General features: G+C 52.9%; 5 protein-coding genes across 20 annotated transcripts; all 5 read left to right on the top strand.

Moving 5' to 3' along the window:
- Positions 1–6843: 6843 nt before the first annotated feature.
- On the top strand, positions 6844–11811 carry AADAC (arylacetamide deacetylase; the record flags this gene model as incomplete). The annotated part of the gene is made up of 5 exons (XM_079539654.1): positions 6844–6981; positions 8576–8798; positions 9949–10018; positions 10487–10658; positions 11203–11811. The coding sequence occupies 5 exons, from the start codon at positions 6844–6846 to the stop codon at positions 11809–11811; spliced, it is 1212 nt and encodes a 403-aa protein (XP_079395780.1).
- A 583-nt stretch (positions 11812–12394) lies between these two features.
- Positions 12395–18885, top strand: SUCNR1 (succinate receptor 1; the record flags this gene model as incomplete). The annotated part of the gene is made up of 2 exons (XM_079539653.1): positions 12395–12400; positions 17935–18885. The coding sequence occupies 2 exons, from the start codon at positions 12395–12397 to the stop codon at positions 18883–18885; spliced, it is 957 nt and encodes a 318-aa protein (XP_079395779.1).
- Positions 18886–47352: 28467 nt separating this feature from the next.
- On the top strand, positions 47353–74589 carry MBNL1 (muscleblind like splicing regulator 1; the record flags this gene model as incomplete). 16 transcript variants are annotated; one of them, XM_079540046.1, is made up of 9 exons in its annotated part: positions 47353–47526; positions 57967–58137; positions 59761–59961; positions 64776–65033; positions 65900–65953; positions 66863–67016; positions 70816–70851; positions 71545–71639; positions 74533–74589. In XM_079540046.1, the coding sequence occupies 9 exons, from the start codon at positions 47353–47355 to the stop codon at positions 74587–74589; spliced, it is 1200 nt and encodes a 399-aa protein (XP_079396172.1). The 16 variants fall into 16 exon arrangements, with proteins under 16 accessions (XP_079396172.1, XP_079396187.1, XP_079396185.1 ...); XM_079540061.1 differs by lacking the exon at positions 59761–59961; XM_079540059.1 differs by lacking the exon at positions 65900–65953 and having other exon boundaries at positions 66968–67016.
- Positions 74590–89493: 14904 nt separating this feature from the next.
- P2RY1 (purinergic receptor P2Y1) lies at positions 89494–90582 on the top strand (the record flags this gene model as incomplete). The annotated part of the gene is made up of 1 exon (XM_079539873.1): positions 89494–90582. The coding sequence occupies one exon, from the start codon at positions 89494–89496 to the stop codon at positions 90580–90582; it is 1089 nt and encodes a 362-aa protein (XP_079395999.1).
- Positions 90583–119084: 28502 nt separating this feature from the next.
- On the top strand, positions 119085–119636 carry RAP2B (RAP2B, member of RAS oncogene family; the record flags this gene model as incomplete). Its single annotated transcript, XM_079539754.1, has 1 exon — positions 119085–119636. One exon carries the CDS (start codon positions 119085–119087, stop codon positions 119634–119636), a length of 552 nt encoding a protein of 183 aa, XP_079395880.1.
- Between the last annotated feature and the right edge of the window lie 2260 nt (positions 119637–121896).

Here is a 121896-nt window from a genome sequence, read left to right as displayed (position 1 = left end):
TAGGAACTCAGAGTTTCCACTTATGCAGACTGTGATAATTTTATACGTACCTCTTTATGATTTGAAGAGAGACTCTTTCTGAGGCTGACTTCTCTTCTCTTGTTTTATAGAAGCAAACTGTATCTCATTTTACAATTTGAAGAATGCTGTTTTCTTGTAAAATAGGGTTTTACAAGAGTTAGCGAAGCTGTGGACAGGTCTTTTAAATTTAGGTGTATCAGAGTATCTGAACAACTGTGTTTAGTTCCCGCAGTGGCTGCGGTTCTCTTGCAGCTGGTTCACTTTTACATGGGGAAAAAAAAGTAGGGTGCACTCTCTGCAAAGTTCTTACAATGGACTGAGCTGAGAGCAGCCTGAAGCAGTGGGATGTGAGCTGCCTGGTGGCGCTCAGGCTGAGCAGGGAGGCAAATCTCTGCTCTGCTCTTCATTTTCCCATGGCAAAGTGCAGACTCCTGGAACCTACTTAGCTTTTACAGAAGCGGTTGGAGAATTATTTGCTTAGCTTGCACTGTTATTAGTCAGAAGTGCTTTTATAAAAGTCTTAGTGAATTATGGTTATAGAGAATTTCCACTTCCTAATGTTCAGTGAGAAGTATTGGAGCTGGCTCTGCTGCTGCTGAGAAACCGAAGCCACAGAGGTGGATGGGGCTCACAGACTCAGAGCCATTACTGCAATTGCAAACACACTGAGGTCACTCCAGTCTGGGCTGGAGAACCTGGAGGCTCTTACAGAAGACCTCCCAGAAGTTCTGCTGCAGCACTGGCACCAGCTGGATGTGGAGATGCTTAGAGACATAAATTTCTGTTCAATGAACTTTCAAGTAATAAACACAGATATTGTAAATTCATGCCCCTAATTACTACCAGAAATATCTGAGATGTTTCCCATTGAAAACAGGTGTGTTTCTGAGGCCTCTTGGTGCTTCCTGCACTGTTACCACGTTCTGCTCCTCGCACTGCTGGGATGGTTGCAGTGATGGAGCTGCTGTCAGCAGTCTCTGCTTTGTACTTGGCCCTCTCAGGTGCTTTGCTGGTGGGATGCTGAGGCTGTTCTGTGGGTTTCCCTGCCTGCATGTGGGGCACAAAGTGCTGGTGCAGGCTTTGCCTGCTTCCTTCCCAGATGCTGACAGGAAATTTGTTTTTGTCCTTTGATCGTCTGTTGGTAAATACTGTAGGGGTGGAGCTGGAGATATTGTGAGATATGCACTGATGGTGAGATACATTAATGCATCCAAGGTGATCGGAGAAAGCACTCATAACCTTCAGAATTTTTGTGTGTGGTGCCCAGGGTGTTTGTACGTGTCCCTGGAGAACGTTAGAGTGGATTTTGTTTCAGCAGAACGTTGGCTGCGTTGTTAAAGCAGTGCAAGTTCAAACAGCTCCAGTAATCTGTGTGGTGTCACTGATCTGCAGCCAGGACAACGGAAGCACTGCGAGTAGTGAGCACAGGTCAGATAGTCAGGTGTTGGGGAACTGGAGATTGAGAGGAGATAAAAACCCAAAGCCAGTGTGCAGAATAAGCTGCTTAGCTCAGTGTCAAACACTGAGAGTAATTATTCCCTGGGAGGTCAGCACTATCGTGAAGGCTCTGCACTCATTCAGTGTGAGTAATACAGTGAATTTTAGACTGAAAAATCCCATCTGGGAAAGCATCTTTTGGAATCTTTTGGAAGGTATCCTAAAAGCGGATCATTCGTTGTCATTTTCAATGTAAGTTTGTGGGCTTGTGGTGCTTATTCCAAAAGCAGCTGGATACAATCACGGCACAGGCAGAGCTCTGATGGAGCCTACGAAGGCTGAGGTGAGGCTCGAGGCAGAACATGTGCTGCCTGCAAACACTCCTGAAAGGATAAAATGGGGTACCAAAATGAGGTATTACTTTGGGAAAAATGAAGTCCAGGCTGTCTGCCTCTGCCACAATACAGCTTCTGATTTGGGATTTGTAAGTGGGACCAAAGGATGTGGAGTGTCCTACAGCTGTGGTGGAATGCATGAGCTGCCCACAGGAGATGTTCACTCTGGGTTTGTGCATAATAAACAAAATACTGCCCATTATGAAAGTGCTGGGTTGTTACCTTAGAGAAGTTGTACTGCATTTTAAAGTGTCTGTATTTCTGCAGGTGCTTCCTGCAACACAGAGAGACAAGTCTAGGAGCTGAAATCTTTATTCCTTTGGCTCCATGGCTGTATGCTGTCCTTATTTTCACAAGTTCCAGGAAGGTATTAGTACCTCAGTTCAATCTCTGTTGACAGTCCTAGCTCTATTACAGCAAGGCTGTTTGCTTTGGGAAGTACTTGTGTTTGGATGCCCTATTTTTTCCACCCACTCCAAGTGTGGTTCAGCTCCCTCGATTAATCTTAGCTGTCAGATTTGAGCACAGCTGTGCAGAAGGATGTTCTGGCACCAGGTAGTGAGGCTGCATTTACATAGCAGGAAGAATATTGAAACCACAAGGATAATAATTTGCTCAGGTAGTGCTGTGGGGAATTTAGGATGACGAACTGCAGTGGTGTGCACACATGGATACGCTCAGATGACATCAACCTGTCCTCCTTCCCTGCTTTCCTTCTGAGCGCTGTTACCCAAAGCAGAGCTTTCAGGAATTTGGAGCAGTAGAAAAAAGATTTGTTTTCTCTGCTTGAGTATGGATTCCTTCAGAACAGATCAGAAAGAGCAGTGCTGACTTCAGAGAGCACTATGTTAGCAGGAATGTCAGTGCTAGTGTCGGATAGAATTTGGTTTCTCTCCATCCCCCTGGTCTGAAGGAGACACAATGCAGGGCCCCCGCAGTGCTGATGTGCTGTCCTGCAGGTGGATGATATTCTCAGCTCTGCTTGAACTGTAGGATGTTTGTGGAGCTGTGAGTTAAAGCTGTGACTGCTGCTTGTGCAGCCATGGCTCTTCCTCTTTCAATTTGCAGAGTCAAAACTGCAGATTTGCATCTGTGTTTTTTTTGAACATATTTTAGCAGTTAGTTTATCTCAGGCTGTCCATCTCTTGCAGTCTGACAACCTACCTTGCAAGGGCTGACCAGTTCCTGGGAGGGGTGAGCATGCAGAAAATCCACTGGAGAAGCAAGTGGAATGGTTTCTGCTCAGGGTATCCTTGAGGGCCACCGACTGATGGGGCTGTGCAGGTTCAAGCAAGGTGCACCAAGTTTCATGGCATTGCTTGTTGTCTTGTCAGTGTACTTGCTGCTCATCTGCATGTTGGTTCCAAGGAGTACAAGATCTGACACAAACTAGCTGTAGAGCAGCACCAGGTGCTGTGTGGTTCAGCCAGCAGCTGGCTAACGGGGTGCCTCTGCTCTGAGCCTGCCCCCCACGTGCCTTTGGTGACATGGTGAAATGAAGAGCTGCTGGTGAGCTGCACAGAACATCAGATTTCCCCTTCTATTGTGGCTGTAGGAACTCAGCGCTGTTTGCTTAAAAATATCTCCAAGTGTTCAACTGGAAGACAAACAGCACACAAAGCAAGGAAATTCTGGTTTTCATTATGCCTCTGCCTCATCTGCTATTGGAATTACTGTTGGGAATGGCTCTGATTTCAGTGGCTTTAATCCCTCTCATGTTCCACAGCAGCTCAACAAGAACACGTACAGACCTCTGCTCTGAGCCACGGCTCTCCCATCCATCATCCCAGCGTGCCCATAGGCTCTCCGGCACCCGTGGCTTATTTGTGTCAGAAATTGCCCTTCAAAATATTCGTGTGCCCATGCGTGTGTATCCTCACATTTATAAGAAGTAAAAAGTGATGTTTAAGTCCAGTCTTTCATTTTGAAAACATCAGAACGAAATACTGATTTGCCTGAAAATGGCCTGCTTTCAAATTCTGATAATGAGCTCTTTGGGAAATGATCTCAATACTTACCTGTGTTTCTGGAGTTGCTGCTTTGTTGTGCATTCAGAAGTACTGCAGGTGTTAAATGTTGGCTTCACTTTCTGTGAATTTGGGTTTGGTTTTTTTTTTGTTGTTGTTTTTTAGTTTGGAGTGTGAATGCTTGCTCAATACTCGCATTTGTTTCCATTTATACAACTTACAATTCAGTAATAAACAACAGATGGGAGAACAATATCCAAAAGAACAATGTCCAAATTGCCTTGTATTAAACATCACGGGAGTGCCATCTCCTTTTATCAAAACAGGCCCAAATCCTTTGTATAGGCAGCAGTAAAAAGTAGAGTTGATGACAAGTGCTGCTGCCCTTCTCAAGAGGTATGTGGAGGCACACGTGGGCCTTGTTTGGGCAGGAAAAATGCATCAGGAAGGAGTGAGCCAGTTTGTTCTTGCTTCCCTTTATTGATTTTCTTTTTCCTATTTTTTTCTCCTGCAGGGTTGCTTGTCCTGAAGCACCAATTTGCACCCCGTGCTGCTGCCCCTGCTCACCTCTTTGCCACAAACACGTGCTGAGCTCTGGCATGCAGGGGATTTGTTCTCACCTTTGGGCAATGAAATCCTATTTGACTTCTGCTGCTAGCAAGTCTTAATCCCCTGCAGCGGAGGACAACAGCCTCGGCTGCTTTATTTACCGAGGGAAGATCGGAAGGCAATTTGCGCTGTGAGAAGCACCGTGGCAGCGGCAGCCCTGGCGCTCGGCGGGAGGAGCCGCCCCGTGCTTCCAGCTGCCCGGAGGCCCGGCGTGCGGCGGGGCTGTTTGAGGACTAAAATCTCGGCAGCCGGGTGGGATGGCTGCACAAGACACGGACATCTCCTGCGTGAGCTGTTGCCGCCAGCAGCTGCACGTCTGCCCGCGGCGTGGGGTTGTTTGGGCTGCCTTCACCTTTGCATCCTGGAGCAGGTTCGTAAGGAGCTCCCACCTGTCTATGCGTTGGACGAGGGCTCACTCTGTGCAGAGCTGCTGCCTTCGTGTTCACTGCACTCTCACGACGTTCGTTGCTGAGTGGAGCTCAGTCAGATTAGGGAAAGACAGCAGAGGAAAGCTTTGCATTTTTACAACGATTCCTTGATTCGTCCTGCGCAAGGCGGCGCGGGCAATCCGTGCGTTCATTCCCTGTATCTCGGGAGGATGCTCGGGGCTCACACGGGTGTTTCTCGCCACGCTTCGGAGCTCTCGGGCTGCGGCGGGCAGAAATCTTTTTGCAGTGCCACGCTGCCTCCCGGCGGCCTTGAAGTTTCCTACAACGCTGCCTCGGGGCGGAGCGGCGCTTCGGAGCGCTGTGGCCGCACCCTGCAGCGGGCCGCCCTGCCGGCCCCGGGCTGCGCAGCGCCGCCGGGTCTGCGGAAGCGGACGAGGCAATAGAAGGACGCCTTTGTATGTTAATACTTCACCAAACTTACTTCTTTTTTCTTCCTCTCCCACTGATACAGACTGTGCCGACAGCAGCGCGTGCGCGAGAGGATTACGCCGCGGCTTTGATCGTTTGTTTAGCAGTGTACTCTGGACTACATTGCTGCTGAGGCTCAAGTCACGTCTAGTTATTTCTCTCTGATGTTACACTGCCTTGTGAATACAGTTCTGCTTTGGAGAGTTCTGTTTTGTATTGTTTATTCCTCAAACGGGCTGCTTTGGAGCAGAAATCCCACCTGGGTGACTTTCTCACAGGCTTTGGCAGCAGGGATGCTGCACCCCCAGCGTTCACGTGTGTTTCTCCTGCACTGTGTCCCCACGTGGAAGGCCCTGTGCTGCCTCAGCCACTGTCCCATTACAAGGGCTCTGCTGACATGGGTGCGATGTAGGTGATTCAGTGCTGACATTGATGCTTCAAGATTGCCTTAGGTAAACAGTGAGTACAGTGCTGTTCTTTTCAGTGCTGTAAGGTGGGGCTGATAGCTGCTGTGGTTTGCTGGAGAGCTGCTTGTGGGAGATGAGGGCATCTAAAGGCTTGGTGCTGTGAGCGCTGGTGTAAGCCAGAGGTGAACGGGGGTAAGGGCAGCACAAGGTGCCTCTGCCCTGAGCATGCATCCTGCCTGAGCTGTGGGAAGCTGCATGGGAGGCGTGTTCCTGAAACGTGACAGAACACTAAGAGCAGTTCTGTGGTGGCTCTGAGTCTGGCCGTATCTTTTCTCATGTTATTTGCCAATTCTTGGGCAGTGAGCCCCCTCTCCTGAGGGCTCATACTGCTCCTGGTGAGGCATATGATGGGGACGGGGCTTTCTCCCCCTGCTTTCTGCCCCACAGGATGAGTCTCCATCCTCAATTGCCTGAATTATGACCTGTTTTATTTCTTGCTTCATTCTGTGCAGAAGTGGCTGTCTCTGGAGATGGACAGAAGAAGAGCAGCAATTAAATCCAGGCTTTCAAATATTAACCAGAAGCCTAACTGCTTGCTGGCCCAGCTGCTATTGCACAATGGATTTGGTGTGTTAGTACACAACAGTGGGTGTGCTTCTATCGGTGCAGGGAGTGGAGTTTGAAAATGACAGTGCACATATGCAGCTTTTATCTGATGTTTGGTTCTGCTGCAAGTTGGGATCTGTTTGAATGCATACAGATCCTGATAGCTCCTGAATGTTCAGAGCTCCTCTGCTTTTTTGTTTGTCACTTTGCAGCAGGTTCCCAGGCCACATCCCGTTCCTTGTATTTTAACTGCCTCTCTCCCCTTCTCTCTCCCCTTCAGCCCCTCCTGCTGGTTCTCATTGCAAATGCCAAAAAGCGGGCAACTGCAGCGTGCAATGGGGAGATGAAGTGCTGACTGCGTGCTCCAAGTGCCTGAACGACGTGGCAGGGTAACCTCTGTGCAGAGTGATCAGAGAAGAGCTCACCCCCTGGGCGGGATCCAAGCACAACATGGGATTAACTTTGCCCTATCTGTTTTGCTAGCTGCTGAAAGTCGGCGAGAGCACTTATGTGATCAGTCCTGAGCAAAACACTGGTGGCAAGCATGGGAGCAAAACTGCTCTACATCTGCGTCGCCTTCATCCTCGTGGCGTATTACATCTACAGCCCCATCCCTGAGAATGTTGGGCAGCCCTGGAAGCTGATGCTGACATCGGCGGTGTTGAGGACGCTTGGGCACATGGTGAGTTTGGTGCTGTGATGGTGTGAGCCCGGGTGGGTGTAGTGTTGTGGGGAGGGGGAGTAGTGGTGCTCTGTGGTGATAGATATATGGCAATATTTGTGTGTGATGCTTACAGGCAATACATGGCACCTTAGTGAAGGGCAGTAGTATCTGGAATTGAGTGCTGAACTTAGTGCGACCGTAACTATAGAGAAACTGGTAGAAAAGGTTTAATTGTGCTGTCGTGGAAAAACGTGAGATTAATGTGAAGTGTGATGTGTAGTGTGAACGTGGATAAGTGCAAACAGGTTTGTTTTGCTCTTTGATCCTTTGCAGCTGAAGCTCTGCTCCCCGAACTTTTCCTGGCTCACGGAGCCCCTGTACTGAGCAGCATTACATGGCATGCCAGCGAGAGGAAAACTGCACCGCTGAAGTGCTGTTACCTCTGTGGTTTTGTGGAAGTCTGCTGACAGCACAGGCCTAAAACAAACCGTGCTGGCTGTAGGGATGACAATGGTATGGTGTAAAGAACTCAAACCATGTTTTCATACTGAACTACCTGCAATCTTGCCTACCGAAAAGTGCTACCTGGCTGAGAAGCACAGAGCTGTAAACTGCAGTCTGGGGAGGAAGTGGCATTGCAGCCTGTCCATGGTTATACAGCAAGAAGGACTGTGCTGTCAGTGTGTTGTTCCACGCTAGTTTTAACATGCCATGTTCTCAGCTTCTGCCTTGTTTCAGTCATGTAATGCAGCTATTTCATCTGAGTAACTCTTGAACCCATGCAGCACACAGACATAGGTGCTGCAGTTCCCACCTGTAATGCATGTAGCAGTTGGTGCTGGTCTGAACCTGGCTGTGCTCAGCACCCAGCATGGCTGCAGACAGGTGAGCTCGGTTTGAAAACAAGGTCAGAGATGAAAGGCCTGGGGAGGAGGGGAGCTGCGTGTTGAGGGCATCTTTCTGCTTGCCTACAGCTGCCATAGAAACAAATAGGAGGGAGTCTTTGAGGAGCTGTGGGACAGGCTTCCAGTTCTGCTTGGCCAGTGTTTGTGAGCAGCCTGCATGCTACTGGCATGGGGTTGGGCTTGGCAGGGTGGTTGTGAGCCCACAGCTGGGCTGGAGAGTTCTGTCCTGTCCTGCTGCTGCCTCTTCCATCCCATAAGTTTCTGCACTTACCCCGTTTCTTGCTAGTACTGCAGGAATTCTTCATTACTCCCAAGGTGTGGGCTGGATTAAGCGGGTATTTGTACATAGAATGTCTGAAAGCTATTATCTCTTGTGTATGATTTTGTACCCTTTCAATATCATTTCCAAATATGAAGCTATTGGTTGCTGTAAGACTGCTCATGTAGGGACAATCCGCATTTTTTTTCTGACAGAAGCAAAAGAAACAGGGAAAAATCCATGCTCAATGCATTTAACACATCAGTTCTGTTGGTAATGAAACGTGTTGGTGATGGGAACCCCTCTGAGCCAGCAGTGTTCTGCCCCGTGAGTTCAGCAGCAGCTTTGGAGCCTTGTGCGGCATCAGGCAGCTTTGTGGAGGTGTGAGCTCAGGGAGCCACTACAGCTGTGTGTGAAATGTCACTTCTGCTGCTCCTGGGCTCTCTAGGGTAAGGCTGCCGAGATGCTGGGGCTGGCGAACTACATGGATGTCATGAAGCTATTCTCGAGCAGCCAGTACGTGCCGCCGACCTCAGATGAGAACGTGGCTGTGACAGACACGGAGTTCAGCGGTGTTGCCGTCCGCCTCTTCCTGCCCAAAAAGCCGACAGAGGGGCTGCGGAGGGCAATGCTCTTCTTCCATGGCGGAGGATTTTGCCTTGGAGATGCAGGTGAGCTCTCCTGTCGGTGCCAGAGTTTGCATTGGAGGTCTCGATGTCCCATTGGGAGTCACAGCAGAGGATCAGGGGCTGCATTTCAGCAGGACTTCATGAGGAGCAGCATGAAGGGCTGCTCCAATGGCCAGCCCTGTGTCACGGTGTGTTATCTGCAGCTGTGGGCACGGTTAGGGGGTCTTACAGAAGGAAGCAGAACTGAGGAGTGGCTCAGTAAGGGGGGAGAAATTCCACACAGGGACAGAAAGAAACAGAAACCAAATGGGGACGTGGTGAGTGAAGGTTTGTGGAAGCTCCTCACACTTCTTGCTCCAGGGAGAGTATGGGATAGTTGTTAATCCCTGGAGTAGATTTTATGGAGTTTTGCAATATCAGAAGTCATTTATTACTGCATCCTTTATTCTTATGGATGTGTTTCTGGGAAGGTAAGTGTGTTTCTTAGATTTTGGCTACTATTGTGCTGTCAGTGCTCATCTCACGCTTGGTATTCTTCCTTGTTGATTTCAGCATGGCTTTCTAAAACGGTTTAATTGCTGCTATACTTTCGCTATTATTATTCTGTGGGAACTATTCATGGTTTTCCTCTCAAGCCCAGTCACGCTCTCCCCTACAGCAAGTCTTTTGCTTCGCTTTGCTCAGTTTCAGAGCTTTACATCAAAGGTCGCAAACGATTGTTGTTGGCCATCACCCAGCCTGGCATCAAAGTCCTGTAGATGTGGCTGAAGTTCTGCCCAACCAACCCATAGCTCAGCTCACTGGTCGGCTGCTTGTTTCTAAGGAGGGTGAGCCAAGCTCTTTTTCTCAGGCAATTTCTTTCATTTCAGTGTGAATGCATGTGTGATGCTGAGAGCTTGAGCTGACCTTGCTGTGCTTCTTGCTTCCGTTTCTCTCTGCCACGACAGCTGAGCCTCCTGGATGTTGCTTGGAAAGTACTGTAATTTTTTATTGTGCTTAATTCTATTTGATATTTCAAGTGACAGCTGGATCTCTTGCCCAGGTTGTGCTTTGAGATAACCCTATGGGCACACAGCCTGATGGTGCTGCTGCAGTCACCTGAAAGCTTCTGCCATGAGGAACATGCAGCTGTAGATGAATTTGTTCTCAAATGTGTATTGAAATGGATTTTCAGTGACTCCTTTCATTTCAGGCATGAAATCCTATGACTTTCTGGCAAGAAGGACTTCAAACCAATTAAACGCTGTTGTGGTATCAGTCAAGTAAGAGATTTTCCTTCTAGACTAATGAGCATTTGAAATAAATGAGAGGATTTCAGTTCAATTTTACAATGCATTTTATTTGGCTCATATACTTCTTTCTAGTTTGAAGTGTTCATAATCAAAAGCTGCCAAGGTGCAGCGGTGGGTGCTGAGTGGTGGTTCTTTCAGGCTCTGCTTTGTGGTGCTGGGTGAGCAACCCCATGTCTGAGCCTCCCGGATGGACGGTCCTGCCACTGCTGCAGGCACAGAGAATCTGTAGAAGCAGAAAGGCAGATTGCTGATGTTCTTAGCAGATACGGTATTTTAAGGAGTAAACTGTGGGATAAGAACATCTTGGGCATTCTAGATAGAGAAAACGCAACACTGCGTATCTACGCATGTATTTTCATGGAAGAGAGTGAGGATGGGGCGAAAGGCGCTCCTCAGCTCTGCGGCACTGAGTAACATCGCTCTGCTCCTCTCCGACAGTTACAGGCTGGCACCCAAATACCGCTTTCCAGTCCAGTTTGAAGATGTGTTTTCAGCATCCAAGTTCTTCCTGCAGAGCAGGGTGCTCTCCCAGTACGGGGTTGACCCGACGCGGGTCTGCGTGGCAGGAGACAGCGCTGGCGGCAACCTGGCAGCGGCTGTGACACAGAAGGTACGCGGGTGGCTTTGCAACGCAGTGCTGTAGCCTGTGGTTTCATGGAGGCTTAGAAAAGGCTGCAAGGAGAACAAGGCACCTGTTTGTGTGGTTGGTGCGAGCAGGCTGTCGTGCAGGAGGTCCTTCATGTTCTGATTAAGCAAGTTTGCTTCAGCCTTTTAATCAAAAGGCATCGGAACACCCTGAAGCAAATTTTTACTGTTTTAGGGAAGGTGTTAGAAAAGGAAATTTCATCAATTTGACTCCAGTCGTTCTCAGTGACAGCAAAATAAAAGCAACAAGACTAACTTTTAGCACCCTTTGATCAATCTTGAAGTGCCTCTTGTGCTTACTGCAGGTTATTTAATTAAGTCAGTAGGAAGTTCTTATCTCTGGGAAGCTGGTCAGGTTGTGCTCAGCTGGGAAGGACATGGATGCACCACAGACACTGAGGAGTGTGAGGAAGAAGTAGGTAGTTCTTTACTTTTAAGGTTTCTAGTTGGTGTGAGAAAACCAACACTTCTTGACTTTGTACCTTTGTACTTATTTCCTTTATCTGCAGCTGCTGGAGGACTCTGAAGTCACAAACAAGCCAAAGGCCCAGGCTTTGATTTATCCTGTTCTTCAAACTCTTGATATGAATCTGCCATCTTACGAACAAAATGCAAACATGCCCATTCTGTCCAAGTCGCTCATGATCAGGTTCTGGAGCGAATACTTTACTTCCGATCCATCTCTCAGGGAAGCGATGACCTCCAACCGCCACGTGCCGGCCCAATGGGGCCACTTGTTTCAGTTTGTGAACTGGAGCACCTTGCTGCCCGACAGGCTGAAGAAGGACCACGTTTACACCGGCCCGGTGTTTGGGAGCCCCGCGCTGGCAGAGAAGTACCCGGGGTTCCTGGACCCGCGGGCAGCCCCACTGCTGGCAGCAGAGGCACAGCTGCGGGGGCTGCCCTCCACCTACATCCTCACCTGCCAGCACGATGTGCTGCGGGATGACGGATTCATGTATGCCACGCGCCTCAGGGCGGTGGGCGTTCCTGTCACACACGAGCACGCTGAGGACGGCTTCCACGGGGCGCTGACGTTTGTCACCAGCCCGAGTGACATGGCCGTGGGGCACAGGCTGATGAGCAGCTACTTGCGGTGGCTGGAGGAGCATCTGTAGCCAGAGAGGGGTGCTGCAACACATCTGGCTCTTAGCTGGGTGCAGCTGAGCTGGGTGCGGGAGAATGGGGTCTGTTTGCTTTGGGTGTGATTGCTGTATTCTGTGCTGCCTTGAGGTGTCTGCATAGCATTTCTTGTCATCTCCATCAGGAAAACGAGCTTGATCCAACGTGTGCTTTTTTGGTGCTGCCTTCTGAGCTTAGGACCCAGCACTGCCTGGGGACCCCTTTCCTGGCTGACCCCCATCAGGCTGTGCCTGGTCCCCACTGTGCAGCTGCCTGGGCTTGGTGGGCAGTGCTCCCATTGCAGCCTGCCTGGTGAAGCGTAGGGCTCAGCTGGGCAACTTTTAATCCCTTCCCACTGCTGTGTCACAGCAATGGGCTTGTGTCAGCATGTGCCATCACCGTTTCACACAGCTGCTGCTTCTGTCTGCTCACCCCCTACCCCTTGTGTCAGGTGCTCCACAAGCAGCAGAGGAGCAGTGGGCAGACCCAGCGTGAGTGGCAGCAGTGGAATCTGCCCACTGCATCCCTGCTGCCAGCCCTGCAGCACAGCTCCAGGTGAGCACCACAAGACCGAAGGGGATGGCTGTGAGACGATGCAAATACTAAAAATCTGCACCCGTCTTACTCAGTAATTGCCTCCATTAGGCTCTGTAATAGAAGGAAGTAGTGTAACTGAACAGCTCTGGGTGCCCATCAGATAAGGGAAGGGTGCAAAGGTCCTGCCCTTAGAACAACACTGCTCTGCAGTTATGTTCTGCTTACTAAATAAGTGTCATGTTCTTGTTATCCCTATCACTGTTATGCAGTTTTTAAGAATAAAACTAGGCAACGTTATAGGTTTGAAGAAGACAGAGTTCAGCACAGTTCTGAATGAATATTCTATGTCGAAGTGCTCTCTGTATTAAATACGAGTCCCTAAACTTGAATGGTGAGCACACACGTTGGTGGGCTGTTGGCCTGAAGGTGGTTGCAAAACACCACCAACGAACATGCAGCATCCTGTTTCTTTTGCACAAAAGCTTCTGCACAAATGCTGTTTTTTCCATGTGTGTATGCAGGCGTTTAGATGGAATTATGTCAGTGTTGCTGTATTTTTGTCTTATGTTGAATACAAAAAACTTTTCTCATTCTAATGCAATGTTATTCTTTTCCAATAAACGGAATACGTGGGTGACAGAAAGGACAAGTGAACTTCATTACACACAGTAACTGCCACGGAGAATCAGGGCTAAATTCAGGGTCATGAGAAATGTGCTGAGAAGTGATGAGTCTGTGCAGTACTCCTGGCACGTTAAATTGAGATAAATGTTTGAAAGCATTAAGGTTATATTGTGAATATATTAACTGCTTAACAATTTCAAAACGTCATTTTCTTTGAGACGTTTGTGCCTTCCTCCATACTCCCTGAACTGGGGAATGAAGCCAGGCAAAATGAATGGTGGTTCTTGAGGTGCTGGGAGCTGGCAGTGTCCATCCCAGCCCTGCTGAAGGCAGAAGGCAGTGGCTCTTGCCGCACTCCTGCAGCTGAGTGCTGCTCTGTGGAGGAGTGCTCATCTCTCCAGGGAAATAGCTTTTGCACATAGATCCAACCTTCCTGGATGGGCAGGTGGGAAAGAGGGCTTGTGCAGCTTGGGGCACGGAGGATGGCTGTGTCGGAGTTTCTGAAGCGTGCATTGTTAAGATCTATTCCTGCAGGGAACAAAGTCAAATGGAGCGGCTGAAACAATTTCACAACTTCCCTTATTTTTCGCACCCTGGACATAATTGGTGCAATTCCAAATAACAGGTGGCAAAGTACTCGGGGGGCTGTTGTACATGACGGGCATTATCAAAACCTGTTATGCAAACGGCATTCCACAGGCAGTCATAACACTTCAGGCTTGTTCGTGTGCTCCTCTCATAAAAGCAGAATTGCACATAGGGAAACGTGGGAGTGGAGGGATTTGGGTTTTATCTGCGCTTCTGTTCAGCTGAGCCCGGGGATCAGGGCAGAGAAGGAATGAGTCACATTTATCCTGGGACACAGGTAAACCTGGTGCTGAAAAAGGAAAGGTAAAGGTGTGTTGTTCAATCCTTTCTTTGCAGCAAAGGTAGGAGCAGGTGGGGCTGCTGTGCCTTACAGCAACGGGTGCTCTGTGCGTGTGCTGCTGTGTGTGCTGTGCCCAGCTGCTCTCTGCCGTCCCTCTGCTCTCTCTTAAGAGCCCTGTGCCCACTGATCCTTCTCCTGGAATTTGTTACCTGAGGGCCCTGCTCCACGCTCCCACAGTGCATCTGGGGGGGGCCAACCCCCCTGCTTTGGGGGCTCTGCTCGCAGCCAGCCCCAGTGACTGAGCCACATGCAAATGCGTCACAATGAACCCTCCAATATGCATGACTCATTTGATAGGCCTCAATATAATATACACCAATTAAAGGTCCTTAGTGACAACAAATGTGCCTGACTGTCTTCCTCAAAGCCTTCAGGATGCTGGAGAACCCCAGGCATTTAAAAGCACAGCCTTGACTAATGACTGAGCCTGCTCCAGCCAAAGGCACATCAGGCTTTGAAGATTTGCTTTGAATTGATGGGGAGCAGTATGGTGAAACTTTTGGAAGCAACGCTCCAGCATCTTGCCTGCAGGACAGCACACGCCTGCATGCATCTGCACACATCCATCTGCACAGCTGAGCTCGCTGGGGCAGGTTGCTGTTTGAATTGCTGGTGGTGGCACTGGGTTGCTTTTCTATGACACGGTTTGTATTGAGGCTGCTGACTGGGAGACCAGCTGGCCTGAAAAAAACAAGTCTGACCTCTGCCATGTATCAGCCTGCTCAGTTCAATGCATTTTTCCCAAGAGGAAAGGAGAAGCTTACCAGTTGCCCAGTTACCCCATGATTACGAGCCTTGTGGCAGTGCTGTGTCACTGAATTTCCTCACTGCCTATGTTGGAAGCTTTGTCAGAGAAATGTGGGTCTGTTTGAGTGTAATGGAAGCATGTCCTTACACACCTGGCACTCTGCCCCTCTGATGCTGTTTCCAGGTGCTAGAGATGCTGGTGATGTTTTCCTTGGATACTTTCTTGGTTGTTTCATGCAATGTTTTCTTAACAAAATAAGAATATCCCACAACTTACCGCAGAGCACGGAATGAAGAGGCCTGTGGCTGTGTTTCGTAAGGACTAGAATGATGGAAAAGAGCATCAGAGACTTGTGACATCAGTTTCTAAATAAATGAACCATCCAAGACTTAGTCACTGTGGGTGCCCCCTCTCTGGAGGCATTCAAGAGCAGGCTGGGCAGGGCTGTGAGCAACCTGCTCTACTGGAAGGCGTCCCTGAACTGGATGATCTCTGAGATCCCTTTCAGTACAAATCATTCTGTGACCTCACACAGAAGGTGGATGTGTGGATACTTTGAGGAAAAAAGAGCACTTTTGTCCTATCATTTCCCAATGTGTTTAGAGACTGCAGATCTCTTCAGGTGGTGGCCCAGCACAGGGGGAGGCATTCAGCAGTGCCTTTAGAGGCTGCAGTGGCACTGCAGGTGAAGGCATTCTATGCATTCCGAATGTATTCATTTTTTCTGATGCTTTTTTTTTTATTTAACAGAAGTTGTCCTCGATGTTCTGAAGAGCTCTAAACCTCTTGTGGCCAATATATCAGCAGAGTTGGAGACAGATCCAGAAGGTAGTAGGTAAGGTTGCAGCTGGACTTGATCTTTAAGGCCTTTTCCAACCTGAGAAATTCTATGATTCTATGGGAAAAGCTCTGTCAAGTGTGTTGCTCCCCACTTCCCCCTTTCCTCTAAGCTGTCAATATTCTATACATTTTGATACTTTCCATAGGCTGAAAAAGCAATGGCCTTCTCCTGTCATCAAAATCTATGAGATCTGCTCCAGCAAGCAGCTGGGTGGGCACGTCTGCCTGCTGGATTACTACTGCAGGGGTCTCATGTTGGCTGCTCCCTCACGGTCAGCTTCTGTGGCAAACCTCCACTCATCCCACAGCACCTCATCTGCTGCAGGCTGCCTCTATTGGCCACAAGTGATGACTGGTGAGTTGTCACTGATGGGTTGACCCATCATGTGATAGGTTTCTTTGCTGCCCCTTCCATTCTCTTTTGAATTTTTTATGGCCCATATCATGATAGTGATGCAAAGAGGAAGATGTTGCTCCGGTGTTGGCAGCTGTCTCCCGACAGCTGGAGCCGGCACTCTGGGTATGGAGTGGATGTGGAGCATTGCTGCAGGCTGTGTGAACGGGCATGTGGCACTGCTGCACAGCTCAGGGCTGTTAGTGCTGCCTGCGGCAGAGCCCCTGAGCTCCCCCACGAGCTGGTGTAGCAGATAAGCAGGCCCGGAAGAGGAATTCTGAGCGAAATGGAACCCCTATGCACTTTGTAGCTGGCTCCATTCATCCCATCCCACTTGTTGGTGGTGCTGGCTGCACAGCAGCACTGTGAATTCGGCAGGTGCTGCTTGTGCTGGAGCCATTCTGGCTGCGTCACTGTGCTGTACCCAGGGCAGCCCACAGCACAGGGGGGAGCTTCTCCTCTGCCTCTTGCTGGTCCTGTACAAACTTGGGGCACCTTCCTGGTGCTTTGCAGCCACACAGATCGCGCCTCCGCATGACTCATCAACGTCTGCATCACATGCAAACGAGGATAAAGCATCCGTGGTGCGCTGAGCTCTGGCAATCGGAGAAGTTCCACTGAGGGATGGTTGGTGTGAACTCACCGAGGGAGCAGCCCCAGCATGGTAAGCTGCACGCTGTGCCCCTGCATGGGGAGCTGCGTGTGGAGCTGTGTGTTGTGCCCCTTCCTGCTCCACGAAGAGCTCCTGCATGGCCTCATGGACTGCAAGCCAGCAGCCCCTCTGCTTCTGCTGCTTGTATCAACGTGTCTGCTAATGCAGAAGCTTGCTAGTTGTTATTTGTACTTGAAGTGCTGGTGGCAGCGTGGTCACTTCTGCAGCTGCTCTACAGGACCCCAGCAGGCAGGACCCGGGTGCGCCTGGTGCTGCTCTGGCCCCAACAGCTCCAGGTCCCGAGGGCTCTGAGGAGCTCTGGGGCACAGAGGGAAGAGTGGGTACTGCTGTGTGTGGCTGTGGGGAGCTATGTGTGCTGTGCCTGTTCTGTCTCATCAGCTGCCTGCAGAGCATAGCGTGTCACTTTGCTCCAAGGTCCCCATTCTCAGGCTAACGTGCTTCAGGCACCAGAGCAGCTCTGAGAAGTTGTGGTGTCTGCAAATCATGTCCTTATCCAGCCTGTTGCAGACTCTGTGGCAGTCACATTGATGTCCTTTCAGAGCTGAACCTTAACTTGATATCAGTTGTAACCCACATTTTACTTTCCTAACACTCAATCTTCCCCTGCACTCTGACCACTTTGTTCTCACTGGTGCTCAGTGCCCCTGGGGATTCTCAGCAGCAGGTGGATGTTTCCCTGAGGAAGAGGGCTGAACGCCTGTGCCTCTGCTTGATTTCTTTGAAACAAAAGCATTTGCTCATCCATACCCTCAGGACGAAAGCAAGGTTTATCCCCAAGCAACCTCCTGTGAGGTGCAGCTCCCCAGGAGTTCTCGCTCCTCGCCACCACGCTGCAGAGCCCCGGGGCAGCCCTGTGCTCCTGTAGGAGCGGGGGGATGTGCTCCACCTGCACCACTTCTGTGCCATCCTGCTGCTGGGGTGCGGGCAGAAACTTGAACACGCCACGAATGGCTCCGTCCATTCAGTAAGCGCAGTCTGGTAAGTTCTTAAAGAATTCTGAGAAATACCATCAGAGCAGCCGTGCTGCTGAGCTCATCCTCCTAGAAACGGACCGATGCTGTGCTGAGAGGGCAGCGCGGGCGGAAGTTGTGTAAGGGAGCTGAGGGCTGCGAGCAGCCGCTGCCTGCGGGGTGTCAGCGCCCGGCCGCACTGCAGGGCCCTCCCGGCTGCGTGCTCTCCTGGGTGTTTGCTCCTCGCTGACCCTGCCAGCAGCTGAGAGCGGAAACCTTGTGCAAACAAGGTGTGATCTTCATGCACCTACTTGCTACCTGGGCTGGAAGGAAGCAGTGTGCCGTGTTGATCTATTACAGCAACAATACTACGACAGCAATATGATGGATTGTGCTGACGTGCTTTTTTCATTCTGCCTTTGCAGGCTGTGAATGGGACGGATGCCTGTCAGGATGTGGGAGAAGCCCTGCAGAAGGTTTACCTCTCCACCATGTATAGCCTGGAGTTCGCTTTGGGTGCCATTGGGAACAGCGTTGTTGTGCTTGGTTATATCTTCTGCCTAAAGGAGTGGAAAAATGGCAATATTTACCTGTTCAACTTGTCACTGTCAGATTTGCTGTTCCTGTGCACTTTACCGGTCCTGGTGAGCAGCTACTCCCGAGGCCGATGGATAAGTTCGAGCATCCTGTGCTACAGCAACAGGTTCCTGCTGCACGTCAACCTGTACACCAGCATCCTCTTCCTTACCGTCATCAGCATTGACCGGTACATGCTCATGAGATACCCTTTCAGAGATCATGCACTGCAGAAGAGGAAGACAGCCTTCATTGTGTGCATTGCTGTTTGGGTCCTGGTGATACTGGAGCTGTTGCCATTGACCTTCTTCCTGGAGACAGTGTCACCAGCCAATAACTTCACGTGCCTCGACTACGCGAGTTCTGGGGACCCAGAGAAAAGCCTCATCTACAGTCTGTTCCTGACGCTCTTTGGGTTCCTCATCCCCCTTGCCGTAATGTGCTTCTTCTACGTGAAGATGCTGCTTTTTCTGAAGACCTGGAAGGAGAGGAGCAGCTCTGTCCTGGCTCTTGAGAGGCCGCTCACCCTGGTGGTGCTGGCTGTCACCACCTTCTCGCTGCTCTTCACCCCATACCATGTGATGCGCAATGTCCGCCTCGCCTCCCGCATCCCAGCCCTCAACATGTCCATGTGCACCCAGAGCACCATCAACACTGCCTACATCATCACCCGGCCCATCGCCTTCCTCAACAGTGCCATCAACCCCGTGTTCTACTTCCTCATGGGGGACAACTTCCGAGAGATGCTGATGGCAAAAGTAGTGCAGGTTTTGGGCAGGCTGAAAAGCACGGACAAATGAACTGCTGGGGAGAGTTCTGGCAATGGAACTAGGGGAAAGCTGTGTGGGAGAACATCGGCAGCATGCACTGCTTTATTCTTCAGATAGCTTTGTTCAGGCAGCAGAACATACAGGAGCTGAGTTTGTCACTGAAAGTGCCTATTGCCGATTTGTTTCCAGCAGGACAGAGGCAGGTCAACTGGCAGCGGGCAGCCCGACACCAAACCCAGCATAGGGTATGCTGTGCTCTGTTGAGATTGCAAATAAAATATCATTGTGACATTTCTCAGCAGGAACTTTTGTTGTCAAATGTCTTTTGTGATCAGTGATCTGCTAGTTGGTGCCAGGCCAGACCCGAGCCCGAGGGAAACATGCTGGAGCTGGGTGCTGCAGGCTCCATGCAGAGCCGCCTTTGCATACGTGACTTCCTGGCCTGAACTACAGCTCCTGGGGGTTTTCATTTTGGCATGAATAGCTGCGCCCATTTACATCTCCCATCTGTTTGGGCTGGCACCAAGGATGTGCACCAAAGGAGGTATGCAAAAAGGTGGACAGACTCAGCTGGTAGCAAGGCTGGGAAGGTGGCTGCTTCCCCCTGTGACCGAGGCCAGGAGGAGGGAGCAGGGCTGGGCGGTGGGCCAGGCAGGCCTTGCATGAGCTGCACTGTGTGCAGGCAGCTTTCTTTGTGCCGTCTGACCTGGCTGCAGAACACCAGTGATGCACTGAGGAAGTTTTCAAGTAAAAACAAAAATGATGCATTTCCTTATTCCTGCTGCTTCTTGTCAAATCTAACTTCAAGATGCAAGTAGAGGTTTGCTTTACTTCAGGAGATTATTTCTGAGAGCAGAACATGCAGTTATGGGCCTCCTGGCTCTTGTGCTCACAGCACTGGAAGAGAAGAAGAGCAACAAGGAGCTGGCTCTGCCTGATCAGCCCCTGCAAACCACCACAGAGGGGAGGTATAAGGCAGCAGCTCTGCTCTGCAGCTCCCACAGAGCCGCAGGAACAGGGCGAGGTGCTGGCCAGGAGCATGGAGGCCACGGTAGGCTCAGAGGTAAAAACCATGGAGAGGATCTGGGTGCTGTGCTGCTGCTGTGCTGCGGAACGGACAGCCCTGTGCCTCTCGGTGAGGGGAGCAGCTCAGGGAAAGCAAAGCACCAAATCCCAACTCCCTGCACCAGCCCCGAGCCACGCGGTCCCTTTGGCAGCGGTGTGGCCCTGCTGCTCTGATGCGACTGAGGCCGATAGGCGGCTTTAGCTTCCAAGCGTTTGAGTATTTAAACCGTGTTCCACTGTTGGTCTCTTTCCAGATAACTCAGAGCTGTGCCCACTTGCAGCTGTTGCCTGCCCTAAGCAGTGAGAGCCATGCTGCCAGGTCCCCGTGCCCCGCACAGCAGAGCTGGACGCAGCAGGGCAGGGGGCACTCTTGAGGCCTTGGGCCCAGCCCAGGTCTTTATGTTTTATTTTGTTCCGTTTTCCTCCACTTTGGGTGGGGACAGAACTTGGCCACAGGAGCACAGCAGCTCCGCGGTGAGTCAGGCTGAAAGCAGTCCAAGCACGTCTCAGTGGCGGTCAGCAGCCTAAAAATAAATGTTCCTTGCAGAGAGCAGCATGGGTGCCAATAAGGAGCCCTGTGCAGCGCAGTGCAGGGACGGGAGCAGCACTCTGCTCTATGCCCGTCTGTCAGGGGCAGCAGAGCCGGGGCAGTGAATGTGGAAAGTGTTGGTCAGAGTGAGGGACCCCAGCTTGGTGCACAGCTCCCGAGGCACCACCAGGGCTGCTCCTGAGAACTGTGCAGGTGCACACTGATCGCTCACAAGCAGAGCTCAGCTCCCCGGCTGCTCCTGTGCTGGGAGGAGATTTGCAGGGGGTGGCTGAGCGGTGATGGGGACATTGCAGCTGCATGGAGATGTGCTGCTGTAGGGGCATCTCACCTGTCCTTACTGGTACAATCTGGAAATAAATAAATAAATAAATAAAATTGTTGTGGCAGCCAAATGCATTCCCTGTGTGTACCTGGGCACAGGCTTTGGAAAGGACATCTGTGGGCTGTTGCCTCACATCCCATAACACACAGAATGGAACAGGGCTTTCTGCTGCTCAGCCATTAATGTTGGAGGTGGGGTGTTCCCTCACCTGACTGCCACTGCTCTCCGTTTTGTTCCTGCTTTCTAACACCATTTCATCTGAGCGCTGTTCCTGTGGCCCAGGAGGAACTCTGCTCCTTGCAAGCCTGTACACCACCAGCCCAGTGCTCTTCGTGTTTTATCACCTCCATGGTACCCCAAGGCCCAGAGACAGCATGTGAAGTGTGCTGTAAAGCACAAAGCACACACGGGCTTACACACTGAAGGCAGCTGTTCAGGGCTGTGCCCACCCACGAGTGCTTCGCAGGAGCAGCCATGGGCTGTGAGCACAGCACTGCCCGGCTCCGCTCTGCCACCGCTCTGTGCTGGTCCTGGTTCATGGGAGCTGGTCATGGGAGCAGAGCTGGATTTCTATCTCTGCTCTTGTTTCAAGTTGCCCTCAGTGTATCCTTTTGGGAAGGAAAGAATGCATTGCTTGAATACTACTTGAAGAGCTGGAGCTTTTTTCCCTATGCAGAACACGGTGCTGAATGCTGCTGCTTCTTCCTCTGACGTTTAACACAGTCTTTAACAAAGGTAAGATTTTAGAGGCTTCTTCCCTGTGGAAGCTGTCAGAAGGGCTGTCCCTGCCCCCCGATGGAACCTGCACTCCACCCACAGCAGCCCCACCAGCACCCAGTGCCCCGTTCCTGCTGGGACAACACGGGCCATGGTGGGAGGTGCTGGGAGGTCCGTGCCGTACCGGTGTGTGGTCAGTGCAAGGGAATGCATCCGGGAGTGAGGAAATCTGAGCTCAGAAGGATTTCGGCTGTAAATGCAAACATGGGATCGAAACACACAAATCAGTACTAAGCACCGAGCCATCAGCGCAGTGCCTCTCGTGATTTGTCTGGAGTTGGATGAGAACACTGTTGTTTATTGACTGCTTTTCCTTTTTCTGTGGGGCCATGTTGATTTGCCCATAGGACGCTGGTTTTGCTTATTGCAGCACATGGCAGGGCGTACATCTCAGCACTCACGCTGTGATGTTATCACATGGGGATGGTGCAGCCACGAGGAGCTCCTCTGCAGGCGGTGAGGCTGGAAGTCACACTGTGTTGAGTGGGCATGTGGGCTCATGGAAGGGTGTTGGGAAATGGTGAGGAACTGCCCTGAGCTCCGGCGGCCGTGGTGTCACGGCTCCGTGGGAGGATGCTGTGATGAATGGAGGCGGGGGGGATGGGGCCTTGGTTTCCACGGGTTTTCTTTCATTCTGAGTAATCTCCTTAAAAAAGAATCTGTCCTATGAAGCACGAGGGTACCCGGAGCACTGGGTATGGGCGATTCTCAGCCCGGCCCTGCACTGCTCAGCTCTGTGGGCAGAGGCCCAACGGAACGGAGCCCCTGAGCCACCGCTCTGCTGGCTGCCAGCAGTGCTGCCGTGCAGTGTCAGCGGGTGTCCATGGGGACGTGCAATCTGCACACTCCTTTGGTCAGTTTGCTGTGCTTGCAGTCCCACCCCATGACCTGTGTCAGATGGCTTGGCTGACACTGAGGTCAGAAGTGGGAAATTTTTCATGACCTCTGAGGAGCTAAGTTTGGGAATGGTGAAACTTAAACCCAATGCTGAATAACAGTGTGGGGCTACTGTGTGCCCAGGGCCTCTTGGTGCGGAGCTGTGCGGGTGTGTGGCACCTCTCTGTGGTGCATGAAAGGCTTTGGTGGAAACCTCTGGGCTGTGCTGAGCTGCTGAGCTGTGCAGTGGGAATGAATGCTGTGTGTGTGTCCGGGCTCCCCAGCAGGGAGCAGCCCCAGCGGTCCGAATGTGTGCGGGTGCTCTGTGTGCCTCTATTTTGCTTCATCATTTCCCAGTATGGGAAAGCCTGTGGGCTCCTCAGGAGCCAGAAATGAGCTCTGCAGGACTGTCATGGCCAGCACCTCCTCTGTGTTCCTCTGGATAGAGGGTGATAGCCCTGGGCACAGTGCTGTCACGGCACACTGAGGGAAGAGAGAGCACCAGAGCTGCCTTCAGTGCTGAAATAAACAGAGGAGAATGCATTTGGTTGTAATTACCCTGCTCTTACAGCAGTTTCCCTGCTCCCTGTGAAACGTGGGGTCCTGAGGAGTTCTGTGTCACTGGCTCAGCAAAGTGCCCTCAGGCTCTGCCTGTGCAGCCAGGAGCAGCCCGGTGTGTGCTTCCTTTAGGAATGCTCAGAGAAAGCTTTCTTCAGTTGAGCACTGCTGCATCTCATTGTAATGATTCGATGCATCACACCATATGCTGTTATAAGGGAAAATAATCATTTTCTGAGCAGTGCTTCATAGCACGCAATAATTGTGCTTGATTCCTTGTGCTGGGCTCACATCTCACTCATGTTTTAAGGCAGGTTTTTGGTATCAGCAGCCATCTCTGCATCTGCTTTGACGCCCTGCTGTCCGGGTGTGCGCCTTGTCTTTCTGTCACTGGGTCCTTTTCTCTCCTGAGACAGAAGTGTACGTGTGCTCTGGTACCTCCTGCAATGTGTTCTGCAATGCTTCTGACCTACAGGGAGCAGAGGTAGCTTGGTCAAAAGCAAGCAGTACAGAACAGTGAAGGAAATGTGTTGTTGTGCAGCACAGCACCGTTCTGCCATCCTGCAGCCCTCCCCTGCCATCCCCTCTGCTGTGCACCTCTCTCCTGCTCCTCAGCACCCTTCTCACTGACCCCAGACGTGTCCTTTCTTTCCCACATGCTGCTTTCAGTTACAGTGAAAGCGGTTGATCTTGACCTTCCTTTTTTTTGCTTCTCCTTTCTCTCTTCTTCTTTCCCCGCTGCCTCCCCAGCACTGTGCCCCAGTGCAGAGTGCTAAGAAAATAAAACAAACAAAAAACCCACAAAGTAACCAGTGATAATTTACCCAAAGTCAGGTTCCTGTAACGCTCTTCTGTGCTTGGCGCTTACAAAGCTACTACTCCTTGTAGCACTGCTATAAGGAGCATAACTTTAAATATGGGGTTGGAAGTTCTAGCTTACGTTTAAGGAGTCAGATAATCATTAACCCAGGGCTGTGGATTTATCGCCCTATGCCTCATTATGTCCCAAGCTTGTGAGTGTGAGCTTTGCTGGGTGAGTTCTGCTCCTTATAGGCAGGATGGGAACGTGGATTTGGATTTTGTGTTGAAGGACATGGTTTAAAGAGTACTATTGGTGATAGGTGGATGGTTGGACTGGATGATCTTTTGAAGGTCTTTTCCAACCTTGGTGATTCTGTGATTCTGTGTTGCCTGCTGCAGCCTGCACAGGGGCGTTTTTGGCAGCACCTCCCTCGGCAGCACCAGTACAGGGATATGGGACCAGTGGAACTCAGGCATGTTTCTGGAGGTGCTGGGCTGCCCCTCAACCCCTGAGAGGGAGTGTGCAGAAGTGGAAACTGGCCACGTTTTTCCTTTCCTTGTAATAAATGATGTCATTGGTCAAATGCACATATAAGACAAATACCTTTTATGGACCTTACACTGCACTGTTCTTCCCTCATGTGTTTCCCCTGAAAAGCACCAAACCCAGAGCACCAACTAACATCCACTTCTGCTGGCGTGTTTATGGCTATGCTCTGACACCAGAGCTCCCCAAACCATAGCATTTTCTATAGCACGGATTGCAATTTACTTTTTAAACAAGTGCAGAAAACAGAAAAGGAGCACAGTGCCCTGCACGAGGTTACACTCGACCACACCATGTCCCTGGCTGGCTCCATGCAGCTGTGCTCCTGTCTCCCTGCCTCCCACAGCCCTGCTGAGTGCAGGCAGAGGCAGCCAGGCTGGCTGTTTGTTCCCAGGTTCACTAAACGCAGCTCCAGTGGCAGTCAGAGCCTTTGGAGGTCCCTGTGAGCCCCTGGTGTGCATGAGGAGCTCTGCTCTGTGCATGCACGCACTGCGTGTGCGCATGCTGCTGTTTGTGCAGGTGCTGTGTGTGCACACAATTTGTGTGCATGTGCTGCTGTTTGTGCAGGTGCTGTGTGCAGCCCCGGCTGCTCTGCCTGCAGCTATTCCGAGATGGTCCAACAGAGATCCATCACCATCGCCAAAATGCTCCTGTTCTAGTCAGGCCAGAGCAGAAAGCCATAAAAGGAGAGGAACATCATTTCCTTGTTGGCTCCCAGTGTCGAAATGCTAAACTGGGAATGAACCAACATTTGTTTTCACCAGAGCTGACAGGAGGGTGTGAAACAAACCACCACAGAGTGGTGTGCAGGGCAGCATGCAGCTGGACGAGCTGTGAGAAAGGAGAAAGCAGCACTCTGCCTGTCTGCATGAGGTACTGTGGGGCACCAATTCCCGTATGCTATGCTCGTTGTAAGTGATTATTGCAGCACAGCTGGCTGCTGTGACTCCATGCTCACATCCGTGCGCAGTCGGACCCTGCGGGGCTGTTCCTGTCCCCACGGCAGGACAGGCACTGTGCCCCACCTCAGCTGCCATCCGCCGTGTCAGCACTGCAGCACAGCTATGTGCCATCACTGAGTTCTCCCAGTTCAGCTGCTGATGGCGCTGCACTGACCCGGCGCGTTCAGCAGCTGTCTGTATTTCAGCCGCAAAGCCAGACAGTATCGCTCCTGTTAATCAGCTGCTGCCTCTGCGGCAGGTCTGGGGAAAAGCGATGGTTGTGCTTTGGCTCGACAGCTGGGATCCCTTAAACCGTCCCATTCCTGAAATCGCTGTGTCCTTTGAGGAGGAGCAGCTGCCATGTACTTCCACTTGAGCAACTTGACAGTTTTGCAACAAAATACTTTTAAAATGTGATCCTTTGGATCACAGCTGTATCAAATGCTCTTGGGAAGCAAATACTTTGATTGAGTGCCAAAATGCCGGAGTTCGCAAACAGGCCGGCGCTCACAGCTTCTGTCAGCACAGCAGCTCAAGCCTTGCGCCCAGCGTTAAACAACCGCTCCGCACTTGGCTGCAGCATCTGCCCGGGCAGCACCTGGTGGCTGGCAGAGGGGATGCACCGTTTGCTCAGAGCTCCGGGCCCAGAACAGCGCCCACCAATTACCTGCCCATGGCCACCCATCTCCCACCCAACACCCCCCGCCCGTTTGGGGGCGATTTACCCCCATACTGGAGCTGCTGCCAGGGTTCTGCTGGACTCAATCTCCTTCGTTCCAAATACACGCTCCGGACTGCTACAGATCAAGTGTAACACTCCGGACAAGTGAGAACTGGAAGTTTTTGCACCATTATCATATTTTGGCAAAAAGAGTATTTTTCCTGGAAGAAAATAAACAAAAAATAAAAAAATAAAAAAAAGAGAAGTGAAATAACTGTAGGCACAAGAGATCAGGAGAGCAAGAGATGCTCTTCTACATACGGCCCATTGCTGCTGCTGTCTTGTGCAGCAAGGAGAAGAGACCAGGCAGTGAGCTGCACATCCACTCGGTAAAATGTATCACCTGGGCGTCCGGGCAGCTCTCTGTTAATGCAAGCTGTGTGTGGGACAGAGACACCTGGAGAGAGGAACGTCGCTCCAGCAGCAGTCAGGTATTAACTGGGGTGCAGTGTGGCGGCCAAGGCAGCGGGGTGGCTGTGGGCAGCACTGGGAGCTGCTGGCACTGCAGCACTGCACGCTGCCTGGGAGCCTCGTCTGAAAGGCAGATGGGAGAGATGGGAAACAAGTCCAGGGGTTCGTGCTCAGTTCGGTGCATGAAGATGTGCATTTCAGCTATACGGTCCTAATGGAAACTGAAAACTTTACTAAGCAGTTCAAGAAGAGACAAGGGAGATTTCTGCAGCCCCAATTCATTATTATTAACGACTGCTATTTTTTACAAACAGACAAGGGCTCCTGGTACCTGTTCCCGTATCGGGAAAGAGAACGGTGTTCCCAAGTCTGGATCTGTTAGACAAGATATACGGCAGGAAGGCAGAGCTGTTGTCTGCAAGCACTCGGTAGAACTGACAGAGAGGAGACTTCTCTCCCAGCGGGGGGGAGCACAGATTGTCCATGTGTTTCCCACATTTCCTCCGATTCGGATAACGGCTTCCAAATTAATCAAAGTGTCCTTATTCAGTTCAAACAAAATGCTCCTGGCCCCTGTTAGAATCGCCGCTTTTCTGCCCAGAGCTGAAGCAAAGCTCAGGAAAACAATGGAAATAAGAAATATCAGCTCTAATAAGAGAGCGTTACGACTGCTAGTGATTGAGAACACAAAAACTTCCACACAGATAGAGAAAATGGCACAGGAAAGTACGCTTTCCTCCCAGTCTACAGAAACATGTACACAAGCGAGATCAGTTATGTTGATGTTATTACTGACTCAAAAATGAAGTGACGTAGGGTTGTTTGCACACCAGAAGCAATGGAACGCCGTGCTTTTGCCATCAGTCACCACTAAGCTCTTCCATGGGCACCTGCTGAATACCTACTTCCACAAAGTCAGGGCTTTAACCCAAAGCCTGCTGCTATCCCAATACTTTCTCTGTCTTTAACAGGAAAACTGCAGTTTGCCCATGGCATCTCTGGGTCGCTCAGCTCTGCTCCACTCTACAAAGTGACATCATCATGTGCTCCTTTAGTCCCAGTGGGCCGCTGTGCCACCTCAGATGCTCCTCAGAACTTCTTCAAATGAACTATGAGCAGAACATCTCGACGTGTTTGCATTTTGGAAAATGACTGGAAAAACCAAGTCACAGCCAACGGCCAGCACGTGGGTGCAGGGGGCCAAGCACGCGATGCAGAGCTTGCTGTGTGGTGCTGGCCATGCAGTGCATGGCAGTGCTGAGCACTGTGCTGCTGTGCTGTGCTGTGCTGTGCTGTGCAGTGCATGGCTGAGAAATGTGCTGCTGTTCTGTGCTGTGCACGGCTGAGCAGTGTGCTGCTGTGCTGTGCTGTGCTGTGCATGGCTGAGCAGTGTGCTGCTGTGCTGTGCTGTGCTGTGCTGTGCATGGCTGAGCAGTGTGCTGCTGTGCTGTGCTGTGCTGTGCTGTGCTGTGCATGGCTGAGCAGTGTGCGGCTGTGCTGTGCATGGCTGAGCAGTGTGCTGCTGTGCTGTGCTGTGCACGGCTGTGCTGTGTGCACAGGCACCTGTCTGCCACACAGCTGTGCTCATGGCTGCAGGCACAGCCCTCGGCACACGATGCTCAGAGAGATGTTCACAGCTCTCTCTAAAGAGGGTTATTAGTTGCTAATGATATTTGTGCAGGAAAAAAAAAAGGCATTTTGTTCAGTTCTTCTGCTTTTGCATACTGTTTTGCTGCCTGGAATAATATTTCCGTGTTGTGGTGCAGCCACCTCCATCTCCACAGCAACAACTCACAAACACAGGACTATGACTTCAGCTGAGGAACACGCAGCAAGCATTGATGAGCTGCCAAGCAATGAAGATTTGGTTTCAGGGTGGATGCAGAAGCCAGATAGTGACATTTTTCCTGGGTTTTTGTCTGCCCTCCTTCCGGCGAATTCCCTGTGAGGATAATTTGTGCTCTGAGAGAAGAAAGCCCCTCCCAGGCACTTCAGTATTTCAGTAACAGATGAACAAGGCCCGTGGAGGTCTTCAGGCTTTGGACAACACTTTGGAAGCAGTAATAACATCAAGGAAAGAAACAAGATTGAAAGCGTGGCCTGTGGCCATCAATCTACCCAGGCAGTCTGCTGCTGATGGCACTTCAGATGGATAGAAAATGAAAGAAAGGCAAACCATGATCCAAGTACAAGGTGCCAACAAGTTCATCTTTAATTAGTAGTTAATTAGTTGTTTTGCTCATTCATCAGAGCACGATTGTTTCCCAGCTTTGTATCTACACAGTATTTCTCAGCCTTTCAGCATCCCTCCATCTCTGAACAGCCCTGGAGCTCCGTCCATGACCCGATGGGTGCAGCCCTGAGCCATGGGAGCTCTCAGTCGGGGCGATGCTCTGCTCAGCTCCAGCCCTGTGCCGTGCTCCCTGCCCAGGACTGCAGGGCTTTCCCAGTCTTCCTGCAAAGGAATGCAATGCTTTCTCTGGAGCGTCCTTAGGCAGCATACCCGCCTAGTGAAGGATGACTGTTCCTAAATGGCTTTGCAGTCTTTTAAAAGAACAGTCATGAGTCAATTGAGTCAAGCTTTCAGGAAATAGATCTTAATTTTATACTGTGGATCTCATAGATCTGAAATTCTCAGAAACTGATGAACTATATGAATACTTTTGCTTAGAAACAGAATTATTTTGAAAGTTCCCAGTGCTTGCAGTGCAGTCCTGCAGCAGTGTGCTGTTGGCATAAGAACAAATGGGAGGAGAGCGTTAAGAGAATGTAAAGTAAAGATAACTGTAAACTCTGTAAACCCAGACAATAGCCAACCAATTACTTTATCGTTCGAACTTTGCAGTTTGTGCAGAATTTATTATTGATCAGCAGCTGAATTTGGGGCACAAGATTTGGAACATTTGCCACATTCTGGTTCTGCCTTTAATTCTGAGTGCCCCATCTGGAAAGGCTGCTTACATCTGAAGGGAGAGCAGTACTTCTTGCATGAGCAGGTAACTATGTTTTTCCTGCTATGTTTTTCCTGCTATGTTTTTCCTGCACGCTGCCTGCCCAGGCTGCAGCTGCCCCCCATCAGCCCGGGAGCACAGCCCTGGCGGGATGCAGGCTGGCACAGACAGCAGAGCCTGCAGCCACTCACCCGTCACACACCAAAGGGCCTCACACAGCGCAGTGGGAGCCACGCAACACTTCCTCCTCCCCACGCACTGCCTGCTGCCCAGCCCGGCGCTGGCAGACATCCCTCCTACAGTCTCCACCCCAGGCTGAGCGTTGGGTGCTTCCAGAGGGTTCCACAGCCTCAGCCACAGCAGCCACGGTGCTGCTGCCACCTCTATGGGCAGCCTCAACACTGTGGTGCTGTGGCAGGAGCGCCAGCCATTCTCCTCGTGCAGGGCTGCAGCCGTGGGCCGTGCAGCCCTTATCTGTGTCATGCAGGCCTGGTGCAGGAAGGGAGCGTGCGGCTGGGCACCACCCACAGCCCTCAGCCCCAGGCTTGGCCTCGTCACAGCGGGTGCAGCACCCGATTAGCGGCCGGGCCCAGCGCTCGCCATTGGGGAGTTTGAAGCACGCGGCTGTGCCCAGCGGGCAATGCAAAGCACTTCCCGTAGCGTGGCGGTTTTTTATTAGCTGTCAGTAATTTTGCTTCTGTAAGAAAATATATATGCAAACTGCAGCCTGTTGCTGTGGTAACTGCTCTATGCTACCCAGAATAGCTAATTCCACGTTCTCAGACCCATAGAGTTCAGAAGGTGCGATTGCTGCATTCGCCCCCCCAGGCCAGGAGCATCCTGCTGCTGCAGAGCAGCGCGCAGTGAGCAGCACGCAGTGAGCAGCAGGCAGTGAGCAGCAGGCAGTGAGCAGCACGCAGTGAGCAGCACGCAGTGAGCAGTGTGCAGTGAGCAGCACACAGTGAGCAGCAGGCAGTGAGCAGCAGGCAGTGAGCAGCACACAGTGAGCAGCAGGCAGTGAGCAGTGTGCAGTGAGCAGTGTGCAGTGAGCAGCAGGCAGTGAGCAGCAGGCAGTGAGCAGTGTGCAGTGAGCAGCAGGCAGTGAGCAGCAGGCAGTGCTGTGCAGCACTGTGGGCCGGCAGTGGCACTGAAGCTGTGTGCAGGCGGAAGCCAGGCGGGCGTTCAGGCGGCAGGAGCTGCGTGCTGTTCTGGCTGCGCCCTTGCACGCTCACGGCAGAATGATGTGCAGTGCCCTAGGAGGTTATGGTAAGCTGTTTGGATTGCTGTTTTGTTATACTGCACCTTACTGAATGTATTTTGTGAGATAAATTGGGAAGATTTAAAGAACATGGTAAAGAAACTTGGAAATTTTGCTTGGCAAACTTTATGTAAAGCTCTCTGTGCTCACTGGGCACAGTGAAGGCAACAGCCATCTCTTGGGGCCAGACCCCAAGTCACAGCCATGCAGACCTTTCCCCGTGGGCTCTGTGGGACGTGGCACGCATGACAGGGATGCGGGCAGTTCGCCTGGCCCCACCAGGCAGACATGGAGCCTTCAGAGCCTCCCCGGTTTTTCTCCGGTTCTGTGGAGCGATGTTCTGTCAGTTTGGGCTCTTGTTCCGCTAGGAAAGCTGAGGCCATGTGCCTATGTCTCCCTGAGCCCACAGGCTGGGCGGCTGTGCCTCTCGCTGTGGGGGTTGCGGTGAGTGGAAATGGGCCCCTGCTGTTGGTTAAACGGCTGTAAAGTCACCGTTACGCAGAACACACGCCGTATGTTGCAATTATTTGATGTGAAATCGTTAGTGCAGATTTTGCTCATTTGTGTTCTTGAAGACTTGTAGAAGTTTTTGCTGAACGTTTCGCTACTTTTCATAAAAGTAGTATTGCTGCGCATGCACACAAGGCTTTGGCTCGAAGTACCGTGCAGCAGAAATGCTGGACATGAAACGTGCCCGTTGCTTTACTGAAGCACACATGTCGGTGTATCGCCACAGCAGACAAAACCCCTTCTAACACAGCAGCACGAGTTGGGTGCCTCCATGTTGCTGCAGAGCAGAAGCGGAAGTTCTTCACCGAAGAACTTACACTGTGACAAAAGGGATGTAAGAATCACTTTCTTTACTGCCAAGGCTGAAACTTAATGTCAGACCCTTTTGGAGAACATGTGCCTTATCAGTGCTGAACAAAAACAGCATAAGGAGCTGAAGAGCTTCCTGAGGGCTGTTATCGTGTTGGGTCTACAATTGAAGCTATGTATGATCTGCCTTTTATGAAGGCCAGCAAAAAGATGGAAAACTAGAACAGGAGGTTTGTTTTGTGATGGTGTAAGCGGAGGCACCAGGCATGCCTTGAGTGTGCAGCATAGCACAGTGTTCTGGTTTGCAGAAGGAGAGGTGAGGGCTTGGTGCTGAGAGTTGTGTGCTGCAGCCATACTCTGTGCACTGTGCCTCGGGTGCAGCAGAACGCTGCTATGGCAGGCACAGCCCTGCTTCCAGCTGTGCAGCACGGAGTGTCTGTGGGCCTGAGCACAGCTTTCTGGGCTCCTTTCTCATCCACCAGTGCTGCTGCGTTGGGGAGCTCCTTTAGTCCCAAGGTGTCGGAGCCCTGCTTCACTGCCAGAGTCACTGCCAGAGTCACTGCCGGACCTGGTGCTGAGGGCTTCCTCTTTTGTGCTCCTGTTGTAACAAAGCATGGTGACTCTACACCATGAAATGTCTTTTCTGTTTACACAATATGCTTCTCTTTCTTCCCTCATCATTTAATTTATAGCTTTTTCTTCTAATATGTGTGAAGCTGGAGCGTACGATGAAATATTTCTTTATCCATGTTTGCCTGGAAGGTAATTAGTCCATCGTTCTGTTTGGTATTCCAGATGATAACCTGAACCTGAAAATTCCTTACAATCTCCTCTTTCCAGTGCCCTGCCTGGACATCGTGTTACTGCAGAGCTTGTACTTCATACTTTGGCTGGGACTTGAGAGTTTGGTCTGCTGTGACCTATAAAGCCTATAGTAAATAGCATGAATGCATCATAGGATACAGTGAGAGAGCACATTGCTTAGGAATTAGGCATGAAACTAACGATAAAGCAAACTAGAGTTGTACTTTATCAAAGAGGAGTGTGCTCTGAGCTCAGTCTCTAGCACAGGGAGGTGCCAGCAGCGGCAGGTTGCTTTGGGCAGGTTCCAGCGATGATGGATTCTGGTGGTGACAGGTTCCAGCAGCGCCACATCCCAATGGTAGCAGGTCCCAGTGGTGGCTGGGGTGGGCCAGCTGAGGTGGCTGCAGGTCCCAGGCAGCCCGGAGCTGACCCAGCAGTCAGGTCAGTGCATCTTACATGAAAATGGGAAAATGACAGGAGTTGAAGTAAAACTGAAGTGTTAGTGCAACCAAGTGACGGCTTTGGGGCAAGGCCCTTGAAATGAGCGGAGTGGAGGTGGCTGCACTGCACGGGGACAGCAGGGCTTTGTGGTGGCCATGCCAGCTGCTGGCTGTGAGCACCCCACTGGCCATGCTTTGCCTCGTGCTGGGGCCATGTAAGGACGCACATCTTACACACAGGTTGTTTGTTAAAGCCAGCTCTGCGTGAGGAAAATACAGTTTTTACAGGCACTGACCCACTGCAGTGAATGAAGAGAAATCTGGGCAACAAAGAGTTCATGCAGAAAACTCTGTGACCAGAACAAGGGCTTTGCAAATGCCCGGCGTACTGATGTAAGCACATAGAGCGGAAACAGGCTCACGTACTCCTTTGTGATAGAACAGAAACAGGAAGAGGGACAAACGGCCCATTACTGCGCTCATTCCCAGGGACTACCAAGGCTGTGCAATCAGTGCTGAAGTTATCTGCGTGCTGCATCTGTGCCCTCGCTTTATGTGGTGACAGGCAGAGGGATGTAAGTCGGGGAAAGGTACAAATATCATGGGATAGCAATTGTCACCGAGTCCGCACTGATCCACATTGAGCTTCTTTGAAACACAAGTGCAAATTTCCTCAAAGGAAAATCATTGTTCCTTTACGTCCTTTCAGCATTCAGTTTTTATGAGAAAAACTCAAACAGGCAAACAGAAATGCCACAGGGCCCCGTCAGCAAAGTGCCTCCGCTTCCTCGGGTGCCATATGTGGGCAGCTTCCAACCTGCCCTGCTCAGGGCGGCCGTCCTTCCCCGAGGGGCTGCAGTGCTGCAGTCTGTTGTGTGCTGTGATTGGAGCGCACAAAGAGCAAAGTTAATTATATTAATGCCAGGCTGTGCAATAGAACATAAAACCTTAAGAAGGAAACAGCCGGAGTTCAGATCTCTGAGGAGGTATCGTTTGTCCCCCAAGTGAAGGAATTGTGCGCGAAAGCCACAAAGCGTGTTATCACCTTTCACAAACCTGACTTTGCTTGTTCAGCTCCAGTGCAGCTGGGGAAAAGGCAAATTTACCTTCTTGTAGTCGCCAAGCCTAACAAATGTCAAAGCAAATAGCAAAGTGGTTTGTCTAATTCTGTTACAGATTAAAGGATGTAATTCTGAGGAATCACTTGAAACTTCAGAACTTGACAGGAGCTCAGTACCTATAAATGAATGAAACAGAATTCAGTTGCAGTACTCCTCCTTTTTTTTTTCTTTTCCTTTTTCCCATTCATAAAGTAAAAATAAGCATTCTGAAACAACTAGGTTTAGATAGCAAGTGATGTTCAAAATTATAAATACAAATTACATGACTTAGGGGGGAAAGATAAGCATGAGAGGGGCAGAACAGGCAGTTCAGTCCGAGCCACAAACCTCAGTACGTTCAGCAGGAAGAAGATTGGAAGAAGGTGGTCTGCTGCTGGAGGGGATGGGCAGGAAGAAGCCTCACTCCTGGTGCCTGAGAGAAACCTAGTGATGAGGAAGCCAGAGCCCTCCATAGCTTTGGGGTGCTGGTTTCTGCAGTGCGTGGTACCCAGTGAGCAGCCAGCTCGTGCTGCAGACCCCATGGGCCACAGACCGGTGTGTAACAGGGAGGGGACCTCAAAAATACACTTTTCCACAGGCATCACTGGGTTTTTGGCATAGTGTGAAAAACGCTGTCACAGAACAGGACTCTTACAGTGAACATTCACTTATTTGACAAACTAATTTTGAAAAGAGAAGCTCTGTGGAGGTGGAGCTGTGGCCGCCTGTAATGCTCTCTGTTTCTAAAAGCAGTTGCAGCTTCTGTGGAAACTTCCTGCCAAAACCTTGGTTCCTGCTGGGGCTGGGGCCATGCTGGCAGCTGGGCGAGCTGCGCCTGCGCCCAACACTGAGCAGAGCAGGGCTGGGAGAATGGCCCAGCATGGCTGCAGCACAGCACAGCCAGCAGCACAGGCGCAGATAGGGCTGGCTGCCCCACAGCTGCACTACTGGGGGCTGGTGGGTCCCTCTGGGAGAAAACAGAAGTATGAGGTTTGAGGACAGATGCGTAACTGAAAGTGAGATTTTGGAAAGTGTATGCATGTATCCATTAGAATGCAGTTCGTATTATCAGTATATCGGTGTTTCATAGGATACAAAACCTTAAAGCATACAGCTGGAATCGGTACACATATTTGTGAGATTTTGGAAATCAAAAGACAGAGAATTCTGCCACTGATTTTATTTAAAAAGCAAAACACAAAGTAGGCAACCAAAAAACATAATTTTCAAAGATGTGAATATTTTATGGAAAAGGACAAAAAAACCTCTGTGAATGAAAGCCATCAGAGGTACGCTGTAAGCCCCGGGGCTGGAGCAGGCTGCTCTTGTATGAGGACAGCTCCAAAAGCACAAACCCTGGTGGAGTCGGGGGTAAACCTGCAAGAGGGGCCACAGGGGTCACTTGACTCCCAGAGCAGACCCGGCGTACTGAGCTGCTCCTCGCCCCGGGCCTGGTATCCTTGGCTCTTTTGTCTCTAAGTCCAGCCTGATTCTCTCTTAGAGCAGTTTACGACTTTCGCCTTGTTTTCTGCACCACAGAGACAAGGTTCTTGCTCTTTGTGCTTTCTTTAAACCTTGGGAGATTGCTGCCACCCTTCCAGCCCTGGCTTTGCAGAACCACCCCAGCTCTCCCTGCACAATGCTCCTCCTGGGGCCATGCTGGTGGCATCAGGCTGCGTGCTGCAGGCTGCTCTGTGCTCATGGGATGCCTCTGCCCTCCAGTTCCCCACGTCGTTTTGCAAGTGATGGTGATGGATTTTGGGGTGTGAAGATGAGCCTCGTGCAAAGGGACATGTTCACGTTGTGCCTGAGTGTGCGGTCCTGCAACTCGTTCTGGGGAATGTTATAGCACAATCGATAAGGTTGGAAAAAAATCACCAGGTCCAACCCCAACCCATCCCACCGTGCCCACTGAGCCGCGTCCAACAGAGCCACCTCACCACGGCTCTTGAACACCGTTTGGGTTCCGTGCGACCGGAGGCGATGTCTCCAGAGGAGCCCCGTTCCGCTCCTCGCAGGGCCGAGCACCGCTCGCCACGGAGCGGAACCCCGAGAGGAGCCCCGGGCCGGGATGGCGGGGTAGAGCGAAGGGCGCGCGGCGCTTCGTTCCCGCGGGCGGCGCACGGCGCGGAGCCGCTCCAGGTTCGCCGCCCGCTCGGCAGCGCGGGGCCCGGCCCGGCCCGAGGCGGGCGCTGCGCGGAGCCGCTTCCACCGCCGCCGCCCCCCCCACCCCCCGCCTCCTCCTTCCCCTCCCGAAGCCGGAGGCGGCCGCGCGGGGCCGCGCACGTGTGCTCGGCGGCTCCGGCACCGTGACTCATGAGGCACCGGGGCGCGCGGGCCCGCCGGGGATGAGGCAGGCCGCTCCGCGCCGCTCCGCCGCCAGCAGCGCCGCCGCCTCCCGCCCGGTGCCCGGGGGCCGCCCGAGGCCCGAGGTGAGCGGGGCGGGCGGGGGAGCGGAGCGGGGAGACTGCGGGGCCCGGGCCCCCCTCGGGCCGCGCTTCCGGGCGGGCGGGGGCGGCGGCGGAAGCCGGGCGCTGGGGCCGGGGCCTCGCGGGGAGCCCGTGCCGCCGCCGCCATGCAGCGGGCGCTCGGCCGCGCCGGGCCGCCGCGGGGACGAGCGAGAGGTGAGCGCCGTGCGGCTCGGCGCGCCACTGCGCCTCGCCCGCGGCCTAGTGCGGGGCGGGCGCCGAGGGGCCGCGAGAGGAGGGCGGCGGGAGGCGGCGGAGGGCCGGAAGGGGGTGCCGCGCAGTGCCGGAGGCCGCCGGGCCGAGCCCTGCCCGGGCGCGGAGCCGCGGGGCGCTGCGGGGCTCCGAGCGGCCTCGGGTGGCTGCGCGGCTGTCGGCGCCGGGCACGTGGCGCGCTCGGTGCGCCCGCTCCGCGCTTCGGGGCGTTCAGTGTCAGCTGGGGCGGACGGAGCCTCTTGGCTGTTCCTTTGTTGTTGTTTTTTTTTCCCTTTTTTTCTTTCTCTGCGTGTGTTTGGGGTGGGGGGAGGGGGGGGGGGGAGAGGGGGCTGAATTTGGAGCTCCGCTTTGCAGCTGGGGGCTGGCCGGGAGGTGAAAGGCCGGTGTGCGGAAGGGGAAAGCGCAGGGGTGGGCAGCTCAGGGAGACGCGGGGCGGCGGCTTCGAGGGAGCGTTTGGCGGCAGCGGGACACAGGTGTCAAATAGAGAAGGAGACGAAATGGAACCGTGAGAGCGGCTTTAACGAGGAGCTGCGACGGGAAAGAGCGATGTAAAAATTAATAATGCATTAAGTGGCTGGACTGCTTATTGGGTACAGCATTTAAAAAGGGTCTCTGCCATCGCACTGCATCCCAGGGCGCTGAGGAGGAGGCTCTCTGTGTAACGCTACGCTAACGGCGGTGCGGGGCTGTTACTGCGGGGCCGGGGGACCCAGCGCTGGCAGAGCAGCGGCACCGGGCGTCCCGTGTGCCTGCGCAGGGTGCAAGGCCGCGTGCTGCCAGGTGATGCTGGGCTCCTCGTGTGCCAGGGCCGGGCTGCTGGGCCCCAGGGCTGCCTTGCTAGGCTTAATGCAGACAAAAAGCGGTGGCAATTTGTAGCGTTATAACCAAGTCATCTCTAGACTTGAGAACATTTTGAAAACATGCCACCTTGTGCGTCGTATGTGTAGATTTATGGTAATTGTGACATGTACCTGGCTTACATGCCAACTAAAATACAGGGCTGTGCAACCACTGTTTCCTTGTTGAGGGAGGATGTGCAGACAGCATGTTTTTTGGTCTGATGTATCAGAGGGAAAGCCACAGGCTTATTTACTGTGTTATTTGCTTAAAGCCATCGTTTTTCAATTAAGTGTATTTTGAAGGGCAGGGTAGGGTCTGAGCCCAAAGGTACTGGTTTGGAGTGAGGCAGTGGGATGGATGGGCAAAGCAGAGTGGTGTGTGAGCACTTTGTAGCTCACCTGAGGCACAGAGCAGCACGGAAGCTGTCCTGTAAGAGCCGCCATCAGCTGCCACAGGTGGAGTCGTGTCTGTATGCCACCCCACAGCGCTGGCATTTCGCACTGTGCAGCAGTGCTGTCATTTCCTCTTTTCCCAGCAGATCCCCCTTTGAGTTCGCTCCCTGCGAAGCGCTGTGAGGTGCATCGGGCTGCGTGAAGGAGAGCCGTGTGCTCAGTGTGGTGCCCTGGAAGCCTCCTGCAGGCACAGCAGGGCCAGACTGATTGCTGCCCTGCACACAGAGCTCCTGGTGGGCAGCCGCGCTCCTCACCCTCACAGCAGCAAAGGGCACGGCTTTGGGTCCTGTGAGCAACGGGGCCACGGATAGGATCCGTCTTCAGGAGCACTAACAGATCACTTTAGCTAGTGGAAGCAGAGAGTTTTAGTATTAAATTTCTCTTCTGTACGATTATCTAACTGCTGGAGGAGTCATAACAGTCACTCAGAACAGGCTGCGTGCAAAGGCTCTGTGGGTAAACGCGGCCAGAGGACGTTTCCTTCCCGTGTGGCGGCAGTCGGCGTGCGGTGCTGTGAGCGTGCATTGGCCGGGCCAAGGAGACACAGTGCTGAGCTGAAGGTGTGAGTGGCCGTGCAGTGGGACGCGAGGCAGCCAGCAGCCTCTTCTGGCCCTGGGATTGCATGGGAAAGGCTCGGGGTTCGCTGCTGATGTTCGTCGGGCTGGGAGTGTCAGGCAGTTGGTTCACTGTGCTTTGGGAAAACTAAGTAAGGAAGGTAAAAATAAGTGGGTGTGAACTGAGCTGTTCCAACCGAAGTTCAGAGTTTCATTTTCAGTTCTGGGGAAAGGTTAGCTCTGTTTTGTGGTGTTCCATCTCTCAAATTCTGGCACTCTGACACCTTGTTAAGACTAAGATACTGTTCATCATTTGCTGGTGATGCTCAGCAACAATTAAGGAGTTCATCTTCATTCCAATTCCTATGGAGTGGCCAAGGGTTGAATTAGCTGACACCCTGGTGACAAATATCACGCCCTGGCCAAGCGTTTGAGGGCAGTGAATGATTTTCTTGCCTTCCTTTAAGCCCTGCCCTGTCTGGAGGGCTGTACAGCTTGCTCGGTGTGCTGCCCAGGGAGCACTGCAGATGTGCTGCCCTGTGCTTTTGAAGCAGAGAAGATGGTACTGAGGTCAGTAATGCAATGCAAAGGACTGCAGTCCATCTTGCAAGAGATTTGCAGAGGGCTGATAAACCTCTTGTTCTGTGCCCTCTGTACAGTGTCCAAGCTGCGCTGTTTTGCATCATGGCATCCTCTCTATTTTTGTTTCCCTCAAGGACTCACTTTATTCTGCTTGCTCAGGTTTAATGCAGAGGTAGCAACCATGCAGGGATGCCTGTGAGGACGGTGAGCCCTGGCACCTCCTGCTGCAGTGCTGCATGCACAGCAGGGGCAGGAAGTGCTCCATGCTGCATGTTGTGGTCCCCACCGCCCTTGGGGAGCAGCGTCCTCAGATTTTTATTAATAATTATCTATTGTAAACTTAGTTTCCCAACTAATGCAGCAAAGTAAACAACATTTCCTTCCTACTGGCCCATAATTATTTACCAAAAGAAAAACATCTGAGTGCTTTTTTATTGCTACCCGCTCTGCAGTGAGCATGTACCGCTGTAATTCCCATCGGTGTCAGTGAGAGCTTGGAGCACTTAGCAGGGCAGGAGAAGGGCACTCAGAAGCTCACCACAGTCGTGAGGCCTGAGCAGCTTGTGAGACAGTGCAGTGCACTTCTGGTGCCTGAAGCTGGGAGCGTCCTGGCAGGGCTCAGCTGGGCTCCCAGCAGCCGGCTGCACTCCATGAGGTTCGGTGTGGGCCGGCTCCGGGTGAGCCCAGCCCCAGGGCAGAGCTGCCATCCCTTTGGCTGCATGTCTGGTTTGTGCATGTCTGCATGCTGTCAGCTGCTATGTGCTGAAATTGCTCATGGTTTGAGTTATGTGTGCATGTTGCATTGTTACAAAAGAGCATCTTCATCTGAAATATCCTTATTTATATAGCACTGGAAACTCTTTTTAATGTACTGTAAAAGCAAAACGTCTGCTGTGGATCTCATCTGTTTCTTCTCACTGGGTCTAAGCATCCACTAATGCAGCTTGAATTGCTGTTTGTTACCAATTAGAAGCAGGAGCAGCTTATAAGATAGAACCATACTGATGGCCCTGGGATGCTGAGTGCACTCAGAGTGAATTTGCATTAGAATCTGCAGATTGCACAGAAAACGGGAAGCTGGGATGGGGTAACCCTGAGCTGTGTGTGCTTTCTGCAGCCTCAGACAGCCTAGAATCAGAATTTTATGTCATTTGACGTTTGGAAAAGTGAGGCTTCAGATAGCACTGGGTTGCCAGCCCAGCTGCATGTGCCTTGCCTGTCAGTTCTGTCTGAGCTTACAGGTGGTGGCTGGAATCTCAGTATGTGCGGGGTGTTTCTGCTGGAGGTACAGCTCACTGCCTGCCTGGGTGGGGGCTTTTGTTGGAAGGGGGAATTTCTCACTTATATACTTGCCATAAAACAAACATTTTTTCACTTACATACTTGTCATCAGTGTTGTGTTTAGAGTTGGTTTGTACAGAGAGCTTTGCTTGCAGTCACGTGGAGAAAACGGAGGAGTGCACACTGCATTTCCCCTTATCTCACTGTGCCACATTTTGTGTATCTCATGGTAAGATGTTTTGTTTCTACAGTTGCGGACCGGTTGTGTTTCAGAAGATTAATAGACTTATCCTCCCTGTTTGTTAAGCCCAGTGATGATAACACTGTCATAAGTCATGAGGCAGCCATGGAGCATCAGGCAAAGCACAACGCGCCTTGGGCTGAACTTAAAGCAGGTATTTCTTGGAAGGAAAAGTGAAATGTTGCAAACGTAACTAACAGTCCCCAGCTCGGGTGGCCTTTTGGGAGTTCGTGTTTGCCAGAGGAGCCCAGTGGTGCCCACGGGTCAGGCAGCCCCCAAGCAGCATGCCCACGGTCGGGAGCAGGGCACGGCACCGCTGCCCACGTGCTGCACCGGGGGAGGGCGTGGGGCTGTGCCGGGTGAGTAAGGGCTCAGGAAGCCAGGCCGTGTCTGGGCTCCAGGCCCAGCCTGCTTCCAGAGAACTTAGTGGGAATTCACTCTGCTAAAAAAGGCAGCGCAGGCACAGAGCGCCAGCACGGCCACAGCACGCTGCACGGCCACAGGCTCCTGTGCTCGTGTCCTGGGGCTGTGTGGGCTGCGTGTGCCCGGTGGCACGGGGTCACTGCTGCTGCGTGGCCTTGCTGCGGAGGAGCGCTCCTCTCTCGGTACCTGGCTGCTGTAGGGGAAGTGAGCTCAGTGCATTTGTGGGTCTGGGCAAACCCCCGGCCCGCAAGCTCCTACATCCCCTTCCCGTGGAGGTTTCAGGCTTTGAGGGCTCAATGACACAGACAGATCTGTCAGGATTTCCAAGCAGGTTGAGAGGCTGAAGTGTTAGGCCTGGATTCACCGCAGAAAAAGAAAGGGCAGAGCCCCATCCCCAGACGGCCCCTTATCTGCACGCGCTCCGAGGGCCGGTGCCCAGCTCCTGCCTGCTGAGCCCGGCAGCCCCGGCCCTGCGGCTGCAGCACGGCGTGCCAGCTGGTTTCCATGGCAGAGCTCCTGCCAGCCACGCAGGCTGATAAACACGGTGCAGCTTCCTTCGCACAAATAAACCATAGTATTTTTTCTGTGACTCTCAGAAGCTGGAGAAAAAAAGGAAAAAAAAGAAAAAAAAAAAAGAAAAAAATAGCTTCTTCCCATATTTGGAAGCTTTATTAGTGCCTAGACAGCGTTCCTGTCTGTGGGTAATTCCTGTCTATAGGGTAATCCTGTCTGTAGGGTTCTGTATGGGAGCCCTTCGGTGCCCAATAAGGAGGCAGAACCAAAGTTGACTTTGGGATCCCTTTCCCAAGCAGTGACAACAGAAGGCAGCAGTGCAGGCAGAGTGGGACCACGGCTCTGTGCTGCTCTGTGTGCGGTGTTCTCCAGGTGTGGGGGCTCTGCTGCCTGGGTCTGTGTGGAGGAGGTCCCTGGAAAATCTCTGGCTGCCCACCACTGCTTTGTTATCTGCAGATGTCTTCCTTAAAGGACTTTTTGCCAGCCTGCTTTTTGTGCAAGCACATGCAGCCCTGTTCCTTCTTTCAATGGTGGCAGCTCATATACAGTGACTTGAACTTTTTTCACTCATTTTTTGCCTGAGTGACAGAATTATTGCTGTGAGTTTTTTGTGTTCTTGTTCTCTATGACTTGTAAGCATTGTCTTTTGTCATGGTAAGTGTCAAAACTACTTTGTTTTCCTTCAAGCTGTGCAGAAGCTGTTTGCAGGTACCGTGTTGGTGTAAAGGCAGCGCTGCAGTGTGCTGTGCAGAGCTGTTGGTGAGCTGTTGGTGTTGGTGATGCCAGTGAAGGAATGTCATCCTTCAGGGTGAGCAAACGTAACAATAATTCTAGCAAATTGATTTTAAGAAGGTCTCAAAGGTGTTTCGCTTCTTTCCCAGAATAAAGCATAGCCATTTCTTGATGTTGTTGACTGATCAGAGCTTCTGCTACCCAAAGGCATGGCTCTGAGCTGGTGTGAGGCTGTTCAGAGGGAACCACATCAGAGTGTGTGCCCCGAGCACTGTCTGTAGGCATCTCTGTGGAGTCAAGGAAGGCTCCCCTACACCTGGCTCTGCCTCCTACCCGCACCGCTCTGCTCTTGCGTGGTTCACAAGAGCTGCCACAGGCACCTCAGGTGGGGACAAACCATACGGTTTGGATTTTTGTCACAGAATGATTTGAGTTGGAAGGGACCTTTATTTTTACGTATGTAGTGCAAGTATGTCATTTTAGGTTCAGCGTATGGGTTGTACGAGTTTTTACAACACCAGCAGGATATGCCTGACATAAATCAAATGTAAGGTCGCAGTGTGATAAAAAATAGAAACTACTCTATTTTGGACGTGAGATCCTTTGGGAAAGAGAGCTGGTTGGCTTTCTGGGCCTGGCAGCAGACATGGGAGCAGCTCGCAGTGCTTTCTCGTGCTTTGGCAGAGGCGTGCGATGGCCGCAGTGTCACCGCTGCTCCCCGCAGCTCTGCACGAGTGGCCGGGCTGTCCGGGTGGAAGCTGTGCTGAAAGCAGAAGTACCCACAGCTCCTTCCTCACCACCTGCACCCACAGCCCTGCATCCCACAGCTGCGGGCACAGGGGCGGCCGGGCCGCACGCCTCCTCCAGACAGAACCATCGCCGTGCCTTCAGCCGCTCCCGTAAGAATTGTGCTCCAGACCCTTCATGGCCAACGCGCCCATCCCTGCTTCCCGAATGCAGTCGGCCTTTTGGTCTGTAGCTGGTCAGAGAGAATGTCTTAATGTGCAAGAGCCTGGTTGTAAGTAGCATTTTGCCTTTTGGAAGTGCACAGTTGAACAGTTGATACAGTTGATCACTTTCGGTTTTGGAGTAGAGCTTCTGGTTATTACAGTTTCTGGTTGTTTCAATTTGTGGTGTAGCTCTCAGCATTTTAAGGTAGATCACTGGGGTTTTTTTTTAGTATAAAGCTTGTTTTTAGACTTGCTTGGGAAGTGTCATGCTTATTGCATGGCTTAAATTCCCCCATAAATCCCAGGAAAGTGCAGGACTTCCTATTTGTAACATACAGTGTAAATGCTGTGGTGAAGGAATAATCACGTCGGTAAGCTTTTACTACCAGGAACAACTTCTGCAATTTTAATGTTGGACATGTGAGTGCTTTGTAATACATCAATCAATAGCGATGGATTGAACGCACAGCAGTCCTTCCTGCTGGACAAGAGGCAGCCTGACCTTTTCTTGTTTTCACTTATGAGTACGCATCCATCTAATGCTTTCAAATAATGAGAACTATTACCAGTTTTGTAAAGGAGATTGAACAACGAATACAAAAAAAATGTTCATCAGTCATATTTCTTTATCCTGATGTATTTTATTTAGAGTTGCTCCTTGAGGAAAAGGGGCTTTTTAAACTTTTTTCAAAGTTTATGGACTTTGCAGTACGATTCCCTGGCTGGAAAATAACATTAGTGTAAATTAAGACAAGACTAGCTATGAGCTTTGTACGTTGGTACAGGAATGGCCCTGACTGCTGGTAGGAATCAGGTTGCAGTTTGATGAGGGATATACATCTTGGAGAACTGATGTCAGAAAAAACACCTTATTTCTGCACGAGGCAGTGATGGATGCACTCCTGGGGGCACTTTCTTTGTGATATTACCTCTTCATTATTCATCCAGGCTTCTTGCACCAAGCTGGATGCATTCAGTTCAGGTGTAATGCTGCTTTGAGGTGGCTGTGCTGAAACTGTACATGGGACAAAGGCATCAGAGGGGCGCTGCCTGGAAGCCCCCTGAGCTCTGGGGTTGTGCTGCCTTCCCACTACTGCCACAGCAAGACCCTCACGGAAATAGCCTTTAAAACACCGCTCCCAGCATTACAACCAGCAAAACATGTATCTTATGCAGAATATCTGGGTTGTCAGTGACCTTACAGTAATGTTGGCTGGTATCTCACAATCTCGGTGTGGGACTTGCTGTGCAGTTTAGTGCTGATGTGTCTGCAGTTGACAGGGCTGTGAGTCGCTGCCGGGTGAGGGGCTCTGAGATGCATCTCGAGGAGCAGCGTGTGGCTGGCGGTTCCCTCGCTGCAGCTGTAATGAGTGAACACAGAAGCACTGGGGAGCAGCATCCCTTTGGCTGTGCCTGCTGCCCTGATATCACGGAGAGTGGTTTTGTGGGTGCAATACAGGGCGCTTGTTCAGCAGCGGAGTTGACTAGAGGATGTTTCTCTTTAACCGATCCTTCGCTGTTAGGTGGCCAAGATGTTAATTAGCTCATTGTTTCGGCTTAATTTTATGATGGTGCTATAATTGCAGCCCTCAGTTGTGCCATGAATAACTGCCGCATCTTTTCCAAATGTTATGCTGAGATATGTTATTGGTAAACTTTGCATTTGGCAGAGGAGTTTTGAAAATACTCTAAGGCAGTTGGTAATTTCTGTATTTCTTTATTTAAAAGGCAGCTATTTGGCAATTTCAGGCTTTGAACTGTACTGACAGTGTAAATAGGATATTGATTTTATCCCACTTCCTATCTCATTAGAGTCATTGTCATGAGGATGGATCCATGTTGTGTAATTATCTGCTCTCACTGACAGTTCCCGTGTCACTGAGACTCCTTTTGCAGCTTCCACTTTCTGTGAGCACAAAAATAGCGCCCGTCACTGCCGTGCTGTTATCGTTGCTCGTTCTGATCATGCAGCCTTGCACCTCTTTCTTTAAGAGACATGTGTGAGTTGAGATAGAGAAGACAGGAATGTCCAGCCATCCCCTTACAGGAAGAGTGAAAACAATGGCTCCTGCAGAGCCACTTCCAGCGCCTTGCTGCTGTGTCAAGGACTGTAACGAAGAGGAAGAGAGCATCGTTAACCCCACTGCACAACATGTCCTTATAGAAACAACGGGAAGTAATAAAAACCGGACCCATTTAAGCAGAACACTGTAACCATGTGCTCCTTTTTCTGTTGGGCATTTTCAGATTGCAATTTCATTGATTTTTTGAAGCTGTTTCTTAATAATTTTCATCGACCCAGCTCAGCAGACAACTGAATCATCTCCATTACCCCCTTAAGGAATGACTGCTCAGTGTTACTTAGCCTACTTCTGCTTCTGCCCTTTCTGAGAATAGCCTCCTTATTTGCTTTTGATGTTTCAAACTTTGTTTTCACCACTTGTATTTATTTTTCTCAGTGAATACAAAGTTATACCTTGGCAGTCCCAGCACAAGTGGCAAAACATCTGGGGGAAAAAAAAAAAAAAAAAAAGCAGTTCCACATGGCCTGTGCGTGTGTGAAGTTCTCCTGCGGTAGGGACAGCCCGTAGGTAAATCACAAAGATGTGCATCCATTCTGCCCCGTGCTCCCTCACAGCCACTTTTGCCCTCTGGACTTGTTGCAGCGTTTCCCAGCTGAGTGCAGACACCTCCAAAGCGACATCTTATGGGCCTGCTGGTTTCTCAGAGACGATGGTATCCTTTAGGATTTGAGGCTCGCCAGGTGACTGCTTTGTTGGCTTGGAATATCACAGGAGAATTTCAAAGTGATAGGAGCACAGTTTATGCAAATCAAAAGTTGTAATTGTGTGCCGAGGGTTTCCTCCAGTTTGTTTAGTGGAGAACTGAGCACGCGCCGCTGGCCCGGAGCGGTTTTTGTTCCTGCCAGAGGATTGCTTTAAAGGCTGTCGTTTCTGGCTGCTTTCGGGTAGATAACAAAGTCCAACAAAGCGTCTTTTCTTCAAGAAACTGCGCAGACAGGATTTCTTCTCATTCAGACGATTTCCCTGTGGGGCGGCCCAGCTCCTCGGAACTGCCCTGCTCGGGGCGGCAGAGCGCAGGGCGAAGCTCAGCGCCGTGCGTGCAGCCCCACTTGGGCCCGGCCCGGCCTGCAGCGTTTTCCTGCGGGCGGCGGCCGCTCCGGCCGCTAAGAGAGCGCGTGCCGCAGCTCTGGGGGCGAATCGCGCCGCTTCCTGAGCGTCACCGGATTTGTTGCCGCCGCAGAGCGGGGCTCTCATCTGCTTTCGCTCTGTAATCCGCCGCCTTGCCTTCGTGCGTAGCTTTCTTTCCTGGCCGGGACGAGCTCGGCACGGCGTGGCTTTGACCTGGCTTCGGCTTTGGCGCATAGAGGACGCGCGGCGCTTCTCCCCGTGCACATGAGCGTTTGGCGCGGATTGGGGGCAGGACGTCCCACGTCGCTCCCCGCCGTTGCCGCGGCGCCGTGCGGGTCCGCCGTGCTGCGTCGCGCCCCGGCTCGGGGCTCCTCGTGGATTCGCTCTCCCGTCGGAGCGCACCGTGTGGAAGGCGCTGCACGGCGGCGCTTGAAGGCCGCGGGGACCGCGCGCCGCCGCCCCGGACGGGCGCCGCTTAAGCGCCGGGTGCGGGCCCAGCGGTACGGACGGGGGAACCCGGCCCGGAGCCCCGGCGGGAGGGGGCGAAGGCGGCGGCGCTCGGCGCGTCCCGCGCTGCTGTGCCCGGCGCGGCGGCGGCGGCGGCGGCGAGCGTCTGACAGGCGCGACCTTTCATAAGACGGCCCACGCCATTGGCTCGCCGCCCAGAGCGCCGCTGCAACGCCGCGCGCGATTGGCCGCCTCTCCGTCGCGCGGCGGGTCACGTGGCGCGGCGGGCGCACTCACCGCTGTCCTCTCTCTCCGCAGGTCGGCCCTGAGGGCCCGCCCGACGCCGCGCCGCTTCGCCCTGCTCGTGCCGCCCGCAGCGGCACCCGGAGCCGTCGCCACCCGTAACCGAGAGACGCTGCCGGGCCGCCTCCGCGTCCCAGTAAAAGTTTGCCGGGAAAGCCGGAGCCTTCCGGCGGAGCGCAGCCGGCCACCCCCGCCCGCTCCGAGCCGCCCGTGCCCCCCAGCGGCCGCCCCGAACGGCCCCGGCCCCGCCATGGGGTGCTGAGCCCGGCCGCCTCCCCTCCTCCCCCCGCGCGGTGACCGCTCGGCGCCCCCGGCCCCATGTGCCCCTAGCGGAGCGGGAACCGCCTGGAGCCGCTCTGCTCGGCCCCGCTGCTGTGTTGGACGTTGACCCCGTAGGACCTAACGATGGCCGTCAGCGTCACGCCCATCCGCGACACCAAGTGGCTCACGCTGGAGGTGTGCCGGGAGTTCCAGAGAGGGACGTGCTCGCGGCCGGACACGGAATGTAAATTTGCACACCCGTCGAAAAGCTGCCAGGTGGAAAACGGACGTGTCATCGCCTGCTTCGATTCATTGAAAGTGAGTAAGCGTTACGTTGTTTCCAAGGGCTTGTGGTAAGGAGAAGCAGGCACGGTGGTGGAGACCCCGGAGCCCGAGGGAGTGCGGCTGCTTGCCGGCTCGGGATGTGCTGCTGCTGCTGGCATTGAGGGCTGCTGTCGTTCTCCAGGCCCAGGGAACGATGGACTGGCACAGAATGAGCTCCGCGGGGCTGGGGTCAGCTGGTGTGGCTGCAGCCGGGAGTCCTCTGGCCCCAGATTGCTCTGTGTGTAGATGGAGTAGAGGGCATTTCGTTCAGAAACAGCTAAGTCACTGCGGGGACTCGCTGTTCTTAATAGCACAGACGCGTAAGCAATATGGTGATTGGTTCCCACCATGGCTGCAGCCAGGCTGGTGCTGTCCCCAGCAGCGGCATGCACGTCTTGGAGCAGTGCTTTCCCTCCACGTTCCTTGGGTGCCCTGAATGCTGTGCTTATGCTGGTGCTCGGGACACACAGTTAGTTTCTGTTTCCCACTGAGGCCCAGGTGTGGGGAGGGCTGATTCCCAGCAGTGTATGGTGCCCCTGGGTGCAGGGAGGTGACAGTGCGGTGCTGGTGCTGGGGCTGAGCTGGGCTCTGTGTATCTTCTCTGTAGCAGTCAGTGCTGAGAACGTGTATTTGCAGCTCCTTCTCTTGTTTTTTGGTAACTTCAATTATCTTAGCACATATAGCGCCGTTTGCAGGATGGGCATTTTAGTTCAACGTAAACATAAAAATCAAAAGTTGGGAAGCAGAAATATTGGTCTCTTCCTTCTGCGTAATTTTCTCCCAGTCAGCCCCAGCCCCAGGAGCAGTGGGCAGCTGCAGCAGCAGGGCCTGTGGTGGGCTTGTACAAAGTGACAGATCTGAACTTCAAACCTGGCTCAGGTGGGGAGATGTGAGCCTTCAGGATGTCCCCAGGTCCAAAATGCCCAGCCTCACCGCGCCAGCCTGCTCTGTGTATGGGAACTGAAACGTGTTTGTGTTGCTTCTTCAATGGTAAAACAGCAATAATTATAGCACATGGTGTTCTCACTTTGTCGCTGACGGCAGAAGCCCATGCTGGGTGCTGTTGCGCTTGGTGCGGCCCATGCGCCCGGCTGGGTGCTCTGAGTGGCACTGCACTGCTGCTGCTCTGCCCCTCGGCAGAGTTCCTCTGTGCCTTAATGAAGGAGATAATTATCATCTCTGTCAGGAGCTGCGAGCCCTGGATAATGGCTGTAGGTGATGTTATGGTGCTGTGCTGCTTCAGGGTGTTCTGTTGAGGAAGGCTGCTCTGTTGCCCACATCAAGTCAGTGTGGTTAATTGAGTTGTAAGCCAGGGAGGATTCCCAGCCAGATATGTAAGAAATACACTGCTTCACAGGAGTGCTTACTTGTGCTCATGGTAAAGGCGTGCTGCTGGCTTGGGGCTGGGCCACAGTAATGGCTCTGTATTGTTTTATTCTTTTTATTTAGTTAGGTAGCTTGTCTAATGTGGGAGAGTGTCTTTATCAAAGAGAAAACAGAATATATCTCAGCACTGAATTCCCCGTCCAGTCCCAGCAGTTACTCCTTGTGTTTGTGTTTCAGATTTTTGCAGATTTCTGCACACGCTAAGCTAAACAAGCTCTGGTCACTGTGTTATGTTTGCTGCAGTATCACAAACATAAGATGTTATGCAAAAACAACTCAGAAAAGTGTTTTGCCAAGTTGGTCTGGCTCTGGAAGCTCAGTGAGTAGGTTACAAAAAAAGAGGTTTTTCATTTGGGACATTGTAACTTTTACTGCCTCACTCATTCAATGTGGATCATGGGTGTCCAACCTTTGGGCTTGCTCTGGGCCACATCAGGGGAAGGGGAATTGTCTCGGGCCATGTATGAAGTATATAATATAAATCATGTATGTGAGTAACAAAACTTCTTATATTTACTTAAGTTTTTTAATAAAACGTAAAAAAAGATGGCAACAAAAATATAAAACCTGCACATAAGATGGCACGCTGGGCAAGGGGTGTGTTTGGGGGCCAGCCCTTGGGTGGCTTTGGGGTCACTTTAAGACAGAAAGGTTGAGGCTGAGCGTTCTGGTTGGGTGCTGGAGTGGCTGATTCAGCTCCAGCTCTGGCTCTGCATTGTTCAAATTCCATCAGATTTTCTTCCTAAATTTGGACGCCTCAAAGCCTGTTGAACTATCCACAACAAAAATATGCTCTTGAGGTCCCAAGTCAGGAAACTGGTTTGCAACAGAAGTCTGATTTTATGCATCATATTACAACACTTTTTTTTTTAATATTTTCCTGGAAAAATCTGCCCAAGTAGGATTCGCTGCTGAAGTTCTGGTCGCTTCCCGAGAGCCGCACTGGGGATGCTGTGCAGAGGGATGGCTGCGTGCCGCAGGACCTGCCTGCAGCCGTGTGCCACCTCCTGTGCTGCTCTGCTGCCTTTCCTACCATGCAGTTCAGAAATTTAAAAGCACAGAGGAAGGCAATGGGAAAAGGAGTGGCCTGGATTCAGAGCGTGTTTGCTGTGGCCGCTGCGTTCGGCACTGCTGTCAACAGATGCTTCTCCACTCCTGATGGCCGTTCTGTGGAGTACGAGCTGCCTCCATCCAAACCGCTTTGGTTCTCGCTAATGTGAGCCCCACTGGTGTAAGGATGTGGTGTGATTCATTCGCTGCTTTACAGCTGGTGCACATTGTGGGCACGGCTGCTTTCAGTTCTCCTAAGTTCTTTGCCACTAGGGCTGCTGCTTCGTGTTTGTTGGATGTCCCAGTGTGGTGTGAGAGCTCAGCCGTGCTCTTCCTGCAGCAGAGGACAAGTCTCAAACATCCTTGTTCCTCTGTTTTTTCCAAGTTGTCAGAACAGTTCCAGGCTGTCCTGTCGTGGCAGCGGGCAGCTCCCTTGCCCCGTGTCTGGCTGCTGCTGTGCCAGGTGTCACTGTTTGGTTGGAGAACAGCTCACGTCTCAGAAGCCAAGCTCCTGAACTCTTTAATAATGACATTTCACTTTTTGTAGAGCGGCCTTAAAAATGGCTAACAATATTGTTATCGCAGATGACACTGTGACCGCCCTATTGCTGCCACCTCACAGATGTTGTTAGCATCTCCCTCCTTTGGCACTGCTTCAGAAAGCAAGAGTACATTTTTTACTTCTCCTTGCCTATTGCATTAGAGTGCAGAAGAGTGCAGGGTCCAGACCCTACTTACTCACATAGAAAGAAAAGAAAATTGCAGTAAGTTGATTGCACCAAAGATGTGAGAATGGCGGATCATTTTGTCTTCATTAAGGCAGGAAAAAGATGCAGACACCTTGTTGAAGAGCATGACAGCAGGGCTCAGTGCCTGTGTGTGCGATGCTGTGCTGCGCGGGTAAGGCACAGGCAGCACCCAGCAGCGTGCCAGGCTCGGGGCATGCAGCACACAGAGTAACCTTGGAGAGAAGTCTGAATGCGTGAACGCTGCTCAGATTCCTCAGTCAGCTCCGCTTTGCCGTACCGACCATAGCCGGGCAGATTTGTCTCCTCTTCAGCCTGTGCGTGCCTGCCAGCAGGACAGCTCCAGCACAGGGGGCAAAGGGGGACGGCAGGCTGCTCGGCACCAGCGCTGCCGCTTGGCTGCGGGCTGCTGATGTGTATGGCGAGGAGCTCTGCTATGCACGGCCAAAATAAGGAGGAAATTTCTGAAGTAATTTGTGGGAAAAAACATAAGGAGGCCTACAATCAGAATACCTCATGTGAAAGGAACTCTGCCATTTGTCCTGAGCCTGCAAATGAGCCATCAGAAAGGCTGAGGGAGCAGGGTTTGTTCAGAGTGGGGAAGAGAAGGCTGCAGGGAGATCTCATCACAGCCTTCCAGTTCTTTAAGGCAGCTGGCAGGTGGGAGGGGACCGGCCTTTTACACAGTGTGACAGGATGAGGGGAATGGCTTTACAGTACAAGAGAGAAGTTGGGTTGGATGTTGGGAAGAAATGTTTTATCAGAGGGCGGCGAGGCGCTGGCACAGCTGCCCAGAGAGCTGTGGGTGCCCCATCCCTGGAGGCGTTCAGGCCGGGTTGGATGGGGCCATGGGTGCTGATGGAGTGGTTGGCAGCCTGCCCATGGCAGGGCTTGGCACGGGAGGATCTTTGAGGGCCCCTCCAGCCTGAGCCGTCCTGTGATTGGCAGCAGCCTGCCAGGCCTCTGTCCTTCGAGGCTGACCCCAAGTCAGAGTTCCTCAGTTCTCCCGAATACAGAAGCCCTGTTGCCAGGGCTCACTCCTGAGTTTGCTAGAAGCAACAAATAAATCACATCCAGGACTGAAGGATCACATCTGGTTTCTGACTTTGGAGCAGTAGAGGTGTATTTGCCGGGACTGCGTGGTGCTGTGAGCCCAGCAGCATCCCATGTGGTTCTTGGAAATCCAGCTGGTGTTGGGCAGGGCTGTGCAGGGTGGAACCGAGCGCACGAGCCTTCCTTTGTGACAGCACTGTAGGGGAAGGGAAAAGGGGCTTTGCAGAACAGGTGCACGTGGGTAAGTGCTTGGCTGTACTGAAGTGGTTACGGGCACAGCTTAACGGAGCCTCCAGGCTCCAAAGTGAGCTCAACTCTTCAGTGCATTGAAGGACACCTGTATCTGCCCCTTCCTGTTGGCATTATCAAGGTAATATCAGTGCAGGCTCAGCTGATAGCTTAAAATATTGCCAGAAAAAGCATGTGCCGGCATTCCCCAGCAGCCCTGTGCCTTCAGCCAGCCCCTGCCCATCATTCTGGGCTCGGTGCAGCACCACTGCTTCCCGGGAAGGCCCTGCTCTGCCTGCCAGTGCCGGTGTCAAAGTAAACAGTCAGAGGGAGCTCTGGCTGCAGAGCGCTGTTCTGGCACATCTCGGGGTGGTATGACTTTAGAAAAATAAATCCTGCCGGCTGTGTTTGCCACTGATTCGTACCCAGTGACCTCCATTCAGCAGCTCGAGCAGAGCAGCAAGGACAGCTCCATCCTCGCATCCTTACTCCGTCGGAGCCCCAGCGTGCTCTAAGAGCTTCCAGCTGCCGAGCAGTGCTTTCTGCTGTTTGTCTCCTTCGAGCAGTGCTTTCTGCTGTTTGTCTCCTTCCTGCCCATGCGGTTCCCAAGCTTTTTTGGGCTCCTGGCTCCCACATTCCCTGCTCTGGGCTCAGTGTTTGCAGGCTGCACCAAGTGCTCGCTGCTGGGCCTGTCCACATGCACTGCAGGTCCCCCGTGGGTCTCTCTGCGGAATGCTGCGCACAGCCAGTGCTGTCCAGGGCTGCTTCTGTGTTTGGGAAGCTGTGCTGTGCCGTAGCACTGCCCTGCTGGTCCAAGCAGCCCGGCTATGTCTGCCTTCATTCCCCACCTCCCTTCATTTGCTCAAACTCTTTCTTCTTTTAAAGGCTTCTGACTCCCCTTTCCCTGGCATTATCAAACATGCCAAGGTTACTGGTTCTCTGCTTGCCACCGAAATCCAAACTACACAGAGACGTTCACTGCAGTAGCTTTTAAATCATAAAGTTTATGGTCAAGTCCTTTCACTTCTTGCTGTGTAACCATTTGCTCATTATGTCCTTTTCTTCCCTTGTTTGCCTATGCCATAAAAAACGATTAACCTATCTTGTCTTTGTTTTGGCTTGCTGTGATTGCTTTCCCTCTCAATCTATTATTATTTAAACTTGCCTTTCCTTCCTGCTGTGTATGCATGCCCCGCAGGCTATGCAGTCAAATACTGAACTGGTTTTCTGGCATTGCCCGTTTACCAACATCTGATGCTGCTGTCCCTTCACTGGTGAGTGCTGCAATGTGGTAGCAGTGTTTTCTGTGCAGAAGATCATCACTGGGGCAATCTGATCCTCCTTTCAACTTTCCCCCCACTTCTGAAGCTTCCACAAAATGCCATTACAGCATGGGGAGGAGCACGTAGCTCTAGAGCCTCCAGCACTGCTCCATACGGCAGCAGGATGCTCTGTGGGCCGGGTGGTGTCCCGTGGTTGTGTGGGATGTGAGCAGCTGGGGGCTGCTGCCCTGAGCTGCTCTGAGGCTGCATGTGGGCCGCATGCCTCGCACTGCTGGGGCTGCTGCGGGGGTGCAGGGAGCGCCAGGGTGCTGTTGTGTGGGTGCTCCTGCAGCACACATTGCCCAGCAGAACTGCTTCTGCCATGAGTGCCCAGGATGGGTGGTGGTTCTCTGGGTGTTCGGTGCACCTGGCAGGAGCAGCAGGCTGTGTGCAAGCTTCAGACGGCACTAAAGCTGATTTTGGTAGGTAAGCACTTACAGCAGCGATGCAGTTCAGAAGCAGTCTCTGGGTAACAGGTGATCAGGGTGACGCTCCTTGGGGCAGCTGTATGCAGTGTAAGGGTGAAGCCACACTGCTCTGCACCCACACTCAGGACTGAGCCACTGTGAGCACGTGTAAAAATGGCAGCAGGAGCCATAAAGGTGCACTGGAGGCAATGGTGCGTGACTGCCAGCCCTGCTTGGCTCTGCCCGTTGGGCTCACTGTGTCACCTGGACTTGGTGACAGCATGGGGCATTCCTCCTGGTGCTGGGCCAGGTGCGGTGCATTGCTGTGTGCTGCGGTGTCTGAAGCACTCCGTGCTGCTGGAGGTCGGCCTGAGTTAGCTGATGTGACACTGATCCCTGGTTCTGTAAGTGGCAGTGTTGGTTCTGCTGGCCTCAGAGCTGGAAAGGGGAGCAGGTGCTGCGGGGCTGTGGCTGCTGCAGGGTGCTCAGCAGGGTGTGCTCTGTAGGCAGGACTACAACTTGGCTTTCCTTCAGAGAACCTTTTTCTGAAAGTTAAGAGACATAAAGCTGGTAGATAACAGTAGTGCCCAGCTGGTCTGGAATGATATGGAATGTAAAGCAGTTTCTCACAAAATTGCAAGTCCTGGTGATCTGCAGCATGCAGGCCTGGCTGGGCATGGGCAGGAGCCCGTGCTTTTTTTTTTTTTTTTCCTTTTGGCTGCACCATAGCACTATAAAAAGTACTAATTGCAATTGTTTTAATTTTTGCCTGCTGAATTCTGCACGTTAATAAATTACACAGTAAAGAACACATCCCCAGTTAAGTTCCACAGTTCTTGTGGTGATGAGCGATGACCATAAAGCAAAGCATTCCTCTGTGCCTGCTGTCCATATCGTGGCTTTGTCAGCACAGCTGCACTCCTGCCTGTTTGTATTGGAGTGCTGCAGGAACTGCTGCTATCCCTGCCTCACACCACAGCCAGCAGGCCTCGGCCCTTCTGCATTCCTGTGCCCTGCTTTGCCCCACACCCCAGGCAGTGACATGGCCCCTGCTGGCGCTTTGCAGCATCTTGGTGGCTGCGCTGTAAGCAGCTGTGCTCACGTTCTGCATCCCAGCTGTATGGCACGTTGCACCTCGCTGGGCGCTGCCTGCCCATGGGTCTATCTTCAGGTTTTGAATTAGTCCCTTTGCTCTAAGTGCACTGCAGTTCTGTGCCTTGAGAAACAAGCGCGCATTTCAGCAATTGTGGCGAGGCATAATGCATGGTAGCTCCAGGTACTGTTTTATTGCTAAGAATTCAATGGCTTCTGCTCAGTTTCCTGCATTATTTCTGCATGTTAGAAATGCTATTACGTGTTTCACTCCTTGAGTGCTCTAAGGTTTTGCATTTAGTAGCTGTTTTTCCCCCACTGCAAAGAGCACCAAAGCTGGGTGCTCCTCGGAGGGCAGGAGAGCTGGGGCTGCCAGGGCTGGGAAGGGACGTCCGTAGGAACATCATCAGGGCAGCCAGCCTAGTCTAGTGGTTGGTGACCCTGTCCACAGGAGAGGTTTGGAACTAGATGATCTTTGAGGTCCTTTTCAACCCTGGCCATTCTATGACCTGACCTGCAGCAGAGCTGCACTGCAGCAGGGAGTGGCCTCAGCATTTTTCAGTGCTGGGAAATGAGAATATGGGCAGCTGCGTGGTGTTTCCTGAAGGACTGCCCTCGGGTGGCTGTGGGTAAAGCAGGTGGGTGCAGCACGGCGTGCTGGGATGAGATGCAACGCTTGAAGAGGGCCATTGGTCGCTTGTGTAATAAGAAGCACTCTGAAAATACTTCATATATTTGCAAAGGATGATTTGGTTGAGCAGTGGGTATATGGGGCTGCTCTTGGATGCCCCTGTGCAGAGGGAAGCACAGTGCTTTGCAGCTGCAGCCCTGCAGTGTTGCTCACAGCACAAGTGCTGCAGAGCCGTGCGCCAGGTCCTGCTGTGCACTGTCTCTGCCCGCTCCTAAATCACAAAAGCAAGGTTTTATTTTTGTATAATAGCAATTCAGTTTTAAATATAGTGTCCATAATGGTGAGTGCCAGCGTGTTTACCCATGGTGGGATCACCAATTACCACTCTGCCTGCCCTCTGCCTCCCGCAGGTAGCATAGCCACACACCGCACCAGCGCTCCGCTAAAACATGTGCAAGCAGTTGCATCTCCTTTTTCAGACCTAGGAGTGCATGCAGCCTGCTTCAAAGTGGAGAAAGAAAGCAGTGCAGGCCCAAGGGGAGGCAGGAGGCCGTCCTGCTGGGGCTGCAGGGCAGCAGCCCCACACAGAGCAGCAGGCTCATGGCCTGCAGGGGCTGCTCTCCCTCCTCCCAGGGCAGAGAGCAGTTTTTAGATCTGCTGGCTATTTAACAAGTGTATGATGCTATCCATTATGCCATCCCTCTTATGGTGCTCCCTTTCCATTAACTAGGAGTTAGGTAATGCAGAACTGTTTCCAGGCTCCTCGAAGCAAGGTCCCTGTTATTGGGTGCAGGGTGTGCCAACCTGCCTGCGTTCTGTCCTGTGGCACCAGGAGGTTGGGACCCTGAACATCACGCTCAATGTTGATGCTGCTGCAGTGCAGCCATTGGGCAGCTTCAGCAGAACCCAGCAGACCTGCAGCTGGTGGCAGTTGAAATAGGGGAACTAAGCAGGAGAGAGAGCGACTTGTTATCACGCTGTGCTGAGCTGTGCTCCATGCCTGCAGCTGGCAGCCAGGTGCAGTGTGTGGGTCTGCAGTGCTAAATAACTGTAAATCCATGACACCTTGCATCTGCTTCTCTATCCAGACACAAAGATGCTCCTTTTACTCTCAGAATGTTGTGCATTACGTGCCTGAGTGAGGACCATGAGGTCACAGGGACAGCTTCTGAAGCACTGCCCATGAGCATCCAGCAGCTGACCTGGCCAGGACAGCTGGAAAACGGGGCTGTTCCTGCTCATCCTGTGCCTGGGAGGTGGGACCAGCACCCCAGTGGAGCGGCTGTGGGGCACAGGGGGCAGAGCAGCACTGTCCATTCCCGGGGTGAAGCTGGGGGCTGGGCCAGGGGCAGCCTGCAGTGTCCCGGTGCACATCCTCATTTGCTGCTGTTGCGCTCAGTTTCAGGGTGGCTTGAATTTGCAGAGGTGAGTGGTTTGATAAGACCACCGCAGTGACTGCTGAGTGTCAGTAAGCACCCATGTAGGCCCCGCTGTGGGAAGGGGAGATGTGACATTCAGCACTGTGCTGTGCTGACACAAATCTGCCTTCCCAGAAACACAGTGTGCATCCTCACTGCTGGGAGCCAGCATCAGGGCTGCCGCCCTGTGCATCAGCTGCGTCTTCTGCGCAGGACTCGGGCAGAGCCAGCGGGCAAGCCATGAGATTGTGTTGTAGGAGCCTGGGCCTGCAGGCAGCGCTGAGCTGGGTGCCCGGGCTGCAGGGCAGAGAGCAGTGCAGGCTGCTGGCAGCTGCTGCAACGAGAGCGCAGTCAGTGTTCTGAGCTGAATTGCAGGATAAGGTCAAACTGCACTGAATTGATTTGTTTCCTGATAAAAATGTCTTTTTTACTGAACGTAAGGCTCTCTTTTGCCTTGTCACTGTTCCTGCTTGGATTTGTTTCTGAGAGGAATGAGTAAAGGAGAAGAACTGTAATTTGAAGGATCTGTTTTTCCAGAAGATGATTCAATTCTCTTCTCCCTTTTAACTTTTTTTTTTTATTACTGCATTATCTCCTCATCAGTGAAAGCTGAAGCTGCTCTGTCACCCTGCAAGCAGTGCATGAAATGTATCTGCTCAGTGCATGCAGGTGACCCCTCTGTCCCGGCTCTGAGATGGCTGCAGTGGCCTCAGTGCCACCTGGTGACCCTGGTGCTGTACAGTGGCTCAGAGCTGCTCAGTGTGGGGCCAGCACCAGGTGAGCCTTTTCCAGCCCCACTATGTGCTGCTGTCATGGGGCAAAATGCATCCCTGTAAGGAATGTGTGTGGTTTACTTTACAACCATTGCTGCTTGCCTGGTTTCCAGCAGCAACAGCATTTTATTAGCATTGCTCTGCAGAAATGTGTGGTTTAGAAAGGCGAAGCAGGCAGTTGGTAGCAGAGCCGTGCGGTCACTTCTGTGCACACCTGGCTGCCCTGGAAGGGGCTGGGGCTGCAGGGTTGGCTGGGTTGGGCTGATGGGGCTCCCCAGGAGATGTGCCTCTGCCTGCCTAAGTCTCTTGTGCTCCTTCTCTTCCTCAGGGGCGATGTTCGAGGGAGAACTGCAAGTACCTTCACCCGCCGCCGCACTTAAAAACGCAGCTGGAGATCAATGGCCGCAATAACCTGATCCAGCAGAAGAACATGGCCATGCTGGCCCAGCAGATGCAGCTTGCCAATGCCATGATGCCCGGAGCCCCGCTGCAGCCTGTGGTATGTGCCTGGGGCCAGGGCAGTGAGTGCTGGGGGGTGGGAGCCTGTAGGAGTCCATAGATGTCAGGAACCAATGGGGAAAGCCAGTGCTGGGCTGCATGTCTTTGTGCTACTCAATTCCTCCTTGCTTGAGACTACACTGTTTCACTTGTTAATTTAATTCTCTTTTTTATAATATATTTCTTAATTTTAGGAATGTGAGCGATGTGTGTGTGATTTTAGTAGACAGCTATTTCCTTTGCAATTTCATATGCTTTGAGAAATTGTGGGGAAGATTCCTGCTGGCTGTATTCCACCCATTTGGGGGAGCCCTCCGGGTGCTCAGTGTGGGCTTTGGTTTGGCCGCATGCTGCGGGGCAGAGCTCAGTGTGTGAGTCATGCATGGAGCTCAGCCTGCAGCCATGGGGCTGGCAGCAGGGGGACAGATGCAGAGAATGGCCCTCTTGCACTCGGTGGCCTGTTTGGTTTATTTAATACAACTTCTCCCATAGAACTTTATGCCTCACCTATTTCAAGAAAAAGTGTATGTAGCTGGGAAGATCAGAAAGTGCTGTGGAGGGATCTTCACAGTGAATTGCCTTTGGTTGCAGTTACCACAGTGTGGGAAGACAGGGTGTTCTCCGTGCTCTTTTGAGCATCCTTCAACACAACTGCACACCGAAGTGAGGGAGCGAGCTGAGGCCGTGCTGCCGTGTGAGCACCAGTGAGGCCACACTGTGCTGCTGCACGGGCGTTAACTCCAGAGCTGCCTCCCCGTATGTTTTCAACTGCACAGTATGCCACAGTTTTGTTTTTCTTTCCTGACTGGAGTACAGTGATGCCACACTGGTGCCAATGCAGTCTTACTATGAAGGGGGCTATGAAGAAGCTGAAAGTCAACGTGCAGCAGATGGTGAAAGCCATTGCTTAAAAGATTCTTCTCTATCATCCTACTAATAGGTTCATTATTGCATAGACGATAACACAGTAATGAAAAGTATGGTTAATTAATAGCAAATTTAATATTATTTTGTTTCTTGTGAAATTTACATATTTCTTCCTTGTTCACGTGGATGAAAAAGCAAATGCATCGAAGAGAGCCCTCTGGTTTATGCAAATATCAGGCTTTCTTTCTCCAGTAACCTTTGCATATATTTTTGTGCAGTGTTTCAGACAGACTTGCTCCTTGCTTGCAAACAATTGGGTCATTTCCTCAGGAACTCAAAGCCATGTGGTGCTCTGTGCTGGCTGGCCTACATAGATAGGAAACAGAGAAAAAAGTTGCATTAACTCCGTTGTTTTTCCTTCTAAAAATTTATGTGGAAGAAAAATGGAAACGCCTTGAGCAACTGCTTTATTTGGATCTGGAGACAAAGAGCTGGGCAGAGTCCGACGGGCCGTGCCAGCACCGTGCCCTGCACTCCGTGGGGCAGCAGGTCCCGATCCGCGCTGCAGCGCTTGATCCTGCAGCTTGCTGCCGCGTGCCGCAGCCCTCGTGCCGGTCCTTTCTCACCAGCACCAGACACCTGCACGTGCTTTGGCTGCGTTCCTCCAAGACCCGCAGACCAGTCCCGTGCCCACGAGCGCCGGGTGGCAGCGCGGCAGGTGCCCGTACTTACGCGTGTGTCTCTGTTCTGCTTGCAGCCCATGTTCTCCGTCGCGCCCAGCCTAGCCACCAATGCCTCGGCTGCCTTCAACCCCTACCTGGGGCCTGTGTCCCCAGGGCTGGTGCCGGCGGAGATCCTGCCCACCGCGCCCATGCTGGTGGCGGGCAACCCTGGTGTCCCGGTGCCTGCTGCCGCCGCTGCTGCTGCGCAGAAGCTGATGAGGACGGACAGGCTGGAGGTAGGAGCCCAATGGTAGCTGCTCCCGCAGTGCCAGCCACTGCGTGTGCCAGGGAGAATGTAGTTCTCTGGCAAAAGCAAACCGCAAGCGTCACTTCAGCTGATGGTGTCCTGCCTTGGCTGAGGGCAGGGAGAGCGCGCAGCCCCATGCCGTGCTTGTGGCTCTGCTCCTGGCCCTGCAGCCCAGAGGGAAGCGGAGCACTGAGAGTGTCCTGAGGCCGCATTAATGTGTGCGCAGCAGCTGCTAATGGGCACGGGCGCAGGGCCTGCTGCAGCTGCCGGCTGGGAGCCGCTTCCAGCTCTGCCGTGTTCTTGCTCTGGGCACGTGCTGCTGGCATTGCCCGGCGCCTCTGTGTGCTCCTTTGCTGTGGCCCTGGCAAGCGCTGGTCCTCGCTGGCTCTCGCTCCCCCTTGCCCTGAATCTCTCTGATCTGAAAGTCTTGGCCGTGTCCTCGGTACCATATTGGCGTCGTGCTCGGAGGCAGCGCCGTGCCATGCAGTCGTTGTACTGGGTGGTGCAGGTGGGTGACGTCCCAGCAGGCAGTGTGATGCTGTGTGATGCTGTGTGTGGTGCCCTTGGTGCCAGCACAGATGTGAAGCAGCACCCAGCAGCTCCCGGGGTACCCACCGGCTCCCTGCACCACAGGTGTCTGGGGGCACAGGGTGAGCTGATGTTGTAGAGGTCATCCCTGCGTGTGGTGGGAGCAGTGGCAGGGATCTGTTTTAGAGTGCAGCCAGCTGTAATGGTAGTGCCTTTCTACCTGCCTAGGCATCTGCGGTGATGGGGCACGCGTCTGCTGATGGGGGCCATGAGTGCCTTCTCCTCAGTGGTGTCACCTCAGAAGCAGCATGCTGTGATCGCGTGGTGCGAGGCACAGAAGGCAGCAAGCTGCCTGGCACTGCTGTTCCCGGGCCACATCCACACAGGTGCCCTCCTGCAGGGTCACAGCGCTTCCCCATGGAGTTGGTGTATCAAAGGAAGGAGCTCCTTGGAGCACATTCAGGTTGCAGGAGGGGCAGCTTTCCCAGGCAGGCATGTCCTCCACTGTTAAGAGGTTTCTCCTCCGCCTGCTCTTTATTTCACAGAAGAGATTTACCGGAAAGGGATTAAAATAAAATGCTGTCAGATAAACTCCTAAATAAACCACATTGGGCTCAGAAATAAAACTTGGAGATGGGTATTTCCAAGCACCCTGCCTGCAGCCAAGGGTGCAGGGGAAGGGGCTGCAGCAGGTGAGCCACTGCCTGTAGGCCCAGCCCTCCGCTGGCAGCTGTCAGAGGTTCTGAGCTGATGGGCCACACTTTTCCATGCGACAGGGAGCTGTGAGAGTGTTACTCTCACAGTTAGAAAAAGGTCTGCAAAAATACCTGAAATCAAACAAGTTCCCTCTCATTTCCTGACATCCCAGCCTGCCAGCATCTGGCAGCTTCTCTGGTGTGATTGCATGTACCTCAGCTGGCTGTGCATCTCAGCGATGCCTTTGTCCTTGAAGGAGAGCCATCCCACCTCCTCTCCCCCCAGCCCATGCCTTGCTAGCAGGCCTTCCCACGGCCCTGCCTTCACCCTGCAGCTCCCTGAGCCTCCTGCTCTCCTCAAGCTGTGTGTTCTGCTGTGACAAGAAGCCTGCCTCAGTGCAGCCGTTCTGCAGCTCCACGCCTCTCCCACACACGTGCAGTGCCTGCTGTGGGCAGGGGCTGCTCCTCCTCCTTTTTTCCCCTTGGCGAATGCAGTTTCAGTAGTTTAATATGTAGGGAATGTGGCATTGCTGTCCAGTGTAGTGGCTGTTTAATCTGAGCTGTCAGGATTTAGTGTACAAATGATGAATCAACGCATATTTTTTATGAACAGTAAGTCATTGTTATGTATTTTATTGATTAGAAGAATGCAGAGCAGACTGGGAAGATTTTACCTCCCAGCAGCTGGCACACCGCAAGCAGCGCGTGGCTTCTGCTCCCTGCACTGCCACCGTGCTGCCGTTTGTTCTTCCTGACTGCAGAGCTTTATATGGTTGGCTCTCTCTCGGAATGAGCTGTCCCATGAAAAAATAACCATGTGATGTTAGCATCTAATCTTGGAATATGATTTGTTCTGGTTAGAATTTTAAATACTTATTTTCAAGACTGATGTACTCGGTTGTTAATTCAGCTGGCACACGTGTTCCAGGCTACTGAATCACACTGTCCCACAGCGGAGAGCTCTTTGCACGCGTGTCCAGGGCTCAGGAAGGCAGCAGGGCTCAGTGTCGTCCTGGGCAGCTATGGGTGCTGGTGGGGCTGGGCTGGTGCCTGCTCCTGCAGCACAGCTCCTTCCAAAGCTTTTGGGGTGCACTGCCCATGCTGATGGTGAGCAGATGTGCAGGTGGTCAGCAGCCACTCACCGAAGGCATTGGGCTCAGGGTGGAAATTTCCTGGGTTCAGAATTTCCTTCAGCTCCCCTCATGTTCCTGCCCAGCCGTAGAGATCCTGAACAGAAGTTGGCTCTTCTGGTAAGCAAGAAGAGAGCCCTCAAAGGAGGGGAGGTGGAGGAGGAAGAAGCCACTCACCGCCCTGTTTGTTCCCTTTGAGTGCTATCTTTTTATATTCAAAGTATTTGAAAATCAGAACAGCCACATGTTTCCTGCATGCTTCACAGATGCCACTTTTTTCTGGATAAAAACAGCTTACAAATTCTCAGAGACTTGCAGATACTCATGACATGCTGGATGACAGTGCAGCCCTTCTGATAAGTTCGGTGCAGGGAAGGAGGTGAAAGCACAGGCTGCTGGGGGTGGGCTCGCACCGCGCCGTCCAAGTGAGATGCGGTTCCCTTGGCTGGCAGCTGGAGTCCTGCGGCTCCCTGCCAGCGTCTTAGGTTCTGTTTGTGCTTCTTAGCTTACCAAGTGGAAAATGATGATGCTAATTACGGAGCTACTAATAAACAAACAGATAAACACTCTCCAGATCTGAAAGGCTAGACCACATCTCGTGCTTCCATGCTTCTCTGTGCTCCAGCAAATGAGTGATATATTACTGTGTGCCTATGGCAAGAAGTAACACCATTTTCATTGTTTGCTTGTAAGTAAACAAGAATTGGAACCACTTGGCTAGCATCGTAGTGGCTCCAAAGCCAATGCAGGTCATCCTGATTAGAAGGCACAGTGGCTTCATGGCTTGTGTCTGGTGCTGTGAGTTGTGCTCAAAGATGGGCACGCAGCGCTGTGAGCCCTGTTGCCCTGTTGGCCACCATGTGACAGCTCTGTGAAAGCTGGCACTGTGTATGCCAAGGCCTTTGCCCAGCTATTCCAGGCTTCTGGTCATTTTCCTTTGGCTTTTAACTGGATTAAGTTTCCTTATCTCTATATGTGTTTTCTTTTTCTCTCTTTTTCTGTGTATTTTGTGTGTCATCCTTGAGTTATTTATTGAGCAGTTCCTGCTTATATGCAGAGTTGTTCTGAGACCTTGGTTCTGTGCATTACCAGCGCAGAAGATGAGCAGAGGCAGCCAGCTCTTGTTTGTTGCATCTTTTATCTTCAGAGCAAAAGGCTTTTCTAGACTTCTAGCAAATAATCAAACAAAATTATCCACTCCTGTCTACTTAGGAGGCCTGTGTTTGGGTAACAGACACTGATTTACAGCCCAGAAGGGAACTAGGGTCTGGTTAGGAACCAATCAGCCCAAAAGTCATCCGGCAAGCAAGTGGTTGTTTGCTAGCTGAGGAATGTGCCCAGCCTGTTCCATGTGTGCTACAACAACAGCCTGCGAGCATCGAGCTGCGAGCAGCCGGGCGGTGGGGATGGAAGAGGAAGGGAGGTGCCCTGGCTGGCTTTCGTGGGTCAGTGTGTTTACTGCCAAACATACATCCACAGCCTTTGTCACCATATGGAAAAAACACTATAAATAGGGATGACTGTGGAGAAAGGGTGCTCCCTGCAAGCAGGTCTGTGCGTGGCAGGGTGCCTGTCCTTGGGGTGTTGTTCCCGAGCTGTGGATGATGGGCAGCTGGGCCTGAAGCAGCACAGCGGCTAGAAAGCAGCCAGCATGCTGGCAGGGATGGAGAGGCAGTAATCAGCTGAGTCTGGTTTGTTGTGTGGATCGGAGCCAAGGGTCTCGAGGAAGTGCTGCTGATCCAGGCTTGTGGCACCCACTTTTAAAAGGAAATCCCACCTACTAAAGCAGTTTTATTTTTTAGGAACTTGCTTGCTTTTGTTTCTTTCTGTTTCTTACAACTTTTGAAACCTAAAATGACAGATGTGTTTTTGTCTGTGGTTTCTGAAGAGCTGGCCGTAGAACCCATGCCATTTTCTTAAGGAGAATGTTTCCAAGGTGTCTGAGGTGGGGCCACCACTGTTGGCACCGGGATGCAGCCAGTGGTGGTGCCAGCTGGTACCAGGTGGTGGTGGCAGTGACACGGCTGCACTCTGCAGCCTCACTGGTCCCCCGGCACGGTTCTGCTCCTCTGCTCATGGCGTGGCTGTGCCAGGCTGGTGGCTGCTCTGCTGCTCCATGGGCTGAGCCCCATGTGCAGGTGCCGCTCCAGGTTGCTCTCTGATGACAGCCATGGGAAGCCAGCAGTGCTGTGCACGCTCAGCACAGCACAGGGGCCTGCCCGGCACGGCCCTGCTGACTTGTGGATGGCCGGGTGGCGGCAGAGAGCCGCGCTGCTGGGTGCTGCCCTGAGTGGGGCTCAGTGGGGCTGAAGTAAGGCCTGCTGTGTGTGTGGCTCTTGGCACCGCCGCTCCCGGTGTTCCCTGGCACCACAAGCGCTCCTGTTGGTGCTCGGTGCTGTGCTGGCAGGGTGGGATGGCCGCCGGGCTGAGCTCTCCTCCCGGTGTTGCAGGTGTGTCGGGAGTACCAGCGCGGGAACTGCAACCGGGGCGAGAACGACTGCCGGTTCGCTCACCCCGCCGACAGCGCCATGATCGACACCAACGATAACACCGTTACGGTCTGCATGGATTACATCAAAGGGAGATGCTCACGGGAAAAGTGCAAATACTTCCACCCTCCAGCACATCTGCAAGCCAAGATCAAGGCTGCCCAGTACCAGGTTAACCAGGCTGCAGCTGCCCAGGCAGCAGCGACGGCGGCTGCCATGGTGAGTTGGGAAGCCGCATCCGACGGTATGAGTGCGCCGAGAGGGAGTGAGCAGTGTTAGCTACTGTTACTGGGATGTGCTTGGGGTCCCGGCTGGTATGGGGCACAGCGAGCTGCCCCAGCACGTGGTGCCAGACCGGCTCTTGCAGAGTTTCAGACCGTTACAGTATGTCACTAATTCTGCCTGCTGGTGTATGGAGTACATGTACATATACATGTGCATATGTGTGTGTGTGTGCATACGTGTATCTGGAGTCTATTGTATGTCAGTGTGCGGGTAGATGCATACCTGTGTGGAGGCACAGACAGACCCATGGTGGTGAGCAGCCACCAGGCTGCGTGCACGGCAGAGTATCTTGAGGCCACAGCCACCCTGCACCCGTGGCGGGCAGCACGGGCAGGCTGCTGGAGCCCACAGCGCAGGGCCCGGCTCTGACAAGCGGCCGATGCGGTGTGGGGTCCCCGGCCACATGCAGACCCTGGTGACACTGAGGCCCTGGCCGCATGCAGGCCCCGGCCCCGGCCATAGAGGCCGTGACAGCACTGAGGCCCTGGCCACCCAGGCCCTGGCCGCGCCATCCATGTGTGTGAGTGCAGGGAGGGTGCAGGGAGCCGGGCTGTGGTGCGGGGCACGTGGGGGCTGGCTCTGAGAGCCCCCGTCCCACCACCCCCCGCTGCCCCGGGCCCGATGTGCATGCCTAGTCTTGTTACCGTTGTACACGGCATCCGGTGATTTGTTTTTATTTGTTTTTTCTCACCTACCCAAATGCACTGCTGCCCCCATGATGCACCTCTGCTTGCTGTTTATGTTAATGCGCTTGACCCCACTGGCCATTGCCATCATGTGCTCGCTGCCTGCTAATTAAGACTCAGTCGGCTGTCAAATCACTGAAGCGACCCCTCGAGGCAACCTTTGACCTGGTACTATGACCTTTCACCTTTTAGCTTGGCATGTAGCTGTATTGTAGAGTCGAGTTGGGGGTTAACGTGCAGAATCCAAAAGCTCCCGGATCCCTCCCTCCCTGCCTGATGGGCGTGGGGGCAGTGGGACCAGGCCCCACGGCAACCTTAGCCTGCGCAGGCCCTGCCGCCCCCCGCCCTGCCCTCCCATCCCCATCCCCATCCCCATTTCTATGCCATCCCATCCCTCTCATCCCATCCCCTCCCCTCCCGTCCCCGTCCCATCCCATCCCCTCCCATCCCCATCCTGTCCTTCCTGTTGCTGTCCCATCCCAGTCCCATCCCCGTCCCTTCTCTGGGAGCCGCGAGGGCCGGGCCCGGTGCAGGGTGCGTTGGCATGGCTTGGCGGCGCTGCGGCGTGGAGGCGGCCGGGGGAGCCGGCATGCGGCAAGCTCTGCATGCCAGGCAGGCGCTGGGGCCGGGAGCGGGGTAGTGCCGGCAGCGCCGCGCCGTGCCGATTAACATCGCTTCTACGTGTTGATCCTCATGGAGCTCTCAGCGCTGCTTCCCCCCGCCCGATAGCCTTGCTCCTCGCCCAAGCCCTGAAGCTTTACCGTAGTGTAATGGTTACTCCAGTTCTTACAACGCGCGGCTCCGACACGTCTCCCTGTACTGCTGCCATGGTAGGCCGAAGTAGTGCTCCCTTGTGAAGCTTTGACCTCGCCTTTTATTTGGTAGTTAAAAGTCTGCTGCGCTGCTTGCTTGCTCATGGATAAACATGGTGCTGCCCGTTTTTTTTTGCCTTCTACTGATTTTTCTTTTCTCCTTTCTCTCTTCTCTTTTTGTCTCCCTCCCATCTTCCACATCCCACACCCTCACCCTTTTTTTTTTTTTTACTGGACTTTATTTTTATGCCCATCCACCATTCAGGGAATTCCTCAAGCTGTACTTCCCCCCTTACCAAAGAGGCCTGCGCTTGAAAAAACCAATGGTGCCACCGCAGTGTTCAATACTGGTATTTTCCAATACCAGCAAGCTCTTGCCAACATGCAGCTGCAGCAGCACACAGCCTTTCTCCCACCAGGTAAGTGCCAGCGCGTGCCTGGCGGGGTGGGAGGGCGGGAGCTGTGGGGCAGCACCAGCCGCCGTGCGGTGCCGCAGTGCGGTGCGGCCGTGCTGAGCGGAGGATGCTGGCAAGGAGGCTGCTTCCCTCCGGTGCTTTTCAGAGGCTGGGTGGGTGTTTTCCTCTCTAACATAAAAATCAGCACTGTGCTCTGTCCTCCCAAATCAGAACTGGAAATCTTTTCTCTTGTTCCTCTTTCCCTCAATTAATTTTTCCTTATGACACATCTCTTCAGCTCCTGTGTTTGTTTCTGTTTGCTGTGAGACCCCTTAGCCTTGCTGTGCTTAGAGGCAGGTGTGAGTCAAAACTGGAGGGCTTTGTTTCAGTTTCAGTGCAGCGGTCGTAAGGCCCAGCCAGGCAGTCTTGCAGGTAGCTGACCGTGAGCACACGCAAGCAGGATCCACGCTTCTGCTGCCAGAGCGTCGGGGCTGAGTTCAGCTAAGCAGAAGTGAGGTGTGCTTGGTTTTAATCCAGCACAACCACAGTTACACTCATCCTAGTGCAGCTGCTGAAGCATTGATGTCTGTGCTACACACATAAGCAGAAATCCCTTTGAAGTAAACAAGACGCAGAGCTTGAATATGGCTGTGGTTCTGCCAACAGCACTTCACGCAGAAGCGTATTTTAGCCCGCTCTGTGAGCTTCTGCCTGTATTAATGCAGGCGAGTCAGGTTTTTCCACATGAGCCCATGGTAGAGCAGCACTGTCAGTCTAGGAGGTAAGTGATGGAAAGCTGGGGACATCTGACAGGTACATACTCAAAACTGGAAGGAGGCTGAGGACAGCCCTTTGTAACTTAGGCTAGCTAGGGGAAGGGAGAAAGAAGAATGCAGCTGTTGAGTCTTTACCCAAGCACGTTCAGCATGTGCATTCCTGGGGATTTGGTGCAATGCCTTTTACCATTCTTTCTTACTGGTAGAATTTTGGCAAACAGTGATTCAGATGGCACAAAAATTATTTGTTTGATGTAGTGAATGGTAATAACTTACTTGGATTCCAAAATTTAATTGCAACCTCTAGTGTGTATTAGCGGAAGCTTCATGGGGTCAATGGAAAGGCTTTGACTGAGCAGACATTAGGCCAGGACTCAGACCACATTGTAAAATACAGACCAAATGCATAAGCAATCACTGCCCATCCTGCTGATGTTAACAATTTCACAGGCTTTGTAACGAGTGGCTGATGTAGTTATCTGCAGAGGTTTCCCACTTCCATTAAGTCAAGGGGGGTTGGCTGGTTTCTGGAAGTACTCAAACTGCTCTGAATTATGCCCTTTAAACTTAGAAACACAGGTTATAGTTTGTATACACCAGACCTTATCAACACAGCCTACCTTCTTACTTAGCCAACCTGCTGTGGAACCTGTAGGAGTTTGGTGCTTCACTTGAACTGTCTTGGCCGCTCAAGTGCAGTGGATGCCCAGCAATAGGAGTAGGGTCAGGGCAGTGAGGGGCCGACAGAGCCGTGCTGCCCCGAGGGAGCCGATGTCACGGGACCTGCTCTCTGGGGGCCTGATGTCACAGGGCCTGCTCTCTGGGCTGCTGGGGCTCCCCATCCTGGCCAGTGGCTGGAGGTGTTCAGCACTGAGAGCAGCGCTGATGGCGCTGGCTTGCTGAGCTGAGCTGAGCTGGCTGTATGGCTGATCCTGGCCTGCGCATGCCTACTGCACACAGGAGGGCTCTGAGAGTAGATATCCCAGCAGGAAGGCACCTTCGTGTGGGCTGCTCCCAGGGGCTCAGCCACTGCACTGCTGCTGCCTGTGGGAGCTGCTGGGCGCTGCCCTGTGGGGCTCCCAGGGGCTGTGGAAGCACAGAGTTCCGTGTGTGACGAAGGAAAGCACCGGGTGTCTGCAGTCCTTGCCCGGACAGGAGTGCTGGTGCTGTGAGGTGACACATCCCATTGGGATTTTCTAGACTGGACTGAATATAGTAGGCTGAAAGAAACAACGTGAAGGGGAGAAGAGAAGAAACTGCTTAAACCACAGGTGAACGTAGAATATTCAAGTTAGCTCAACTCCTCTGCTGAAATGGTCGGGAAGTGAGGCGGCCATCAGTTACTGGCACATCCTTGCGTTAACGCTCTGCCTTGTGCTGAGCAGCTCGGGAATGTCTGCGACTGGGCATCTATTATTCATGTGTTCTCATTAGTCAGAGCTTCTGAAGTCAAGATGAATATTAAGGTCACAGCAGAAATGGTTTTTATTGCTGGTAAGAGGGCCATACAGCATTGTGTCTTCATATTTGCACATCATTGCACCCTAGTTAGGATTTTCGTCTCTGCCTTAAGTTCATCTGCTGCGATTCATCCAGAGCTTTGTGCACTGGTTATAACACTAATGATGATAACTCAGACTGCAGTTTTGAGCTGAAATCTTCACAGGGACGTTGCAGAGAGTCATTACAAAAGTCTAACCTGTTTTTAGCATGTAGGCCTAATTATCCGTGGAATGATCTAATGTTCCAGATATAATGAAGACTGCATTACCTTATAAATAGGGCTGTTCTTTGGAGAGGCAGGACTCGAAGGTTCTTCTATAAATCCCCATTAACACCTGAGTGTCAGGAACATGACTGAGAAAACAGTTCTACTCATGTTTGTACTTCATGGCCAAATGTTGTTCCATTCCTTAATCTCATAAGCGCTCCCACTGACATCAGCAGTGATTCACACAGGGGGAAATCAGGAAAGATACCCTTCTTTTAACCTTTCTGTGTATTTTTCATCTTCTCCATTACACAGAAATAGATCAGTAACGAGGAAACAGAATCATTCCCTTTTCTTTGTAGCCCTTCAGACACAGTGTTGACAGGGAATCGCCTTGTCCTTGGCAGCAGTGCTGATGACTGACTCTTTTCCTGCTTACTTCAATGCTTCTGAAGCCGTGTGTGCCCCAACACAGCACTGGGTCCCCTGCAGAGCAGTGCTCTGTGCCACAGCTCTGCAGAGCACCAAAGCAGCACTGCACCACCGACAGCTCCATCTCCATTGCAATTCCTGGACTTCAGGACTTACTGTCTGCTGCATCAAGCTTAATTAGATATTTATTAATGGATTAATGGATATTCTGAAACATCAGTATTCACATCAAAACAGAATCAAAAATAGAGAAGCCTGAGTTGAGTGGTGGAAGGTGTTTTGCTGTGTAACACAAGCAGTTAGCAGCTTACTGTCATTTTAAAGCCGATACCTTCATGTTCATGAAGTTCCTCGTGGCTTTTAGCTGAAGGGAAGGACCCAGCAGGTGGTGTCACCTGGCGTTTCTGCACAGCCCAAGGAAAGCTGCAGGGCTGCAGAGTGCCCACACAGCACGGACCTGGGCTGCTGCAGGCAGGTGCAGTTGAGTCTTCGCTGTGTCTGAGGAATTCCAGTTAGAGAGTATTGCACACTTGTGTCGACAGGCAGAGAGATGCGGGACAGCAGTGAGGTTCAGCTGCAGGATCCCCACGTAGCAGTGCTGGTGCTCCAGTCGCAGAGGCGAGCACAGCCCCACAGCCAGCTCAGCCCCATTTCCCAGCTTAGCCTCAGCCCCCAGTTCAGCCCCACATCCGGCTCAGCCCGCTTCTCCCTTTCTGAAGGCCAGTTCTGATGGATCACTGTGCTGTGTGTGGTTTGATTGTGCTGACGGTTACGTGCCACTGTTCCCATAATAACAATTTTTCTTCTTTGTTCAAATGGAATTTTCTAATGACACGTGTGATGGGTTGTTTTAATTCTTTTCCCTTTCCAAATCCACCTTCCTGTTGCAATGCATGATGGGCAGGCTCAATATTGTGCATGACACCCGCTACAAGTGTTGGTAGGTGCCAGCTTTGTTTCTTGATTATCTTAAACCTGTGGTGCAGCTCACGGACCCTCAAAATCCACTGCTAGATCGTAACTTGTAGCTCCTGTGCCAATCCATCCCCTCAGCCTCCCGCACTAACACCTGTCAATTAAATGCAGTCGTTTTATTTAATTGACACAGACACGTAGATGTTGTCAGTCCCGTATAGCACTCGTTTGAATTGCACAATGTTCCTTGGTGGATTTTGATTGGACTATGAGTTCCAGTGTTCAGAGACTATCTCGTTTTAAATAAAGGCTGTGTCTTGCTATAGCGACGTGCGAGTATACTGTCCTTCGACAAGAGTAATTTCTGTTTTGAGTAAATATTTGGGTTGAAATTTTTAAAGACAAAAACATGTAAGTGTAAGGGCATTTTAAAATTCTTCTGTTGATTTTTGTACTGAAATGATGAAGCTTGTTTGTGTCGATTTCTCAATTTGATGGTAACAAGCATTTCCCCTTTTTTTCTCTTTCGTTTCCCTCCCCTCTCTCTCCGGCATGTTGTCCTGCTTTGCACTGTGGTTGCATGTCACGCGCTGCCAATGACGTCTCGGGCTTTTTGCTGTGATAAATACCATGCTCAATGATCCTACCACATGTCGCTCTGGTTCCCATACTGCTACACTCTTCTGTATGTTTGCTTATATGATTTTCCTTCCGAAAGTTCCCATGGTGCACGGTGCTACGCCAGCCACTGTGTCTGCAGCAACAACATCTGCCACAAGTGTTCCCTTCGCTGCAACAGCCACAGCCAACCAGGTTTGCTAATTTACAGCTTTGTTCCTTACAGACATCTTGAAATCAGTGCTTTAATGAGCATGGGGGTTTTGATTATGCCTCTTGTTGGCCTACACATTCTCTGTAAGATCTGCGGCACAGCTTAATAAGCCTTTATCCATGCTCCAAAGGTGCTGCAGTTCCATTTCTGATGCTAAAAATAATCGATAATGGAGTTTCTGACTCAGTCTCGACATTTATGGGCCGTGCTGCTTATTTCTGCTCTCAGAGATGCAAAGAGAAAGGGATAATACAAGGAACCCATTACTTATTTCTATTTCTGTGAAGCCTACAGTTCCTCTTTGTGCAGAACTCCACTCAGATCAGCACAACTTTTGTGCGTGGGGATGGCAGGATCAGGACTGTAACTCTGAGCTTAGCAGCCTGACCGTGTTCTGATTCTCCTCAGCTCTTCCAAAAGCAAAGCAAAGACATTTGGGGCTGGGCCATGCAGAAGCAGGATTTAAGTTTTTTTTTCTACTTACGATTCTGCTAGGCAAAGGCCGATTACTTTCTGCACTAGACAAACTTTTGCTAATAAAATGCCCAGTGAGATCTGACTTTCTTTCCAGACAGTTACCCCACTTGTTCCCATGTTTGGATATATTTTGGAAAAAAAGAATAGTGTTTTAATGAATGAGCAATCGGAAACCCTGCCAGGAGCCCCAGAGAGAGCCTGCGGTGGGGACAAGCACCAGGGCTGGGGAGCAGAGTGGCCCCAAGGGCTGCACCTGCATGGCTGGGCTGTGGGCAGGCAGTCCCACACAGTATGTGGGTGAATGTGCACCAGCAGAAGCTTTTAAATGACAGTCTTGTTTCTCTTAGGAAAACAAAAGATTTTGTGAGTTGTACTAGCAAATGAGAATTGCCATATGTCCTTAAGCCGTCAGTTCTGCTCTGAGTGAGGGATCACTACGTGCCTTTTAGAAGAGGAGAGGAAACATTGCCTGTAACGTCTTGCAAGTGTGCTACTGTATGGGAGTTGATCCCGGTGGGGGAGGTCAGTTTGTGAGGGAGGCTCCCTATCTCCTGCAGTGCCCTGCCTGTGCCGTGGTGCTGGGGCCACTTAGCGAGGGCTCAGAGGTGCCGTTCCAGAGGTGATTCTACTGCAGGATGCACAGGGCTGGCAGCCAGGCCTTAGTGTTGTGCATCCTAAACAGAGCTCCTGTGCCTCTGTCTTGCAAGAGGAGATGTTTGCCCAGTGCCCATGTCCCGGGTGCAAACCAGTATGAGAACTGCTGGGTGTTTGGCAGGGCCAGCCTAGGGCTACAGCTGCCTCTGTTACGTGTCACCAAAGCATCTCAGTGCCACAATGGGCTGCACTGCACGGTTCATTTCAGGATTTGTCCTTAGGTTCTCCGTTAGAGCAAAGAGAACAAGTCAAGAAGCCGCAGAGAGTCATCATCAGTTCTAAAGTTTTCTTTGTCCAAATTGCCATGCATTTTCCCAGACAGATCACAGGGAAGCTCTCCGTTGTAGAAATGGATCATTTCACGCATCTCCTCCCTGGAGCCTCATAACACACTTAGTAAAGTACCGCAGCCAAACCTCAATATATACATATATTATGGATATATGTATATACCATGTGAGCAATGCTAAAGTTATTTACTGCCACACGATGCAATGTGCATGCATGCCAAAGTCTTCAGATCTGGCCCTTCATCTTCACTGACTGGTGTTGGAGGTCCCTGCCATGTCCCGCCAGCACCGCCCCGATGCTCTCCGCAGCTGGGTGCGCCAGCCTGCCTGCAGCAGTAGGAGAATGGTACGAGACAATTCCTTACCCTCGAGGCATTTCCGTGCAAGTTAGCAGTGCGGTGGAGCTGTGTGACACTGCTAGGGGAGGAGAGGGAAGAGGGGTGGAGAAAACAGCACCAAGACCTAGCGCCGTTTTGGTTAGGAGAAGTCCTCTTCATTGCCTTTCGTGCTTGGGTTAATAGACCAATGTTAGTGCCATTAGGAGAGAGTCTCTTCAAGTGCAGCAGCTGTGTGTGGCTGTACGGAGCTGTTCTGTGTGCTGTGCCACGTCCTCCTGCACGCGAACAAATCTATTTGCTCCATCCAGCAGGACGTCCTTTTCCTCTGGGTAACCACAGTTCCTCTGGTCCTGTGTGCATCAGTGTCTCCTCACAGGCTGGAGCTGTGCTGGGGCGCTGTGCTGCGTGGCTGCGCCCGGCGCGGGGAGCAGGGCGTGCGTTCCACAGCCGTACTGCTGGTAGCCCGCTGGCATCTTCACTTCGTTTTGAAGAAGAGAGGAAAATGAGTTGATGGGACACTTAAGAAGCCGTGCAGTGAATTCTGTCTGTGCACATGGAGATTTTGAGAAGCGTTCTGCTGCTTGGGGCAGTCCCAGCTCGGGAGCCAGGCCCGCGGTGCCCAGCGGCTGCCAGGCAGCCCCAGCTGTGCCCCATGCTGCGCTCTTCCCCAGCCCGGGGTGCTGCAGGGCTGGGCCCAGGGACACGGAAAGCAGGAGCACTTCACAAAATCGGGCTGAAGCAAAGCCAGGGTGGGATTTGTCATTTTAGGTGACTTGAAATGATACACTGAAAGCACCAAATTTTGTGTAGGCCAACAAAAAGGGCTATTTTCAATTACCGCACTGCATGACTTTTGTAGATTTTAACTTCTGTTATTTCCTCAATGACCAATAATACTTATTTGTATTTGTCAGTAGTACTTAGCACAATGTTTTCTCATTTTAAGTTGCTACTGTAGCACTTCAGTTGACTTTAACTTATAGTTACAATGTAAAATCCACCAACTCACAGCTGATGCTTACTTTTCCAGACTGTTGTGTTCTGTAGCAAAATACTGCATCTCTGGGTTGGCTCGTGGCACGTTTTACTCATTGTTTACATTTTTTTACCTATAGATACCCATAATATCTGCCGAACATCTGACTAGCCACAAGTATGTTACACAGATGTAGACATTTTGTCATCAAACAGTAAGTTTCCAATGTGTTTCTGCTTGCAGTTTTCTTACGCATGCTTAATTTGTCATTTGCCGGGGGATAATGTTTTTATTTCCTTTCAAAGAAAACTACTGAGATATGAGGGAGGAGGCTGAGCTCCCACTGCTGCCATTCTGTGAAGGAAGAGCCTATAGTTGGCAGTGCCCCACCAGCCCGTGTGCTGGCCTGGTGTCAGGACAGGCATGCATGGGGAGCACTCTGCATGCGGATGTACTTTTGGATAGCAAAATAGAGTCTCTCTGATTGGGGTTTTGCTTCCTATATATAAAGGATGATGATGCCAGCTCCAGGTGAAGGAGTCATGCCAAGCTCTTGGTAGAAAGAAGCAATTTTAACTCTCCACATTTGGAAAGGCAGGGTTAGTCACCATGTGCAGGGTTAGTCACCGAGCTGCAGCCCGATTGCTGTCTGCAGGGCCTGTTGCAGCGCCGCTGTGGCCAGGCAGTGCAGCAGCAGTGTCGCTGCGGGTGCTGCTCATGTGTTGCTGGAGCTGTGCCCACAGGCACTGTGTGGCAGCACATTTTTCCTCCTGCACAGCCTGAGGTCAGTGCCTGAGCCAGAGAGGTTCTCCCCTCCTGTGTCTTCCTCTGAGCCAGATGTAGTTTTCAAACTGTTGCTAATTTGCATGCTGAATTCAGACTATCAGCAGCACATCACCTCTGGGTACCATGCTGTTTGTGTTATCCTTCTCCCTCCCGTGTTCTGTTTCTGCAGTGTTTGCCACTGCAGGGCCTGGTCCCAGCAGGGCACTGCTTTGGGTGATGGCTGGCCGGTGCCATGCTGTGCTTATGGCCGTGAGTGCAGCAGGGGCGCCTTGCAGTGCCGTGCTTATGGCCATGAGTGCAGCAGGGGCGCCTTGCAGTGCCGTGCTTATGGCCATGAGTGCAGCAGGCGGGGTGCCCAGCAGACAGCCCCGCTGTGCTGTGTGCTCTCTGGCTGCTCCCTCATCTGGCTGCAGGGATAACAGCACTCTTCTTTCCTTTCCAGATCATCACTGAGGAGAAAAGGACAGTGTGTTTGGGTTGAGGAAGGACAAGTTCATTAGCCATAATGTATATACCGTCAAGCCACACTCAGAACCCCCTCAGCAGTAAGACATCCACACATTGCATGTTATGGAGACGAACGAGAACTTGGAAATCCACTGCACACTGTTGCCTATATACTTTGTACATTTAATTGATATTTGTGCTGAGGTGATCTTCTTGTCTAAGAACTACAACATTGTCTATCTTTTCTAGCACAGCAGTGTGCGTATGTGCTCGCATTCACGTATGCGGCCTGTTTGCCACATAATCATGTGCGTCACCTTGAAAAGACAGACTATGATGTAACCATAAATCTATTATGTATTGGTACGTCTGTAGACCAAGATATAATTTTTTAAAGTAAGTTTATTTCTTTCAAGGTTTACAAATAACAAAGGTGCACCTTGTATTTAAAATTGCCATTATAGATGAGAGCGTGCATGCACAGTAATTTTTGTTTTAAGAGTAATATTTTTAATGTAATAGATTGTAAGAAGCGGTAAGAGAGGTATCTGACAGAGATGAATGTGCCAAGCAAAACCACAACCGTGTCTATTTTAAAGCGCGTCGATGGCTTTAAGTACCACGTTGTTAAGGATTCTCATGAAGTGCCATAGACTGTACATCAGACCAGAGTGTTATTTTGCAGTGTTATTTTCAGAACCACGTTTTCGCTTTCCTTGCTCGTACCGATCAGGCAAAGGGCACCGTTCTGTTTCCAAACCAAAGCCGTCTCAGAAATGGCGCTCGCTGTGCTGCCGCGCGCCGGAAAGGGAAAAGCCATTTCTGAGACGCGGTGACAAGTGTGTGAGGAACTTCTTCTGCTTCTCTGTATAGCCTCTGTCAGAAGTCAAAGGACTCTAAACGCTCTGCAGACGGGCTGCGCCTTCCCTTCGCACAGTCACGCCTTAACTGGTGACTCTAAACTAAGGCGGCGGAAGCACTGGGTCAGATGCACGACAAACCAAAACGTGGCGAAGCGGAGATGTTGATTAGCGTAGGAATCGGGTGGGGTAAATACTCGGGTGAGTTTTATATGTGATTTTTTTGTTCAGATTAACTGCTTATAGCCTTAGAAAGCCTTTACAAAATAATAATAAAAAACAGATAGATGTGCATTCAAGTTTTAAGAACGGATTCATCCAAAGGAATTCCTCTTTGTGGTTTGGATGTTGCAGCTCGTAAAGGGTATTTTTGCTCTGTTCAGCAAAGTGCTGACGTGGGGGCCAGGGCACTGGCAGCACAGCGGGTGGAAGAAGCGCGGGTTCGGTTCTAGAACCCTCCATACTTCCGAGTTTACGGCGAGTTTTTATGCTTGAGAGAGATGCTTTATAGTCTAAGAATGACGTGTTGATTTTACTGATTGTACTGTACATCTATTAAAGCCTTAGATTATTACATTACGGGTTACAACCCATACCAATGTAATTTCAATCGTGTTAAGAAAGTATAGGTGACTTCACATGTTATCGTAGTTACTCGACATTATAGAATATTGCTTATTTTCTTCTCGTCGGAAGCGTAGTTTTCATTTCTTACATTTATTAGGTCGTTTGTTTCCTATTACCAGCTGAGTGCCGTTTCAGCTCCTGGGGTCGTGTTTTGTCAGAGCTGAGCGATGAGTTTTCTGAAATAGAGAGCAGTTTTCTTCATCACGTAACTCAGTTTTGGATCTCTGTAGCGTCATCCGAATATTCGTATTCTTGTTGACAAAATGACTTCTATTTTGCCAATTTAATATGACAATGTAAGAATGTCAGTCATCGTTAGTTCTTGTCTAGTTCTCATTAAAAGAACAAAGATCTTTTATATGGATATCTTATAATTATATAATCATTGCTAAGTAAGGAGTTAAGTTGTTGCTATGGCAACGATCCTGGCAGACAATTGAGTAATATTTTGATGATTTATTTTGTTTGTAATTAGTTATTATGAGAAAATCTAGTTCCTAGATATTAGAATAAAATTTATTTTCTACTGTATCCATTTCAAATGTTAAAATATTGTTTAACTATTTTTTGAGATCCCTGGATATCAGGCCTTGTTATAAATAAGCTGCATAATCGATAGATCAAGGGACTTTTTGTTGATAATCCAAATACTCAAAGTTTACGTAATGAGAATTATAGCGTGTGTGTGCAAACTCGTGAGGGTTGATTATGCTGCAGTTGAGCATGTGGGAACGGACCGGGAGAAGGTTGACTTTTTGCACTTCTGTATATAGTCAAAAAAGAGAGAAACCTGTATAATAGTAAGATCTTATTTTGAATAAAAATGTCTATAATTACAAGGAGTTTTGTTAAGGCTAATAAAATGACAGGCTGAACAAAATTGCTTGCAAAAGTGGCACAGAGTTAGCACTCCATACCCCTTCGAAAAAGTTGCTTTGCTTTATGTGGACAGCTTGTAGTTTGCCAGGATTTTTTCAGCTGGAAAGATATGCCATCCTTCCGAGATCTCATGACTGACAAAAGCTCCACTGGTTCAAATCTGCCTGAAAACCATTACGAAAAAAGGAAAAAAAAAAAAAAAAAAAAAAAGGAAAAAGAACAAAAAAAAGCCGGTACTTCAAACCATCAAGGTGAACCCATGGATCCAGTATTCCGTACATTACTCAGAAACTACTGCATGTTTAAAGTATCAAAGCTATATTAAAGGTATATACTTCTCCGACCAGTTTCTGATCATTTCAGTGGTTTATTGTTCACAAAAAAGATTCTTCAAAACCGATACTGACTTTCACAAAAGAGTTGAATCATGAACAGGCAAACCGAACAGCACACCGTAGCTGTAGTTGTTACGTGATTATTTTTTATTGCTGTAGTGGTCCTGTTCTTTTAGCAGGTGAAAAAAAAAGAAAAAAAGAAAAAAAAACCAGACAAAATTTTACAGTTTTAATGGGAAGCACTCAATAAACCTCGTGGTTGTCAATGCCAAAGCTGGAAAGAAAAGGCGGTGGGGCCGTTCCTTACCTCCCTCCGGTGCTCAGACGCAACGAGGGGTAAGCTGCACTTATTTGCAACCCCGCAACTTTCATCTGCTGAAAGGACAGATGTGCTTGGTTTTACTATTATGTAATCACAAACTTACTTTTGCTTGTAGTTGCTCCGAATTATGTACTCTGTCCTGGGCTGCAATTTGTTTTTATGCTTATTTTATTCTTACTGCTATAGTTGACCTTGCTGTATGGAAAAATAAAGTGAAATTGCCCTAATAAAAGTTCTCTTTCTTAATTACGTTTTTTGATAGCAGGTTAAAAATTGCACCGTTCTCTTTCCCACAGCTGTGTCCGTGTGTTCGTGCGTCTGAGGGAACATCCTTTACCTGCGGGGGAAGAAGCCTGAGGTGCCCCTGGGCTTTGGTTTCCTTCGCCAGCACACAGCAGCCGCGGGCTCTGCAGGGCTGAGCTGGGGCGGCAGTGGGGCAGAGATGGCAGCTTTGGACACATAGCTGAGCCCCACGTGCCGCAGGCTGCACTGCTGCAGGCGCTGGGCTGGGACACAACTGGGGTTCCCAACCTGGAGTCCCACAGGAGCTGCAGGCCCCAAAGCCCCCTGTGAGCACTGCTGCCCACAGCCCCGTCCACCCGCTGCTCGATTTCGTCTTCTAAAAGCACGTCTCTGGTCCGGGAGTGGCTCAGCAGTGGGCCGTACCTCTTCCCACCTGCCCCTCCAGTACTGCTGTCTTTCAGGGCTTCGAGCAAAATGAGCTGTGTGCCTCACTGCGTTAATAGTGTGCGGTGCCAGGGGAGAACGCTGCAGCAAGCTGACCTGTTCCAGGGGGAGTGCCTTGCTCAGGTCAGCACCGGGCTTTGTGCCCTGCAACGGCGTGCCCAGCGTGCACCAGGAACCATTGGCTTCCATCTGTGCAGAGGAAAATCTCCTGGTTGCTCTCCTGATGAGTTCCTCCTGGAATCTCACGGTCCCACCAGAGCTGCCCAAGGGGTCCTGCTTTGTGCAGTGCAGCGCTGCAGAGCGCAGACACCTCCACAGGGCTCTGCCTGCCCCTGCTCCATCGGGGACAGCTCACAGAGGCACGCTGCTGCAGCCTGGTATTATGGGTGCTGTGTCCTGTGCAGCGGGGTCCCAATGCTGCAGCGCCCCTGCACAGCACCTCTGTGGAGAAGGAGTGCAGAGCTGTGCCAGCCCCAGCCCTGCAGGCTGCCTCCTGCTCCCGATACGCACTGCTGCTGAGTGCTGCTGTGGCGGCGTGAGCTGTGCTGCTGCATTCACAAGGGCCTGGCTCAGAACGGAGCTCTCAGACGCTGAGCTCTCAGTGCTGGATAAAAACCCACATCAGCCACTGAGAGCCGCTGCGTCCCCGAGATGTGAGCAGCACCGCGCTGAGCAGGCACTGCTGCTGTGCTCACTGTGGGGAGCTGCGGGCCTGGCCTCAGGAGGCTGTGCTGCAAGGGGAGTGCTGTGTGCCTGCAGATGGGGCTCCTTTGCAGCTCCCCGTGTGGCTCAATTGCTGCATTCCTGCCGCCCTCACTCCTCCGGGTTGCAGCACATCCTACAGCAGAGCTGCCGGGAGCTGCGCAGTGCCTGCACTCATGGTGCTGCCCCCACAGTGGGCGCGTGCACTGCCCTGCACTGGGGTGCTCCTCCTCGGGGTGCTCTCTGGGTGCAGCCCCAGAGCTGAGAGCTGGGCTGGGCACCGAGTGCTGCCAACCCCAGGAGCATTGGCACGTTATACACTGAGCAGCTCTGGCTCATAATGAAACATGGGGAGTTTTTGTTTTTGGAGTGCAGTTGGTCCATAAGTGCCAAAATCAAAGTGCCACCTTTGTGTCCCATCCCACGGGTGCCGGGTGGGAGATGCTGCTGTCCCAGAGCCCCCACCACCCCATGCAGACCCCTGCTGGGCGCACTGAGCATGGGGTGCTTGAAGGGGAGCGGCCCCGATCCTGTCTGCTTCTCAAGAAAATCCTGGAACTTGGCTTTAACACTGACTTACCCTGCTTGGAAGGAGGCCACAGTGCGGTGCTGCGCTGCTTCGGCAGTGAGGCCGTGCATTAGGGACAGTGCCAACACCACCAAAGAGACACTTCTTGTCTGCACCATTGCCTGCATGCTGCGGTGCGTGACTCCTGGGGCTCTGGGCACAGCTATGTGGGAGGGGGTTTTAATTGCACTCCCAGCTCTGGTGCAGGTTCAGAGATGGGCTCAGGCTTTCCAGGTCCCAGCTCTGCCATTTCTCTGTAGGTGGCAGCAGGCCGCCCCTCTTGGCTGCCGCTCGTGGTCTCTTGGCCAACCCTTTGATTTTTTGGTCTTCACTTCTTTTCTCAGCTCCCACTTCTGTTCCAGTTTCCCACTCCTTTTCAGCCTCTCCGTCTTTTTTTGACCCCTGTTTTTATTTCAGCCTTCCACTTTCCGGCTTTAGGGTTTTTGGCCCCTGCCCCCCGCCCTGGCTCCCCGCTCCCCAGCCCCAGCCCCGGCCTCCCACGCCTCAGTGGCCTCATTTCCAGGGAAGAAGTCCGATGCACTCTGAGCTGTAAATAAAACCCTTTCACAATTGCCCTGAAGTTATTTTCTAGGCTTCCATCCCTCCCCCTCCGCCCCCCCTTGGTCAGCGCTGCTCTCCCGGCAGCTGACCTTCGCACCCAGCACTTAGGACCCGGTTGTTGTCCTTTGGAGGGGCCGCAGCAGATGGAGGCGGGCGGTTGGCAAACAGGACGTTGGCCTCCAGCGCTCGGCGATAAACGCAGCGGCAGCGTTGGCGTCTTAGGGCGGGTGCTCGGCACGGGGCAGCACATTACCCGCACCCAGAGCTCTGCTGCCCCACAGCCTGCCCGCAGCCCGGCGCTGCGCGGGGCCACGTGTGTAGGGCGGGCTGTGGGCCCGGCTGCCGGCCATGGGCAGCGGTGCCCCTCGAGCAGCGCGTGTGGCTTTGAGCTCCGTGAGTCACCGGTGGGCGCGTTGGGCAATCCTGTGTTTCCCAATCTGTTTTCCTTTGCAGGAATCAGCCCCCGCTCTGCCTTCAGCACGGCCAAACCCAGCCCCGCTGCCGCTCTCTGCCCGCGCGCTTCTCCTGCCTGCAGACACGGGCACGGCGGCGCCCCGGGCACAGAGGTGAAGCCTCTCGGCAGCCCCCGCCGGCCCGGGGCGCGGAGCGGCTCTCTCCTCTCTGTCCCAGCAGAGCTCTGCAGCGCTGCAGCCTGCGGTCCCTCCAGGTGAACGGCCGCCGTGCTGCGGTTTCTCTGTCAGTCCTCCCCCGGCAGCACGGACATCCACGGCTGTGTGAGCCGCGCTGAGGTCTCCTGCTTTCCGAGGGGCACCGACTCACCGCGCTGACGGGCAGGACTCGATGAAAAATTTGGCAGCTGGTTCAGGCGTGCGTGACAGCCTCTCACCAATCAGAGTATTTACTAATTTCAGTCCGCGATGCTTTGCCCTTCCGAGGCGAGCGCTCGCTCTGCAGAGAAATCTGTGCAATGAGGCACATGATTTTCCAGCAGCACCACTCGCAGTTCGGTTTGAGATGAGAACAGGAAGAAATGTGTCAACACTTTCGTGTCTCTGCGTGTCGGAGCGGCGTGCCTGGCCCGGCTGTGTGCTGCGGGCACACGTGTCACGGGCAGCACCAGGGCTGTGCGGGGCTGTGCTCCGCCTGCAGGGCGGTGAGCCCGAGCCCCACGGCATCGCAGGGCCCCTCAGCACCGCTGTGTGCAGGCGCTGCCGTGTCCCAGCAGGGCAGGCCGTGCTCTGAGCCTCTGTGTGAACATGACAGCGTGCCCCACGCACTGTGGGGCTGGGATTAAAAACAGACTGTGTGCAAACCGTGTGGGGCTTTGTGTTGATTACGTGCTGCCTTGTAAGGTGTCTGATGGGATACGGAGGCTGCAGGAGTGGGGCTGATGGCAAAATCAGCTGCTGACCAGGAAGACCACGTTGGGGGGGCCCTCAATGGGGGGCCAGGTCCCCACTGCAGCCCCACGGCCAAAGCACAGAAGCCACAGCCCTGCTCTGTTTCTCAGCCCCATCCCCGCAGCACTGCTGCTGCCAACATGGATCTCTTGTTAAGTCAGGACAGTTCTGGAGACAGTTCTGAGGCACACGATGCACTGCTCAGCTCTGGGTGCTGGGGCTGCCAGGTCCTGCTGGCTTCACCCACCCTGCCCTGCACTGCTGCAGGAAGGAGCTGGCAGCAGAGGCCCCAGCGTGGTTTGCAGGGAGGAAACCAAAGCTGCACAGCTCGCAGCACAGCATGGGCCAACATGCATGAGCAGCAGGCCAATAGCCATGGCCGCAGTGCATGGAGGGCCATTGCATTCCTTCCCCCATGTCACAAGCTTCGGGTTGCATCCATGTGGGACATCCATACTTCCTGCCCCATGCACATGAACGTTTTACAGAGAAATGCTGTCAGCATCCTGAGGAGCTGCCGCATTCCGGCATCTCAGTTTTAACACCACTCAGTGTGAAAACATGAACATTTTGACTCCAACTACAGAATGACAAATTGAGCACCAGACATCTGCCACTCATTTCAGAATGTCGCCGTTCCCCACAGCACAGCAGTGCTGGCACAGGGCTGTGTGGGGCCCCAGGCGGTGCTGCTCCTTTGCCCCATCCCTGCCCACAGCAGACGATCCCAGCAGGAAAGCACCATTCACATTGCAGGGTCAGGAGCTCAACTCACCCAGCAGCCACAGTGCTGTTTGCAGAGCTCTTCGTGCACAACAGCTGCATCTGCTGAGCAGCAAACTGCATGGGAAGAACATCAATAAATTAAAAGTTATTAAATGTAAACAAAGGCATTACAGGAGCAGCTGAAGGTTCAAAAGTTGGGACCATCGTGGACTCCTTTTGTCATCCCTTGGGAACTAACTGGGACTTCTCAAGAGGAAGAATTGCTTTCCTTCCCTGCAGGCCCACCTGAGCTCACTCCCCCTTGCTGCAGCCAAGTGCAGACAGAGCTGTGCACAACTGGGGGCTCCATGGGGACACGGGGCTGCCTGAAAGGACCTCCTCCTGCAGCACTCCTCCATTTGGGAGAGGAGGAGGTGAGCAGCACTGCAGCGGGGTGGCAGCACCCAGCACAACGTGCACTGCTGTCTGCTCTGCTCAGTGGTGGTGGTTCCCGCCGGCTGTGGTCAGGATGGGGCCCACCCTGCCCTGCACTGCTGCAGGAAGGAGCTGGCAGCAGAGGCCCCAGCGTGGTTTGCAGGGAGGAAACCAAAGCTGCACAGCTCGCAGCACAGCACGGGCCAACATGCATGAGCAGCAGGCCAATAGCCATGGCCGCAGTGCATGGAGGGCCATTGCATTCCTTCCCCCATGTCACACTCTGCATTTGCTCTGCAGTGAGTCATGGACGAGAACGCTCAGCCATCCAATGCAGGTCACTGAGAGCGGCCGTGTGCTGCAGGGAATGCCACCAGTGCTGCCCCATCACTGTGCTCTGCATCCTGCGCTGCTCTGCGAAAACGGGAGCCTCCAGCACAGCCCGGTCCCACTCAGCCCACTGCTCACCCCAAACCCGTGTGTCCCCCAGTGGGACCGTGGGATGGGAGAGCCCATCTTTCCCAGGCAGCGATGGGATCAGGAGGGGTTGTGGTGGGAGCCTGCTGGAGAGCAGCCGGCCCCTCTGCCTCCACTGTGTGCAGCCCTGTGAGTGTAGCGCTTTTTCTGCAGCTGCAGGAGATGCAGTGGGGTTCACATCCGCTGCCTGCTCGCTGTTTTTTTTCAGCTGGCTCCGAGAAGTGTGGGTAATTAGGAAAAATCTATAACAAGAAGTACAAACAAGTCACGGTCTGCCATTAGCCAGAAAGTCTGCCCTCTGCCTCAGCTACAGCTTGATTCAATCAGAATAATGAAGCAGAAGCTGTGCAGAGGGAAACAGCACTTGGAGAAGGTCTGAAAACACCGACACACTGCACAGAGAGCACGTATTGCAATGGAACCTGAAGTGGGGGGGGAAGGGGGATGGGCTGACACTGGGCCAACATCTCTGTGAGCACAGTGCAGGGGGGCACTGGGGAAAGGCACCGCGCACTCACTGGAGGAAGCAGAGCCCTTCCCCTGTCCCACTGCCCTTCCCCTGTCTGGCTGCCCAGCTGCCGTCCCACCCGCATCCCTCAGGGCCCTGACCGCGTGCACTGTGGGGCTCTGCCCCTCGCTGCATGTCCCCCTGTGACCCCTGAGGGCCGCAGCAGCTGCAGAGCTGTGTGAGGAACACCCTCCCGCCCTCCCACGCCGGCCGCATGGAAACCCCCACACAGGGAACTGAGCATTCATCTCTTGTGCATTCTATAATTCCAGGCTTGTTGTTCTGAGGAGCACAGTAGTTGCCAAACACCAGTTTCAAGCACAGAGTAACTAATGGTGAATGTGGTTCCGTGCATTCGCTGCAGCCCTGAGGATCAGCGGCCGTCTTGTCTTCACTGCCCACCTTTGGACACCGCACCCAGCCCCAGAGCCATGGAACCAAACCTGCTGTGTTTGTTCTGACCCTGCTCGGTGCCCGCACGGCTCTCCTAGCAGTGCCCATGCAAACATGGGGACACGGCGTGGGGACCCCGCAAAGGGCTCGTGTGGGGACGGGCGAGGGGCGGCACTACGGCCACCTGCGGCTGCACTCACAGCTCAGCTGCATCCCCCCGGCACCACCAGCACATCACAGCCACTCTCCTGAAGCTGTGCACTGGGATGGGATTGCACTAAGAGCGTGGCACGAGATGAAAGCAATTTGTATTTACTGCTCGGCCACATCCCGGTCACTTCCTGTAAACCATGTGGCCATGGGGAACCGACCTCTTGTGTTTAGCTGACCTGGAGTCTGTGAAGATGGGCGGCATCGTGCGGTGACACAACTGCTGGGGGGGTCAGAATGGGGTGGGGGCTCTGGGGCCAGGGGAGCCCCCCTGCACACCCCACAGTACTGGATGGGGAACCCATGGCCGAAGCAGCGTGCCCCTCCCGCCAGCGCTGTGCGCTGAGCCAGATCTGCCCCCATTAAGTACAAGACATTAAAATCAATCATTAATAACTTTAAGAGGTTTGTGTAACAGCAAACATACCCGCTCATGTCTGAACATTAACAGAGGTAATTTGCCTTCTTTAACTTCTCGTAGATAAATTCTAGAGATTACAGAAGATTTTGATAATTCCAACTGTTTTCCACTGTATTTTCAGAGTAGACTCTGCACCAGGCTGCTGGGGCTCCAGCCCTGGGATCAAAGATTGATCCCCAAGAGACCCCCAGCCCAAGCAGCTCAGGCTCTGCCTGGCACAGCCCTCACCCCCAGTCCTGGCTCTGCCCACCCATGTCACAGCAGGGCACTTAGGGTGTGCGAGGCAGCTGGTCCCAAGGCTCGGCTCCCTCCCTACGCAGTGCCCACTCTTCTGCCTTCCTCTGCCAGAAGCTGAACCAAATACCTTATCTATGGAGAACAGTAATTCCATTTAAAATGGCAGTATGGGAAGGAGGCAGAGTGCCCCATGCTGAAATGAGAGCAGTTCTCCAGTACTCCTGTTATCTTTAGAACCCAAAGCGCGGCTGCTTGACTGGGACCATGAAGCCACTTCCACTGTGCAGCATGGCAGCAGTGCGGAGCGGGAGCCATTCGCATGCTCTGAAATTCAGAACGCACTCCAAACTGTGGCTCAGATACCCTTTGGATTATGGTATGAGGAAGTTTTCGTCAGAGAGGGAGAGGAAAAGATGCAGTTTGTATAGGAATGCGTGACAGTCGTGCTGGGTATTGTGCAGTATGGACTATGACTCCGAGTTCTCAGGTTACCCATTGCTGACCATAAAATTGTAATCTATAGATTATGGGACCGTACTCTATACCCTAACTGCCACTACCAGACCCAGCCCACCAATGGCTTGTGTTGAGAGCCAAATGTCAGCTCGGGTACAACACAGCAGCACTGCTCCCACCAGATGGGACGGGGCATGGCAGTGCACAGTGCCCCGGGTTGGGGGCACCGGCCCACCAAGTATGGCCAGACACAGCAGCCAACCCTGGGGACTCTGCTGGGCTCTGCTCTGCTGCAACGTGTGGGTAGGCAGCAGGCAGGCTGCTTCCTGGCAGCGGCTCAGACCCTATCTGCTGCAGACACCCCACAGCCCTTATCAGCCCCACACTGATATCCCTGGCTTCCTTCTCAGCCCCGTCCCACAGGCTGCGCACAGCAGGCAGAACTCGCTCACTGCCTGTCCTTTGCACACCTGTCTGCTCGCACTCATGCTTCCCAAATGCATCATTCCCGAGTCAGGGCCGAGCTTGGGCATTCTCAGCAAGCAAACCAAAGCTGGCAGATAATGAGAACTGCGATGAGCAGCCATTGCTAACAGTCTGTTGTTAAGCATTTTTAAACGGACACAAATGAGCCTTGCTTCTCTTGCACGGAGTTTGCCCACATCCGTTAAGCCAGACTTTCCTGAGCCTGCACATATCTGCACACGCTCTCCTATACACAGAGATGTGCCCACACCTTCACCAGCAGCAGCTGTTGCTGTGCTCACACCCAGAGCCCAGGCATGAGCTCAGGCCCACTCGTCACCCTGGCTCCCCAACACACGGAGCTCTGCACACCCCGCAGGCTGCACCCCGCAGCGATCCCAGGCCGTCCCCACACACAGCGCTGCAGTGCAGCACTCATCAGCCTGGCTGGGAATTTCCATGTGCTCTCTGGTGGGCATTCATTTCTCATTAGGGATGTATCATCCCTTGGAGTTTAATCAGCTGTTAAAAGAACAAAACATTCGTTTTAATGGAAGTCGGCGTCATAAAGCCCAGCGTGTGCAGGAGGGGAGCTGGGAGGCAGAGCTGCAAGGGGCTCAGCCTCACCGCAGCGGTGGGAAGCAGCTCCCAGCAGCACATGGCAGAGCACGGAGGAAAGGTGCAAATGGAACATGTTGGATGGTTGCGCTCCAAAATAAGAACAGATCAGTGGCACAAGCTGGAAGACGCTAATTCGCTGCCTGCAGATGAAGTCATGTAACAGCATGGCTGCTAAAAAACATGCCTCGTTCTTCTCTGGTGGAAGCGCCGGGCCTTTAACTGTTGCAGTACTGCAGCTGTAATGGGCAAACTTTAAAGCAAAGCGTGGGACCACCGGAGGAAGGAGGCAAGAACGCCGGGGACTTGAACACTGCATGAAAAGGACCTAAACTCTGCACGAAAGGGACATAAACACTGTGTGTAAGGGGCTTAAATGCTGCGTGAAAGAGAATGTCTCAGTGGCAGCTGCTGTCCCGCAGTGCTTTGCGTTCCTCCTGGGGCAGCGGGGCGAGGTGGGCGCGGAGCACCCGAGGGCGCTGTGCAGGCAGCAGCATCGCAGCGCCGCGTCCGCTCTACAAAAACCAACAGGGAGACGGGAGCACTGGAGGCACGGGGGGGCAGACGGACACCTTGAGAATCCCGCCCAGCACGCGGCGGCGGAGCTCCTCGGAGCCCTCGGGGCCGTCGGCGGCGGCCCAGCGGCACCTCGCCCGATTCGTCCGGCCGCACTGCCGCTCTCCTCTTATTTACGTCTTCACATCCATCCCCGACTGTGCACGCGGGCCCCACCGGAGCGTCGCACCGAGGGCCACCTCTCCGTGCTGCCGGGACGCCGTGGGGAGCGGGCGGTGCCCGGAGCGCGGCTTATGTGCCGACAGCGGTGCTTCGCGTTTCAGTGTCCTTCCACGAGCCCCGTCTGCCTCCAGCAGAGACCCTGGTTGCCCGCGGCAGGACGCGGCTCGCACAGCGCGGGGCCGGGGCTCTCCGTCTGAGGCTGCGGCTGAGGGCACCGCCCCGCACCGCCGCACAACGCCCCGCGCCGCGCCTGGTCTTTCTCTTCCTTTGGTATTAAACTTAAGCAAGTCTTCAAAGCATCAAACGTGCAGTTACAGAAAAATGGGTATAGGAGAAGGAAAGCTCTCATTAGGACAGAACTCCAGACGTTGCTTCAAAGTGGCAGAGCCGGGCGGGCGGCCCCCCCGCACAGCGCAGGGCGCAGGGGGTGGCCCGGTTCGGCTCGACGGAGCGCTCCTGTAATTGAGCCAGACTCCGAAGTTTGAGGGATGAATCCATATGCATGAGGCACTAATAACGCTCCGTCTGAGACGCAGCTTTCAGCCCACAGCCGCTCCGACCGGCTCGCGTCTCGCCCGGCGCGCGTCCGACACCGACGCGAACGGGGAGAGGCGGCACGGAGCGGCGGAACGAGCGTCGCCACGACGAGGAGCACCGCCGAGCCGGGCGCGCACCGCGGGGCGCGTGGGGGGGCTCAGGGCGGCCGGACCCAGCGGGGGGGAGCGATCCCGCGGGGCGGGCACGCGGCGGGGCCGGGGGCCGCGGGCGGGGCGGCGCGGGGCCGGGAGCACCTCCCGACGGGGCGGTGCGGGGCGGTGCGGGGCGGCGCGCCCCTGGGCCGAGCGCTGCCCGGGGCCGCCCCCAGCGCCGCTCCCCGCCCGGCTCGGGCGCTGCCTCCCTCCCGCGGCGCGGGGCCGTGAGGCGGCGGATGGAGCCGCGGCCCCGCCATGGGCACAGCTGCGGGCTGGACGCCGCTTCGCGCCGCCGGGGAGCGGAGGAGAGAGAGCGGAGCGGAGCGCGGCGAGGGAGGCAGGTGGGGCGGCGCGGGGCGGGTGGGGGGAAGAGCGCGGCGCGGGCGGAGCGGCCATCCGCCGCCGGGTGCCCCGCACCGCTCCCACCCCGCGCTGCGCTCCGCGGAGGACGGCCGGCCGCGGCGCGGTGTGTCGGGCTGCGCGGCTCCGCTCACCTTCCCGCCCGGCGCGCCGCGCTCCCCTGCTTCGTTCTCCTTTTCCAGATGCGTTGCTGTTCCCGTAGAGCCTTCGCCGCTTCGCCCCAGGCCGTCGTGAGCGCGCCGGGAGGATCATGACCGAAGCCCTCATCTCTGCTGCTCTGAACGGGACGCAGCCCGAGCTGCTGGCCGGCGGCTGGGCCGCGGGGAACGCCACCACCAAGTGCTCCCTGACCAAAACGGGCTTCCAGTTCTACTACCTGCCCACCGTCTACATCCTCGTCTTCATCACCGGGTTCTTGGGCAACAGCGTGGCCATCTGGATGTTCGTCTTCCACATGCGGCCGTGGAGTGGCATCTCGGTGTACATGTTCAACCTGGCGCTGGCTGACTTCCTGTATGTCCTCACGCTGCCCGCCCTCATCTTTTACTATTTCAACAAAACCGACTGGATCTTCGGGGATGTCATGTGCAAACTGCAGAGGTTCATTTTCCACGTGAACCTCTACGGCAGCATTCTGTTCCTCACGTGCATAAGCGTGCACAGGTACACGGGCGTCGTGCACCCGCTGAAGTCGCTGGGGAGGCTGAAGAAGAAGAACGCTGTGTACGTCAGCTCACTGGTGTGGGCCCTGGTGGTGGCCGTCATCGCGCCCATCCTCTTCTATTCGGGGACGGGGGTGAGGAGGAACAAAACCATCACGTGCTACGACACCACGGCCGACGAGTACCTGCGGAGCTACTTCGTGTACAGCATGTGCACCACGGTGTTCATGTTCTGCATCCCCTTCATCGTCATTCTCGGCTGCTACGGGCTGATCGTGAAAGCTCTGATCTACAAGGACCTGGACAACTCTCCTCTGCGGAGGAAGTCCATCTACCTGGTCATCATCGTGCTGACGGTCTTCGCCGTCTCCTACCTCCCCTTCCACGTGATGAAGACCCTGAACCTGAGGGCCAGGCTGGATTTCCAGACGCCGCAGATGTGTGCCTTCAACGACAAGGTGTACGCCACCTACCAGGTGACGCGGGGGCTGGCCAGCCTCAACAGCTGCGTCGACCCCATCCTCTACTTCCTGGCCGGGGACACCTTCCGCCGGCGGCTCTCCAGGGCCACCCGCAAGTCGTCCCGGAGGAGCGAGCCCAACGTGCAGTCCAAGAGCGAGGAGATGACGCTCAATATTTTGACAGAGTACAAGCAGAACGGGGACACCAGTTTGTGAACGGATGTGAAAGGTGTGGGGACTCCTTTTTGCAGTAACGCTGCATCCTGACACCGCCGGACAGCCCTGCGCACGTGTGTGTCGGGATGGTCTGCCATCCCCATTCATTTTAGATAAAGGCTCTTTTTCTAAGATTAGAAAAAGCTTAACACAGTAAGTGGAAGAATTTTAATCTTAGTGGAGAATAACATGTCAGAATTCAGCTCTCCTGCTCCTTGCAGAGTTCTCATTTCTTTCTGACTTGTGTCAGATGAAGTAAAATGAAGCAAATCCCCTGAAGGAAGAGAGCAATCAAAGTGCTTCTGTTTTAATGGCTCAGACTCCCACACTCCAAAAGGATCTTCGCCCGCCTCCCTTGCAAACAGGAAATGCAGACGAGGAGCTCAGCACGGCCCCCGGAGCTGCCCCTTTGGTAGCTGCCCACGGCCCCGGCGCGGCTGCCGGCTCTGCGCGCCGAGCGCTGCCGCTCCTTCCCGGCCTCGGCGATCGCCCGGCGCTTTGGCAGCACCGGCGCCGAACGCGGGCGCCGCAGAGCCGTGCCCACCGCCGCGCACGTCGGACGATCCGGGGGCACGGGCTCGGCGGAGGGGCAGCGGGCACGGGTCGCTCTGCAGGCGGGGCGGCAGCGCCCGGCACACGCAGTGCTGTGCGGCCGTCGGTGCCGGGCCGGGCCGCGCTGCCGGGCTCTTCGTGCGGTTCGTACGGGGCAGCGCCAGGAGCGCGAGCTGGAAGCAGCTCCCAGACGAGCGGGGCTGCGGTGCTTGAGCTGCCTGCGTCCCGCTGGGTGCGGGAACACCGCTGTGCTGCAGCCCTTCGGCAGCGCCTGTCGCTTCCCAAGAAAACAGTCGTCAAAATGAAAACGTATACACGGACTGTGTTGTACATTGAAGTAGTTGAGGGGGAACTGATTTCTCGGTTTTGTGACACATCACTGCGTTAAGAGGACGTTGCGATATTCCGCAGACTAAACCCACTGCTCGGTGTATCTTCTCCCAACATGGAATAGGTCATCTAAAATTAGCCAGGTGTTGTGTAACGCGAGAGCGGTCGGAGCGCGGCTGAGCTCCTCCATGGGCGGTCTGAGTGCTTTCTCATATTTTTAAGAAACGTGTTTGAAAATATTGTGTTCAAACAGTATGAAAGCATGCTTTACGTTATAGATTCGGTGTGCAGAATCGGGTTCTGTGTGATGCTGGGGGTGACTTCAGCAGATCCTCGTTCCTCCGGTCTTCACGGTGAGTGAGACGGCTCTAAGTTGCTCACGGACTCGAGCGGTCAGTAAGGAGCAGGAGCAGCCCTGGTCACAGCCGTGCTCAGCAGCTTCTGCTCGGACACACAGCTCAGCCTGCAGAATCCCTATTTATTGAACTTATTTATTAGAAGACTAAATGTCAAGTTTGTAAAGTGTGGTTCTGTGTTCATATCAGAATTGGGCATTAGTGGGAAATTTGACAGCATGTTTAAGTCACTGTAATACCACGTCTTCTGACAGAACGTCTTTATAATAAACTCAATTCCACCCTGATTTTCACTCTTCTATGTAACCCGGAGATAAATTAAGCTCATGGATTGCCCCTTGATAAATTAAACACTGCTCAGGAAGCACAGCTTCTTGAAGCAACATTACGATCTCATTTAGCACCGTAAGGTGAAGAGCGCAGAGGGGAAAAGAACCCCAACCAGGGGTCAATTGCTAATTAATCCCTGCTGACAAACAGTGCCGAACAGCGCAGCCTGTTCACACCAACAGGGAAGGGCTGCGGTTCACAAGGAGCAGAGCTGCAGCGTGGGGCTGGGATGACGCTCCGAACCGCTGCTCTGGGTGGGAACCGGGTCTGCAGCTCTGAGTTCCCGGGGCTGTTTCTCTCTTTTCCGTCAGTTGGAAACACAGCGTTCTGCTAAGTCACACCTGTGAGTGGATCCTGAGTGGACGGGCAGGGCAGCACACGGAGCCTCGTGCCGGCACTCTGCTGAGCCGGGACCGCCGCTCCCGATGGCAGTGAGGGCACACCCGGCCCCTGCAGGATCTCGGGCGTTTCACACGGCTCGTTTTCCTTCTTTTTGCTCCCATAGTCCACAGCACAACGCTCTCAGCGCACGTCCTGCCCCGCTGCGTCCCCCGTGGGCACAGCCCCCGCCGTCACCTGCAGGGCAACGACCCAGGGCGGACAGGTCATGGAGCCGGTAATTAGCAAGCGCTTTTGGCAGCGGGCAGTGCTGCCTTTACCCCTCATCTCACCGCAGTGCCAGCTGAGAGCCCATCTCCCCTCACTGCTCTGTGTCCACCTTCGGCTATAAACGGGGTTCCATGCACCAGGATTCCAGGTCACACCTCTGTGTGGGAACTGCTGAGTCCTGGCCTGAGCCACTGATGGAGAATCTGGGGAAAGGACCCATGAGCCTTGGGAGCTCAGGTGAAGGCAATTCAGTGGTGTGAGTGGAAGGGGTGAAGCCTGGCTGCATGGCTCTTAGACCCCATTTAAGGCCTGATTGCCACTAGGGAAGGAGCTCTGGTTGGAGATTCCTCTCCAATGGAGCTTTCCCTGCAAGCCTGTCTTCAGAGATGGGTGAGCACTTTCCTTTTTTCATTGCAACAGCTTTCTGTCACGCTTGTCCCTTAGTCGTTATCCCTACCATATCACCATTTCATTGCATTGGTCCTTCTGATTTTTTACATGCCTCTAACTTTTTTTCCTCTATCTGGGAATCTTTTAATGAATGCAAAAGATGCCGATACCAGCCTGAGGTAAGAATCTCTCTGTGAGCCTAGGACTGCCATTGCTGAGCATGCAGGGATCCATGCAGGAAGGTGTTGCTGTCAGCGGCTGCACTGTGCTGCTGCTCATGGGGCTGCTTTTCTTCTCATTTATGCCCATTAACTCCCACATGTAGCAATCTTTAATACAAAATGAAGTTGGGATGAAGCACACACAGGCTCTGCTGTCAGTTCAGGCACCTTCATAGAACAGTGCTGAGGATCAGCAGGTCCCTTCCAGCTGAACCATCCTGTTTTTTCATACCCACTCTGTAGGACACAAAGGCTATGAGATGCTGGCCAAGGACTGTGAGCAGGCAGCACCGAGCATCTCAGGCCCCATCCCAGCCCGCATGGCAGCAACGGTCTGAGCCCCATGCCATCAGAGTTCATGGTATTTGTGAAAGTGTTTGTTTTCTACTGCTCTGTGATTTAACGTTGGTGAGCTCCATTTCTGAGGAGCTCCAGTGAGATCTGGCTTTGCAGCACCCACAGAGACGCGTTACTTCTCAGTACTCCAGCTTTGAAGCTTCTTGGCTTACTCACCTGCTTTCATTAAATAGTAGTGAAAAAATCCTGATTTGCATAATTATAGTGACCAGGAACTGTTCTTTCAGCCCAGCCCAGCCATGCTCACTGCCAGGTACAGCTCTGCAGCCGGGACTATTTTTAGTGGCCCAGCACTGCAGCACGCAGCTCTGCACCTAGCAACCTGCATGGGAAGGGCTCAGCAGCAGCCTCCTCCTGCCTTTGTGCTCCTGCCATTAGCTCACACTCCCGGGCAAATCCTCAGACAGCAATACACGCTTAAAAATAGATAATAGAAGGTTTGCAAAGGATGTGTGCTGCGAGATGCTCTGAGGAGACTGACGGACCTCTCCCAACTCCAGCACACAGCCCAGGCAGCTCCAGCCCAGATCCCTGCCGGCACTCTCCCAGCTGCTCCTCTTAGTGCTGTTTGTCCTAATGAGGACCAGGTGAGCACAGCCCTCCCCCTGTTGTGCACAGCTGGGAGCTGTGCTGTGTGGGGCGGTGCCTGGGGCCCAGACTCTGCTTTGGGGGGGACGGCTTCTGGTTTTTGAGAAGTGTTTGACGCTGAAGCTGCTGGTGTCGATGTGGGGCTCTGACTGTGATCCTGCGGTCCAAACTGCAGGTGTGTGGCACATAGTGCAGCCGTATTTCTCTTGTACCTGCTTTACTTTGAAGCCCCTTGGTGTAAGTGTGCTACGGGCACTGAGCTCACCGAGCAGCATGGGCAGTAGCCCTGTTCTAGAGCATGGTTGGCAGCTCCCAGAGCACCGCTGGCTGTTGGCCGGGCAGCTTCCATGCACCTCAGCTGTGGAGAAGCATCATGGCTTTGCCTCCTGCCCCAAGGTGTGTGCTGAACCATACTGCTCCCCTTTGTGCACAGTGGTTGGTCACAGATGAGTGACCAAGCAGAGCAGATTCCCCCTGTGCTGTGAAGGAGACGTCACTCATTTGTCCTACACTGCTGGCCCTTTGCTATGGGAGACTCACTGAATGGCAGTGGCCTTACGAGATGTGGTTTTGCTCCTTCTAAGCCTCCTGACAGCCATCCTGTGGGCACCTGATGCTGGTGCTGTGGTGGCCAAAAATGCCATGTGCAGGGCCACTCTGCTGTCGCTGCTCTGACATAAATGTCCCAGCCACTCTGTGCAGTGTGGGCTCAGAGAGCCCAGAGCTCATTCTTGCTGAAGGGAACCTAGAGCTTCTTTCTGCCCCACAGCTGTGTGTGCCACATGGCACAGTGTGGCCCCATGCAGGCAGTGCTGGTGGTGCTGCAGATAATCATGGTTTGGGTCACATGCAGAGAAATGCTCTTGTGCATTGACAAAAGCCTCACTAGTGCAGAGGCCCCTTCTGGAACAGCATGGCCCTCAAAACTGTGAATTAATTCAAAGCAAAGCAATGCAGGTTTTGTCACAGCCCGGGGACAGCCCAGGACACTCCACAGCACCAGTAGCAGCAGGAAATGCTGTGGTTTTATTCCTGCTCTGAGTTAGTGACCCTGCTTTTGTGCTGCCAGGCACCCACAGCGTGCTGCAGGAAGCCAGCACTGGCAGAGATTGAAACATCCACAGCAGAAATAATCAACCCCTTTGCTAGTAGGAGGAGACTGCTGATGCAGTTCATCTGACAGAATTAAAAAGAAATGTCAAATCCCCTTCAGACATCCTGAGTGTGAGCCCTTCAGGTGCTGGGATCGGGGGTGCTGGGGGCAGCAGAAGCCCATTGAGATGTCCTGGGCTGTGCCAGGAAGGGGCACAGCGGGGCTGGGTGCGCACACAGTAGGTACTTCCCTGCCACCAACACCTCTTGTTTTTTATTTTACTAATTCCATCACTAGAGTGCTTACCTCCATGGAGCTGCTCAGGGCGGCAGCACAAGGCAGGGACCATCCCCATTTCAACCCTACCCCATCCTCACTGCTGCTCCATGAAGGACACAGCTCTGCCAGGCGCAGGATGGGCTTCACCGCTCCCTGGCACGCCCAGGACAGGCATTGTTCTCAGGGGAGGAAGCTCTGCAGTTGTGCAAATACCCGAACAAAGGCCTGGGAGACTCCTGTACCAACCCCTGTAAGTGGCAGCCACTGGGCAGACAGCAGCACGGCACAGCTCTGCCTGCACTCCCTCCCAGCTGCAGTTCCCCTCCACCCCAGATGTGCTGGGACACGTCGGGCACAGGGAGAAGCAAGCTGTTTGATATTCTGCATGTCCCAGGGCTGTGGCATCGAAGCTTCCTGCAGAAAATGCCCACGAGTGTGTGTGCTGCTCCAGGCCTTGCTGACACCAGTGCTGGGCAGGGAAAGCAGCCCCGTTCCCCCCTGCACGCGGCCGGCTGCCCATTAGCATCCTGTTCACGCTCTCACACAAGGACTAATTTTGGCAGGAGCCACTCCTGCCCTACATTTCTGGAGGCTGCTTGCTTAAAACAAAATCACTTTGAGGAGGTGAGAGCTCGGGGGCTGCCCCCTGGGCCCGCACCAGGACCCCTCCATGGCACAGTGGGAGCTGGGGGCGTCAGCCCCCATCAGAGCTCAGCGTGAGCTGGGACTCGGCAGCGGGAATGAGAGCGATCCAACGCTGCTGCTGACATTTACACACTAAAAATAAAGCTGCCGGTGTTAAACGCTTTCAGAAAACGATGCCAATATTCATATATTACTTAGGGGACTCAATTGAGAGCAGAAGCTCCTGTTCTGTGAGCCTGCTCCTCCTGCAGGCAGAGAATCACCAGAACGACCTACTGTTCCCAAGCCCTCTTTTGCTGGGCAGAAAGCTACCGCCAGCAGCACTGAGCCCAGCGAGGATCAGAGGAAGGGGCCGGGACTGCCCGGAGCAGCACGATGGTGATACAAGAGTGGGGAGCAGCGCAGCGCAGCCCTCACTGCGAGCAGATGGGAGAGGCTGACGGAGCGCTTGGACGGCATTCAATGAACATGTTCTGCAGCTTTCCATTCTGCACAGGGAATGAATCTGCAAGGAAGAACGCTTCTCGGTGCGGTTGGGCCGGTATCGTCCCGCTGATATCTGCACTGCTCGGCCAGCAGCACGTGCGTTCCTCAGCGAGCACCCGGGCGGGTTCCTCCGGCTGCCGCGGGCTCCTCAGCCACTGCCCAGAGCTGAAGGATGCAAAATGCCGCTCAGCCGCCGCGCCCAGGCGGTGCTGTGTCAGCAGCTGCCTTAGAGCACACACAGGGAGGCGCACCTGAAGGGCTGGTGGGCAGCGTCCCAGCTGCGGTGTCCCAGCTGCAATTCTGGCCGCACCGCCCCAGCCCACAGCCCTGCACCAGGGCCAGGCTGCCCCGAGCTTTGCTGCTTGGAGCTCTCCTACAGCCGATGCTGGAAGGGATGACTCACCCTAAAGTATAGTGCCCTACACCCAGAATAGAGCACAGGGCGAGCTGGGCTGTGTGTGGTACCAGCAGCGAGCTGAGGTGTGCAGGGGAAGGTGGTGGGAGCTGGCTCCAAAACCAGCTACTGGCCCAGGCTGCAGGAGTGTGCCTGCTGCAACAAGTCCTGCCACGTGCATCCTGCTGCAACCAGTCCTGCTGTGTCAATTCCTGCTGCTCTTCTGGACCAGCACAGCTCTTTGTGGTGTTACAGGGACAGAAGACTTCAGCTGCCATTTTTCTCAATCTCGCCAGTGAGCTTATGGACAGGATCAGTTTGCACTGTACCTAAAAATATACCATGAGCTACACGGACACACATATATCCATGCACATAAATCTGTGCATGTGCACATACGCGGAACGCCAGGAATCAGTGATGATTTATGCTCCTTTTCCACTTTCAATGCCCCATTGGTCTTTGCTCACTGTGACATGGGGAGAAACGTTGTGCACTTTTGATCTCAGTTCCCATCACCACTGCTTGGAAATGGTCAAAGAGACAATGCCAACACCGCTCTGTGGCCATGAGCACCGAACCCAGAGTGCCACAGTGCTGTTCCAGGCAGCCCTCTGCTCTTACACGGCCCTGCAGCCACTGCTGTGAGTTCTTAAGGATTTCTCTGCTGGAGACTGCTGCCTCTCTGCGGCTCAGTTTGGGGGGGAGGCACACAGCACGGGGCTGAGCGCAGTGCAGATGGGATCCTGCTGTGCTCCAGGTGCAGCACCAGGTCCAGGAGCCACATCCATCCATGCACCGTTGTGCTCCAGCAGCCACACTTGCCCTCCAGTATGAATTGTTGAGGACACCAGGTCATATTCTGCCCCTCCAAATAAGATAAAGCAATTACGCCTGGACACAGTCTGCAGCAAGTGCCAGAAGTCACTCTGCAGCTTGGCGGTGCAGGGAAGCCCCGGGGCGCGAGGTGAGGAGCCAGGTGTGCCCGTCTGTGCCTTTCTCCACGGCCTCCTTATGCCCAACGGCAGCGACCGAATGCAGACCAGGGTCCAGTCCTGCATGATGGCCCACACGGCATCACTGCTCCCTGTAACCACGGACCTGATGCTGCGGCTGCAGGAATGTCCACACTGTGTCACAGCACCACGTCACAGCATCACATCACAGCAAATCGCAGCACAGCACCACGTCACAGCACCACGTCACAGCACCAGAGCACAGCGCTGTGCCCGGGGCCCTCACCCAGGGGCAGGCACAGAGCTGGTGCACCTCTACCCGCCCCAACCTGTGAGTTTCCAGGGGCAGAAATATGCATGAGACCACTCCAAGTGAGTCACCCCTCAGTGTCATCTAATTATTAGCTATATTACATGATATTTGCCAGCTCATGTTGTAAACAGAGCTGCTCTATAGAGCATATGGGGAAGGGTGTTGGGCTGCTGGGGCTTTTCACATTCTCTGCTTTGGAATTGGTTCGCATGTGACGCTGTGTTCATAGGCTCCAAACCCAGGAAGCTGTTACTGTGCCTCATCCCTCCAACAAGTGTGGCAAAGAAAAAGAAGTGGAATGCCTGTGCTGGCACTGATGTCACTGCTGGGATTTAAGGAAATGTCAGCTGCAGCAAAAGAAAAACAGAAAGGTTCCATGCACCCCTGTTCCCTGCTGCACAGCAACCATACATCGGGGCTGGCACCACTTCCTTCCCTCATACATACATGCTTTCATCATCAGATTGCAAACTGTCAGCTGATCTCCAGCCTGCTGCTTTCCTCGTGGGCTGCAATTTGCCATTTGCAGATGTTAATGCAAAAAGAAGTGGATGCAACCTTGTGATAGGCAGCTCTGGTGCGAGAAGGGTCAGGGCTGCAGCAGCAGGCAGGCAGCTGCAGGACAGGGCATGGCTGGGAGCCGCCTGCCTTGCACCACGCACTCACGCAGAGCAGAGGGGCGCTCCCAAGAAAGCAAAGCTGCTGAGCTCTGGGAGAGGCAACCAGGCTGGGGCTGGCAAGCAGCACAGCAGCAGGCTCTGTGCAGGGACATGGCCCTGGGAGTGGCAGTGCTTGAGTGCTTGCAGGGTTTATCCATGCCTCGGAGCAAAAAGCCACCCTGTTCGAAGGGGAGCAGCGTGTGGGATGCAGCTCATTCCCTTTCACGCCTCTCTTGGCACTGGCTGTCGTTCTGACCTCCTGACCCAGCCATGGGGTCAGTGCTGCTGCAGTGACATCAGTGGTACAGCTGCGGCATTCAGCCTGGTGTCCCACTGCTGGAGGCAGGAGGTGGAGCGAGCTGCAGGCAGAGCCTTCATCCCTGCTGCACCTCCGGCCCCGGCTGCAGCCATGCGGGGAGCTGTGGGGTGGCCCATGGTCACAGAGAGCCCCAGCACGTGGCTGGAGAGCATCTGTCCACCTCGGCTGCATGCACAGCCTGAGCACTGTGCCCACAGTGTGTGGCACCCGTATCGTGCAGCACCCTCCACATGCGCAGTGAGCACAGCACATGCAGAAAGCAGCAGCCGGTGGCAGCCCTGGACATCAATGGTGCAGACAGACCAACACCACCGGCCACACCTGGGTGGCAACTCATTGCTGAGCAGCGCCCGGAGCACTTCCAGCATGCAGCACGGCCCTGCTGCTCCATCCCACACAAAGCATTCCCCCCAGGCCCCGTGGCACCCCCGGGCAGTGTGTGTCCTGTGCCCTGCACTGCCCAAACAGCCATGGGTTAGCAATAATCGGAGCTAAAACTGAGGGTATTTCTTTAGCAAGGCCTTATGTGAAGCTGAGGTGATGAAATGCAGCCCACCACATTTCCAACCACTTAATTAGAAGCGGGACACTGTAGGAAATTATCATACCACATCATTTCAACGAAAAGCTTTTCAACGCAAAGATTAAACAACACTGCAGCACATGAAGGTAGGAGCAGGTTGTAATTACCACTGACCTCACCTCATCAGCAGCATTTAATTGATGTCAGGGTCTTTGTCTGCCTGTTCAAATTAATCAGCATCTTCGTCCCCTAAACACCACATTGCACACCCCCTCGGGAAGCAGAAAGCTTTGTGTTATTTTCTCTCTCTCTCCACCACTCCCACCCACATCGCTGCCGGTGTGGGCACACACTGCTGTGCTGTGGACCCCAGCATGGACTGAGCATTGGCCACTGCCTGCTGCTGTGCTCACCTGGCACTCAGAGCGTTTTGGCTGCTTGCTGGAAATGCGGTTCCACACCTCCAGAAGCGAGCTGGCTGTCTTGGACTGCGGCATCCCCTGTTGGTCCCCATGCAGCCCGCAGGTCTGCTGTGTGCTGAAGGCACCAGAGAACTGATGGCACCTGATGGGACTGAACTGAGCCGTGTGCTGGGCACAGTGCGGGTGGTGTGGGCACCCAGCCCACTGTGGGGCACAGCGCAGGGATGGGGTTCCCTGCATCACCCCACACCTCACTGTGCCTGTCACTGCGCTAAGCTGATTAGTGCCATTAAAACTGAAAGAGGTTTAATTCTATATGGTAGCAAATCTTCTCTACCAAATGCATTCAGGAGTAAAATGCTTCTTCTCAGCAGCCCAGAATCATTAGGAGAGATTTGCTGCAGGAGTCCGCTCTCTGACTGCTCCACACAGTCTCTCAGTGTGCTGAGCTTCATTCAGACTCCATTTGTTAAACGCACAGAAAAATATGTCACAGCAGCACTGGGCTGAAGTTAGAGCGTGTCACAGACAGACACAGTGTGTCACCTCTGTGAGCACAGCGCGGTGTCACCTGGAGCTCCTCAGTCCCCCTCTGAGCGTGGCTCTGCCCCGCAGCACTCCACCGCAGCTGGTCCCGCGTCCTGCAGCAGTGCCTGAGGGCAGCTGTGCCACCCCTGAGCACGGTGGACCGTGCTCGGAGCACACCAGCAGCCCCGCACCCGCTGCCCGTGAGCTGCCACATCACAGGGAGCAAAGCCCCGCTCCGGAGCACTCGTCCTATGGGTGCGATTGTGTGAGCTGTGCTTTCAGCCCAGAGCTTCCAAAGCTGGAAACAACAGAAGGAGCCGCTGCAGGAGAGTGATCACTGGCACCCAGGTCAGGAGCAGCTCCCGCTGCCCAGCGCTTCTACCCCGGCTGGATCCTGCACACCACACCAAGCCCTTGCTCTGCCCTGGCCCAGCCAGTGCTTTGCGTGTCCCCCAAGCACAGCACCCACACTCGGGGCTCAGCCTGCACTTCAGATAACATTTAGTATTGCATAGCAGACAGGAACAGAAATGTTATACAAGGGATACCGCGCACCCACGTTTGCTTTTTCCTGCAATAGCACAGCATTTTGGGCTCCACCAGCCCACGCACTGCTGCAGCTTCAGCTCCGTCCCCCACCAGTGCCTGCAGAAGAAGCCGGGGGGGGAACAAAATCTAAACTTCTTCTGGGGAAGGGAACAAACCTTAAACTGCTTTTGTGGGGAGAACAAAGCTGTAGCTGTGTGTGCTCCCCTTGGCTGCAGGGAGATGCTGCAGAGGCCCGGCTGCCCAACTGCACACAGCGCTGCGCACAGCCCCAGGCCTGCAGAGGGGCTGCAGGAAGGCCCCTCTGGCTCCAGCAGTGTGGAGGCAATGCTGGCAACACTGGGCCCGATGTCACCCGTGCTCCACTGGCTGTGCCCACGATGCGGGCAGGGGGAGCAGTTCCATTTCATATGTTGTTTACAGCAGGCTGAGCAATTCAGAAGGCTTCTCAATGTAAATGAGGGAGAAAACTGCTGCTGATTTAGAAAGTCATTTTGTGCTTGGAACCAGCAAGCAGCTGTTTGCTGCCCATCACCCTTCCAGCAGAAGCCTGCCCTTCCTTTCAGCACCCTGTGCCTTGGAGGGGTGCCAAGGAGCCAGGTGCATCTCTGTGTGCCCAGGTCCTGCAGCAGGCAGCCCCAGCCCTGCCAGCACAGCACTGAGCACAGCATGTGGTGCCACAACAGTGAGGAAGGCAGGAAGAGGCCCAGAGCAGAGCCATGGTGTTTTGGTAAAATGCAAAATGTCCTGGCAGCATCCTCAGAAAACAGCGACCTGAGTATGGAGGTGTGGTAGAGTGGACCCAAAGCAAAGGATGTCTGCCCACCATGGCAGCTTACAGAGTGCTCTGGCACCAAGGCCTGTTCAAATGGGTCAGTAGCAAGAAGTTGCATTAAAATCAGGAAGGGTTTTATTTCTGGAGAGATGATATATTGCTCTTGAGCTCCATAGTGTCCCAACCCCACTAAAAGAGAGAAGAGGTTCTAATGTGAGCTCCTAAATAATGTATCATGGGTCAATTTAGAAGTGTGCCAGACTGTTGAGCACTGAAGGTTCTCTATTCCCTTTAGGTATGGTAATGCACTTGTTGGATCCCAGTATCTCAGTGTCTCAGAGATTCTTCCCATCACACATGCGCTGCTTGGCACGGGCCAGGGTTGGTGCTTTCTAATGGGCCTCTTTCCTCTATTGAAAAGCTTCAGGATCTGCCTTCAGACAGGGGCAGTGCAGGCAGGACCAGCCCCAACAACACCCTCAGCTGCTAAGAGGGCTGCAGGGAGACCCACTGCCACCCACCCGCAGTCATGCATACAGCAAGGCTCTCTCTGCAAAGCTCCCGGCTGCAGTGCAGCCACATCCTGCAGGGATCCCACACTGGTTTGCTGCTGCATGGAAAGCATGAAGAGGGGGCAGAACAAACTGATGCGCACCCCCCCCCCCCCCCAGCGAATGGCCTTTCTGCTGCCCTGCAAGCCACAAGGCAAAGAGCCACAGCCAGGCACTGTAGAATGTTCAGCTGAGGTGACAGCAACAGCGGTCATCTCTGCTGGCATGGATTTTGACAAGTGTGGCATGCAGCTCTTATTCATCGCTGGTGAAAATGCACAGCTAATGGTGGTGACTGTGTTGAAAAATAATGTTTTGTAGCTGAGAATGTGCTCTCTCAAATTTAGCCAGAGCTAAAACAACAGAATGGGGATGAGCTGGTGTATGGCACCACTGCAGCTCGGAGCGCAGTGGAAAGAGCAGAGGCGGAGGGCCGTCTGCTTCCCTTCGTTCCACACACGGCAGGTTCTGCTGCTCTGCCCACAGCCCTGCAGGGACAGAGCACACGTCGGGCTGAGCAGCACCGGGCAGCAGTGCGAGGATCACGGCGTGCTTCTCACCGGCACCCGGACGGAGCTGCGGCTCAGGGCAGCGGTCACGGCCCCACAGCGCCATGGCTCGGGAAGCACTGGGACACCGCTCTCATCCGCGGGGATTGGCTTCGGGTGATCCCTGTGGGTCCTTTCCATCCGGGGAGGGACGTTAGGCGGCTCTGCGACCTGCTGCTTGAAGGAGTTAAAGGACCGCAGCTTTGCGGTAACTGCTGTGACTGAGGAGATCCACCGCTGCCGCCCGGTCAGGGCCGCCCCGCGCTGCGGAACTCCCGCAGTGTCCGAGCGCAGAGCTGTCCCGCTACCGTGCGCGTCCCGCTGCGCTGCGCTGCGCGTCCGATGCACCAGGGGGCGGGCGTGGGGCTGCGGTACGGCCCGGGGGAGGGAAAAGAAAGGAGAAGGTCAAGGAGGAGGAGGAGGAGGAGGAGGAGGAGGACGAGGAGGAGGAGGACGAGGACAAGGAGAAGGAGAAGGAGAAGGAGAAGGAGAAGGAGAAGGAGAAGGAGAAGGAGAAGGAGAAGGAAAAGGAAAAGGAAAAGGAAAAGGAAAAGGAAAAGGAAAAGGAAAAGGAAAAGGAAAAGAGGTGCAGGCAGGTGGGCACTCATGGCTGATCTGATGTCAGCACCCCATGCTCCCTGCCTGGGGGAGCCCTCAGCTCACCTGCAAGATGTCCCAGCCGCTGCCCACTCCCCAGGCATGATGCTTCTCCCCAGGCAGAGCAGAGCTGCTCCTGGCCAGGAATACAATTTATTGTGTTTGGATAAAGCAGTGCTGCTTGGAGCCATGTGCGAAGTGGTCAGTGCTTTATCCCTCCTCGCAGCATTCAGAGGCTATAACCAAACCACAGTAATTCTCTGTTGGACCAGAGAGCTCTTAGTGCTGGGCTTTGCTTGGAATCGGAACTTCAATTTCAATCCATATCTGAGCGAGGGGCAGAGGCTGTTCTGATGGGGATTCTGTTGTCTTCATTCTTAAATCAGAGTGACCAAACCACAATGAGAGGAAGGCAGAAAGGTATAACTCAGCCCCAGGTGCGCTCGTGATGCTGAGGGCACCCCGTGGGCTCAGGGCAAGCTGCCGGCTGAGCATTGCAGGCTGTGCTGCGTTGCCTTGGAGACATTTGTCATGCAGCACGTGCAAAGCTCCAATCCCACAGCTCCTTGGCACAGTGCTGGGTCGGGGTGCTGGGGGCTGCCACAGAACAGGCGGTGGCTGCTCCCTCTGTGCCCTGAAGGAAAAGTGCAGCTGCACACCTGGCCCTTGTGGGCACAATGGGAGGCAGGTGTTGTGGCCACGGGCTGCCTGGTGTGGCTGCACTGCCTCCAGATGAAGCCTGCCCAGTGCTCTCCACTCTCATTCCAGCTCCCAGCTCTCTGCGTGCACACAAACCCTGCAGCTCACACCCTGGAGCAGGAGCATGCTGCACAATGGCTGTGGCCAACAGCCAGAGCTGTTAGAGGGATTCTGGGCACCAGGAACAGAGCTGAACACAGAGCCTTGGTCTGGGGCTGCAGTCTACCTGGTGCTGCCTACCTCCTGCAAACCAGCACGAGAGGTAGCAGTAAGGTGGCATCAGGCCACAGTCCTCATAAGCTCCCCAGGACTCAGCGTTTATACACTGGGGCAGCTCAGTGGAAGCCAGTGGAAGTGCAGCAGCCTCCCCACACTGCTCCTTAGATCCGTGAAGTCTTTGTGCTCTCTCATCATTGGGCTGTTCCTAGCCTGGCCAAGCAGGTGCTCCTGCTGACCCCACCGGCTCCCACAGTACAGCCCAAGGCACTCACAGTGCGATGGAGCTGCATGTCCTGCACTGCAGCACACTGGCTGCATGGTTCCATGTAGCTGCTCTAAATACACAGCCTGGCCCACATCCAAACCTAAATTTCCCCACCATGCCCACTAGCCAAGTTCCCATGCTCCTGGAAGTTCCCCATTTGAACATCAAATGCCTCCTTTGTGTGTGGCCGCTCACACACCCAGCACAGAATTTGCCCCAGTGCGAGCAAACAGCAGTAAGTCTGGACTGGGTTTGTAGACCATTGTACAGTAACTGCTGAATCACGGCCCGAGCCTCTGATTGACCAGCCGAGGTGAGCAATGAGTCAACCTGGGAGCACAGGTGAAGGTGAAGGCAATTCTCCTGCGCTACCAGAAGGGGTGGAGCCTGGCTTCGCCTCTCTTAGACCCACATAAGAGCTGACTGCCATCGAGGAAGGGTCCCTTGGAGATCGCTCCTCTTGAAGTCTTCTCAGCAAGACCAGGACAAGGATAAGCTTTGCATCTGTTCCTTAGTGTGGAAACCTGTTTAGCCTAACTTTCCTGTATATATTTCTTAATTGTAACATCTGTATATTCACTGATTATACAACCATTCGCTGAATGAGCTGAATGAGGCTCTTCCACTAAAACAAAGTCTAGGTCCAGATGATTGAGCAATGCCAGAAGCACAATGACAAGTCAGCATGAAAGGAAGCGCTTTTCAAGGGCAGATGATTGCTAATATATGGGCTCTGGTACTAAGGCCAGAAATCTGAAAGTAAGTACAGCCTGCACTCCCAGTCCCTTGCCATGCCCAGCTCAGGCTGGTGCTTATGGCCACCCCCAGCTGCAGGCTGAGGATATTGCAGCCCCGTGTGCAGCCTGCAGGAACTGGGCTCTGAGAGCAAATGCCCCAGCAGACTCCTTCCTTGGATGAGTGAAGGCTTTCCAGACCCTCTGCCTGCACAGAGATGAAATACAAAGGGCCAATGATGAGTAAACATCTATGCAGGAGGAGTTTGGCAAATGCTGGGGGAGGCAAAGCTCTCCGGAGCCCTTATCCCTTCATTGCCCTGAGTTCAGACACAACCTCAGAGCCTGCTGCTCCGCTGCAGCACACACAGTGTGAGCCCCTCGGTGCCACGTTGGGGGAGACTGCGACTTTGTGCATTTGGAGGAAACCAGCTGCATTTATTATCTGCTCAAGAAAATAATATTACCTCTAGTTTATTTCCTGATATGCTTTTTCAATTTGCTTCTTTAATAATGAATCAAACTGTTGCTTTCTTAATGGAGTGCAGGGCCCACACCACATTTATCTGTCCTGCATCAGCAGATTGTCATTTGCTGTATTAAATGGGAAGTTAACAGCTACAAGGCAGGAGGAGGCTGTTTTTTTTTTTCCTTTCTCCTCTGAAATAATAATTGTTAGGGAGCGTTATGCTGTGTGTGTCAATTATTTGGAAGATTGGCTGTGGGGGTGAATAGTCCTTAAACACAATGGCAGTAGATGTGGCCATTATGACTTGTAAAACCACGTCAGCTTTTCAAAATGTGTTCATGGTGTGAAACCACTGAGACTGCCTCACAGCCGGCTCCTGGCCACCAGTGCTGCTGTTCCTGCTGAGGTGATGTGTCTGCAGCCCTCCCCTCTGTGTCTCCTCACCATCAGTGTGCCCTTCGCTCAGCTGGAACCACAGCAACTTGAGGAGGAGCAGCCCATCCACCAGGATGACCCACAGTAAAAAGGGCTACATGGTTTGAAACTGCAACCTGTCACTGATTTCTGCAAGTCGTTTAGGAAGACCTGGAAGCTAGAATAGCAATTTTATCAGATACGTGAAGCCTAAGAAAGGGAGAAAAGGGCTTCTGGGAGGGGACAGCTGCCCATGCTGGGCAGAAGCAGTGCTGTCAGCAGGATGGCAAGGCAGGAGGCGGTGACATGAACGTGGTGACAAACTGTGACATCTTGCATTGTCCTTCCATAAGCTCTTTGAAAGAGAGACATGGTGACACAACGATGTTCTCACAAAACACAATTAAAATGCTTTTTATCCCAGCCTGCACAGATGTGAACCTCAATCTTCTGAGATGTCTGAGCTCAAGCCACTTGGAAGCTTAGCCTCTTACCCACAGCAGGACTTCCGTGCACTACAGAGGAAGACCCCACTCTTCTGTATCAGAAGTAATAAAATCCTGCTAGATAATGAGATTGAATGGCTACATCGACCATTCAGAGACAGGAAATACAAAGAGAGCTCCTCTTGCTGCAGACATTCTTAGGTCAGAATTAAGGAACACCATGGACAAGCTCTACAAAACCTCTGCTTGGACCAAGTGCTGCTGCCCCATGGCAGAGTGTCCATGAATCAAGACCTGGGCTTGCAAGAGCTCACTTTGCTCTCTGAGGAAAGCACTGGCATTGCTACCTTTTGTTAGTTATTTGTTGGCTGAATAGTTGAGTGCCTAATTCCAAATCATTCAAAGCCAATGGTGGCTGACACGGTAGTTAGCCCCAGCCCTGCACTACTGCTGGAGATTTACAGAGCAGACAGCTGGAGCTTATTACAAATTATTTTTAACATGCAAGTTAAATGCTTTATATTTGTCTCTTCTGTTTGGATCCAGTCATTGTCCCTGTAGTCTTCTTGGGAGTTGTCCACGTCATGTGTGTTTCCAATTTAACATGGTTCCTCAACTATCTGCGTGTTAAAAATAACATTAATATTGTACTTGGCCGGGCACGTTCTGCCCAGCTCAGACTAGCTGTGGTTTCACGTGATGCAGGCACTCCCCTCGCCCTGCACCATTGCACAGCCTTGGTGTCATCTGACTGAGGTGTCCCCTCACCCCCACCCCAGGGGCTCTCCGTTTCCACCAGCAGCTCCAGATGGTGCTGACCACAGCGGGACCCCGAGGGGCTCTCAGACCCCAATATGGGCTGGGGCCGGGGGCTCTGCAGAGCTGGGTGCTCCTCCTCTGTGCAGGGGTTTCAGTGATGTTATGCAACTCAGCAATGAGAACGTGAGCTGAGAACAGAAAGGAGAATGTGAGCAAGAACCAACGATTCAGTGGCAGTGCTTATCAGTCTGGCAGTGCTTATCAGTCTGTGTCCTTCTGCCTCCTGCACGGAGATCTGCAGGAGCGAACCAGTGTGCCTCCCAAAGCCCCGAAGCAAACAGAGCTCAGCGCCGTGTATCAGGTTACAGGATATGGGCCCTGAACTGGTTCTGAACCAATGACCTAATCCTGTTCCCAACCCTGTGAGTCATTCGTGTCCACTAGGAGCTGGTAAAGTAGTTTGTGTTTCATGAAACTTGCTGGAAAGACCCAGCATGCTGGACTGCCCTCGCCGTGCTGCTGCTGTGCTGTGGGCACAAAGCACTCTCACAGCCCTGGGCAGCTTTTGCTCACAGAGAGGATGTCAGAGGAGCACGAGCAGCTCCGGCCTGGTCCTCCAGCAGACTGAGCCCTGACCGAGCTGCCCCCAGGCAGATCCCTGCCTTCAAGTCCCTGAAGCAGCACAGCTACCCAACACAGCTTCTCTGTAGCCTTTAGTGGCCGTTGCTGGATCCACCTCAAGCAAGCGAAAAACAGGAAAGCAAGGGAGCAAGCACATCAGGATGTAACTAGTGCCATCAATCACGGGCTCTGATTTCACAGCTCTGAGTGTAGTCTGTGGATTTTGGCCAAAACGATGAACAAGGAACGCCCGTTCTGTTACTCCATGTCTGGATGAGTCAGTTTCAGACAATATTAGACAATTCTTTTATCAGAATTCAGGTTTATTTTCTTTGAAAATGTTGGCAATCACTGCGCTCAGCTGCACTCCGCAGTCACCCTGCACAGCAGTGTCACCTCTCCTCCCTTCCAGGCACCACCAACACGTTTCTCCAGGCCCTGTGCCCTGCTGCTGCTCCAGGCCATCCTCATGCCGCCGCGCCAGAGCTGTGCTCGGCTCCGCTTTGCACTGGGCTGGAAGTGGTCACTGTGACTCTGTGCTCTGCGCTGAGCCGAGCGGACAGCACGCCCTCTGTTTTCTGAAACGGTTCCTTTGTCATTAATCGAATTCTAATGTATGCCTCAGCTGCTCTCTTAAATTCTAATCCACGAGCTACGGAGCAGCAGCGGTTATCTGCTGAATTAAGTAGTCTGAGTAGAAGAATCACATATATTGTTTCCAGTCAGTGGACACCATGAATAGAGCTTATGTAAAATTACTGGGAATGCATAAGCCATTTTACAAAATGTTATGGAATTTCTTATCCCAAAGTCCGTGTGAAGCATAAGTTACGTTCAGCTACTGGCAGCTGAATCGTACTCAGCGTTTATGTAGCACTTCATCTATTCCAACAGCCACAACACTTTAATTAAGCAATAGATGTCCTAATTCTGAGACCGTGTACTTAACGAAGCTCCGCATGCCGAACGGTTGGAGCCTGTGGGCCAGGCATGGCCAGGACCAGCGCCGAGCTGCCCCTCCACATCCACGCGTCCCCGCAGGGCAGTGCAGGAGGACTGAGCCCTGCTGTGCCCAGCAGTGCCCAGTGCAGGCCAGAGACTTCAGACAAAAAGAGCGACTCTGTGATTCTATCTCAGCGTTACCAGTTTGTTCAGAAAACCATAAGGCTCGGCTGCAGCCAGGCTGGGTCAGCTCAGCACCTTTCCCACCAGCTGTGGATCTGGCAGAGAGCAAGCAAACTTGACACACACTTCTTAAATGCCAGGGACCACGCTCCCAGGCACCCCAGCACTGTCACCGGGCCCTGCTGCTCAGTCCCTGCTGTGGTGGGATCCAAAGCCCTGCCCCCAATGCTGCTGCTGCCCATCAGCCCCACGGTCCTCCTGCTTCAGGTGCTAAGCCCTGCAATGCTGAGTGCTCCTGTCAGAAAAAATGAAACGCTGAAAGGCTTCTAATTGATTTGTCAGTGCAGCCATGAAGGTTCCACAGAGTTTACTCTCCTGTTCTCACAAGAGCAGTTACTTATATTTGTTTGCAGAAGGAATCAATCCCATCTAAACTGTGATGTTTGTTGTTTGCTGTACAAAGACAGATACTGAGAGATTAGTCCACAGTGAAACCAAAACTGACTCTTATGCATATGTTTGCATTAGTTAGTCACCCCAGCATCAGCACACAGCGCTTCATTAAACAGTCTGTGAAAGGATCGGGAAGAGAACAACCTGATAAGAAATGGACGTGAATCCAGATCTAGCTATGAACAAACCACACCACGGTGTACTCAGTCTTCCTTTTGTTAGAAGAAATGGAAATCAGTGGCTGTGATGTGTTCTGGACTGTGGAAAAGCTTTTCCCACATCCTCTGCTTCTAGGAAGAAAACCATGATGACGTTCCTTTATTGCATTCAGAGTAGTTATCAATTGTCTGCCGTAAAACCAGAAGAGATAAAAAAAAAATTGTAATGTAGTTTTAACACTAAAAGTCCAAATGCAAAATTTGCTGCTGCTATCACGATGGTTATGAGCATGCTGGAGAAGAGAATCAGAATTTTAAGTGGCTTTGATAAATTGGATAGCTGTCCAACATTTGTGCCTTGCATGTCAAACTTAATGATGCATTTAGTTGTAAGTTTTAATTTGCTCTTACACAAAAAGAATCTTCTCACACGGTGCAGCAGCCTTCTGGCTTCACTAGTAGGGTGATGCCGAAGCAAAAGTGGAGGGCGGTTGAAAACTGAACCTCTCTGACCATTTTTACATTATGTTATGCTTGAGGGATAGCATCTCATCTGCTCCATTCATCCTGGGAGATCCTCAAAGTTCACCCCTTCCTGAACAGTCAGAACCCACCCAGATGAGCAGAAGCATGAGTAAACCTGATAGGGGTAGATGCTGGGAGCAGATATTGTGTTTGCTGTTTATGAGTGGGACAAACAAGCAGAGCTCAGTTCTATCCTGGGGATACACATCCTGTACATAAAGTAACTCACGTACATTTCCTGTTTACTATGGATCAGCTCCTGCTATGTTACTGTACTTTCATCCACACATTCCTCAGGTAAGCCCTGTGCTCTTTCCCATGTGAGCGGTCTGGCCCGGGGCGTGTTTTACTGGCACAGGTTGAACAGCAGTTCCTTCATACTGAACCCGCTGATGACAAAGTGTCCATGGATATAAATACGTCCTGATTCAGCGAGTGATGATATTTTGTCCTGACTGCTGCAGTTACAGCCAGAAACACACAGGGTGTCCTGCAGCACCAGGAGCACGGCACTGGGGCTCAGAGCCCACAGGAGCAGCCAGTGGCTGGTGGTGGTGACCATCACCGCTTCCACATGCGTTCTCTAAAGCGTGTGGTCACATCAGCATTCCTGCTGCCTGGACAGACAGCATCGAGCATGGCTTACAGATCAAGCAGAATCAACATCCCATCTTATCTCTTCGTTCTCATGAGGTCATCCGTCAGTAGAGCAGAGGCTGCTGATGTGCGGCGGCTCGGCCTGGAGTCAGGCTGGGTGGGGTTATCTGCAGAGGCCAGGTGTCGCAAGACTTGGTTTGCTCCCACATTTGTGGTAATCTGGCCCGGCAGCCACAGGCCTGGGAAGATGAAGGAGTGTTTGGTGAGTGCACTGATGGCACGGCCAGCAGCCAGCCCTCTGACCCTGACCAGACAGAAACAACCCAGCAGGAGCTGTGAGCAGCTGGCCTCTTACAATGTGCAGGAAAAGTCATGTTTTGTTCCTGTGGAGAACTTTGAGAGATTTGAAGTTTACTGAGGCTGAAATAGATAGTCTGAGCCTGTCACGTGCCTTGGTTTTCTTAAAAAAATGCTCCATTGTTGATATGTTTACCCAAGATGTACATAGAAATATTCAAACACAGGGCTGTACACATGCAAATAATAGCAACTGACACCTACGCTTAAATGTTATCAATCACCTAAGATGCAGCAAAGAACTTTGCTGGTTACAGAGGAAGTGTGTGCACTTTACAAAGAACAGCGTTGGTTTCCGTGCTGAAACAAATGCCATCCTTTCTAAGATCTTGCCTTATGTATTCTTCTCGGGTGACTGAAGAGTGAAATTATGCAACTGGCACTGAAATGGTTCTCACTGACCTGCCATGTGGCCATTAGAAACACTGCCAAATTTGGCACAGTTGTTTCATAAACTGCCATTGCCCATATGGCCACATAGCTTGCAGAGATTCGCTGAGCTTGCAGTCTGCCTGTGCACTGCAAAATGAGCTCAATGGAGCAGGCAGGTCCCCTCGTCTAGCTTAATTTCTTTCCTCTTGCAGTCTCCAGGACTCAGTCAGAGTAAGGCTGAGGGTGCAAGGTTTCCCTGCCTTCATGAGAGCTAGAGACGCTCAGCTTCCCAAAGGGCTGTACTGTAAAGCTGTAAATATTTGATGTGTTTGTATAAGTGCCTTAAAATGGGTGCAATTTTTTGTGAGCTTCTGCAAGTCTAGCAATGTTGTTCTTGATAAAATTGTGTGCAGACAGATTCAGAGAGAAAAACACGCTCTGTGTCAGCGTTCCATCCTGCACAGCTCTTACCACTGATTCTCCCAACCATGAATAAGAATTAAAAATATATTTTTTAGGAAAGCAGGCAAATGTACTCTGTGCATTTGTATGGCTTTAAAGCTTTGACAGCTCACTGACTATTGTACAATCCTTGTTAAACCTGGAGAGACAAACTGCAGCTTGTCTTCAGCAGCCATCAGAGAAATGCTATTTTAAGCCTTTTTCAGTACTATCTGATTTGGCTCAGGAGCCTAAAGGATGGGGTATGCTAACACAGGGCTGAGAACAATGAGTCAGTTGGCAGATCCGCATTGATCTACTGGGTCAGATGTGAATTTATGTCAATGTTTCTGCAGGTAGAATACGTGAAATTCTTCCACATCTCCATCCAGTTTGTCACAATCACTGTTCCTAACTTGGCATTTTATTTTTCCAACCAACAATAAACAATAAACACCCCCAAAATGAAAACCTTTTTATGTGCTGTTGCTACACCTCCATCCACAGATACACTCCTTTTTTCAGATGAGTGTGTGCTCTTCTCACCGTTACCAGGGTAAGAAATCCCCAGACTTTAGTGGCTCCCAATAATTACAGCCATAATTTCACATCACCGGTCTGAGGCAGCAGATAAGCCGTGTCGACAGTTCTCGACAGCCTGCCTCCTGCTTCCTCAGGACTTCTGGAAATTCCCACCTCTCTTACGAAACAGGGCTCGTGCCTCCCTGCCATGTGACCACAAGTGTCTGCTAGGAGAAGCTCCTTCTTCCTGGTCAGGTGAGGGAAGAAGAAACAAATTCAACTAGTTAAAGGGGGAAAACTCTCCACATTTTGACTCGCTGCTGTTTATTGCCAGCAGAGTTTGTTCTGCAGTGTGACACCAGGCCAGAGGTCGAGGAAAACGCATTTTTCAACAAAAAGGGCAGTTGCTGCAGACAGGAAGTTTATTTTCGAAATTAGTCATCAGTTTCGGTTCATGCTGATGATACCATTTCCATTAACATACAATAGCTCCATTTCCATACAGGTGCTATCAAGATTACATTCGTGGCTCCACAAGCCGTTTTTCAGCACACCTCCTGCAGCCTGCCTGCTGCACGCACTGACAGATAAGCCTTCTGTCTTGGTTTCACGTGGTAAAACCCCAGTCCTCACCACCTCATATTTAAGATGCTTCAGAGGCAAATGCCCTAAAAGAGGACTGATATTTGATGAAGAACTGTAGAAATAGACCTGAGCTTTGATGTGTTATGCATGCTTTTACTAGAAACATCGTATCTATGAGTGGGATACAAACAAGAAACGGAAGGCAGGAAGCTAAGCCGGCATCATTGCATCAGTTCTAATGAGGCCCTGTGCAGAGAGCTGTGGCAGCATGGGCTGTATTTACAGCACTGATCTCTGGCAGAACTTCTGTTGGAGAAAACTACCTTTCTTTTCTACAGATTAACTTCAATTACTATTTCCTCACGTTCATTGGTAGCTGTTACTATCTCACGAAACCGAGACGCGGCTATTCCATCTGTACGAGTTCCTTTTGCAGCAGGTAGCACCAGCCAGGCCTCATTTCCCAAAGCTGCGTCTGGCCCTGCTCACACAGGCAGGCAGCAGGACAGGGCACAGAGCCCCTCCTGCTCAGCAAGGAGCGGGCGGAGGGGAACTGTTCTGCTGGGTGAGTCAGGGCAGAAAGCAGCTGGCGCCGCTGCACTGCCTGGCGCTGCAGCATCAGGCAGAACCTTTGCCCAGAGTCACCGTGCGATCCGTCTGATCAGCTTCTTTCTGATTATCTGGGTGGAACTGGTGGAACGGTTTCACTTACAATAAAACGACTCTACCCGTGGAATTACCCTAATTGACTACTTCATTTAGCTCCACGTGTGGGCATCTTGATTTAGAATAAGAGTAGTTTATATCACAGGATAAAGATAAACAGAAATTAGGCAGCCTTGTTTTAGATATCTGTTCACACTCAGAATTACTGGAGTAACTCAAGGTGTAGACAAGTTAACTATTGCTAATTTAAATTCTCTTGGAATGCCAGTTTATTTTTTGTGAAGAATTTGAAAGTTCTTTTCTATTCTTTTCTTTCTTAAATATGAACCTTCTGTGGGAAAACAAGTGCAAAGTTACTGACAATCCCATAACTAGGACACCAACATGTCCACTGTTTGCACATTTTTGGGGGAGAGCAGGAGAGCAGCATGCGTTATTACAGCAATCTGTTGCACCGCCTTCTGATCAGCACTCTGACTTCCTGTTATTGGAAAGAGGAAGGATGAAAGTGGAGAAGTAGAGATAGGATAAAAGAGATCTTCAATCACCCATTGCCAGGATGTGGTCACACGCTCAGAAGCAGTCAGCAGCTTCCACTGCTATTCCTAAAACAAATTCATACCCGCCGTGTAAATCTTTCTTGCTGACTTCTGGTTAAAGTTTGGCAGCAGGTTTTAAGGGCCGAGCATCTCTGCTGCACAGTGCTGAGTGCAGGACCACCGTTCAAGGGGAGCAATCCAGTTTGGATAAGGAGAATTGAAGACGTTGTTCCAGAGCAAAAGAGGCGCATTGAATGACAGTATTAATAGTATTAGACATTACTGTGACAGGCATAACTGAATACCAACCAAAGCCACTCACAGCTAACAGAGGGGTGAGGGGAGGTATTACTGAGCACACAGAATCTTAAAAATTGTACCATTTTCCAAATCATTATTAAAAATGGCAAATACTTTAAAGTGTGAACACTTACACATCTGTGCTCAGAAGGTCATCTTCTCCTTCCTCCGCTCCCTAAGCAATGTGCAGTCAAACAGCCGGTGAATCCGCAATGAAGACTTCTGTATGCCACTGAATTGAAAACTAGTTCAGGCCCACAGATCATTCACATTCATATATTCAAAATGAATAAACATTGAACATTTTCTCCAGATTTGTCCAATGCCAGAAAACACTTAGCGTAATTCTGTACTTTGAACTTTTGGAGATTATTTCATCTTCTTAGCTTCCCTCAATCAGTATTCTCCCTTTACTTACAGTACACTGCTAATACTTGTGTTACATATTGGCTGTATGGGAGTGGGAGAATAGCAGCTCTTCCCAAATGATTCCAAATCCTCTCAGTTCGACTGTTCTATATTGGATTATGAGCCTTTTAAGTCACAACCTAAGTGAAAAGAAACAGATCTCTGATATGTCCAGGGAACGGTTCAGCTGTCGGGCGGTGAAATGGCTCTGCACAGTGCTCTTCAACCAGGACTGCTGTGGGGTTTTACCAACAGCAGAGCTGAATTCAGGCATCCTCAGCCCCTGCGGTACCGATTCCCTCTTCAGTTCTTTGTATTCGGCCCCAGTGGCCCATAAGCATTTAACAAAACCCACAACAGAAGGGTTTATTCCTGCCACAGATCAGTTGGTGGTTGTTGCAGGGCCTGTTTACACCATGGATCTAAAAACTATTACTGTGTAACTGAGGGCAAAAAAGGGCATGAAGTCATTTTGTCACATTGCCATGGAGGAAAGGAGGAAAAATATGTACGGAGCTGCCTCTTCCCTGGAAAATCATTGCCTAAAAACGTGTTACAAAATTGTCACTAAAATCACTACTACCTCATTAAGCTTGAATATCAAAATATGTTCAGTATTGTTTGTAGTTTACAGTTCAGTTCCACCACCCAGTCAGTGGCAGAGCACTGTGATCTCAGATGAACTCATTCAGTCAGAAGCGTTTCCTGTGTATTAATAAAAATGTTTTAAATGAGCAGCCGCTGTCAGAAGCCAAAGAAAGCCTGAACGAAGGCTCTCATCTCTTGCCGCTTGAGCTTTAAGGAGTTTCAGATACAACCACATTTACACACACCGAATTCTGAGCGCGTTTTCAGAGGGTCTGTTTTAACCAACCGGGGCATTTCCTGCAGGTTCTGGCTCTGGTTCATTCACAGAGCTCAGGCCTTCTGACGTTCAGAAGCACACCAACTCCAGCTCAGCAGAGCACATCTCGCTCGTCCCAGACGAGCTCAGTTGTACTTAATTAGCTGTCAGGTTATGCATCCCGTTGTTGACATTGACCCTGGTGGGGGCAATGCTGTGTGTGTGAGCGCTTTGGCTACGTCTCCTCCAAGAGGAGCACAGGGGAGCTGGCTGGATGGTTGTACCTGTGCTCAGACAGCTTGATGTCATCAGGCGCTGATGAACTTTCATGGCACTGCAGTTCACAGTTTGATATGAGTTGTTGATTTAGTCTTTACCTATGATTAAATAGATTTGGGGGAAATTTAAAAAGAGCAACCAGCACTGCTTTGGAGCCGTGTGACGCTGATACTCGTATGGACAAACAGAAAAGCTAACGGCTTGATCTTCTACATCATGCAGAGAAATAAGCATTACCTGTCTGCTGGCTTACCGAGTGAGCAGGGTTACTCCACACAGCAAAAGCCAGCTGTAGATGTAAATACTGTATGGTAAACTGCCTACCAATCACGTCTGTGCTTTTTATGCTGATTTATACGTGACATTTCTGAGATGCCGACAGCATAAAGAACAGGTTTTGCTCTGAACACAGAGCATTTTCTTCTTCAGAAGTAACAACAATCAATAGTATTGCGTAGAATGAAAAAGTAGATACTGAAATTTTATTGTCACTAAAAACAAACAAACAAAAAGACAATAACAACCAAAAAACAACCACAACTCAATAGTGAATTGGGATTTGATGGGCTGATTCAATCCAGCATCATAATTATCTGGTCTTTATAAAAGCTGTTCCTGCCATGTTAGAAAATGTAGTATAGGTAACTTATGTGTGGGTTTGTTATAGAGAAGGTGGAAGTCAACAAACACATTTGTTCCCAAAACTTCATAGCACTGCAAGCGAAATGAGTCAGCAGAACATGATTTGGTCTTTGCATTGCAGCCTGCAGACACCCTGCAGACTGGATGGGCTGTGAATCCTGAAGGAGCTCTGGGTGTCCCCATATTGCATTGGACTGACGGCCCTCAGAGGTCCCTTCCAACTCAAACCATTCTGTGATTCTTTGACTCTAAAATATTCCATCCATCTCCAGGTTGCTCTGTACAGCTCTGCAGGTGTAGCCTAGGACCAACCTGCAGTCCACGCTTGCAGGTGAGCGCGCACCTGGGGAACCAGGCAGTGGCCTGGCAGAGCTGGGGGATCCCAGCAGACATGGGACACGACCTGCTCCCACAGACCGAGCAGGAGAGCACTGGGTTTCAGGTGCGTGACCTCTTGAAGCAGGCTGCAGCCCGACACTTTGCTTCTATCCTGGGTGAATGCGGCAACCCTTATCTGCAGCCGCAGCACAGCACTGGGCGGTGCTGGCAGCAGGAGCGGTTTGAGCAGCCACGGATGGCACAGCAGGGCTGGGGGAATGCAGCTCTGTGCTCATGGTTGGCAAACACGCACATGAACAACAGCAGAGGGGTTTGGTGTGAGCTCCTGGCTAGAGGTGTGGCACTGACCCACAGATGGACGCAGCACTGTTCAGTGACAACAGCGTGCAGCTGATGATTTATTTGGGGTACTTTGCCTCCCATGGCCTGTATCACCCACTGGCGTGCTCCAGTGGCATCAGCTATCAGGCTGCAATCAGAAAGAGCCACACGTTGCAAACACTTGAATAAAGGCTGAGAACCGTAAGGAACCGGGTGGGATGTAAATGCAAAAGCTTGCCGTGCCAAAATAACCGGCGGGATTTCCTTGAAAGGAACTTCCTCTGGACAGAAAGTGCAAGGAAGCCCCATACGAACAGAGGCGAGCAGGCAGCGCCCGCCACTCAACGCGCCCGGCCGGGGCGTGCGGGGCTGCAGGGCAGCGCGGCGGGCGCACAGGGGGGGCGCACAGGGGGGCGCACGGGGGGGCGCACAAGGCTCGCCGTGAGCGGCGTTCAGCCCTCAGGACGCGCACAGTGAGGCACGACGCTCCGGCACCGGGGAGCGACCGCCCACAGCCAGCGCCGCTCCGGGCCTGGGCGGATCTAACGGGGCTCGGGACACCGCAAGCCGCCCTGAAGAGCGCCGGTGCCCGAGGAGCCGCCCCCCCGGCACGAGCAACGGGAGCACGCGGCCCCGCGCAGGGCCGATAGCGGCGGCGGGCTGGCGGGCCGGTAGCCGGGCAGCACCGCCCACAAGGGGCGGGCGGGCAGGAGCCGCCATTCCCGCACTCCGAGCGGAGCGGCGGCGGCGGCGGGGCGGAGCCGTGCTCCGAAGCCGCCAATGACGGACGGCCGCGGGCGGAGGGCCGCTCCGCGGGGCGCTCCCCGCCCCTTCCCCTCCTCTCCGCGCAGGCCCCGCTGCCCGCCCCTCCCCGGGGCGCGGCGCTGCCCGGCGGGGCTCGCCCGGCGCGGCTCCGCGAGGCGCGGCCGCCCCTTCTCCGCCCCGGCGCCGGAGAGCGGCCGGCGGGAGCGGCCCTCCTTCCCTCCGCGAGGGCGGGCGGAGAGCGGCGGCGCCGCGCGGGAGGCGCTCCGGAGCCATGCGGGAGTACAAGGTGGTGGTGCTGGGCTCGGGCGGCGTGGGCAAGTCCGCCCTCACCGTGCAGTTCGTCACCGGCTCGTTCATCGAGAAGTACGACCCCACCATCGAGGACTTCTACCGCAAGGAGATCGAGGTGGACTCCTCGCCGTCCGTGCTGGAGATCCTGGACACGGCGGGCACCGAGCAGTTCGCCTCCATGCGGGACCTCTACATCAAGAACGGGCAGGGCTTCATCCTGGTGTACAGCCTGGTGAACCAGCAGAGCTTCCAGGACATAAAGCCCATGCGGGACCAGATCATCCGCGTCAAGCGGTACGAGCGGGTGCCCATGATCCTGGTGGGCAACAAGGTGGACCTGGAGGGCGAGCGGGAGGTGTCCTTCGGGGAGGGCAAGGCGCTGGCCGAGGAGTGGAGCTGCCCCTTCATGGAGACCTCGGCCAAGCACAAAGCCTCGGTGGACGAGCTGTTCGCCGAGATCGTCCGCCAGATGAACTACGCCGCGCAGCCCGGCGGGGACGAGCCCTGCTGCGCCGCCTGCGCCATCCTCTGAGCGCCCGCGGGGACGGACGCGGCCCCGCACCGCCCGGGCCGGGCACGGGGCGCCGCCTCCCGCCCGCCCCGCCGCGCTGCTCCGCTCCGGGCCGCGGCCGTAACGGGGCCGGCCGGGCGCCCCGACACGCTATGCAAGGTGGAGCGCGGCGCGGGGAGCGGCGCGTCCACCCGGACCGGGACCGGACGGAGCGCGGGGCGGCGCGACCGCCTGTGAAAGGATTCCCTATTTTGTTGACCTGCTGTATCCCGGGGGGTCCGCAGGAGATTGGCAGGGCGTTATTTTTTAATGGTTCTTTTTTTTGCGATCAGCTGTGAAAACGTTACAAGTCTGCACAATGTTTAGGTGTGCGTGCGTGTGTGATTTCGTTATTTTATCCCCCCCCTCCGGTGGGTGAGAGGGGCGTTCCTTCCTTCCCGGGCTCTGTCTGGGTCGGCGCTGCCCGCAGTGCCCCGCTCCGAGCGGCACGGCCCCCCCGCACCCCGTGCCCGCAGTGCCTTCCCCGCACCCCGTGCCGGCCGGTGCCAACCTGTGAGCGCCGCAGAATCCCCTTCTCTGCCACTCGGAACCCACACGCAGTTCCCTCTCAGTAATCGTGCCGAACAGGCCAGGACAAAAGGGCCCATTGTTGGTGGGATTTATTTCTTGTTTCCACCCGAGCCTTTTAGCTGTAATTTCCACGTCTTGCAAGTTTGGCCTTCATTTACTTCAAATTTGTGAGAATTCAGCATTTTGGGACTTGGTGGGCTTTTTTTTCCGCCTCCTTCTTTGTGTTTTATGATGATTGTTGTGTGGGGTGAACCTCCAGCCAGCAGCGGAAGAAATCTCAACATTGCAACATACCAAGAAAATTCTAACACCTGTCCTTTTGATTCCAGACCTGCAGTTAAGAGATGTCTATCCATTTTAAGAATTTTAATACAAATGCTGTTTTTTAGAAAACAACTTTGTGCGCTTCTGTGTACTACGTGGAACAAACGTTAATTGTTAAAGGTTAATTACATCGGCTGTTAATCCTGGTTCATAGCATAGTCACAGTAAGAAGGGTGTGAGGGGCTTCATTTAGCTGAGGATGGTGTTTAAACAAAACGGCCAAATGCCGAAGCCCAAGATGACTGAATTGCCAGTGGAACAGTAAGACAGAATTTCACTTGTGTTTGGGTCCCGGTCCTGTGTGAAGGCAGCCGGAGCGGAGTGCTGCGTGCAGCGGGCAGCTGTAGGAAGCCCTGTGCTGTAACAGCAGTGTCTCGGAAGGTTAGCACCCTGTTCTTCGCTATGGGCGGCCTGGTTTGGTAGAGCAAGAGTCTGAAAGTTATTTATGACGTCTCCGCTTTTCATCTCTTTGCATTTTAATGCCTGGAAATTGTGGTTTCCTGATTTGAAGAGGGAGCGGGGTGGGAGGACGCTGTACCTTCAGTGAGCTGGGGCACCTGGGCTTTGCTGATCTCCTTTACCTTTCTCTCTTAGCTCCTCTTCAAAGACTAGCACACAAAAAGTGCAGCTTTCTCTCCCTGCCGAGAAAACTTGAAATTGTCTTACTGCGTGAAAGCAGAAATTGAGCAGTGCTGCATGAAGGGTTTTCAGTTAGGCTGGCGCGATCTGGCTGCCTCGATGCCCAACATTGATCTGATCATTTCTTCTTTTAAGTAGGAAAGCTTTCTGCTTCAGCGCTGGCAGAAGTGGCTTTTGTTAAATTCACCCCAATGATTGACATTAAAATTACAATTTTATGTTTTAGTTGAAGATTGGGTATTGATTTTAGCAGCATCCAATACCTACTAAAAAATTGGATGCCAAGTATTAGGGGCTTCTTTTAACAGGAATGATGCATTGGAAAGAAAGCTTGACTGCAGGCATATCTTGCACTGAAGTTTACGGAAGAAAATTTGCCATAAATTCACATCTCAGCTATTGCGATGGTCAACGTTTGCCTTAAATTCAGTGAGACTGTGTAGTGTTCAGCACCTAACCGGCCTCGTGCCAGATCGATGTATTGAAAGCAAGTCGTTCAGCTTGGTAAAAGCAGTTCTCTGCAGCACACAGCAGATTTGTCATGTTTCATAGTGCCTCCTGTTTTCCTGTTGCCCGTGTTGTGATTGAGGAATGTACAAATGGATGTTAGCAGCATACGGTGGGACGCAGAGTCCCGTGTTCCTTAGCCTGGCAGAGCAGCTGAAGGCAACTAAGGAAACTCTGGACTGTGCTGGCTTTTTTTGTAGCTCTACTCTTAATTCTTGCCAAAAAGGGGTGTTTGTCAAAC

This window comes from Tetrao urogallus, assembly GCF_951394365.1.
Source record: "Tetrao urogallus genome assembly, chromosome: 9".
Taxonomy (NCBI): Eukaryota; Metazoa; Chordata; class Aves; order Galliformes; family Phasianidae; genus Tetrao; species Tetrao urogallus.
This window is presented reverse-complemented; position numbering and strand designations above follow the sequence as displayed.